This window comes from Homo sapiens, chromosome 1, assembly GCF_000001405.40.
Source record: "Homo sapiens chromosome 1, GRCh38.p14 Primary Assembly".
Classification (NCBI taxonomy): Eukaryota; Metazoa; Chordata; class Mammalia; order Primates; family Hominidae; genus Homo; species Homo sapiens.
The window spans coordinates 158,590,523-158,712,418 of record NC_000001.11 but is presented as its reverse complement, the minus strand read 5'-3'; the positions used below and the strand labels follow the sequence as shown (position 1 = coordinate 158,712,418).

The following is a 121,896-nucleotide window of genomic DNA, read 5'->3' as shown; positions in this document are numbered from 1 at the left end:
CTGAAATCATAATCCTACCTCTTAGTTCACATTTATTTAGTTTGTTTTGGATGGAAAATTTATTGTACTTTTATGAAAAAAATATGACCTCTTTAAAGAAGTGAGAAAATAGAGAAAACAGAAGAAATTTGGCAAATGATATAGACAAACAATTTACAGGCACATAAACTTGAAAGTCTAGTAATTACATGAAGAGATGCTTAAAAATCTTTATTAAGGCCAAGTGTTAGAGCAGATGAAGAGACAAAGAAATACATGCACAACTGATAAGAATGTAAACTGGTGTGGCCATTTTGGAGAAAAATCTGGTAGAAATGAAGTTCAAGTGTATCCTCTGTTTTAATAATCCTGCTTCTAGGAATATTTGTCAAAGACATTTTTACACATGTTTATAAGTTGACATACCTGAAGATGTTCTCCAGAATGTAGAGTATTTGGAGGCAATCTGGAGCTTATCACGGAGAAAACAGGTACTTAACATACGCCAAATGAATAGTTCAGAGAAGCATGCAGGTGTTAAATATTATGAGCTATTGAACTCAAAGAAACAAAAATAATTCCTGTAAATAATACTAAAAGGTAAAAATAAGCAATACAATGAAACCAACACCATTTACATAAATAAAAAGTACATGGGTATGAAACAAAAGCACATGTTTTATAAGAATACATAGAGAAAATATTTGTCAAGTTAATTTAAATAGTGTATAAAAATGAGGATAAGTAGAATTAAAGGGAAATACATAAAAATATACAGAATGGAGTGCTATTTAGCCATAAAAAAGAATGAGATTCTGTCATTTGAAACAACATGGATGTAATTGGGGGTCATTATATTCAGTGAAATAAGCCAGGCACAGAAAGAAAAACTTTGCATGTTCTCACTCTTTTGTGGGAGCTAAAAATAAAAACAATTGAATTCATGGAGATGGTAGAATAATGGTTACTAGAGACGGGGAAGGGAAGTGGAGAGGTTGGAGGGGGAGTGGGGATGGTTAATTGGCATAAAAAATGGAAAGAATAAACAAGATCTAGCACGTGATAGCACACAAAAAATAAATTTCAGTATAAACTTAGATGTAAAAGTGTATTTTTCAAAAAAACACATGAAATTAGTGTTTTGATATTTGCTTTCTGAGTTGACAATATGTTTATGTCTTTCCAATATTTGTTTATGACTCTATTTTTATAATCACAGCATACAGATCTATTATTTCCCTATAAAACCGCTGCAGCATAATATTCTGTGTTATGTCTTGCATGCACCTTATGTTATTTATTTTATTCCTTATCGATGGAAATTTAGATTGTTTTCAAACACTTCTAATTTTAAATGGGGCTGCAGTGAAACTTGATATACAAATTTGAATACTGCAATATTATTGTGAAATCAATTCTTAGAAGTATAACTACAGTATCCAATATTATTCAAGATTAAAAATTGAGCAAATAATGACAAATCACCATTCCAAATATTTTAAAACACTATATCTATCCAGTAGCATTCATTGGAAGTTCCTATTTCAACACGTTATCCCACATAGTGTATACCGCTTCTTGTATTCATTGTCAATCTAATTAGGCAAAAAATACATGTATTCATATATTTAAAAATTACCAGAGAATAATAAACTGACATATATCTAACAGTCAATCGTAGTTTGTTGTTGTTGTTAACTACTTTATTATTTGTTGCCAATTATTTTCCATTGAGCTCTTTATTTTATGAATTTCAATTCATTCAAAAACAACCACATATTTTATTCTTTTATAATTATTCATAATTTAAAAATGAATATTTATACACATAATTTAGTAAAATATTGAACTTTTTAAATAAATCTAAAATGGCTGAAATTATATACATTTCCTATACATGCTTTTATAAACAACTTGAAGGCTACCACTATCTGATTTTGTAATCTATAACAATAACAGAATTCAATGTAATCATATATTTTCAACTAAATGTGTTACTATATTAAAAACTAATGTTTCCTTATAAAGTCTCATAAAACAAATTTAATACTTAAAATTGTACAGATCTTTAAATTCCAAATCTAAAAACTGGCTCAACTGTCTATTCCAAAAACCATATTCAAACCAATTACTCTTTGTCCACCTTTGTAAATGAGTTCTTCCCATTGTGTTACAGGCAGAAATCTACTAGGGTTTTCGGGATAGCTTTTGCTGTTTGCCTCCCAATCACACAACATTTTGCCTTGAATGTGGAAGTGATGCCTGAAACTTAGAGATTAACTTTGTAACCATAAGGAAAAGTCCAGGAGAATAGTTTTTTAAATCAGGAATTGAATAAGCTAAGAGCATGCCTAACTGATATAAGTGTAAACTATAGTTTAATTACAGAATTACTAAACCATTGTATGTTGAAAAACAATGTTAGCATCCAGTTGAAGTTGTCAACGTGAAACAAGTTTAGAAAAATAAATTTCTAGCTGTCTATTCTCATATGAAATAATACTCAAGGGACAAAAAAAATGCCATTTATTTCCCTAACATGTTCATTTGAGTTACTAATAGTTATTTTTAATAAGGAAACTGGAACTTCTTGAAAAAGAGCTTACTCCATATCATGGGGCAGGATAAATTTAAGAAGAGAATGTACTGTCTTGAGGGCTCAAAGGATGATTACATTAAAAAAATTCTGGAGCATTTAGGTTGGTTCCAAGTCTTTTTTTTTTAAATTAATTTATTTATTATTATTATACTTTAAGTTTTAGGGTACATGTGCACAATGTGCAGGTTAGTTACATATGTATACATGTGCCATGCTGGTGCACTGCACCCACTAACTCGTCATCTAGCATTAGGTATATCTCCCAATGCTATCCCTCCCCTCTCCCCCCACCCCACAACAGTCCCCAGAGTGTGATGTTCCCCTTCCTGTGTCCATGTGTTCTCATTGTTCAATTCCCACCTATGAGTGAGAATATGTGGTGTTTGGTTTTTTGTCCTTGCAATAGTTTGTTGAGAATGATGATTTCCATTTTCAACCATGTCCCTACAAAGGACGTGAACTCATCATTTTTTATGGCTACATAGTATTCCATGGTGTATATGTGCCACATTTTCTTAATCCAGTCTATCATTGTTGGACATTTGGGTTGGTTCCAAGTCTTTGCTATTGTGAATAATGCCGCAATAAACATACGGGTGCATGTGTCTTTATAGCAGCATGATTTATAGTCCTTTGGGTATATACCCAGTAATGGGATGGCTGGGTCAAATGGTATTTCTAGCTCTAGATCCCTGAGGAATCGCCACACTGACTTCCACAATGGTTGAACTAGTTTACAGTCCCACCAACAGTGTAAAAGTGTTCCTATTTCTCCACATCCTCTCCAGCACCTGTTGTTTCCTGACTTTTTAATGACTGCTATTCTAACTGGTGTGAGATGGTATCTCATTATGGTTTTGATTTGCATTTCTCTGATGGCCAGTGATGTGAGCATTTTTTCATGTGTTTTTTGGCTGCATAAATGTCTTCTTTTGAGAAGTGTCTGTTCATGTCCTTCAACAAAGCTGAGAAAAACAAGCAATGGGGAAAGGATTCCCTATTTAATAAATGGAGCTGGGAAAACTGGCTAGCCATATGTAGAAAGCTGAAACTGGATCCCTTCCTTACACCTTATACAAAAATCAATTCAAGATGGATTAAAGACTTAAACCTTAGACCTAAAACCATAAAAACCCTAGAAGAAAACCTAGGCATTACCATTCAGGACATAGGCATGGGCAAGGACTTCATGTCTAAAACACCGAAAGCAATGGCAACAAAAGCCAAAATTGACAAATGGGGTCTAATTAAACTAAAGAGCTTCTGCACAGCAAAAGAAACTACCATCAGAGTGAACAGGCAACCTACAAAATGGGAGAAAATTTTCGCAACCTACTCATCTGACAAAGGGCTAATATCCACAATCTACAATGAACTCAAACAAATTTACAAGAAAAAAACAAACAACCCCATCAAAAAGTGGGCAAAGGTTCCAAGTCTTTGCTATTGTGAATAGTGCTGCTATAAACAGGGACATGGATGAAACTGGAAACCATCATTCTCAGCAACTATCACAAGGACAAAAAACCAAACACCGCATGTTCTCACTCATAGGTGGGAATTGAACAATGAGAACACATGGACACAGGAAGGGGAACATCACACACTGGGGACTGTTGTGGGGTGGGGGGCGGGGGGGGATAGCATTAGGAGATATACCTAATGCTAAATGACGAGTTAATGGGTGCAGCACAACAACATGGCACATGTATACATATGTAACAAACCTGCACATTGTGCATATGTACCCTAAAACTTAAAGTATAATAATAATAAAATTAAAAAAAAAATTCTGGAGCAAAACATAAAATAATAAATAACAATTGAAACATAGATGTTTCAATTAAAAATAAGCTTATAAAATCTATATGTCAATAAGGATACTCAAAAAATGAAGCAATTCAATTTAAATGATTTTGTCAAATAATTAATATATGTGATTTGAATTTATACAAAAAATATAACTCTTATAAATCAGTTATGTGAACCTTAAAAATATGACGAAAAGTCTATTCAAGCACATTTATACTCAGGAATAGGTAGCTAACTAAATAAATGTCATTACTTCTAGGTTTTAAAACACCTACATCCTTTATTGTAAAACCATTTTAAGACTTTCAACATGCAATTGCATCTTTTATTACTGTATCTTCCCTAAAAGCTAGAATGAGATTAGCACTTTGGACAGCCCCCTGCAAAATTCTATTCTATTAAATAGCCATGTGCTTACATGAGATTAATATATTAGACAATGATAAAGTAGATTATAAAAAACATGTAAAACTATTTTCAAGTGTTTTGCTCACAGATGTTAAAAGCCCTTTTAATGAATAAGAACAGTCTATGCTATTATCTTTATAACCTATAAGTTAAATTCATGTCAAGTTTCCTCCGGAGACATATTTTAAACAATGTTAACAATTACAATGAAAGGACTGTAAGGCCTACAAGAGTCTCCACATTTGCCTACTTTCATAGGACCACTCCGCTATTTTCCAGATTACTGAGCACCCCATATTTTATTCTTTTTTTATCCAATGCTATTAAAATTCCAGACAAAGTAAGATACTTCTTATTACCATTCTTCAGGTAAAAGAAAGTAGTTAATCATTTCTCCCTCATGGGACAGAGAGTAGGTTTTCTTGAAACATTCTCTATGACTCGGAGCACAGAGCTAAAGCAACAGTTTTAGCCCAGTAGCCACTCTTCTGTCAAAAAAGACACAGTCCAAATAACAGAGACAATGACAGTAAAGTATAGCAGACGCTCTGACATTAAACTTCTAGAGCAGAACTCTAATTCTAACGCTTACCAGTTGTGTGACCCTAGGAAGGATTCTTAACCTCTCTATACCACACTATTCTTATTTGTAAAATTGGCATAATCATAGTTCTTAAATGAGTTTAAATAGTACATGGAGTTCCTGACCCATAGTAAGGGTTTAATAAATGTTCTTTTATTATTAAGGTCATCTGTATAACAACCTAGTTTGCCTAGTTTTCTTTCAGTCAACAAATAATGTTTTCTGAAGGTATCTGTAACCACTGGTCTTTGATCTTCAACTCTTGTTATCCATATCACCTGTGGACTGCCAAACCTTCTTGGTTAATTCATTGCATTGCTGTCTTCATTATGTTGATATCACCCTCCTCATCTGAAGTCTGAAAATTCACAGAAATTTACCCATTTACTTTTCCCTTTCCCATCCAAAACACACATGAAAAAAACTAACAGGAGGAAAGCATAGGAAGAGTTGTATTCCTGAACATAATTGTGTGTGCGTTTGTTGGGTTTTAATAACAGATATTTTTGATTAAAAGTGAACAAATCCAGCACTTTAGGACCTTGACTTTGTGAATTTTATATAAGAAACCTCTTAACAGTGTTAAAAGTTAATAGAAAGAGAAGAGAAGAGCTGGAAAAGGAAACAGGGACCTTCGTTCCTAAAATGAAAGGTAAGATCTGTCTGTCAGATCCTGATTTCCTAAGACAGCACCTACGCAGAGACAGCTCTGCAGAGCATAGGAAGGGAGCACACACCCTACTGACACCAGTACCTGCAGGCAGGCCTTCTGTTTTTCATGCTTCTGATCCTTACCTACATAAGAATGTGTTCTTTGGGAGTTGAACAGAGCTGAAATTGGATCTTCATCTCACCATTTCCAAGTCAGGTATCTTAGCAAGCTATGTTCTTTCAGATGTAGTTATTTTTGGTCAAGCCTCCTCTGAATTCATGAGGGAGAATTAATTGCCCCCTTCCAGCACTTTGTTTTGATATCTACTTGGGAGATTAACATTTTGCAAAATGCAAATTTGTCAGCATTTCTTTATTCTATGGTACATATTGATTTTGTTAAAAAGGGAATCATATCACATTAATCTTTTTATTCTCAAAGTTTTCATGAATAAATGAAGGAAAGTGGAAACAATTTTGATGGGACTAGCACACAATGCTGTTAATTTGCTTTAGCCTTGGGAGACTTCCCTGCCTGTCATTTCTCTGCCTAGAAATGTCTCTGACCTCTGTGCATAAAGAAAGTAAAACAAGAGAAAATCAACATTATTAGATAAAATATTGGCCCCAAATTTCAATAGGAACTAGCAGATGGAACATGTGGAAGACCAATTGTTTTTTCTAAGGTGGGGAAAATGGCCTGGAAACAAACAGGATGTGAGTCTAGCTCCCTCCTTTCATTATCTCCTTCCCTCTATTGTATGAACATCCCTCAAACCTGGGTCTTGGATTTTAGCATTTTGATTCATTAAAAATTCAGTCCAACAAAAGGTGCCACAGAAAAAAGAAGTTTTTAAAAAGAACATTTATTCTGATGCCTACAACTCTGTGAATTGGAGTTTCCTGGCAGTAGTAGGGTTTCCCTAATTACCAGCCTAAACTGCTTTACCTAATTGGAGCCATTATAGGGATAGTTGTTTTCCTACTTAAATCTTGAGTCATCTGTGTAGAATTCCCAAGAGAGTCTATCTTCTTATTCTAGTTATGCTTAGGAAAACATACCCACATACACACATACAGAGGGAAAGAGAGATAGAAGGAGACAAAGACAGAGAGGAGAGGGAAAGAGGGAGAGAAGAATTCTACAGAAAGAGTCAGATCTATATATCACTGAATAAAGGAAATTCATCTTGAGGGACTCAGGGTAGAAACATGGCAGAAGAGCAAGAAAGTTTGTCTTAGTAGCTCTATATAACCCTTATCAAAGTAGAAAAGATAGTCTTCATCCATGTTTATTTTAACTCCAGAACCCAACAGCAGCAAGGTCAGTGAATTAACTCATTTTGGGGAATAAGAGATAGAGGAAGAATAACACAACTGTGTAAAAACAGATATCCAAATATGCCTATAGATATTCAGAATAGCTGTTGGGAAGGTTTTGAGCGAGGAGGACTTAGGAAAGAGTATTATAGGGCAAGTTAATACAAAGTGTAAAGATTTCAGTTACTAAATATCCTAGGTAAGGGGTGGGATTCAAATAGGGTCAAAGCTCAAAGGATATCTTTAAAACCAAATAAGTATTGTGATTAACTTCTGATATATTTCAGGAATAAATGTTGCAGCAATCAGGTGAGATTTCCAGTTATCTTTCGGTCATTTAATGTCATTGACATTTGCACTAGACTTACTATTACTCAATTTTGCATGTAGATAGAGTGTTCAATAGGTAAAGTTGAATGTGTTTCTTTTTGGTTTAAATCTTACTGATTATTTCTTTGTCATAATTGCATCTCTTCAAAAGATTAGGGAATTAGGTCTGGGTCTGTTCAGAAGGCACCTTCTTGAACTCATAGCCCGATTCAACTTGTAAAACCCTGTCCTGAGGGCCATAGTTAGATGTGGTGACTACTTTTAGAGACATTAAGACTTATGGAAAAATCAGATGAGTATGTAAAAACTCAAGAACACTTAAAAATATTTTTATAGGAGTATATATATATATATGTAATACACACATCATCTCTCTCTATGTGTGCACACACACACACACTTGTTAAAACTTGAAAAGACACATGTAGAACTTAGGAAACATGGAGGCAGAAATTCAGAAATTGGAGGGGAAAGGAGAGGAAGGAGATTCCTTTTAGGAATGTTCAGAGACCAGAAAAACGTATGTTACATGTTTGAAATAACAGTTTTGCTAAACTGGATAGATAATTTGCAAGTTTCAATAGCAACAGGAGACAAGGTCTCTCTGTTTTCTGCACAAAATAACAATAAATAAATTTTAGGACCATATTAAAGGAAGATGATGCTAACTTTTGTGTGTAAAAAAATAGGAGTTTGATGGGACTTAGTCATATAATCAATTAACAAATGCATGTATAGCTAATATAAATAGGAAGTTATTAATAAATTTCCATTTCTTAAAGTGTATAGAAAGCCAGACTATTATTAATGCCAGACAATAAAGGGAATTTATTATTTCCTGATTCGGTGATTAGGAAAGAGTTACCCTAGAGGATATGAGGTTGTTTCACTTTTAAAGAAGAGACAATTTGGATGAAGAAAATGATGAGAAAATGATACTTAAGTATAGATATGAGAGGAGAGTCACAAGAGGAAACTAGCTTCACAAAGATGACCTTCAGAGAATGGAGGCTTGGGTAGCCAAAAGTAAGACTGGATGCAGAAACTTCTGGAAACTCATTGCAATAGTGTATACATTATGACTAGGCATCCAATTAGGGTAAAAAGAGTGGAAATAAAAGATATTAGTGATATAGTAAAAAATAAACAAATTGTGCAGACCTTGATGATTAATTTGGTTTGAGAGTGTAAGGAATAATAGACATAAAATGAGTAAAGTTGTTATCTAGGTGGACAAAAATTTAAAAAGTCAGCAAGAGAAACTGGTTTAGTGCTGAGGGTAAGGGTGTTATATTTGTTTGCTAGGGTTGCCATAAGAAGTACTACACACTGAGTGGTTTAAACAACAGAAATTTAATTTCTCACAATTCTAGAGAATTGTTTTCTTACTGAATCTTCATATGGTTCTCCCTCTGAAACTGTGTCTAAATTCCCTCTTTATTATTATGATTATTATTATTATTATTATTATTATTATTATTATTATTATTTTGAGACAGAGTCTCACTCTGTTGCCCAGGCTGGAGTGCAGTGGCACAATCTCGGCTCACTGCAACCTCCAGCTCCCGGGTTCACGTCATTCTCCCGCCTTAGCCTCCCGAGTAGCTGGGACTACAGGTGCCCGCCACCACGCCTGACTAATTTTGTTTTTGTATTTTTAGTAGAGACGGGGTTTCACTGTTTTAGCCAGGATGGTCTCGATCTGCTGACCTCGTGATCCACCCGCCTCAGCCTCCCAAAGTGCTGGGATTACAGGCGTGAGACACCGCGCCCGGCTAATTTTGTTTTTGTATTTTTAGTAGAGACGGGGTTTCACTGTTTTAGCCAGGATGGTCTCGATCTGCTGACCTCGTGATCCACCCGCCTCAGCCTCCCAAAGTGCTGGGATTACAGGCGTGAGACACCGCGCCCGGCCGGTTTCCTCTTCTTGTAAGGACACTGGCCCTATTGAATTAAGGGCCACCCTAATTTCCTCATTTGAACTTTGTTACCTCTTTAAATACTGTATGTCCAAGTACAACCACATTCCGAGGAACTGGGGGTTAGAAACTCAACCTACAAATTTTCAGGGGACACAATTTAACAGCCTATAATAGGTGAGGATGTACGTTTGGGTCAAAGTGAGGTTTCTAAGTAAGAAAGTCTGAAGAAAATGTGGAGGTCACGGCCAGGCACGGTGGCTCATGCCTGTAATCCCAGCACTTTGGGAGGCCAAGGCGGGCGGATCACGAGGTTAGGAGATCGAGACCATCCTGGCTAACACGGTGAAACCCCGTCTCTACTAAAAATACAAAACATTAGCCAGGCGTGGTGGTGGGTGCCTGTAGTCTCAGCTACTCGGGAGGCTGAAGCAGGAGAATGGCGTGAACCTGGGAGGCGGAGCTTGCAGTGAGCCGAGATCGCGCCACTGCACTCCAGCCTGAGTGATGAGTGGGACTCCGACTCAAAAAAAAAAAAAAAAAAAAAAAAAAAAGGAAAATGTGGAGGTCGTGAGAGATATCAAAAACAAGGAATTCTGGAGTCATAATAACCACCGAGAATAGAAGGCCAATACGAGCTGATAAATAATCTTGAATAAATAAGATCTTGAAACAATAGATTCTTCTGTGTGAAAGGAAATATAGAGAAAAGAGAAAATGATCACAGAATTTGCGGTTATGTTTACACTTGGGATATAAAAAATTGAATAATCAGTGAGGAAAACCAGGATAGTGTGGTGTCAAATAGGCAAAAAAAGGAATTTCAAACATTGGGCAATTGACCTTTGGAAGTTAGTGGCAATGAAGACAGAGGGAGGCCATTAAATTTCAATGAGAAAGTCGCTAGTATACCTTAAGAAAAGAGATATGGGAAGTTGAGGGTGGATACATTATTCAGAGATTCAAAGAAGAATGAATAGAATAAATACCTTTTACACATTGGAAAAATAATGCAGTTGTTACAAAGGAGGGAAATAACCTGAATAGAAACAGTATTTTCTCCCAAGATAAGAAGAAATGTGCATGTTTGATTGCAGAAGAGACAAATAAAGTAAAACAAAACATTCTGAAAAGAGAATAAATTAATAGGACAATTTCCTATAATGTGTGTAGTTTAAATTGTATTCTACAGGGCACTGCAGCTCTGCCCTTCCTTCTAACTACCACCATTCAATTGTACCAGAGCAAGTGTACAACTATATTAAGCATTTATTTATTAATATAGTTAGTTTTCATAAGTTACTACATTTGACCAAAGGCTTCTGGTACAAAACCCCTTTAAGATCTCCTTACCAAGAAGACGTAGAAGAGAAGGAAAGGAAGGAGATAGAATAGACTATCTTATAAAACAAGGTAAAATAACTTATGATTATTTATATGGCTTTTCTTCTCCAAATATTCTCTGAATTATGGTTAAGAATATACATATGAAGAGAGGAAGAGTTATTAGAGAAAGAGGGTTGAAAGAATTCACCAGTAATGGTTTTGTCTTTATTATAAAAATATGCCAATCAAATCATATGCCAAGAATCCAATAAACTGGGAGCTTGAAGAAAAAATATATGGAACAATGTGGGGAGATTATTAGGGAATCAATAAGATTTAAATATCGAAAAGAACGTCCTCTTAATTATTGATTATTCCTTCAATGCTCTGTCTAATTCTATATTCGCCTAAACAAAGTTGTTTTAAAATATAGTCCCCTGACCAGCAGGACCACCATTGCCTGAAAATTTGTTAGAAATGAAAATTCTTGGGTCCTACCTCAGAACTACAGATTAGGACCGAACTCTCAGTATGAGGACCAGCAATATGAGTTTTAACAAGCCCTCCAGGTGATTCTGATGCATGTTAATATATCTGAGAATCTCACATCCAAAATATTGACTGTGCTTTCTGACTGGATTTTTTCCACACTACAACTTAAGTCGTAAGCAACTATAGAATATGGACCATGTCCTTCTTCCTTGTCTTCCTCTCTATCCCCATTACAGGGCTCTATTCAGACGCTGGCTTCTTGTAAGTGTATTCCTTTATCCAATAGTAGATGCCTCCTAGAAGGCTTGAGTGCACTGGAAATTGAAACTCTCACTTTCAACTTGGAGATGGAGAGCCCCAATCGAACCACCATTCAGGAGTTTATCTTCTCCGCTTTCCCTTATTCCTGGGTTAAGTCTGTTGTCTGCTTTGTTCCACTGCTCTTCATCTATGCTTTCATTGTTGTTGGAAACCTGGTCATCATCACAGTGGTCCAGTTGAATACTCACCTCCACACTCCCATGTATACTTTTATCAGTGCTCTTTCTTTCCTGGAGATTTGGTATACCACAGCCACAATCCCAAAGATGCTGTCTAGCCTGCTTAGTGAGAGGAGCATTTCCTTCAATGGTTGTCTCCTGCAGATGTATTTCTTCCATTCCACCGGCATCTGTGAGGTGTGTCTCTTGACAGTTATGGCCTTTGACCACTACCTGGCCATATGCAGCCCTCTTCATTATCCCTCTATCATGACCCCCAAGCTATGTACCCAACTGACTTTAAGTTGCTGTGTTTGTGGCTTTATCACACCCCTTCCTGAGATTGCCTGGATCTCTACACTGCCATTTTGTGGTTCGAATCACCTTGAACATATCTTCTGTGACTTCCTCCCAGTGCTGCGTCTGGCCTGCACAGACACACGAGCCATCGTCATGATTCAGGTAGTGGATGTCATTCATGCAGTGGAGATTATTACAGCTGTGATGCTCATCTTCATGTCCTACGATGGTATTGTGGCTGTAATTCTACGTATTCATTCAGCTGGAGGCCGCCGCACAGCATTTTCCACGTGTGTCTCTCACTTCATTGTCTTTTCGCTCTTCTTTGGCAGTGTGACTCTCATGTACCTACGCTTCTCTGCCACCTACTCTTTGTTCTGGGATATAGCCATTGCTCTGGCCTTTGCAGTTTTGTCTCCCTTCTTCAACCCCATTATCTATAGCCTGAGGAATAAAGAAATAAAAGAAGCTATAAAAAAGCACATAGGTCAAGCTAAGATATTTTTTTCCGTAAGACCAGGGACCTCAAGTAAGATATTTTAGTTGAGATTCTGTATAGTTGCTGGTTCCTCTTCACCTTCAGCTCTCAGCAATCTGTCTTTTCCTATCAACCTTCTATTCAAACTGGTCTCCCAAAGCTCACCAAACCAAACCAAACCAAACCAAACAAAAGGAAACAAATTCAGCAATAGCTAACGTCAATAACTTCTATTTAATCATTACTCAATTAGACATATTTTTCAATCTGACTTTATTAATTACAGTTTCTGCCACTCAAGTTATTCAAAGTAAATTCATTTTGTTGAAATGTTCTGCATAAACATTTACTTTAATTTTAAAGCAATTAAAATATTTGTCTGTAAGACCTGGTAATTTAAAAAGTATCCTTCATAAGACTAAGTTTTATCCATGGTGCCTCTAGCTTCTATAGTTGAAGAATGACTCAAATTTTTAAATTGAGTATCCAAGTATTGATCAATAAGCAATTTAATTGTTACTCATTAAATAATCAGTTTTTTCATGATACATAAAAAACCTAGATGTTGCATTCACTGTGATCAAATGCATTGTACATATTAAGTAATAAACATAAAAATGATCTGTTGAATGAATAAACCAACATACCGCCATGCTGCATTCTGATTGTTTTAGACAATCGACCAATTGTGTTAGGCAACAACTCTTTCAAGCTCTCTTCTTTGGCTTTTAGGATTCCAAACTCTTTTTTATCCTACCTCATTGACGCTTCTTTCTCTTGCTGAGTCTTCATGTCATACATGCTTTATAAAAAGCGATTTTTCTCCAGGGCTCATGATTCAGCTGGGATAGGATAAAGCTTATTACTGTGCAAATGTTAATAAATTTTTACCCTTCTCTAGCCTGCCAACACAAATCCTATAGCTGTCAGTGTGATTTCCCCACTTTTGTGCCACAATCCTTTCATTACTTTTACTCCTAAATCTTATGATATTTTAAAATAAAATGGAAAGACAAGTTAAGGAGAGATCTTATAAAAAGGGTTAATGCTATCAAATAAAAGTCTGGGATACAGAAGAGAAGAAAAATCAGAGAAAACCTGTTGATTGTGGGTGCAGGGGGTCTGGGTAAGAGAAAGGCTTTAAGGGATACTTGGTTGAAGAACAAGAGGACAGAGGGAAAAAGAAATGCAAGAAGTATCACTGAGTTTAAGTCATGTATTTTTAATATTCTTCAAGTGACACGAAAAATGTCATTATTTTTCCAATTTATTGACTAATTGATGCTGTTGTAAGTGCAATATTTTTACAGAGCTGATCTACATAAAGCTCCATTATGTGAAAGGGTCACACCATTTTTTCTCTGTCCTCTCTACTTTTAAATTTTTCAATACATAATCATTTCCTAAATATTATCAATATCCCTAAAAAATAATATAGCTAACACTACCTGTCTTACATCCATACTTTCTCAACTTCAAGCTTCTTTCCCTACTGCAAACTGAGCTGTTCTTACAACTTAAATCTGATTGCTTTATTAGCCTGCCTTAAAAACTTCTGTGATTAAACATACCTTCATTTCAAATTATGAACATAAAGTAATTTTCCTAGTTCTCTGTGTGTGTGTGTGCATGCATGTAATAAAAAAAAATTCCAAGCTGTGGGAAAAACAAGGGAAAATAAAACAGAGAAAAAAAGTTCATCGTGTGTTGATGTTCCTGTTACCTTGTAAATGTGCTCTTAGTGAATACACAGGATTAAGGAAATATATGCCTTCTGGCCTGGAGAGGACAGAAACTGCTAACTTATTCCCTGTTAATTTTAAATATATTTATTTTACCTAACATTGCACTGCATTTATTAATCAAATTTTTACTAGTAATAATAAAATACCATATGTGATGTTTAATTGAGTGTCAACTTGATTGGATTGAAAGATGCAAAGTATTGTTCCTGGGTGTGTCTGTGAGGGTGTTGCCAAAGGAGATTAGCATTTGAGTCAGTGGACCGGGAAAGGCAGATCCACCCTCAATCTGGGTGGGCACAATCTAATCAGCTGCCAGTGCAGTCAGAATAAAAGCTAGCAGAAGAACGTGGAAAGACTAAACTGGTTTAGTTTTCGGGACTACACCTTTCTCCCACGCTCTATGGTTCTTGAACACCAGACTCCAAGTTTCTCTTCAGCTTTGGGACTCGGACTGGTTTCCTTGCTCTTCAGCTTGCAGATGGCCAATTGTGGTACCCCACCTTGTGATAGTGTGTCAATACGCTTTAATAATACATCTATCCTATTAGTTCTGTCCCTTTAGAGAACCCTGACTAATATACCTAGTATATTCACAATTGTAATTATATTTATTGATAATAATATTAATGCAATTTTCCACTTATTGGGCACTCTTCACTTTTAAGACATTGTCATACACACACACACATACACATACATTACTTTATAGAAATTCTTTGCAATAGGTATTAATATCAGTACTGCTTTAAGAGGGAGGAAACTATAGCTAATAGGGCTTAAGCTTTTGTCCAAGGATACACATTTAGTAAGAAGCTGAGTTATAATTTGAACCCAGGTCTCTGCTTGTTCAAAAGCTTTTCTCTTAACTACCATGCTACATTTTTAAATATTCTAGCTATATTCTTGAGGAAATAGAGAGATGTATTATCTAACATTCTTTGGAGACTCCGAACCAATAGGATATTTATCTATTTATCTATAAAAATATATTATAAATATTGGCTCATATGCTTATGGAGACCACAGACTTCATGATCTGCTGCCTATAAGCTAGAGAATCAGGAAAACTTGTGACATAATTTAACCTGAGTCTGAAGGCCTGAAAACAAGGGAAACTGATAGTATAAACCCAGGTCCAAATCCAAAGGCCTGAGAATCAGGAGCACCCAGTGTCCAAAGGCAGAAGGAGATGAACATCCCATCTCAAAACAAAAACAAATTTGCCTTTCCTTTACCTTTTTGTTCTATTTAGGGTTTCAAAGGATCAGAAGAGGCAGTAAATCCTTGAGTGATGTTTACTTTTTTCTTAATATAACTTAAATACTATGATGTAAAATTAACAATTATTAAATATTGATATAAAGCAATGTGTCTTATGTTATATGATAAAAGTAAGAGAGGAAAGAAAACACATTTGCTAATGTGTGTGTATATATATGTGTGTGAGTATATATAAACATGTTCACAACAAAATAAGGAGGAAACACTCCTGGCAATTATAATTATAGTTTCCATTTTTATAACTAGTCATGTTATCATAGCTAGTATTTATAACTACCTTCTCCTACTACTCATTCTGTATTCACTTTGCCTTCATCAAGCACATCTATTGGTCATAGTTCCTTAACTGATATGGTGACCCGAACATTAATTCCTCAAGGATCTTGGTCATTAGTAGTCCTTTCTGGATTGTGGTGTTGTAATTTTTTATTGTCCTTAATCACAGGGCACGGAAATACTAAAAGACGTGCTAAAGAATCTCCTGTGTACCAGACATACTCTTCCTTCCCTTCACTGTGGAATCTATGGAATAACAGTCCAATTTCAAGCATTTCCTCTGCTTTTGGTGGGTCATCTTTTGAGCCATCTTTCAACCAATCAATCAACCAACCAACCAACCAACCAACCTATTGCATCCCTTTCCTACTCCCTGAGCTGGAACATTAAATTCAAAATCTCTGCTTAGTGAGCCCATATCAATAAATTTAACTTGATCCAACTTTATGTTCCTTCCACTATTTTTACATATCCTTATTATCTATTCTCATATATGTTCTCTAGATTTCTTTTCATATATGTTCTCTAGCTTTCTCCCACTTTCCTGACAACCTGCATAACTCAGCAGAGGCAGCCGTATTCCTCCTAGGTACACAACTCCATTGACCTGGGAACCTCACCCCGATCCCCAACAGCAGCCGCACTAGACCCACCCAGGGAGAGTCTAAGCTCATACACACCTAGATTTCTTTTCTTTTTTTCTTTTTTTTTTTTTTTTTTTTTTTGAGACAGAGTCTCACTCTGTCACCCAGGCTGGAGTGCAATGGCACGATCTCAGCTCACTGCAACCTCCACCTCCCGGGTTCAAGTGATTCTCCTGCCTCAGGCTCCTGACTAGCTGGGATTACAGGCGACTGCCACCATGCCCAGCTAATTTTTGTAATTTTACTAGAGATAGGGTTTCACCATGTTGGCCAGGTTGGTCTCGAACTCCTGACCTCAGGTGATCCACCCGCCTCAGCCTCCCAAAGTGCTGGGATTATAGGCATGAGCCACCGCGCCCAGCTGGCTTTTGTTTTTTATCCTTCTGCTCCTCATTTACCTATTCACCATCATTGGTAGTCTTATGGTGTTCTTTGCCATCAAACTGGATTTCTGCCTGCACAGCTCCTTGTATTTCTTCATCAGTGTCCTCTCCTTCCTAGAGATCTGGTATACCACCATCACCATCCCCAAGATGTTCTTCAACCTAGCCAGTGAGCAGAAGACCACCTCCCTGGATGGTTGCCTATTGCAGATGTATTTCTTTTACTCCCTCGGCATCACTGAGGTTTGCTTGCTCACCACCAGGGCTATGGACAGATACCTGGCCATCTGTAATCACCTTTGCTACCCCACAGTCACGACACCTTAGCTCTACACTCAGGTGATTCTAGGTTGTTGCATCTGTGGCTTCTTCACGCTGCTCCCTGAGATTGCTTGGATATCCACACTGCCATTTTGTGGTCCAAATCAAATCCACAACATTTTCTGTGACCTTGATCCTATCCTGAATCTAGCATGTGTAGACACTGGCCCAGTTGTTTTAATCAAGGTTGTGGACATTGTACATGCTGTGGAGATCATCACAGCTATAATGCTTGTGACTTTGGCTTACGTCCAAATTATTGCAGTGATCCTAAGAAACTGCTCTGCTGATGGATGCCAAAAGGCATTTTCTACCTATGCTTTCCACCTTGCTATTTTCTTAATCTTTTTTGGAAGTGTAGCCCTGATGTACCTGCTCTTCTCTGCCAAGTACTCCTTTTTCTGGGACACAACCATCAGCCTAATGTTTGCAGTGCTGTCACCGACACAATCATCTGTAGTCTGAGGAATAAAGAGATAAAGGAAGCAATAAAAAAGCACATGTGCCAATCAATGATATGCACACATCATGTCAAATAAGACCAAATACACACCTCTTAATTACCAAAGAATATTTATACAAATATTTACATTAATACGTTCAGTGTGTTTGTTGCTGCTGTGCTTCCTTTTTTGGTGTACAGGTAGTAAATGATGTTTAGTTGTTCTTATTATCTCTGTGGACTTAGTAAATGTCCTCAGAGGTTGATTAACTATAGAATTCAAAGAAAGTAAGATAAAACTGTACACAGGTCCTTGGTTTATTATTTTTTGAATTCAGTGAGAGGTATAAAATATTGTCTCTCCCCTGAGGTCTTCTCCAGCCTATTCATAGAGCAGTAAACACACATTTCTTTGTTTCTATAACACATTGTTTGGACCCTCTATTTGGCATGATTTTTATACTTTCTTATGTCACAGTTTATATATCTTATGTTTTTCTAATTTGTATGCTACTTGAAAGAAGGTATCTTACTTTGTTTATCTCCACATTCCCAATGCTTAACAGAATGCTTTGCCTGTAGAAACTCTCTATAATAGTTTGCTGAATGAGTAAATGAATAATTAGAGGCAGCCTTTATCTCTTGAAGCTATACATTATAGAAAAGGAAACTCAGACTATTTTCATATTCAACAGAAAATGGCAGGGATAGGGGAGAGAATGTGTAAAGATAAGAAAGTATATTTTCACTTAGAGACAATTTTTTTTCATTAAGACAGAATCTTGCCCTGTCCCTCAGACCAAAGTGCAGTGGCACAATCTCTGTTCACTGCAACCTCAGCCTCCCTGGGTTCAAGTGAACCTCATGCCTCAGTCTCTTGAGTAACTGGGATTACAGGTATTCGCCACCACGCCCAGCTAATTTTTGTTTTGCTTGTTTGTTTTGTTTTGTTTTGTTTTAGTAGAGACGAGGTTTCCCCATATTGCCCAGGCTAGTCTTGAACTCCTGATCTTAAGTCATCCACCTACTTCAGCCTCCCAAAGTGCTGGGATTACAGGCCTGAGTCACAGCACCTGGCCCACAGAGACAATTTTTAATGGTAAAATGAAGCTATACAACAGTTAATCCACTTAGATTTGTATGACTGACATAAACCTAGATGTTAAATGGGGCTTTCATTAATATCTTGAGACTCTAGTACCATAAACATAGTAATTAAACTTCATAGTTTAGTCATGACTTTGAAGGCAATGATACATTTAGTTCCACACTTGGCTTTATTTCCTACTTGCCTCTATTCAAATGAGAAATTATATTCTTCCATCGAGCTCTTTTTAAGTTTATTTCCCTGAGTGGGACCACATCACCAAGTATGCTGGTTTTGTAAAGCTTCTGAAAATTTAGGCTTAGATAATTCCCTTCGGGGTTGCTGTAATCAGAGATAATTATTAGTGGACAGGAGCATGAAGCAATTTTATGCAAGATATGCTAATGATACGTTGCAAAATTGTTCTTTAAGAGATAAGTACTTAGCTTTATGAGAAATTATCCCATATCAAATCCCTGTCCTTTACATTCTGGTTTTGAAAATTGAATGATTCAGAATGAAATATATAAATTTAAAGGCTTAAATATATGTGGTTGACATTATTCAAATCAGTTTACAATAATAATTATTTTACTATGTAGACTTACATGCAAATGCTTTTTAGTCTGCCACCTAAATTGGGCCATATAATGATTTTCTGGAATAGGGATTAGTCATTACTGTACTTATTATATGCTTAATATATTTTAAGTAAATTTCCAATAATCATCTGATCATTAAATGCTGGAACCAGAACTTAAATCAGTGTATGTTCTGTTGGCCTAAGCTGTCTTCCAATTTCAATTACATAGTTAATTGCATTAAAGAAAACCATGGTTTTAGGGTTTTTCTTACTCAAAGCAGTAAAACCAAATAAGTCAACAGAAAGATAATAAAATAAATAAGAAAGTGAGAGATGATCAAGATAGGAAAAGAAAAGAGTTCTATTTCATTGATTAGAGAATTATAAATGAGCAATATATACATCTGATAACTTATACATTGCTCAAGTTTGCAGTTCTGTAAGCAAAGAGTCAAGGGACAAATAACCTTAGAAGACCTAAAGTGATAAATCAAGGTGGCTACAGTAAACTGCAAAAGGCCTTGTAAAATTTTTTGAATGACATTATCTACTGTTCTAACTCATTTATAAGTCAAAATTGGAGGAATTTTAAAATAAAAACTATTTCTGGAGAAACACAAAGTAAAAATTTAAAATAATAAAAATTTTATGAGAAAAATAGTTTTACATTTAAGTTAAAATATTTGTCTTTATTGGTAATCAGCAGAAAAAGCTGAACTCCAAAAGATCCACAGAAAACAGGTAGGGATTTTAGTGATTCCAGTTGAGAAGACTTTAGAATTTTTGGATATAAAGCATCTCTTTAAGTTTCTGAGTCTAGGAGATCAAACAGATCACTTTGCTCTGATGCCTAAACAGAGGCTGAGGCAAGCTGTTCAGTGCTGATTAAACTGTCATGTAAAGTACAGACCCTCCCAGAGGTGATAACCATGGCCAAATACAGCAGCCCTCCAAATTATTCCTGCCCTTGTAAAGTGGTGTAAAATATATCTAAATATATAATTCTCATTTTAAAATCTCTCTAATTTTTGACTTCTAAATGGGCCAGAGCATTTAGATAATACAATTCAAAAAATAAAGTTTGTTTTTTTTTTTCACTTCAGGTCCTCTAAGATTATTTACCCCTTAACTTTATTTGAAAATTTACTTATTACTCAAGTTCGTAATTCTCTAATAAAAAATAGAACTCTTTTCCAATTTTTTCTTTAAATAATCTGTCTGTAACAAACCCTAGTGTCTCCTGTAAACTCTCAGCACCAATGTATATAGCATAGCATGCAGTTTTTATTCATTTTATTTTATTTATTTTACTTTAAGTTATGGGATACATGAGCAGAACATGCAGGTTTGTTACATAGGAATACATGTGCCACGGTGGTTTGCTGCACCTATCAACCCATCATCTAGGTTTTAAGCCCCGCGTGCATTAGGTATTTGTCCTAATGCACTCCCTCCCCTTGCCCCTCACCCCATGACAGGCCCCAGTGTGTGATGTTTCCCTTCCTGTGTCCATGTATTCTCTTTGTTCAACTCCTACTTGTGAGTGAGAACATGCAGTGTTTGGTTTTCTGTTTCTTTTGGTTTGCTAAGGATGATGATTCCCAGCTTCATCCACATCCCTGCAAAGGACATGAACTCATTCTTTTTTATGGCTGTATAGTATTCCATGGTATATATGTGCCACGTTTTCTTTATCCAGTCTATCATTGATGGGCATTTGGGGCATGCAGTTTTATAGATTGTACTTCCTTTTATACTTCCATGGTATTTTCCATCCATTTTTTTTTTTCCTGAGTCCTTTTAAATAAGGGTCTCTATATGATCAGAGCCAATGAATATTCTTGGGAGATTGTAGAAGTAGAAGAAGAAAGTCAGAGGTCCAAGCGTTAAACCACCAAGGTATAAGACTTTTCCATCATGCCCTTTCTTCTATCTCAGCGACATGCCTTGTTATGTGCACTAATAATCATAAACAATGCTTAGAGACTGGAGAATCAATGTTAGTTTCAAGGGACTTTGAGTGCAGGATGGGACTGAATTTTAAGTCACTAAATGCCAGAGCAGCAGCCAGAGTACTGTCAGAGCAAACTTTACATGAATCTCTGCTGCCTACAATGATGGAAAACTCAAGGAACTCAACAGTTTTTATGTGTCAAAACCTTCCCCTGAATGTCTCCTGTGTACTTCCATATTGCAGTTTTGCTCTAAAGACTATGATTCTGGCCAGGTGCGGTGGCTCAATCCTGTAATCCCAGCACTTTGGGAGGCAGAGGCAGGTGGATCACCTGAGGTCAGGAGTTCGAAACCAGCCTGGCCAACATGATGAAACCCTGTCTCTACTAAAAATACAAAATTAGCCGGGTATGGTGGTGCATGCCTGTAATCCCAGCTACTAGGGGGGCTGAGTCAGGAGGATCACTTGCACCTGAGAGGCAGAGATTGCAGTGAAGTGGGATCGTGCCACTGCACTCCAGCCTGGGCAACAGAGTGAGACTCCAACTCAAAAAACAAAACAAAACAAAACAAAACAAAACAAAACAAAAACCAACCAACCAAACAAACAAACACTATGATTCTTATACACTTTTTTTTCTAATGTGGTGAGAAACAACATGAGATCTATCCTCTTAACACATTTTGAAGTGTACAATACTGTATTGTTAACACTTATACAATGTGTTGTACAGCACAGCTCTAGAATTCAATCATCTTTCATGGATAAAACTTCATACCTACTTAATACCTATTTTTCCTTCCCTCAGCCTCTGACAAGCACTATTTACTCTGTTTCTATGAGTTGGACTATTTTATATACTTCCTATAAGTGGTATCATGCAGTATTTGTCCTTCTGTGACTGGCTTATTTCACTTAGCATAATTTCATCAAGGTTCACTCATGTTGTCATATGTGACAGGATTCCATTTGTTATTATGACTGAATTATTTCAATTGTATGTACATGCCACTTTCATCAGTCATAGACATTTCAATTGTTTCCATTTCTTGACTTTTGTTAATAGTGCTGAGATAAACATAAAAGTGCAAAAGTGCAAATACCTCCTTACAATCCTGATTTTAATTCTTTTGGCTGTATACCCAGAAGTGGGACTGCTAGATTGTATGATAGGTCTATTTTTCGTTTTTAGGCAATGCTACACTGTTTTCCACAGTGGCTGCACCATTTTACATTTCTATCAACAGTGTACAATTGTTCCAACTTCTTCATATTTTCAGCAATACTTATTTTTCTATTCCTTTGAGAGTAGCCATCCTAACAGATGTGAGATAATATCTCAGTATCGCTTTGATTTGCATTTTCCTGATAGTGATGTTGAGCACGTTTTCTTATACCTGTTAGCCAATTGTATGTCTTCTTTGGAAAATCATCTGTTCAAGTCCTTTGCTCATTTTCTAATTTTCGTTTTTGTTATAGATTTGAAGAAGCTCCTTGTATATTTTGGATTTTAACCTCTTGTTAGATGTATGCAAATATTTTCTTCCATTCCATAAGAGAACTTTTTTTATTGCTTATTGTTTTCTTTGCTGTGCAGAAGATGTTTAGTTTGATGTAGTCCAATTTGTTTATTTTTGCTTTTGTTGCATTTGTTTCTGGTACCGTATCCAAGAAGTACTTGGCAAGACCAAACAGATCACTTTGCTCTGATGCCTGAGCAGCAGCTGAGGCAAGCTGTTCAGTGCTGATTAAACTACTATGTAAAGTACAAACCCTCCCTGAGGTGATAACCATGGCCAGATACAACAGCCCTCCAAATTATCCCCATCCTTTTAAAACTGTATAAAATACTAAATATATAATTCTTATTATATATGATAAAAGTCATAAAGCTTTTTCCTTGTGTTTTTTTTTTTCCAGGAGTTTTACAGTTTCAGGTTGTAATTTAAGTCTTTAATCCCATTTGAGTTGATTTTTGTACATAACATAAGGGTCCAATTTCATTTTTTTATGTGAATATGCAATTTTTCCAACACATATGTTGAAAAGACACTTTTATTTCCTTATGATCAGTTCTGCTGATTGGGCCATGCTATTTCTTTTTTTTTAAAATAAACATTATAGAATTAGTAAGCATTTTTACTTTCTTTTTATTGTGATGATTTTACTTTAGTTCTAGGACACATATGAAGAACATGCAGGTTTGTTACATAGGTATACACATGCCATGGTGGTTTGCTGCACCCATCAACCCGTCATCTACATTAGGTATTTCTCCTAATGCTATCCCTCCCCTATCCCACCACCCCCGCAACAGGCTTCAGGGTGTGATGTTTCCCTCCCTGTGTCCATGTGTTCTCATTGTTCAACTCCCACTTATGAGTGAAAACATGTGGTGTTTGGTTTTCTGTCCTTGTGATAGTTTGTGGAGAATGATGGTTTTCAGCTTCATCCATATCCCTGCAAAGGACATGAACTCATCCTTTTTTATGGCTGCATAGTATTCCATAGTGTATAGGTACCACATTTTCTTTATCCAGTCTTTCACTGATAGGCATTCAGGTTGGTTCCAAAGGGCTAATATCCAGAATCTACAAGGAACTTAAACAAATTTACAGGAAAAAAACAAATGACCCCATCAAAAAGTGAGCAAAGGATATGAATAGACACTTCTCAAAAGAAGATATTTATGCAGTCAGCAAACATATGAAAAAAAGCTCATCATAACTGGTCATTAGAGAAATGCAAATCAAAACCACAATGAGATACCATCTCATGCCAGTTAGAATGGCGATCATTAAAAAGTCAGGAAACAGCAGATGCTGGAGACAATGTGGAGAAATAGGAATGCTTTTACACAGTTGGTGGGAGTGTAAGTTAGTTCAACCATTGTGGAAGACAGTGTGGCAATTCCTCAAGGATCTAGAACCATAAATACCATTTGACCCAGCAATCCCATTACTGGCTATATACCCAAAGGATTATAAATCATTCTACTATAAAAACACATGCACACATATGTATATTGTGGCACTATTCACAATGGGCCATACTATTTCTTTGGTCACAAGGTTATCACATGTTTGGCATTCTTGCTAAGATGATTCTGGAACAGGGAAACAGAACAAATAATGTTGATGGACTAAGAGAAGATTGACTAAAAAAATAAGGAGCAGAGTGCCATGATAATCATATTGATATGGATTTGACTATTTAAATACTTTCAAACCAAATCACCATAGAATGAAACTTTGTTTTTTAGGGACTGTTTTCTCACATAAAGACGGGTATGATAATACCTGCCTCACAGAATTTTTAAAGATTAGAAATTAATGTAAATTGATCATGTTAATATATAAATATTTCATAGATGTTGATTCTTTTCTCTTAAAGATAAAATAATTTCCTCTCCTTATCCCAACTTCAGACAAATATTCCTCAGTGCATGTGTTATAGTGCAGTCTCTAAAATTATGTTCCTGCCTTTACTACTAAATTTGACTTGAATATAATGAAACTATATGGAAAAGTAAAGTAATCCAGACTTTCAAGAAGAGAATGTAAAGGACTCTCAGTTTTTCTATGTGAGATCCAAGAACAGGGGAAACCACAAATGTAGAATCAAAATCTTCTCTTGTAGATCATGGAAGTTAGATTATTCAAGCTGCATTTACACTGGAATGAAGTTTGGCATGGATAGCCCCACTGGCTTGTAGAAAGGTCTAAGAGCATCCCACTATTTTCTTTTTGCTTGTTTGTTTCATTTTTGTAAGTTAGTCTAAAATAACTATGCCTATGGAAAAAGTCTACCTCTTTTTGTTCTCCATTAAAATTAATACATACAGTAGGATGATTTATACCATATATATCAGAAGTCAGCCATATTTTCAACTTTTTTGTGACATCATTGGTTTGTCAAATAAGGTATCCTAATTTTTGTTTTACAAAATATTAATGAACACATCATATAACTTTTTTTGTTCCTTCCATTTAAATGATTAAGAGTACAACTAAATCAGATTTTTAAAGACCAAATTGTTGAGGTTAGGAATAAAATCTTATTTTGTGAAAGACTCTCTAGAAAAAGCCAGGATAATTCGTTGACTTAAAGACTGTGAAAAATCTGCAGTTGAGTTGGATGAAGTTGTTGAGCTGTATTTCCTATAAATATATGGGGTTTTTTTTCTAATTTTTCATCCAAAAACCTTACTTTCATTTTTTAAGTCTTATTGAGTAACTTTGAAAGCCAGAGCCTCCCAAAACTGCTGAGTCACCCAGTATCTGTAAAACTTAGCAGTTGCCTCAGCTGAGTATGTCTTCTAAAGATAATGTCGATTGTGTATGGCTGATGGGATTCTAGGACCAAGCAAGAGGTTTTTTTTTTTCCCCCACATACTTAACGTTTCTATATTTCTATTTGAATTCGACTGGACAGTTCCATTTGAATTATTTCTCTCTCTCTCTCTCTCTGACACATTTTATCTTGCCAGGTTCTAAACCTTTAGGAAAAATGGAGCAATTTCCAAAGGAAACCGTAAGTACATATTTCTCTTCCATGCAATTTGTCATTAATATTATTAGGAAAGATGTTTCCTTTAAACTTTCTATACTATCTTTCCCAGGAACATTAATAATTATTTGGCTTTTAACAAATAGATAATTTTACTTTTAACTATTTTTTGTGAACAATAACCTTGAGCTTATGTCTGTGCAGCACCAAGACCCAGTAATGACTTAAGTCGGTTCCCAGAGAGAATAAGTAGGGAGATTGAAGCTAAATAACACCTAGTAACAACGTGAGTCTCCATGTAATGATCTAATTCTATAGCCATGCCAGTAATGGCAATTCACAGAGTAGCAATTATACTTAGGAGGAATAATGGGAGATTAAAATTTAAACTCTATATTAAACATTTTGGCTGAGGTAAGCTAGGGAAAATGGTATCCATATCCAGAAGAATGAAGGTGAACCCTATGGTGATTTTGCTGGATATTGTCACAAACAGGTTGGCTCCCACTCTGGGAAAAGGATACTTATATATTGTTTTAGAGTAAAAGTTTTTATATTTCAAAAATAAATTGCAGACATGCTAATAATTTGAAATTTGTGACAATTGGGCAGAAGATAGCTGAACTTTTGATTTATAGTGTTTGTGAGTAAAGCAAGTAAAGAGTAAATATATGAGATTTATTTTTAAGTATGAAGGAAACAAAATTTTCAAACTGTTGCATATATCATTAACTAAATTAATTGCAAGCCATTCTTAATTATTTATTAAATTAAGTTAAAAATAATAAGCACTTCTCAACACCTTTTTAGCCCTTGAAAGCAATAACATTATATTTCTTTTTATCTATCTGAAATTATGTGATTTTGCTGATTTAAACTTGCTCCATGATCAGTCCAATATAATTATATCTATAGAACTTAAATGCTAGCACAAATTTATGTAAAAAGTGAGGAGAGTCTTCTGGATAATCAAGAATTTTTAACCTAAACAGAAGCTATGTCTGGTTAAAAATTACGTAAATATACTACAGCTCTTCTGACAATAGTCCCTAGAAACTTCAGGATATCTGAATATAGGTCCAACATGAGTAAACACCTTGACACATATAAGCGGGGCAACATGTTAAATATTTGAGAACTAGCAAGTAACAGAATCTTTTTAACTTGCAGGTTGTGGAGAGCAGTGGGCCAAAGGTTTTGGAAACAGCAGAAGAGATCCAGGAGAGGCGTCAGGAAGTGTTGACTCGGTATCAAAGTTTCAAGGAGCGGGTCGCTGAGAGGGGTCAGAAGCTTGAGGATTCCTATCACTTACAAGTTTTCAAGCGAGATGCAGATGATCTGGGGAAGTGGATCATGGAGAAAGTCAATATCTTAACCGATAAGAGCTATGAAGACCCAACTAATATACAGGTCACTCAGTTCTCTTGATTGCCTCAGAGCAGACCCTAAGATCTCTAGAGAAGGAAATAGGTTTTTCTTTATGTTAATGTTAATGGGTATGTGTGGGTACAATTAGATTCCGTTTAGAAACAAAAATAAGTCAGTGGAGTGGGAAGTTAAAGAAATAAATTAATAGAAAATCTAAAAGTGCATTTTCCCTTATGAAGTTGGAGAGGTGAGACTGAGAAAATAAGAATCAAACAAAAAGCAGCAGTTTTTCAGTTGTTGAAAGCACAGAACTGTTTTTTACAATGAACTTCCATTCAGAATATACATTTTTTAATCATTAACCAAGGATATTGCTTATTGATAAGGGCATAGGATACTTTACATATTTTCATGGTGAAGCATTCATCAATGCCAAAAGTAAAAAATTACATCAATTTTTTTTCAGATCCAGCACAAATATTATGGTAATGTAAGTGTATATCTGGTTAATTGTAGTGGGAGTGATGTAATGGAAAAATTAGACTGTCTGTTAGAAACAGTAATTCTGCCTCTAAATAGTCCATGTCTTCATCTTCATAAACATCGGGGTGTTATTTGCAAAGGAGATTTATTCTGTATAGAATTTGATGGTTACAATACTCATCTGAAATTGACCTACAGGCAAAACAGCAACTGCAAATTCAAGAAATTTCTGACAAACCATGTGATTTTTGATATTTTGGGACATTAAGAAGGGAAATAGGGTGAAGAGTCATCAATGCTTCTGAAGCAACTGTCCTCCACTCTTCTCAGAAATATAAGAGTTAACCAGGTTAACTAAAATCCAATTTAGTTAACCTGGTTAACTCAATTGCTATTCATGGCTCTTAAGTTTTTCCTAAAATGTTGTTCATGGGTCTCAAGTTCTAATGAGAGGTTTCAGTAGAAGTTTGGTGAAAGCTCCTACGCGTTTCTGATCACCTAAAATTATAGCATGTGATACCTGTTCTCTACTCTTCTCAGAGAGATGAGTTAACCAGAGTTTTTTTTTTTTCTTCCCTAAATTGCTATTCATGGCTCTTAACTTCAAAAGAGAGGTTTCAGTAGAAGAAATTTGGTGAAAGTGCCTACCCCTTTCTATTCACCTAAAATTATAGCATGTGGTGTTGTCATAATCAGAAGCAATTGATGTTGGACAGGAAACACCTAGAACAAGAGCAAAATAATGTGCTATATTGAATGGATCAATTTATAGATTACAAGAACAGGCACAGCATGCAAAAAAAACTCTCAATTTTTTTTTTTAAAAACCATTATTATAACTATCATCTTTCTCATTGTGCTCTACTTCCAAAAAAAAATCAGTTATTCCTCTTTTCTGATGAGGAAGGACACTGTGTGTTACACTCTTTTATTCCTATGGCAGTCTATTGAGCCTTTAAAATAAGGCTCGGCATAGATCATAAGGCTCAGCATAGCTCAGGACAGTATTTACTGAAAACTTCCTAAAGCCAGTGGGGACAGGAAAATACTCTTTATGGCCTCTGAGTCTGGGACCCTTTGAGAACCTGTGTTTGGTGGCTTTACATAGAGTGAACATTTCCCATGAAGACTGTGCTTCATTAGACAAAAACTCTGATTTCTAAACTTTAGGGGAAATATCAGAAGCATCAATCCCTTGAAGCAGAGGTGCAAACAAAATCAAGACTCATGTCTGAACTGGAAAAAACAAGGGAAGAACGATTTACCATGGGTCATTCTGCCCACGAAGAAACGAAGGTATATGTATGGGCCCTTGAAGAAGTTTCCAATTATTGATTATGTTATCAGGGTTTTAACTGATTATATGAGATATAAACCTTGAGTGGCTGGCTTATACCCAGGACTCCTGCCTCTTATCTTCCCCTGGGGTTGAGGCATAAAAAATGATGGGATATCTTCGTGTTTCTTGGGGTGAAGAGAGCTGTGATATTAAAGCTGTCATTAAATGGCATAAAATTCCTCCTATAACAGTGCAGGATAATTTGGCTCAAGATCAAGCCCACTTAAACCTGTTCCACATTATCCAGATCAATTAGTTTTTTCCAATGTTCTTTCTAATTATTTCCTCTAACCTCAATGTCCTTGTCTCTTAACTTCTCCAAATAAGGAATGCTCTCTCATTTGAATGTTTTCCAAAATATTTTTCCTTTGTCTATGATGCCTCTTTCTTTTCATACACCATACCCTATGACTACTATTGCACCTCTCCAAACTGTCCCTTCTTATTACTTCTAAAAACTCCCAAATGTCATGTAGTCAGAAAATTTTCTCTGAACATCTAGAAATGAAGATCATCACTATTTCAATAAGGATTCATACTCTGTAATCTATTATTAATGTAACAGCTATTTTTGGACTTAATCTACGAACTCTTCCAAATGTTTGTGCTAATATTGTCAATTCAATTTTTTTGTGTGTGAGTGAACTTTTTACTGTTTATGTATTTTTTTAATTGTCAAAACAAATTTGCATTATATATCTTAAAACTGGGTCTGGCCTTTCTATATATAGCATAAAAATTCTAGCCCATTCTGTCATCAAAATATGGTCAACGGACACAGATTTTAGCCAGAATAGAATCTTATTTTAAAGAAGAACCCATAAAAGGAAAATTTCAAAACTTGTTTATTTGTATAAAGTATAATTAACTTTTGTATTATGCACAGTTTTGCATGTAACCAGCATCTACATTAATTACAATATTTGAGAAATGTTTGAAACATCTTCATTTCTGTCAGAATCACTGGGGCTATAGCAAATGGTACCATTGCGGGGTTTAACGACATATGTGGTCCACATGCTACCCAGAGCAATGGAGTAGTTGAAAAATATAAGATTCTTGAAGATATGACATAGGTGGCAATTTCAGTTATATAAGACAGGTAATACATAATGTTCTGAGTTAATCTGGCATTCAAAGCCCTCTGTAGATTCTCAAACTGTATAGTCCCAAAACACTGTTATTGTTTCGGTGCCAATGATTTCCTTATAACTTATAAAAATTATAGCTCTCACACTTTCTGGCAGACAATTCATGCTAAGTTTCTCCTATGCCTTTGCTATTGCTGTTTGCTCTTCTTAGAACATGTTATGCTTATGATTGACCTGTCAAAAATCTTTCTGCTCCATAAGGCTCAGTTCAAATGAACACTTTTCCATGCTTTCTTCCTCCTTCCCATCTTATTGTTTGTAATTATTCCATCCTTTAAAACTGCAAAGCATTTTTACAAATTGTTCTCTTATGTAAGATCGCATTTGGCTTGGCTTGTTAGCTATTTCCATATATCTATCCTATTTCCTCTTTTAAATGTTTGTTGAGCAACTAATGCATGAGTAACTGAGAGAAGAATTTTTATCCAGGTCTCTTTCTGCACAAGTCTCTGAGTGTTTCCCTGCTCCCAGTGTCTGTGGCTGAGTGGTTTTGCCCCTCTTTCCTAAAGGCCCATATAGAGGAGCTACGCCACCTGTGGGACCTGCTGTTAGAGCTGACCCTGGAGAAGGGTGACCAGTTGCTGCGGGCCCTGAAGTTCCAGCAGTATGTACAGGAGTGTGCTGACATCTTAGAGTGGATTGGAGACAAGGTATCGAACTTAAAACAGCAATCACACAGGGCCTCCCACTCCTCTGTCCCAGGTACCCCATAGCAAATTACTGCAGACTACTCACAAGGAAGTCAGGATGTCTGTTCCTGGCTTTGTTCTTTGGAACAAGAGGAAATTGGGGCCAAAATGTAGGGGTATCTGGAGGTCAACATTGTATGGAAGTAAGTCTTAACATATGGATCTGAATATGAAAAAGGCAAGACTTACACAAAGACCATGCATTGAAAGATAATTAGGCTCATCTCTCTTCCACTTCCATGATTTTTAACTCCTTCTCCTATGTTTTTGCTCTTACTCTGGGGTCTGGCTGAGAGTATTGACAGCTCTTTCTCTAATCCTTTGTGTCTCAGTGCCTATAAAGATGGAGGGTTTTATTTTTCTAAATACTAAAGGAATAATTTAATAGTTAGGACTAAAGATTTAGATAAGCAAATGCCTAACAAAATACTTTCGTAGATACTGATATGTTGAATTGAGTAGAAACAGGATGAATTTATCCCTCATGTTTCAAAACACAAAAGGGTACTTTCAGGGTCTCTTGCCAGTAATGCCACAAACTTGCTAAAGAACTGCCCGAAAGAGCACTTTCCCTTGTGCCAAGGTGCTACCTTAACAAATATACTTCTGCTGCTGGCCTTTTCCAGGAGAGCTTCTCCCAGTCTCCCCCAGTATCTCCATTTGAGTTATCCTGGGAATGCAAGCAGGAGTTTTGAGTTTTTGACCTACAGAAACTCCTAAATGTTTGCTGGCAACTCAATCAACTTCTGTGTCTACAGGAGGCTATAGCGACATCAGTGGAGCTAGGTGAAGACTGGGAGCGCACCGAAGTTCTGCATAAGAAATTTGAAGACTTCCAAGTGGAGCTGGTAGCTAAAGAAGGGAGAGTTGTTGAAGTGAACCAATATGCCAATGAGTGTGCCGAGGTGAGGTGGGAGCAAAATATTCACTCCGTGCAAAGGGTTCTTATCCTTAAGAATAACTTCTGGCCATTAGTAGATGGATATGAAGGAGATGGGGCATTGTGAGAAAACAGAGGTTGGCATGTTCCTGGAGTAACATATTCTGAACAGTTTCCTCTCCCCTCTGGACCCACCCCTTACAAGTCTATTGAAATGGAGGGTTGAGAGAGAAAGAGAGAGTGTGTTTTTGTGTGTTTGGAGAAATTAAATACACAATGGGCAGTGAAGCTATTGCCATTTATATAGTAGCTTCTGTACCATGCAGTACACTGATTACTCATGTTAATGGGGCACTCTTTCTTCATGAAAAAACACAAAAATAAAGTAGCAGAGCATATAAAATAATGTTGAGCTATCATTATTTATACATATATATGCATATGTAATATCATTATACAAGATTATTTCGGAGGATTGAGGAAGGAAAGGAAGCGGTTTTACTTTTATTTACTTAAGAAAATACTTAAGTTTGTGATGTGTATATATATATAAGTTTACATGTATATGTAAGTATATAGATGTAAAATAAATAAACTCCAACAGTTGGCTATATTTTGCTTTTCCATTTATAGTTTCATTATGATTGCAGCTCTATAGTGAGAATGATTTTCCTGACTTAATAAAAAGAAGACTTCAGAATGAATGAGTGCTGGAGTAGGAAAAATAACCTATGTTTTCCTATTTTTCTTTCAGGCCATATTTCCAGTAGTTTCTAAATTTTCTACCTCCATCACTTTTCTCTTGCTGTGGAAGTTTTTCATTTATCTATTACTGTCTAACCAATCAACAAACTTAACATCTTACTTGTTAATGACTCTGTGAATCAGATGATTGAGCTGCTCTGCTGGGCTGTTTTCCTGATCTTACCTGGCATTTTTATGTGTCTGAAGTGATCAGGTGGCTCAGCTGGGGTGAAGGATCTAAGGTGGCCTCAATCCCATGTCTAGGGCCCTGGTGAGGATGATTTGGGAGGATTGAGGAGATCTCTGGGTGACCTCTCATCATGCAGTAGACCATGCTTCTTACATACCAGTGTTACAAGAGTGTGAGAATAGAAAATGAAAGTTTTCTTGAGGCCTAGGTGCTGGAACTCATAGAAAATTACTTCTGCTACTTTCTATCAGTAAGCAAGTTAAAGACCATCCAAGATCCAAGACTTGAGGAAACATACTCTACCTTTTGAAGGGATGAGCAGCAAAATAGCATGCGATTTTTTCCAATCTATCATAGAAAGAATAAATCCAACACAGCTAGGTTATATTCTGTGCTCTCGAGTGGGGCCTACACTGCTGTAATAGAAAGAACCATGTACTTGAGAAGGAGAATGGAGAAAATTCTGTCTGGAGAGACTTGGGAATGGGAATGAAAATGGAGAGAAACAGGGACAGGAAGAGTAAGGAGACTTAGGCATATGGGAATGCCTCAAAATTGCAAAGTATGAAAATAGACTGATGCTTCCAGCTTAATCTAGTATTCACAGATCTCACTACTTTGGATGGTTTGCAAAAATGCCTGAAATTTTATGCAAAATCATACGTGAAAGCACGTGTCTATAATTCTGGGAAGAGAAAAATAGCTTTTATTGGATTCTCAAAGGTGTGAGGACCACAAAAAAGTTAAGACCCACAGCACTAGTCTTTGAGAAAATTAAGTTGTATTTCATAAAAGGAATTTCCTCTTCTTTTCCTTGGTTTCCAGGATTTCAAGGAGATCTCAAGCATTGACAAGGTGGAGCTCTAAAAATAACATCAGGGCTGGGCAACCTGTGCTAATAGGCTAGTCCACTGCTGTGGGCACAGATGCAACATCTGGCAGGTTGTTTTTCTAGGTTTTGGTAGTGTGCATCAAGTTGGAGCTAGGGAGGAGGGCTATGATGAAGTTCAGTGTCTGGCTACAATGGTCAGTTTTCACTTCTGTAAAAGTATGAACTAATGTAAAATGAAAAGTGTTTGAATAATTTTTTAAATATAATCTCATCTCTGTATAACTCCAGTGTTGTTTTCCTTCAACAGGAAAACCATCCTGACCTACCCTTAATTCAGTCTAAGCAAAATGAGGTGAATGCTGCCTGGGAGCGCCTTCGTGGTTTGGCTCTCCAGAGACAGAAAGCTCTGTCCAATGCTGCAAACTTACAACGATTCAAAAGGTATGGATCTGGCCACTGCTTTATAGAAAACTTTGAAGTGCTTTATAAAAACCGTGTCTTTGTATTAGGCTCTTTCTACTTCTGTTAGCAATTAATGGTCAACACTTCAAACAAAAGTGGATCATGTACTTGCCTTTGGGACAGCAAAGGAGAAGGTAAAGAAATCTGTGACCTACTCTATGGCCAAGGATGTAGAGATTGGAGATCAAAATAACTAAAAAAGTAGCATTGGTAATTTAGGAATGGAAGCGCTGCAGACGGAAGGGAAGCAGGTTAATAATTAAATGGAAGGTGGAGTTAGGAAGAAGAAAAGCATTCGTAAGGAGCTGACCCAGATATGGAACATATCTCTAGAGGCTCAGCTGTCAAGAAGCCCAGGACCTTAACATCTCAATAGAAATAACCATTAAGTAAGAACATTTTATATTACTTTTTGCTAGTATGTAGGAAGAAAGGATAATTGCTCCTGGGTCAACTAGGATGGTCCTTGCTGTGAGTTCTGTTGGACCGTTTGCCCTGTAATGCTTGCTATCTTCTTTGGTTGGAGCTCTTGTTAATGACTGCAGGGATGTGACTGAAGCCATCCAGTGGATCAAGGAGAAGGAACCTGTACTCACCTCTGAGGACTATGGCAAAGACCTTGTTGCCTCTGAAGGACTGTTTCACAGTCACAAGGGACTTGAGAGAAATCTTGCTGTCATGAGTGACAAGGTAATGCGCTGTTAGAGAAATGGCTAACCCGTTGAGCTAGAAGAGGCAATTGTTGATTATCTTGCCTATTACCGTGCCTCCAGAGAGCACAATAAGTTCACTGTTTTCAATGAAGAAGAAATTGTGTGCACTTGAATACGCTTCTTCATTCTAGTTCATAACTCGTATGTGGATACTGGATATACCTTATTTTCATTTGAATTATTTTTATTTAAATATACACATATGTTTTATATTCTCTTGTGTTTTCCTAACTTATTTCACAATTTAAAAACAAAACAAATATACCTTCAAGGTTGATTCCTAATCTCACTGAGTAAAATACACCGTGGCCAGACTCTACCCTTTCATCTAACCACATTTTGTTCTGTTGCAGCTGAATCCTGATTCTTTTTGTACTCAGTAGATCAGAAAAACATTGTCTTCTCCTTTTAAAATAAACTTCAAGACACTTAATGCTAAACCTACCTTTAGGTTTCCTTTTAAAACCTGGAAAACCTCAGGCACACTAGAACTTAGAACAAGCCTATTTTCTTAAATGATTTCCATCCTTTACTTCTTCCCCTCACAAATGTAGCCAGAACGTAAACCAATTACTACTGAGAGTGCACAGGGGAGTCAGCCCACAGAAAGATCCACATTTGCTGTAATTTAATTTTAGGCCTGTCCCTGTGTCCAGTTTCTGCAAACTTCCACCATTCTACTTTTTCTTTCATTCTTCCTTTTTGTTGTTGTTGTTGTTTTTGGTCTTTTTCCCTAATAATGAATAATAAAACCCATAAGTTGACAAATAATGGTATGGAAATTCCAATCCCTAGACATCATCTGATTATAGTTGAGTATGATGAAAGGGCTAATAACATGTGAAAACCCACCCATATCCACATTTTGCCCTAGTAACCCTGCTCCTCAGAGGTTGTGCTGAAAATTATCCAGCATTACTGAAATTTTCTTGGCCTTGTGGACAGAAATGTCTTTCTGCCTCCCACAGTAATATTTAGGGAAATGTTATAGAGGGGTGGGGAAGGAAAAACTTAGTTTGGAACCTTGCTCCTGACATTTTCTAGCTGAATGATCTTAAGCAAATAAAATACTTAATCTCTCAGTTTTCGCATAAAAGAAAAATAAGAGTAATTCCTACCTCATGGTATTATTAAATGAATAATATAAAATGAGAACGTTCATGTAAAGTACTTAGCATAATGAGAGACTGAAAAGTACTTAGTGAATTGTAATTATCAATGTAGTACATTAGTATATTAATAGAAATCTATTCATATGTCGATTTCTAAATTATTATTATTCATATGATTTTTTATACCTCTCCCACAAAGCTTTGCCAGGGGGAGTCAGAGTACTTGGATTTCCTACTAGGTTTCTTTTTCATCCCAAAGGTGAAGGAGTTATGTGCTAAAGCAGAGAAGCTGACACTTTCCCATCCTTCAGATGCACCTCAGATCCAGGAGATGAAAGAAGATCTGGTCTCCAGCTGGGAGCATATTCGTGCCCTGGCCACCAGCAGATATGAAAAACTGCAGGCTACTTATTGGTGGGAAATCCCTCCCCTTTATTGCTCTACCTATCTCTACAGGGCCCAGATATAATAGCGAGAGAAGAAATAAGAGTAAAGGGAGTCAAATAGCGAGAGAATCAGCTCTCCTGCCTGCTCAGTAGAGACAAAATATTTAAGTTGCCAAAGGAAGTCCTTTGTGACTGATATAATATAGTAGCACCCCCTTATCTGTGGTTTCAGTTACCAGCAGTCAACCACAGTTTGAAAATGTTAAATGGAAAATTCCAGTAATAAATAACTTATAAGTTTTAAATTGCTTATTATTCTAAGAGGCATGATAAAATTTCTGGCTGGTCCACTTTGTCCCACTGAAAGATGAATCATTCCTTTGTCCAGCATATATGTGCTGTATATCTACTCACTCGTTAGTCACTTAGTAGCAGTCTAAGTTATGGATTGACTGTCTTAGTATCACAGTGCTTATGTTTAAATAATTCTTATTTTATTTAATTGTTCTATTTTATCATTAGTTATTGTTTGTTAATCTCTTGCTGTACCTAATTTATAAATCAAACTCTATCATAGGCATATAGGTATATGAAAAAATGTAGTGTATATAGTGTTTGGTACTATCTGCAGTTTCTGGCACCTGCTGGGCATATTGAAATGTATCTCCCACAAATAAAGGGAGACTCCTGTGATCAGCATCACACCTCCACTCATCTGCAAATTTCCATCTTCCCCTGCTTGTATTATTGTGGGATGCTATGAAATGGGTCAAAAAGCTGGAAAAGCAACTGAAGAAACATTTCAAAATTCTGACTCTAGATAAGGAACTGAAAGACATGCAATACAAGCTGAAGAGCATCAAAATAACTTCAGTATTATTTCCTGAATGTGGATTACAAGCTTACAAAAACCCCTAATAATCAGGCATCATTTCAGTATTAATTCTTATGGTTAGTCCTTAAATAACCAGAGGACAGTGCTTGTCATATGATTGTGATTTCAAAACAAAAGATGAGCATTTAACTTTTTAAAATAGGAAACTGTTTTGCAGCTCTTGTTTCTTATTAACAGGGTTAAAGATGAGCTAGATAGATGAGGAATCCTAATGCTAATTCTAGTTCTTCCTTCCCATAAGGTGATTCTTATTTATATAACAACATGTATTGTTTATTGGTTGCATTATGAGCACCTTACTCCATTTTAAGTACCTCTAGGGTAGGTGTGACCTTGAGGTGGTGGAGGTGTAATGCTCATGGGTCACATCCCACAGCAACACACGTACCCTAGAAATATAAAACCTGGGGTGAAGGACTTACAACCTGCACCACTAATCTCTGACTGTAAATAACAGGAAATAATCAGGAAAAAGGGAACCTAGGATTAGAGTAAGGAGCATCTCACACATCTTACCTCACCCCAAACCTAAATCTTTGTTCAATGTCCTTTCATATCTGGTTTCTCCTTCCTGTCTTTTACCTCACTTTTCCCACAGGTACCATCGATTTTCATCTGACTTTGATGAACTCTCAGGCTGGATGAACGAGAAGACTGCTGCGATCAATGCTGATGAGCTGCCAACAGATGTGGCTGGTGGAGAAGTTCTGCTGGACAGGCATCAGCAGCATAAGGTAGAGAAGAAAGGCTGCCCAGTAGGAGGAGGGGGCAGGTTATTTGGCTGAATGCCAGAAATGCCAGGTTTCTTGCTGCATTTTGAGACACTTTGTTTTGTGGCCACAGCATGAGATTGACTCTTACGATGACCGATTTCAATCTGCTGATGAGACTGGTCAAGACCTCGTGAATGCCAATCATGAAGCCTCTGATGAAGTTCGGGAAAAGGTAATCTAGTTTAACAGAGTTTGTCAAATTCCAATTATATATGTAGTCATTACATAATCTCACAATAATATGATAATCTCTAAATGGGAAAAGAATAGAAGTCATTTAAACGTGTTAATAATATGAATCAAACTTTTACACTGCTTCCTTTCATATACAGTTATCACTTATTATCCATGGGGCATTGGTTCCAGGACCTCCCTCAGGTGCCAAAATCTGCAGATGCTCAAGAAACGGCATAATATTTGCATACGATGCATGTACATTCTCCTGTACACTTTAAATTATCTTCAGATTACTTATAATACTTCATACAATGTAAATGCTATGTAAATAATTGTTATACCGTATTATTTAGGGAATAAGCAAAAAGTCTGTACATGCTCAGTACAGATGGAATTTTTAAAAAATATTTTATACCCATGGTTGGTTAAATCTACAGGTGTGGAACCTACAGATATGGGGAGTTAACTCTACTGTTTTGCTAAATTGAGTCACTTGAAATTTTCAAGACATGATGTGTGCTTCCTCATCTCTGAGCATTTATTTCATCAACCCTCTGACTTCTACCTAATTTGAAACCTCCATTCCATTTTGCCTCCTGACGTATGCCCAGTTTCGTGACCTTCCCATGCTCATCTCTAGACTGTAAACTCCAGGAGGACTGCACCTTATTCATTTCTGGGTTCCCCACAGTGCCTAGTACAGCATCTGACATGGTTGACATCTGTGCATGTTCTTCTTTCCTCTATACAATCTCAAATTAAGCTGACATTCCTGCATCTGTGATTTTCAAATTTGCATTAAATAACAGGACAATCTTAAACACCCAGCATTCCACTGAATGAAGAAATCAGTTTTACCATCATCCTAACCTCCTACATCATAGGGCTTCACCTCTGCACCTTGATCCAGAGAGATTTTGCACCAGTGGCAGAGTCTAGGCACACCTTGGAATGATAGTTACAGTAAGATCCGCATGCCTCTTTGCATCTCACTAGATGCCAAGCACAGCCTCTAGCACTGTGCAGTGGATGAGGTTGAGATAACCGAGTTTTGAATTCTCCCAGAACTCTGTGGGAACATTATAATATAGTTTTTTTTTATTTTAACAAGGATCTGTCAAAGAAAAAGCAGAACTCAAAAGTACTTAAAAACTTAACAGTTATCCTGGGATTCTGATAGTTTATTCTGCTTTTTTGTTGTTGTTGACAGAGTATCACTCTGTCCCCCAGGCTGGAGTGCAGTGGCCAACCTCAGTTCACTGCAGCCTCTGCCTCCCGAGTTCCAGTGATTCTCCTGCCTCAGCCTCCTGAATAGCTGGGACTAGAGGTGCGCACCACCACATCCGGCTAATTTTTGTATTTTTATTTTATTTTACTTTTTTTTTTTTTGGTAGAAACCGGGTTTCACCGTGTTGGCCAGGCTGGTTTTGAACTCCTGACCTCAAGTGATCCACCCACCTTGGCCTCCCAAAGTGCTGGCATTACAGGCATGAATCTCTGCACCTGGCCATATTCTGCTTTTTTGACGGAGATAATACAGCTGCAGGTGTAACAAGCTGGAAATTCTTGGGCACATGCTTGACCAGAAACAAAGGCTTTTTCATGTGTTTGAGAATGTCTCTTCTCTCTTTCCCTGATGGTTTTTATTTGTTTTGGGAATAAAATGCAAACTTCTCAGTGTGATGTTTTATGTGCTCTATGAACTTGGATTTCATTGACTGTCTACACTTTTTTAGACACTGCACTTTTCTCTAGCTCACATTACATTATCTAAAAATTATTTGCAGTTCATTTGCTTATGGCATTAAGTCCTGATACCCATTCCCTACCTTTTAAATCTCTGTTTGGTATGAGATTTTCCATGCTTTCCCATACTTCTACTTCCTGGCTCTCTTAATTAGAATTAGTCTTTTTCATTTCCTTATACATATAGTGTTTTACCTCTTTTATGGAATTTATCCCATTCTTCCTATAGTACAATCATTTGCTTAAAAGTTGGAATCTTAAAAGCCCATTTGCTGTTTATTTTTGTATCCTTAAATGGCTTTGCATTTATTATATGCTCAATAAATATAGAATAAAATAAATTAATTATCTTCCATATACATTATCTCCTTCTTTCCAAAGATGGAAATACTTGACAACAACTGGACTGCCCTGCTGGAACTGTGGGACGAGCGTCATCGTCAGTATGAGCAGTGCTTGGACTTTCATCTCTTCTACAGAGACAGTGAGCAAGTGGACAGTTGGATGAGTAGACAAGAGGTAACGGGAGGGGTCCATACCATCTCTAGAAGTAATTTCTCTCACCCTTCATTTGCCACCATGACTACCATGAGTTCCCTCACAACCACTCCTGTGAGTCAGAGCTTGTCTTGGGAACTAAAGGGTGATCCACAAGAAAAAGAAAAGATGGGCCCTTTCTATAAGGCTCCTACAATTCCCTCATCAACAAAAGCATATATACTTAAATACATAGCAGAGAGGCTTTAACTACAATTGAAATAAGGCAAAATAAATATCAAATTGGTAAAGGGTCAGGAAGAGAAAACTGATGAGTCAGGCAGGGTACATCAGAGTGGAGGTGAGTAGGCCACTTGAGGCAGTTTTGAGAGCTCAGAATAATGTCTAGACTGGTTGAGGAATTCCATGTGGACAGACCCAGAAACATAAGTGAGAAAATTGTATGAGAGTATCAGGAAGGAGGCCTGAAACTCCTGCTGTTTAAAGTTAATTTCTACCCATTATCATAATGTGTGCTAATTCCCACCTTGTTCCCTCCTGCCTTAGTCCTTGTCTCAGAGATATGCCAAGAGGAATGTTTCTTACCGGTCAGACACAGCTTAGGTGTGTCTTTCTGTCTTCTACAGGCCTTCCTGGAAAACGAGGATCTGGGAAACTCACTGGGCAGTGCAGAAGCCCTTCTTCAGAAGCATGAAGACTTTGAGGAAGCCTTTACTGCCCAGGAAGAGAAGATCATAGTAAGAAATTGGCCCTAGTTTGGGCATTGGCTCCCTCTCTGTATACATAATTTTACACAATACCTGTCCCCAGACAGCATTGCTCCTGTAACTACCAGACATAGCCTGAGGATTATCCCTAATCAAGTTGCATCTCTTCTTTCGTTGTTGGTGTGTTTATTTGTGTGTTTTTCAAACTCTTTAATTTTATAAACATAAAATGTTTATATAGTGAGAAAGCCAAAACTTAATACTAATCTTTAGAAAAAAAGTGAAAATAGCCAGAAAAATACTCATACCAATTTTTATCACACCATTCTTGTTCTACAAAGCATATCTGGAAAGTTTTTCTAGATGGTAGCCATGTTTTTTTTTTCTGATGAAGTGTATGGTTTTGTTTTATATTTTCTTCAGTGTAAATAGAAATTATTGAATTCTTATTCAGTATAGAATCATTACTTAGAAATTTTATTTTTTTTCATTTCTTCCTCTCTAGCAATATCTTAATATAATTTTCTCTTCCTTGGTAACATCTAGATATCTAAGTACTGTCTACTCTTTTCCTTTACAGCATATTTTTCCTTTATAGTATATCTTTATCTCTGTTTTTCATCATATATGACTACAGAGTTTTCCTGTGAGCCTTAAGTTACAATGTCCCAGAAAGCTGGTGAATGTGAAGGCAGGACTCAGAGAAGTGAAAGGAAGACTTCATGGGTCCAATACATTGTATGTCTCTGGCTGTTCCTAGGATGATGCTGACTTTAACACCACCCTTGCCACATGCACATACATACCACTACCTCCACCACCAGCAGCAGCAACAACAAAAATAACAGGCAAATTCCTAGTCTTCTCTGTTAATCTTAAATCAATATGGTGAAGAGGTGGAAGTCCAATTAATATCAAGTCCCTCATTAATTGATATGTGTGTCCTTTCTGTTGATTCTCATTGGTCAAAGCTAACAGTGTAAAATAATTTATTGTTTATAAAGTGTTATCATTTATTTTAGATCATTTTCTTATTCCAATCAATTAATTCTGAGCTCTAGCAATTTGGGGGATTTCTGGTTAAACAAGGGTGAAAACTTACCTCTATAATTTCTGACTCTTCTCCTATGTAACTGGAGATAGAGATAGAGATATAGCTAGAGCTAGAGATAGAAGGAGATAGAGATAGAGGTAGAGATGAGATAGAGATAGAGATATATTTGAGAGATGAATACACGGATAGATAGATGGATGGACAGACTGGCCATGGACATGGCTATATCATTGGTAGTGCTTCCCCTTGAAGACAAGAATAAATCAATCATCTCATAGCAACATCTGCATTCATTTACTGTAACCTGTATTTAAAAAATATTGTGGTACAGAGAATGTAATTGACATGCCCTGAGGTATATATTTTGAAATACAATTTATAACAGAAACCTGAATAAGGACTTACATCTGCTGGCCTTCAAACTTCTCCTCCCACATTGCTGTTCTTCATCTTTAAACAGCTACCCAAACTATGGCCACTTACTCAGTGGTCACTGAAGGAAAAGCATTCATTTTTATTTTTATTTTTTCAGACTGTAGACAAGACTGCAACCAAATTGATTGGTGATGACCATTATGATTCAGAGAACATCAAGGCTATCCGTGACGGGGTATGTCCAAGGGCCTAGAGCTTCTGTGTGCCTACACACTAGAATCAAGAAGAGTTTTGGTGGGCATGGTGACCAGGGTGGTCAGCGAATCTCACATGTCCATATTTGGTTGTGCTGACAGTAAGTTTACTCATGGTTTTTGCAGCTGTTAGCCCGGCGGGATGCCCTACGTGAAAAGGCTGCCACTAGACGTAGATTGCTGAAGGAGTCATTGCTTCTGCAAAAACTGTATGAGGACTCAGATGACCTAAAGAACTGGATCAACAAGAAGAAAAAGTTGGCAGATGATGAAGATTACAAGGTAGGCAGAGTTTTCAGGAGCTGGATGTAGTTATCAGGAGTTCCTTTCATTGGAAGTACAGTCTTGGAGTAAAATGAACTTTAGCGTTCAGCTGGTGATCCTCATTTTATAGATGACAAAACAGAGGCTCAGAAAAGGGCAATGAATCCCTGAAGGCTATTTATACAGTTAAATATCAAGGATCTAGATTTTGGTTTTCCTATATTCTGATGTTCTTCACCTCTTTCCTCTGGCACAATTTCTGGTGATTCTTAGCCAAATGGGGGAAGGTAGGGAATGTTCCTTATTGAGCTGCTTATTGACCTTTTCTCACCTTTTCTGCTCCCCTCTGCATCCGTATAGTAGGTAAATGTTGTGTCTAATCCCATCAATACATTTAAAGTGTGTGAAAACTACTAGGAACTCAAAAGTAACCTAAATATTTGGTATAATATAAACTTATAAAATTTTATAGCTGGAAGAGAACAGCCCCTTATTTTATAGTTAAAGAAACCAGGATCTAAGTTGAGAAGTGAGTTGCCCAAAGTTATGCAGTTATTTAGAAGGTGGTTTAACAAAAAGTTAGAAGCATGAACTCTGGAGCAGGTAAACCTGGGCTTGAATTTTTGCTTTAGTTTGTTTATGGAAATTCCTGAATTATCTCTGTGCCATAGATTACTCTTCCTTAGGGTTGTACTAACACATATATTGCACTCAAAAATGTTATATAATATAAACTATTATGTACACACTTGTATGTTTACAAACCTTCACATTTACCATCAGGATGAGAATTAGGCTTTTGATTTCTAGGCCGGTATCTATTGAAAGTGTTTATTTTCCTGATATTATTTAGTTTTAAATGTATACTTCTGATCCTTTTGTTCTTATATCTTGATAGAGCTATGAACATCTTATCCTTGCATTTCATTTTGTGAAGCTTGTTCATATGTGTTTGCATTCACTAGATGAGTTATGGCTCCACTATATGTTTAATAAACAGATCTCTATATGGGTCAAATGGATGGAAGGTTCATGTATGCGGTGAGGAATGCAAGATAATTTTCACCTTTCATGACAGCTCTGATTGTTAGTGCTTGAATGGGGTGTCATATTCAAAATGATCTTCAAGCCATATCTAAGTCCAGCAAAAAAATTGCCAGCTTAGTTCGCCATGTCTGCCACATGTAGAAAGAGGGATTCATTGCATGAATTTCTCAAACGTTGGACTAGGAAACTTCCCCCTTTTATCTTCTTGTTAGCATCGTTCGTTAGATTTATAGTGAGAAGTAACCTCTTATTCTCAAAATTTCTGTCCCTCATTCTTCAGGTAATGGTTTTTTTTTTTTTTTTCATCTTATCTCAGGACATACAGAACTTGAAGAGCAGGGTTCAAAAGCAGCAAGTCTTTGAAAAGGAGTTGGCAGTTAATAAGACCCAGCTGGAAAACATACAGAAAACTGGCCAAGAGATGATTGAGGGTGGTCACTATGCCTCTGACAATGTGACCACTCGTCTGAGTGAAGTTGCCAGCCTCTGGGAGGAGTTGCTGGAGGCTACAAAACAGAAAGGTAAAAAGCAGAGGTTTTGGTGAAAGGTCATTTTCTAAATTCTGAAATCTACTACCTTTATCTTTACCACTGTAAATTTATCTGGTGGCCTCTATGAGAAGGTATACTACTCATTTGCTTCCATGTGTCTTTCTTTTATTGGTAAAATTTTAAAAATCCAACCTGAATTTATAACACTATATATTAACACAATTTTATGTTTCCTTCAAGGGTGTAAGGTTTTTAAAAAAAAATTTTTTAGCAGTGGCAGGTGAGCTGAAATTGCTTTTGTTTTCCTCACTTTTTTCCTACTTTGTTGTTTTTCTTTCCCTTGAACAAGTATTTTTGAACCATGAGTTTTACCTATTTTGGTTCTATAAGCTAGACAAGATATTATGACTCATTAGACATTAAAAGATTGTTGATGTCACACGTGATTTTCCTACATTTTATTCTTACAGAGACTGATGACTTGTTGATCTTTTTAAACCTATTTGAAAGTGTTTAGGCTTGCTATAAGATCTTAAAACAATCTCACATGTCTTCTTGGAGAGTCTTCACTTATATTTTACCCTTTACTTTGGAAAATTAATCAATTTTTAGTAATTAACACAAATAATGAGTTTTCTATTCATGTGCCCCTTGTTATAAACATCATCTATAAACATAACTTTTCCTTGATTACAGAATAAATATGTCATACTGATTTTTTTTTGGATACCATCCTTATTTTTGGTTTAGAAAAACAAAATCAAACTTGGTATGACAATATATCACTGCTACTGTTCACCATCAGGAGACACAGCAATTCCTTTGCAGAAATAATGCAAATAATTGCAATAAGATAATAGTACAGAATCAATCTGAGCAGAGTGTGAATGAAGACATTTTCTGGAAGATAAAATTGTGGGGAACAGTTGGTGATGAAAGACAGGCACTAAGGGGGGAAAGCGAAGTTCAGTGAAATAATTTTATAAAAAGAAACTTATAAATTTCAAACTGAACCAACCTCATTATGCTTCTCCTAGAAAATAGAGTGTTTGGATTTGAATTTCCTTGAAAAAGAGGTCTGGATAGAGAGTAAAAATCACATAAGGAAACACCCAAGATGGTTAAAATCTGACACAGCAGAACTATATCTTATCAGGCAATATAACTTCTTATTTATTTTTGCTTTGAGAACATTACTATATTCAGAAACAAATATTATCAGAATTCTACAAATTTAAGATGACTTTTTGTGAGACATGTGAGACAGTTATATTTCCCTCTTTGCAATATTAAAATACTATATTGATCCTTCAATTGGAGGAAGGTATATTATAGTGTAAAGAGGAATAGTTATGGTACCTAATGTCTTCTACCTTATGTCTTCTCCCAGGGACCCAGTTGCATGAGGCCAACCAGCAGCTGCAATTTGAAAATAATGCAGAAGATTTGCAGCGCTGGCTGGAGGATGTTGAGTGGCAAGTCACCTCTGAGGATTATGGGAAAGGCCTGGCCGAGGTACAGAATCGACTCAGGAAACACGGCCTCCTGGAGTCGGCTGTGGCTGCTCGTCAGGTTTGTTGTTAGCTCTTTGGCCAGCCATAAGCAATGGGTGTATATGCTCTGAGCACACTCGTTATTAAGTAATAAGTAATTATTACTTATTAATTACTTAATAAGTAATAATAAGCAATGGGTGTATATGCTCTGAGCACACTGATTATTAAGTAATAAGTAATTATTACTTAATAAGTAATTATTATTATTCAGAGAGCAAAAGAGCAAAGAACCAAAGGTAAAAATTCGAAATTTTTAGTAAACCAACTGCTTTTTCCCAAAATCTCCTCCAATCTAGCCAGGGGTGCTGGGTGCTCAGTGTCTTTGGTCAGAACCTCATGGTTAGTGTAAGGCTTTATTGACTTTTCTAAACATAAACTCTTCTCTCAATCTAGAAATCTGGGTTGTATATACATCCTTGTGGCTTACTAGTTATGTGATCTTTGATAGGTCATTTCACTTTTTGCATCTCTGTATCTTCACTATCCTCACCTATAAAATAAGGGGTTGGGATAAAGTTGTCTTTTCCTGTTCAGGTATTCTGTGATTCAAAGCTTAAAAATATTTTAAATCCTACATTTTTTTAAAATAAGGAAAATTGAAACCAATAGAAGTAAAGTGACTTTCCCAATGTGACAGCGAAAATTAACAACAGAGCCAGAACAATGAACTGATGTCAAGGTTTCTAGTTTCAGAGATATTTTCTCCAACATCATAACAGACTCTTATTTAAAATGAATTTATTCCAAAAGTTCCTAGGTTGTGGATATTCTATGTGAGGTTTGGGAGATTTCAATGGAAATCCACTTCCAGCCCATTCAATTTCTCATCCCAGGAATCCTAGCTTGTATTTAAAAATGATTCCGCCATTCCCTAGAAGATCCCACTAATCTGCCTTTAAAAATACACTTTCATGATGCCTACTCTATGGTCACTCTGAGTTAAATGGAAAAAAACAGAATAATCTACAGAAAACAGGAAAAAAGTCATTTGTATACCTTTAGAGATGGCTCTCTGGGGCTTTAAATAAAGTAAAAGACTGGAGTAGGAAAAATCATACAAATATAGCTCTGAAATCTACCCGGAGAACAGAGTTTCAAAGGATGGAAGGGTATAATTTGTTTAATTTTTTTCTTTAAAAGCAAACAAAAAAGGACATCTTGAAGAAGATAAAATGTTACATGTAAGAGCTTAAGAAATAGGAGTGTGTGACACCATTTGGGAAAGTTAGGGTGGCTGGTCACCAGGAATTTGAACTCCTAATGTGGGTAGAGGCAAAGAAATGATACATGCAAAGGAAATTTTAGATATAGAATGTTAAAGTTGAAAAAGATCTTCAATATCTTCTAGCCCAAAGTTTTCATTATATAGTTTAAGAAACTAAGATCAAAACAGGTGAAAGAACTTTCCCCAAGATCAAATGGCAATGGACTGGCAGCCAAGTATATGAGCCAGATATCCTCTCTCCCTCGCCTGGTGCATCCTGCACTACGTTAGAGGTTTTCAAAGAGTACAGTGGATCTATAGTGATGATGATAATGATTATGTTTGAAAATCCTTCCATTATGTTCTGATTTACAAAAATGTCCTAAGAAATGAGAACAGTTGGCTACTGAGGGATTTTAGTTTTATTTCCTTATAAGTTATCTGATTTTTGGTTTTAATTTATTTTACTTTAAGTTCTGGGATACATGTGCAAAAACTGCAGGTTTGTTACATAAGTATACATGTACCATGGTGGTTTGCTGCACCTATCAACCTGTCATCTAGATTTTAAGCCCTGCATGCATTAGGTATTTAAGTCCTCGACAGGCCCCGGTGTGTGATGTTCCCCTCCCTGTGTCCATGTGTTGTCATTGTTCAACTCCTACTTATGAGTGAGAACATGCGGTGTTTGGCTTTTCATTCCTGTGTTAGTCTGCTGAGAATGATGGCTTCCAGCTTCATCCATGTCCCTGCAAAGGACATGAACTCATTCTTTTTTATGGCTGCATAGTATTCTATATTGTATATGTGCCACATTTTCTTTATCCAGTCTATCATAGATGGGCATCTGAGCTGCTTTTAAGTCTTTGCTATTGTAAATACTGCTACAGTAAACATACATGTGCATGTGTCTTTATAGTAGAATGATTTATAATCCTTTGGGTATATACCCCGTAATGGGATTGCTGGGTCAAATGATATGTCTGGTTCTAGATCCTTGAGGAATCACCAAACTGTCTTCCACAATGGTTGAACTAATTTACACTCCTACTCACAGAGTAAAAGTGTAAGGCCTTTAATTTTTTTATGGAGAAGTGAGTATGTGCTTTAAGAAGTTACTGATAGTCCATATTTTTAAACTTTTTTCCAAATTGAGGAGCCATAGATAAAATCCTTTATAGATTGAGCACTGAATGGCAAAATAGCAAAAATAAAACAAAGTGCCAGATGTTTCTCTGTTCTTGAAGAACTTCTTTTTTTATTATTATACTTTAAGTTCTGGGATACATGTGCAGAATGTGCAGGTTTGTTACATAGGCATACATATGCCATGGTAGTTTGCTGCACCCATCAACCTGTCATCTAGGTTTTAAGCCCTGCATGCATTAGGTATTTGTCCTAATGCTACCTCTCACTTGCTTATGTGCCACTCTTATACCCAATGAACAAACGAGAAAAAAAGGCAAATAAAAATCCTGGGTACTGTGTCTGCCAGGCCAGGTATAGTTTGCCTCACTAATAAAAATGTAGTGTACCTATTGTATCTATTTCACCATATAGGTATACAACTAAAATTTGATTTCTAGGAAGAGCCTTCAAAATCCTGTTTCTGTATCTCTCCTTTCTCAGATATGATTCAAAGGAGGACAACTAGCTGGTGGCAAGGCACTCCGTTAAATTTATCTTTCTGAGCTTCTGACAATTTTTTATAACATCACGTTTCATCTCATAGGTATTGTTTCTGCTATGCAACAAACTTAAGCCTGAGAAGTTTCCATTTATTTGCAGTTATAGCTCATTTTAAAGAGAGAGAAAGAATACAGAAGGTGAACTGAGATAGAAAAACACTTCCAGTTTTTTCCTTGAGGCCCAGTTTGTCAATACTCTTAAACAATCAAACTCTGCAATTCTAATTTTTCTGATTTCCTTGAAGCATTCTATAAATATTTTGATGTTTCTAAAATATGTTTTGAGAACTACTTTCGTATGAATAGCCCTTACCTGATGTGGTGGTCCCCAGTGTAGCAACCCTTCCAACTCCATTTCACTGATTTAATTAGAGATCAGAACACAATGCATATGGGAACTGATTTTCCCATGACCCCGTTTCCACCATGACAAACTCCTATTACTTCCTACTAAATGATGGGATTTCTTCGCATTCATTCTATTTCTCCCTTAGGATCAGGTGGATATCCTTACAGACCTGGCTGCATATTTTGAAGAAATAGGCCATCCTGATTCTAAGGATATAAGGGCAAGGCAAGAGTCCTTGGTATGCCGATTTGAAGCTCTGAAAGAGCCACTGGCCACCCGAAAGAAGAAGCTCTTAGACCTTCTCCATCTGCAGCTGATTTGTAGAGACACAGAGGATGAGGAGGCCTGGATCCAAGAGACTGAACCCTCAGCTACTTCCACCTACCTTGGTTAGTACAGCCTGAGCAGGCTGAGCCACTAGGAAAGGACCAAGGTCTATATATTGAGAGAGATCTGGGGTACAGTAGTTGGAGTCTAGAAAGCTTGCTCTTAGCTGTTTCTTCTCACACTCATGAAAATTTGTCCAGTCCTTCATAAAAATATTTTTAAAAATTATACTAAAAAATTACACCTCCTAAAACTGGACATGAGCAATGCCATGAATTTAGGGCCCCTGGGAAGAGTAGAGTGCTCAGCATTTTGTTGCGTGCTCTAAAACTGTGAAGGTCTTTGAACAGTCATGGTTAATGCCTGAGATACTAAGTGTTTGTGTTTAGGCTGTAGCTGGCCCCTTCTTATAAATCATATGAGATTTTTCTTCTGACAATAGCAGGGGTGAAGTAGCAGATAAAGCACATACTGTCCTTTCCTTCAGAAGCTGCTAGTTCACCAGTGTCGAAGCCAGTACACTTATACTGAGGCAGAGAAAAAGGTGTACACAAATACAGTGCAACTTAGTATGCATAGTTTGGAAACATCTATGAAAGGCTGGACAATGAGGACAATGAAAGGTTTAGTCTGGGAAAACTTCCTGGAAGATAAAAGCCTGAGGCTTATTGGAAAGGCATAGAAAGTTTCTAGAGAGTATATTTTGAATGGGAAGTAGTAAGAAAGAAAGTTTAGAGGGAAAAGAGATAAAGCATGGTTAGGATACAGGGAGGATAAAGCAGACAGCAGGATTTCGGGATCTTAGAAGATGAAGGAAATTCACAGTGAGAAGTATTTATTGTTTGCTTGTTAATGCTATGCAATCAATGAGGCACTTTTTGTAAGTTATTTCTAATGATTACAAATAGATCTTCAAACCAGTTACACTGTGCCTTTTTCATGATGAGAAAACTTGGGCATAGAAGATTTAAAAACTTTCTGAAGTCCATAGAAATTAGCAAGTAGAAGTTCCTTCCTTGTACATCACAATATGCTGAAAGACAATTGTGTGCCTAATATTGGACATTTGAACTAAGAAGTTACTTGCCTTCATACCTATCTTTCAACAACAATAGTGATGTTTTCATTATCTGTTGTATAACAGTGAATTGAAATTTATTAATAAAAAGAGGCCAGGGGAAGAACAAAGATAAGTAGAGTGAAATCAGACAGATGATATAAATTTAAAGAATCTTACTCAATGGTTAGAACTTCAAAGGAAAGAACCTGTGGGTCCAAGAGTTCTAAAAAAGTGAGGTATGCTACTTCCATACACCAGGATAATCCGAAACTTTGAAATTCCTTTCCTCTGCAGGAAAGGACCTGATTGCTTCCAAAAAGCTTCTGAATAGGCATAGAGTCATCCTGGAGAACATTGCCAGCCATGAACCACGCATTCAAGAGATAACAGAAAGGGGAAACAAAATGGTAGAGGAAGGTATGTATGATTGAGATTCAGTTGGACAAAACATCACCAGGCCAGACCTCTGGGAAGAAGTTTGTACTATCCTAGGGTTTCAAGGGAATTTAAAAATATCTGACTCATTTTCCCACTTAATGCTCTTTTGGCATTTCTGACAAATGGGCATATGGTTTTGTTTGTATATTTCAATAACAGGAATATTCCAATCCTGTGAACCACTATTTGTTTGTAAAACAAAAATTATTAAAGTAAAATGTCTTTATCCTAATCATTAATATGCTTCTCTGTAGAAGTTCCAGAATTCAGAATCTAATTTACAAAGCCCTATGAATTAAATCAGGTCTCTTTTCCATATGGGAGCTTCCAGATCTGTGAAGGCAGATCTTAGTTATGCAGTGTTGAACTATTTTTATAGTAAACTGTTCCATTTCTTTAGCTTCTCACTTCATATAGTTTCAATACCTCTGTTCATTCTTTTCATCCAATTCAGAAATTCCTGATGCTTAAGTATGATGTTCAGTTTTGAACATCATAAGCCAGGTATGGTATAAGCAGTGCAGATTACACTGGGATTTTCCCTCTGTTGATTGAAGAATCAGTTGATGCCAACCAGTATCTAGTTTTCAAAAGTATAGGTTAAAATTCAGTTTGCTGAGAAAAACTTCAGATCCCACCTGAGTGATTCAAACCAACAACTGTAGAAATTCGCCTGTTTTTTAAATCTTCAACTATACTTGTAGATTTTGTCTTCTTCTCTTTTCAGTTCTATCAGTTTTTGTTTCTTATATTTTGAAGCTCTGTTATTACATGCATATACATTTAGTATTGTTATGTCTTTTTGATGAAGTTAAATCTTCACATTATGAAATATCAATCTTTATCCCTGGTGAAATTCTTTGTTCTGAAGCCTTTAGTAAACTAATAAAAGCCACATGAGCTATCTTTTGATTAGTTTTTGCATAGTGCATATTTCTCCATCTTTTTGCTTGCACTCTGTTTCTTATATTTAAAGTGAGATTCTTATAAATAGCATATAATCAGGCCTTGTTTTTATTCTATTCAATCTGGTAATTTTTCTTTTTTAATTGTGATATTTAGACAATTTACACTTAGTGCAATCATCAATATGGTTTATTTTAAATCTGGCAAGTTGCTATGTTTTTTCTTTTTATCTATCACTTTATGTCTCCTTTAGATCAATTTTGTATTTATTGTGATTCCATCTTATCTTCAAATTGGCCTATTAGCTACAATTGCTGTTTTGTGTTTGTGTGTGTATGTTTATTATAGCACAGTGATTTTGCCATTGTGATTTGGAGTCCTTTTAGGGTCTCTGACACACTCTTAGTGGATTCACAAAGTTAAAATATTTTCATAATAATGCTAAGACTAGGCCGGGCGCGGTGGCTCACGCCTGTAATCCCAGCACTTTGGGAGGCCGAGGCGAGTGGATCATGAGGTCAGGAGATCGAGACCATCCTGGCTAACAAGGTGAAACCCCGTCTCTACTAAAAATACAAAAAATTAGCCGGGCGCGGTGGCGGGCGCCTGTAGTCCCAGCTACTCGGGAGGCTGAGGCAGGAGAATGGCGTGAACCCGGGAAGCGGAGCTTGCAGTGAGCCGAGATTGCGCCACTGCAGTCCGCAGTCCGGCCTGGGCGACAGAGCGAGACTCCGTCTCAAAAAAAAAAAAAAAAAAAAAAAAAATAATGCTAAGACTATTATTTTCTTTTACAGACTTATTCTTTTATAAGCATAGAATGGAGTTTCCCAGAGCCTAGAGATGGGTGATGATGTCACTGTTCTGTCTAATGGAGTATATGCTTGTACATTCTTTTCTTTCAAAGCTTCTTGTTTTGATTTCTTATATGGGAACTATTAATCAGTCTAACTATATAAGCAAAAGATATTTTGCATTCTTAATAATTTTTAAAATTGTAAAGGGATCCCAAAAGCACAAATTTGAAAGCCACTATTCCAGGAATTAAAATATAGATTTTTTTAATCTATCATAGTCTAATTTCAAATAATATTATGCATTTCATGTTTAATATAAGATTCTTAAATTGATACTTCCATTTGTTTTCACCCTTGTGCTATTGGTGTCACATATTTTAAATTTTTACATGTTATATACCCTATAATTCAACATCATTATCTTTGCTTTGGTAGTCAACTGGTTTTGAATGAGATTATTAAATGAGAAAAAAATTCACCCTCATAGTTCCCATTTCCAGTATTCTTCATTCCTTTCTTTAGGTTAATATTTTCATTTGTATTATTTTTCTTCTGCTTGAAGAACTTCATCTAACATTCCTTATATTGCAGGTCTTCTATCCATAAATTCTCTAGACTTTTGTTCATCTAAAGGTCTTCATTCTACCTTCCTTTTTGAAATATATTTTCACTACATATAAAATTCTTGGTTGACAACTTCTTTCTTCCAGTATTTTAAAGATGTGCTGTCTTGTCTTCTGACTTTGCAAGCTTCTGATAAGAAGTCTGCTGTCATCATGATCTTTGCTCCTCTGTATGTAATATGTCTTTTTTTCCCCCTCTACCTGTTTTAAAGCTTTTCTCTTTATCACTGGTATTAAACAACTTGATTATGCTATAACTTGATGGAGTTTTCCTTGTTTATTCAGCTCGGTGATTGTTGAGCTCCTTGGATCTGTTTTGTTATGGTACTCCTGGGGCAGGGTTTATTAGGGGACTGATTTAGAGATGAAAGTAATATTGAGATATGTTACTCTTCTGAGGACCCTATCTCATGTATTACAATATTTTTCCACTTTGATGGGTGGAATGTTAACTATTTTCATTCTTAATTGAGGCCTAGAAGTTGTTTGTCCACTGCTTTTAAGTCACTCTTTTCTCACCCTCCAGGATTTCCTTATACATGTGTGCATATGAGTAATCAGACAAATACTCTAGGGAACTTCTCTGAAAAGGTCTATCTCTCTGTAACACCCTTCTCTTTGACACTCAACCTCACAAGTTCTAGTTCTCTTGTCTTTCCCAAATGTTGATCTCTGTGTCCTCAATTCAGTGTGACTGGTGGTTCTATCTGGGTTAGCTACCCAGGCCTACAGCCCAGAAACCTCCTGAGGCATAAGCTTGGCAATTATAAAATATATCTCATTTATTTCCCTTCTCTCAGGAATCAGAGTCCTCTCTCCATTGTCTGAAAATCATTTTATCTTACAGCTTTTCCTGTTTTCTAGTTGTTTAGGGTGGAAGAGCAACTCTCATAGTAATAACTCCTTTATGGGAAGAAATGGAAATCAGCTGATTTTTCTGCTTCATCTAAAGAAGACATGATTTTGGAACTCTCAGTCACCCACACATTAGTATTCTGTTTTCAAGTCTGTCTTTGTCAGACAATACCAACCCATTCACCACCACATGCATATCTCCCATTAGTACCTTTTGTTACTTAATCTCACTTAGGATATTTCAATTCCCAGGTAACTCAAGAAAAATATAACGTCGACTAAATAACATACCATTTTTATCACTTCCTTTCTCTTTTCCAAGGTACCAAAAGGATTAGAGTATGGTAAACACTCATGAGGATCATACTCACCTTTTCTATAATTACTCCATAGGACACTTTGCTGCAGAAGATGTGGCCTCTAGGGTCAAGAGTTTGAACCAGAATATGGAGTCTCTCCGTGCTCGAGCTGCTAGGCGACAAAATGATCTTGAAGCCAATGTCCAGTTCCAGCAGTACCTGGCTGACCTGCATGAAGCAGAAACATGGATCAGAGAGAAGGAACCTATTGTAGATAATACTAACTATGGTGCTGATGAAGAAGCAGCTGGGGTAAGGTGGGGGTGGGTTTAACATTGTGAATCCTCAACAAACGCAACCAAATTATCAATTTAGGGTTTGCTTAGGTTGTGGGACAGCTACAGATTCTGCCAGATTATTTGGGGTTTCCAGAGTGGTCGCCGTTGGCCTTCATCTGCTGAGACTCCCTCAGAGTTGACAGGAATCCCAAAAGATATGCTACATTTTTCTCATCCCATGGAGATTCATATACTCTTTAGAGATTATCTAAATCAAAAAAGTGTGATCAGAGTCATAGTCATAATCCGATCCTAAACTTTCCAGAGTAACCTTGAGCATTTATAAATTAATCATGGTTTTAAGATAGAGACACCTTAATTACTTGATTAAAATAAAATTGGACAGATATGTTGGGGCAAGAAGAACCACAAAGGTTATAATCACACTTTTTATCCATTTATTTGTTTTGCACATTGTCCCATAGGAAGCTGGTATAGTATTTCACAAACCTTTGGAACTAGAAATTATTGGTATGCATATTTTAAGTTACACTAATGTTTATCCTATAAAGTAACAGTATCAACAGCATCCTCTTTTCAGCTATAATCTGTGTTGATAAAAATACTTTTGCAAGTTTGAGTTAATTTTGATTTTAGTAAACATATTGAAATTATAATTTATTAATTCCTATTTCCTTCATGCTTGCAAATTTAGGGTTAAAAATAACTTTATGATAGATGGAAAGCAGCTTTTACCAGGATTTAAGACAAATAGCATAACCCAAAATAATAGTAGTTGAAATAATAGTGTTCCTCCTATATTCATTCTGATGATCTTCCATCAATAAATGCAGGCTCTTCTAAAGAAGCATGAGGCCTTTCTATTAGATCTCAATTCATTTGGAGACAGTATGAAAGCTCTGCGGAATCAGGCAAACGCCTGCCAGGTAAGACTAACTTAGCGATGACAGGATTCACACTTCCCACCACAAAGAAAAAGAAATTGTCTTTATTGCTGATTTTTTACTTTCTACAACCCCAAAAACAATGGCAAAGAAAACACTAAGTTCTATGACCCTTGTATGCAGGAACTGTAGCATCCACAATTTAGTCCAAAGGAGACTTTGTCCAAAAGAGGTTTTTGATAAATGGTATCATGTCTTCATTGATGTATTTTTGGCTTTCCTCTTTCCTTCCTTTTATATTTCTACCCTTCTTTCTTTCTTACTTTTCTTCATTTATGTCTCTCCTTCTTATCTTTCTTCTTTACTCCCTTCTTTTGTTTCTTAATTTTTAATGCCAAAACTTATTAAATGTCTACTATATGTAAGTATGAATAAAAAATCCTGATTTGCAGGAAAATTACAGTCTATTAGGAGGCCAGATGTTTAACAGTAAGTGCATATAATAGATGTATGAACAGGACAAAGAGTCTCAAAGAAAGGCCTCTTGTGTTCTCTTGAAATAACAGTACTGGAAAACAGGAAAATTTTTGTAAGCTAAGGGAAACCGCCTGATCTGAATTATTAAGGAAAGACAGATGGGTAGTTTACTGTGCAGAGAAAGAGGATAAGCGTTTTTCTAGTCAATAAACCATGAGAGCAAATGCACTGAGGCACAAAACAATCAAGTTTTGTGGAAAATGCAATTGGTTAAGAATGTGAGAATGGAAGATGCAATTGGTTGAGAATATGAGAATGGCTCAGGTACAGGGCAAAACTGGGTGTCATGAAGATTAATTGAACTGGAATCAAATAAATGTTATAACAATGTCTACTATATGTAGTGGTAGAAAAAAAGAGACACACTTCTTACCTTCAAGGAATTCTTTCTAATGAGAGGTTGTTAATCCACACATTCAGAGTAAACAAAAGACGTAGACTCAGTCTGTCAAATCAGTGTATATTTACAGACCTCCTATACTGTGCCTTCACCAGGCTCTGCACAGTGGGTGCCTAAACAAGAACAGAAGGATTTATATATTGTGTGGTATGAGGAAACATGTTACCTAAAGGAGATGAAATTAGAGGGCTCTGTCGGTGGAGGTGCATATTCAACTCCAACCTGAGGAAGGGGTGGGTCATTCCTTAGGAAGAGGGGTTATGTTTTGCTTGATTTCTCAGAGACATGAAATTGGCAGAAAGTAAAAATCAGAGAAAATTCTACCTTAGAATGCAGGCTGCTTACTAAACTGAGACACAAGATACTTTTAATGATCTCAGTTAATGTTCTCAGTTTTTAAAATTCTGTGGCCTTTCCTGTGCTATTGATCACTCATATCTCAAATAGAAGGTCCGGAGCTCCTGACATAGTAACTTAAAGGCCAGAAGGAGTGGGAAGAATTATCACTGGAGGTACAGGGAAAGGTGACGACAGAGAGTGGGTCTTTTCACTTTCTCAAACAATTTTTTGAAATGTTGATGTGTATAATCCTGTTGGACCTTCTTAAGGGAGTACACTTCTTAAAATGTACTCCTCCCATTTTAAGAACTGATGGCTTAGAGCATTTAATACGTTTCTGACAAATTATGTATTTCCTTCCTTGCTTTGGGTTTATAGTTCCCAACCTGCCTGTCCCCGATAAGTGTCAGAATGGAGCAGTCTCTCTGAAGACCACATACTTTAATCTCTGCAGCCACGTAAGAGGTTCCAGCCAGAGGCTCTTTTCTCCTGGGAAGCCTAAAGGACTACTCACCCCTGGTAAGCTGTACAGGGAGATATTTCCAGTGCGTGACTGACACCTGCTTCCTGTTTTTATTCAGCAACAACAGGCTGCACCAGTGGAGGGAGTTGCTGGAGAACAAAGGGTCATGGCTTTATATGACTTCCAGGCCCGCAGCCCCCGAGAAGTCACCATGAAGAAAGGTGATGTCTTAACGCTGCTCAGTTCCATCAATAAGGTGACTTTTCCTTCTAATCTTTCCATCAAAAAGTGGCTCTTTCAGAACCATCTCTCCCAATCCTGCCAGATATTCATATTTTTACCATCTAACATTTATTTTATTATTTTATTTCTTGAATAACTATAACTGATTAGGTAGTATTTTTCCTGTAGATATTTTGCAGGATCCTACACATATCTTTTGGAATTATAATCCCAATGTTGCAGTTAAAATCATAAAGAATTGAAGTTATATAATTAGCCCAAAGATATAGAAAGTATGAGTGGAAATTCTATAATATATTTAAAGGGCTAAGCTGTCTCTTTCTTTCTTCCTCTTTGCTTGTTCCTCTTCTGTGCCAGTATTTCTAGTGATAAAATAACAATGTCTGGGGTTAGAAGGAGCCTACCAAAAGATGAGTCTTTTGTCAACTTGATTTTCTTTAGATCTTGTGCCTGGAAGAACAGTGATAAAATATTGGTTGAGATTTTTAAATATATTTTTCATAAAAACTGAAGTAATTTTTTATACTCTGATACCTAATTAATCTACAAAAATTCTTAAGAAGAAAAGAAAATAGTTTGGGCTATAGTTATTCCAAAGACAAGTAAATGTTTGGAGCGGCAGATGTTTCATTATCAAATAATGTGTGCCAGTCCATTTTTTCTTTGTCTAGGCCTCTTCATTATTTTTTGAGGAAATTAGCCTCAGGGTTTTGGTAGATGTGGCAACAGTTCAAAAATAAAAAATAAAGTAACACTCAGGTATATGAATGTCAGAGCAATTCACATTTTTCAGACCTCTGCAAGAAGAATAGAAGAGAAGAATTTTTGTGCAATATCCTCTTACACAGACGCTCCACTGCCAAGAAATCCAGCTAGAGCCTGGCTCCATGTGTTTTTTGTAAATTCCTCATGAACAAAGTGCCCCATCATTAAAAGAGCTGTCTTGGGTGTTTGAAAATCTCTCCAAAGTTAAGGGTCTAACATTAGGTATCAGATTACTTGATTTCAGGGGCTTGTCTATGCAATTCTTCATTTCATTTCTTGGTCATATATGAAAATTATGTGCCACTCATTAGACATGGTTAGCTTATCTTTGCCATTAACCTGTGCCTGGGCCAAGAGACTTAGTGTTGAAGTCTCTCCCGTTTGTTGCTTTTCCAAGAATTAATGACGGAGTGGGGATCTGCTCTCCCTTCAGGACTGGTGGAAGGTGGAAGCTGCTGATCATCAGGGCATTGTCCCAGCTGTCTATGTCAGAAGACTGGCCCACGATGAGTTCCCGATGCTCCCACAGCGGCGACGAGAAGAGCCAGGAAACATCACCCAGCGCCAGGAGCAGATTGAGAACCAGTAAGTTCTGGAGCCTGGAGAACTGAACAGTATTTGGTCAGACATTTTTCGCCAAAGGCATTTCTTCTCATGACCCTGCATCTGTTAGATTTGAGATGCCACAGAAAATCTGAAGATTTTAAGAATCGAAAGTAAACCTAGAATCTTTTAAATGTTTCGGTTTCTTTTTGAGGAAAGGCAACCCCAGAATCATTCCATCAATTTCCTGAGGTCATACACTTCACAGAGCTCTTCTGATTCCCTGCCCCACATTCTTTCAAGGTTATTAAAGTCTCCTGACATCTATATGAACTTTGTTTACTATGCCAGGCTTTTCATATCCAATTGTCAGTTACCATGTAAAAATGTCACTTTTATGAAATGGGAAAGGAATGTTGCCAGTCATACTATTGGGTCACTGGCATTTTTACTATTTTTAAATGCAATCCTATGTGTTTATCTTTTTGCCCCCAAGGCTGTTTTCCTTCTAAGTTTATTTCCTCCTCTCTTCTACTATTCTTTTGCTTTTGATTTGTTTTCCCTTTCATTTTTGTTCCTTCTTTCTCTATGTTTGTCACTCAGCCTCTACTCTTCTGTATTTTCTCCTTCTTTTATTCCACTTTTCCCAATTCTCCATCCAGATACCGCTCCCTCTTGGATCGGGCAGAAGAACGCAGACGTCGTCTATTGCAACGTTATAATGAATTTTTATTGGCCTATGAGGCAGGAGACATGCTGGAATGGATTCAAGAGAAAAAGGCAGAAAACACTGGAGTGGAACTAGATGATGTTTGGGAGCTGCAGAAAAAGTTTGATGAGTTCCAAAAGGTGAGAAAGAGGAACCTTCTCTTGAAGGTTGCCATTGTTTGCTTTTATCCCTCAGCATATTCTACATGATCTTTTAATTTATTTCACACTTGTTAAATATTCTCCCCAAAGCTATTGGCAACTCTGTGGCTGAGATCTCCCTCTAGGTATTGTAGTTGCTAATAATTGGAAGGGAAATGCAGAGAAAACTAGTTACCCTAACTGCAGCCTTCAGTGCCTGCCACTCCAAAATCCTCCCTGGAGTGCTGGTCTTCCTGAATTCTTCACAACTTGCCCTATACTATACTTTGTTTCCAGTGCCCAGGTTGGGATAAGGTATTGTTGTACCATGTGTAAAGTTTAATTATGGGGCAGAGTTTGGGGTGGAAGAAGGAAGAACCTGACTTGACAAACAATTTCTAATTTTTTGCCTACCTAAAACCCTTTCAATATTCTTTCTTCCCTTAGATTTTTTTCCATTATCTTAACTAGCAGTGAGTGTACATTCCTTCTTTTCTTTTTCTTTTGATATCTTCCACGTGGGATTTAACACACACACACGCGCACACACACACACAGAGAGAGAGAGAGAGAGAGAGAGAGAGAGCACTCCCTAGAGCTGTTTCTTACAATATCTCATAATATAGGCAGATAATAACTCAGTTAAAGAAATCTTTAAAGCTGGAGTTTGTACTGGTAGAAAAGGATGTTACACAGCTCAGGTATCAATCCCTCTAATGGTATAATTTAATCCAGGGGAGATTTTAAGAAATCTAGAAAAATGGCTGTGCTTCATACTACAGATAAATAATAGTTATCTTGACAAGTTTTGGACAGCCACTAGGTGTCAAGATCTTTAAGGATACTCTTCTCAGTGGTGGATTGGAGGAGAGGAGCTTGGTGTGTATTACGGTGATGTAGGGGCAGAGATGGACAGGTAAGTATGGTAGATTCTTGATGAGGGGATTTACACTGCTTTGGATGAATTTACACTGCTTTGGATGAATTTTCCCATTCAGGATTTGAATACCAATGAGCCTCGGCTAAGGGATATCAACAAGGTAGCTGATGATCTACTATTTGAAGGACTTCTAACACCAGAAGGAGCTCAAATCCGGCAGGTAACTAAGGCTCCCTCCATTCCTCCTCACTACCAGGTTGGGCTTTGGGAGTCCTCATTTCACTTCAACATGGAACTTTATATTCTGCAGACCCACTAGAACATGCAGAAGGTAACAGCAGTATGGAATTAGCTACAGGAAAGGCCAAAGACAATAGCCCAAATAGTCCCTGTATTTTTGTTGTCTAAATTAACTTAATTAAAGCAGGCTCATTTGTTAACATATATTGAGTGTCCTCCATGCCCTCACATATGTCATTTCATGGATGGGGTGGGAAAGGAGACAAAAGTATTGGTAGCAGAAATTAAGATGTAGCTTTAAAAGGCAGGATTAGGAGGTTTAGATAATATTACACTGGACATTAGGTAAATTAGATTTACATCATAGCTGTATTCTTGTCTGACTGTGTGTCCTCAGACAAGTCTCTTCATTTCTAAAAACCTCAGTTTCTATATCTGAAAGCAAATATTGGATAGCACAATATCCAAATTACAATATCCAAACCTCCTCTTAATCTTCTGTACCAGGCTACACCAAATTAAACGTAAAGTTTTTTCCTTACATGTCCACCCAATAATATAATTGAATTTGAACTGCAATTTTGGAATATATACATTTGAACTGATCTAAAATTCTTAAATTACAACACATACTCACCTCTCTTTCACTGTCACACACAGAAGAAATTCTCAATTACATGAATTCAAAGACAATGCAGATAAAGAAGCTATGATAGTGGGAAGAGGTTGATCAAGAAAGTTTACTGGAAGACACAGATTCTGATCAACGTGCTGAAGAAGGAGAATATAGGTCAGTAGAGACAGAGGAGAGGCCATTCTTGACCTGATTCAGATCTGGATCTATGATTCCATAAAAGATCTAATGAACATTAATAAATGTTCAGTCTAGTTCTCTGGAATGCCATAGTCAGTGAGGATGAGTTTTCTGCCTGTTTTTATAGTGGTTGTTATGGGATAAGAAGGTGAAGAAATACGAAGCGGAACAATGTACTTACCCCCTATAGAAAGTAGGGCTTTAAAAGTCTACCTGGTTTATTCAATTCAGAATACAGAATTGTTTGTCTTAGAGAAATGTGATCACTTCTAACTACCAAGGCAACACTTCCCATTCATTTTTTGGAGTTTACAGTGCAGTCTTTGTAATAGCAAGCACTTATTTACTGCTCCGGAGTTGATGGTTTCACCCTTTAACATCAGTTTGGGAAGAAATCACTTTCTCTGCTGCACTGGCAAAAATGAGGCCCAAGCTCAAGCTGTCCAAGAAAGAAGCAAAGCTATGCAATTTCTGAAGAAAATAACGTAAAAACAACTATGTTTTAAATCTTGTCTGGTCTTCAGACGCCACTGAGCCATGTGAGTTAGTTCTCTGTCTCAAGTCTGATGTTTTTGCCTCTTTTAGGAATTGAATTCCCGCTGGGGTTCTTTGCAGAGGCTTGCAGATGAACAGCGGCAGCTGCTGGGCAGTGCCCATGCTGTTGAAGTGTTTCACAGGTAATAATTATAACTCTAAAAAGCAGTGCTGCTTTAAAACCCACTCACTAAACTTCTAAGTCTATTACTATGGTGGAACCATAGTATAATCTTTTTTCGTGAGATGGAGACAATGTGCCAATAGAAAATTAGGTTTTTTAGTAGTATGATTCTCACTTCACAAACAGGATACTCCCAGACAACTAGCTTCAATTTTCTAAAGCCTAGGCTTGGGCCTTGGAACATAATTAGTAGTCTATATATGTTTCCATGAAAATGAATAACACTTAGGCTGAGGGCAGTGGCTCACAGCTGTAATCCCAGCACTTTGGGTGGCCGAGGCAGGAGGATTGCTTTAGGCCGAGAGTTGTAGACCAACCTGGGCAACAAAGCAAGACATTGTCTCCACAAAAAAATAAAAAATGAAAAATTAGCCCAGTGTGGTGGCACAGGCCTATGGTCCCAACTACTTGGGAGGTTGAGCTGGGAGGATCACTTGAGCCAGGAGGCTGAGGCTACAGTGAGCCTTGATCAAGCCATTGCACTCCAGCCTATTGCAACAGAGTGAGACCCTTATCTTCAAAATCAAAACAGAAAGAAAGAAACTTGAAGTTGAAACAGGAGGTTTAAGTAATTACATTTCTCAACTAGAAGCTGACAGTAGAGGGCAACAGACATCACATTGACTATCAGCTCATTCAACATTTTTCTTGTTTGATTTTCAAACTAAGAAACACAAAGACACATACAAAAAAGTAAACAAACAAAACAGAAACTAAACACCTTCATTGTGTATAAATGTATTTTTGATGATGCAGGGAAGGAAAAACAGACTCAGACAGGTCTGTGTGTGTAGAATGCTTAAGATAGAAAGCTATGGAAATATGATGGTTAAGCATGTGACTGCTGTCAGATGGCCTGGTTCAAGCTTAGGCTCCACCATTCAGCAGTGGTATAATCTTGAGAAAATACTTACCCTCTTTAGTCCTCAGTTTTCTGATCTATTTAATGGGAATAGTAATAGTAACTATGCTTCTTGGAGTTGTGAAGATTAAATGAGCCTAAGTTTCTAGCACATAAAAAACAATGATGATAATTGGTTGGGGTGGGGGGGTGGGTGGGAGGATGGTGAGTGGTAGTGATGATAACTTTCTTGTGACCCCCACTAGCCTGCCTCTGGTACATATCCTTACTTTTGAACTCTCTACTCTCTTGTATACCAGAGAAGCAGATGACACGAAGGAGCAGATTGAGAAGAAATGCCAGGCCCTCAGTGCTGCAGACCCTGGCTCAGATCTGTTCAGTGTTCAGGCTCTTCAGCGACGGCATGAGGGCTTTGAAAGGGACCTCGTACCCCTGGGAGATAAGGTGAGACAAGTCCTTCAAAGCTTTTCCAACACTTTCCAGTCTATATTTAGCCGTATACCAATGCCCTCTTCTTTGGTTCTCTTTTTCAGTCTTTTATTCTTATATTTCTCTCTGTTCTGTGCCATATTTATTCTTGTACACTGTCCCTAAGGCAAGACCATGAAAAGGATATGCCCCATGACCATTAACATGGGGAAAAAACTTGTTAAACTCCTGCTGTCTGAGTGAGCACCCTATATCCCCTTGCCTCTTTGGTGGGTTACAAGTGACCAGATCTTGTGGCAGCTAGGTGGAGGCCAGTAGCCCAGAAGAAATAGCAAATGTCCATACCCAGGATGATCAGGCCAATATCTGAGTATGGTGCATGTTTTTCTTAGCAAGGAATTGAATGAGTTGTTTAACTCTGTTTCAACCCAAAAGTGTACTCTGGAGCTTGTCAGATATACTCAGAGGCTTGGCATTATCATGCAGAGCAAAAAGAAGCTCCTCACATGAAGAATCAAGACCCTTGGGTTTCCTAATTGAGGTTGCCACTAACCAGCAGAGTCACTTAACCACTCTTCCCCACAACTCTCTTATTTTTAAAAAGAAGTATGGTAATGCCAATTGTAACTACCTTAGGGAGTTATGTGGACTAAAAGGTTGATATTATTTTGTAAAGTATGATGACATACTTGTACATCACTGATATCTATTTGAGGAGCTGAATACTGGGACTCAGGATTCTCCTTTTGCTAAGATTCAGGTGTGTCTCTAGGCTGATTATCAGAGCTATTGTACCTCCCCAGGTGACCATACTGGGGGAGACAGCAGAGCGGCTCAGTGAGTCCCATCCAGATGCCACTGAGGACCTGCAGAGACAGAAAATGGAGCTGAATGAGGCCTGGGAAGACCTGCAGGGGCGTACAAAGGATCGTAAGGAGAGCCTAAATGAGGCCCAGAAATTCTACCTGTTCCTCAGCAAGGCCAGGTAGAGTGGGGTGGGTAACTTCCGTGTCTGGCCTCTAAGTAGACTGTCTGGGAGCAGTCTGGGTACAGATGCTGTTCACTGCTGGTTTTGGAGGGCATCACTACGTTTAAGTCTCACCTCTTGCAAGGCATAAAAAATTTCAGGTTTGAAACTAGAAGCAATAAAATACAAAGTTTGAAAGAATATGAAGCCATGTAGGCCAATTAAGTAAGCTTCTATAATGTAGAAGCTTTTTTGTTCTACTGAAGAGACAGTAGTATTCAGTCTTCTACTGTATTCAGTATTCTGTTGAATACAAATAACTATGGTAGAACATAATGAGGCCGAAAACACACATTGTAACAAACAGCAGTGGGAATTCAGAGTTGGGTAGAATAGATGATGCACTGTAGATAAAGTAACATTTTATTACACCTTATCAGTCAAACTTTTAACAGAAGAGAAAACAATTCATGTAGACTGAACTGTGCAAAAAAAGACATAATCATGAGAAAAGAATAAGCATAAGAACATGTTTGGGGAGGGGGTGGTAAGGAGAAGTAGTAAGAGATAAACTTAAAAATAATATTGGGACCAAATTCCAGAGAACTGTGAATATCTTACTAAAGTCTAGACATTATCACAATCCAAAATTCACCTCTCAAACATATACTTTGTGGAACAGTTCCCACGTTTGGCTCTATCGCATCAGTCAGCTGAGAGGAGCATTAGAGTAGAGGGTCCAGGAAGTTGTAGCTCTCAATGCAATGCTTTTCAAGAAAAAAGGAGGCAAATTTTGGCAAATGACTGTAGTTCCTCTTGGAAATCCCCTCCCCAGTTCAGCACTGGAAAGCTATAGTTTTTGACACAGTTTAAATAAATAGCACCCACACCCATTCCAATGGTGCTTCCTTCCCTTTATGAAGCTGTACTCCTCAGTATTTCAGAGTAGTGTTCCCACCCCTGAGCAACATTAACATCTTATTTTACTCCATATGATACTTTTGCTTTCAGTTTTGTTTTTTAATTGCTATTAGTGCCTATGCTCTGTTTTTTGTTTGTTTTTTGTTTTGTTTTGTTTTGTTTTTATCCATTCTTAACCTAAAGTATGAGTTCCTAGAAGGCACAGATATGCCTTTTTCACAATGTTTGGTACTTAGTAAGCACCCAATAAAACTTAGTTGCTTGAATAAATAAATTTACAAAAGAAGAGACCTCTCTTTCCTAGAGCTAAGGGTTCCTGTTGAGCAAACAAGAGTAATGACATTCTTTATGAGATGCTTAATTTATACACCATATATGCTTTAAAGTTAATGCATAGTTAAAATTTGCCTTTTAAGAAGATAGACCTTAGTTTTGCTCGTCTAACTTCCTGACTACTAAAAGGGTAGGGAAATAGACCTTGATTTAATCAACAGTGTGGAGGCCTGTGTGTGTATGTGTATGTTGGCCAAAATATGTGCTAGATTCACTTGAGAATAAAAGTAAGAGGAAAGACATGATTTCTTTGAGACTCTGTAATAAGATGTATCTTCAAACCCTAGAAACCACTTAAAAGGAACAGTAACCAACAGAAGTAATGAAATATATAACAGTCCAGGATTCCAGAGGTCTAGGTTTTATTGAAGATGTCTGCTTTTAGTTATACCACATAGGCAGATTAATTACCTTTTCTAAGGTGACTTCTTTATCTCCATAATGAAAACAAAAAATTCCCGGAATCTCTGCAGGATTACTGCAAGAATTGAAAAAGATAATAAAAGTGAAGAGGCTTTCAAATACAAGGGATTGTTATCATTAGGTGATATAATAAAAACAGCAAACGTAAGATCTGTAAAGCATATAAAGCCAGATAAAAAATGTTATTCTGGAAATGTTTTCTAGAGAATGGAAAACTGTAGGACAAACAGCACTGTAGCAAGTTGCAAGGTTTTCTTGTCAATTCCAATGTGTCTGTTTATCTAGGGATCTGCAGAACTGGATCAGTAGCATTGGTGGCATGGTATCATCACAGGAGCTGGCCGAAGACTTAACTGGCATAGAGATCTTGCTGGAGAGACATCAGGTAAAACTACAAAAGTCACAGCCACTGATCACTTGACCTGAAACCTCTACTAATTTTAAAATTTCCAATGGAGTTGGCCTCACTGATTTCTTCCCCCTTTTTCCCACAGGAGCACCGTGCTGACATGGAGGCAGAGGCTCCCACCTTCCAGGCCTTAGAGGACTTCAGTGCAGAACTTATCGACAGTGGGCACCATGCTAGCCCTGAAATTGAAAAAAAGCTTCAAGCTGTCAAGCTAGAGAGAGATGATTTGGAGAAGGCTTGGGAAAAACGCAAGAAGATCCTAGACCAGTGCCTGGAGTTGCAGGTACAGCAAATTTCCCAATTGTTAAGCAGGTTCAGTAGTCTGTTTCTCCTATGCAATTTCATATGGTCATTACAGGCTCCGTTCACTAGACTTTCCACGTTATAAACACAAAGGGAGCTCATCTCTTAATTACCTAGCATTGTACTATGCTTTCTATACCGATCATTGTCATATTCTCTGCTCTTTCTTGTTAGAAGAGCCAAACAAGATGGTGATCAGTCCTGAGCATGAGGTGGGTTGACTATCATTTGTTGATTGACTGAGGAATTGATTGGCTGATTTTTGTTGAGACTCTACTCTGTGGAGGCTCGGAGTGCCACAAAGATTAGTAAGATAGTTTCCCATTTCTTAAATAGTGAAATTAGACATATAGATAAATTTTACTAGTACAGTGAGATGATTATTAATAAACCAAAATGTACGAGTGCTTTGAGGCTAAAAAACAAGAAGTGATTAAAGCTTTTGGGGGAAGTAAGTGGTTGTGTCACAGGCTACCCTGAAGGATAACGTTTCACAAAGTCTTAAGGAAATGACCAGCCAGTATTAACAAGGTTTAAGAAATAGGAAATAGCACCCCAGGAATTGGAGGTAGCATATACAGAAACATAAAGTGTATGTTTGGAAAAGAGGAAAAGTTCCAGTACAGCTAAGATTTGTCACATGAGTGTTTCTTGGAAGATGGTAAGTACTCCTTGCAAAACCCTTTGTGTCATGATCCTGAAAGAGGTGTAACATCATTTCCTCCACACCACATGGACTATACCATACCCCTCTCATTTGATTCCTCATAGATGTTCCAGGGGAACTGTGATCAAGTTGAGAGCTGGATGGTGGCACGTGAGAATTCCCTGAGGTCAGATGACAAAAGTTCCTTAGACAGTCTGGAGGCTTTGATGAAGAAACGGGACGATTTGGACAAAGCAATCACTGCCCAGGTAATAATGACTAGTAAAGGAATTAAAATAATAATCCGTAGTAATAATAACAGAAATCCTACACATTTGTCTGGTTTTATAATTTATAAACATTTTGATTTACTTTTTTTTTTTTTGAGATGGAGTCTCATTCTGTCACCCAGGCTGGAGTGCAGTGGTGTGATCTCGGCTGACTGCAACCTCTGCCTCCCGGGTTCAAGTGATTCTCCTACCTCAGCCTCCTGAGTAGCTGGGATTACAGACACCCACCACCATGCCCAGCTAATTTTTGTACTTTTAGCAGAAACAGGATTTCACCATGTTAGCCAGGCTGGTCTCGAACTCCTGACCTCAAGTGATCTACCTACCTCGGCCTCCCAAAGTGCTGAGATTATAGGAGTGAGCCACCGTGCCCAGCCCTGATTCTTGTTTGCTTCTTACAGAAAAACTGAGGCAGGCAGGGCAGCTTGACACTTGACATTGTTTCACCCAAGTCACAGGCAGCAAGCAGACTCTCTTACTTTAAATCCAGCATTCTAAACTCTGACTTTTAGGATTGATTAAATAGTCATTTCATCATCTCACTCAATAAAGGATTCACCCTCTACAATGGTCATGAGAAGTGTCTGTTCTTTAGGGAACTCTGTACCACACAAGTAGCCCATTATTAGATGTTTCTCCTCCTATTAAGTTGAAACCCACCTCCCTGTAAGGCATATATTATTTGACCCTGAGTATATCTTCTGAATCCACAAAGGATACCTTCATTCTTTTCTAGGAGGGAGTCTGGGATTGCACCAAGAGCCTAATCTCCAAGCATCTGGGCTCTTTCCTTTTCCTTTATTTAGGAAGGGAAGATCACTGACCTAGAACATTTTGCTGAGAGCCTCATTGCTGATGAACACTATGCCAAAGAAGAGATTGCTACGCGGCTCCAACGTGTACTAGACAGGTCAGGCCTGAGTGATTGTTTTATGTGCCAAAGGAAGATATAGCAAACTGACCTTTTTGCTAGCATTGAGATGGGGGAATACTCTGGCTTCCTGTCATTTCTAGGTGACTAAAACTATCTTGACACCTATGCAGACTTTCTGACTTAGATTTATAGAATGAAAGACATGAAAGATGAAAGATACCTTAGAAATTAACTGGCTTTAGCACTGCATTTTATAATGAAAATAATAAGACTATGTGAGAAGAAAAGAGGCATGTTGGCAAATGGGAAGATTTATGGATATGGCATCAGAGCATGGGAAGGGTGGAGGAGGGCATAGAGTGATTTGGCTCCGTCCTCTAGGTGGAAGGCTCTCAAAGCACAACTGATTGATGAGCGGACAAAGCTTGGAGACTATGCCAACCTAAAACAATTCTACCGAGACCTTGAGGAGCTGGAAGAATGGATCAGTGAGATGCTGCCCACAGCCTGTGATGAATCCTACAAAGACGCCACTAACATTCAGGCAAGTTCAAAATAGGAATCTTGGAAAATTTCACCATTCCGAGCTTGTTGGTTGGATAGTCATCACCCTTGATACTTTAACACTTTCTGACTGTTGAGGCTACCATGCCTGCTCTCAGAGACTTCAGAGTCTGATGTGGAGCAGGTTCTTCAGAAGTCACCGTCACCTCAGTTATGATAGAAATATTAGCCCTTCCTTTTAAATACAATTTACCTTATCTTGTCACCATAAATAAAAAGATAATATAATTTCTGTTTCATTTTCCCTTCAGAGGAAATACCTGAAACACCAGACCTTTGCACATGAAGTCGATGGCCGATCTGAGCAGGTGCATGGCGTCATCAACCTGGGGAACTCCCTGATTGAGTGTAGCGCTTGTGATGGCAATGAAGAGGCCATGAAGGTAAAGCTCAGGATGAGTTTTGGGCTACAAAGTCACATGAAGAGGAATCATTTACTCTTTCTTTTTTTTTAATTTATTGTATTTTTTTTAATTTTATTATTATTATACTTTAAGTTTTAGGGTACATGTGCACAATGTGCAGGTTTGTTACATATGTATACATGTGCCATGTTGGTGTGCTGCACCCATTAACTTGTCATTTAGCATTAGGTATATCTCCTAATGCTATCCCTCCCTCCTCCCCCCACCCCACAACAGTCCCTGGTGTGTGATGTTCCCATTCCTGTGTCCATGTGTTCTCATTGTTCAGTTCCCACCTATGAGTGAAAACATGCGGTGTTTGGTTTTTTGTCCTTGTGATACTTTGCTGAGAATGATGGTTTCCAGTTTCATCCATGTCCCTACAAAGGACATGAACTCATCATTTTTATGGCTGTATAGAATTCCATGGTGTATATGTGCCACATTTTCTTAATCCAGTCTACCATTGTGGGACATTTGGGTTGGTTCCAAATCTTTGCTATTGTGAATAGTGCCGCAATAAACATATGTGTGCATGTGTCTTTATAGCAGCATGATTTATAATCCTTTGGGTATATACCCAGAAATGGGAAGGCTGGGTCAAATGGTGTTTCTAGTTCTGGATCCCTGAGGAATTGCCACACTGTCTTCCCCAATGGTTGAACCAGTTTACAGTCCCACCAGCAGTGTAAAAGTGTTCCTATTTCTCCACATCCTCTCCAGCACCTGTTGTTTCCTGACTTTTTAATGATCACCATTCTAACTGGTGTGAGATGGTATCTCATTGTGGTTTTGATTTGCATTTCTCTGATGACCAGTGATGATGAGCATTTTTTCATGTGTCTTTTGGCTGCATAAATGTCTTCTTTTGAGAAGTGTCTATTCATATCCTTCACCTACTTGTTGATGGGGTTGTTTGTTTTTTTCTTGTAAATGTGTTGGAGTTCATTGTAGATTCTGGATATTAGCCCTTTGTCAGATGAGTGGATTGCAAACATTTTCTCCCATTCTGTAGGTTGCCTCTTCACTCTGATGGTAGTTTCTTTTGCTGTGCAGAAGCTCTTTAGTTTAATTAGATCCCATTTGTCAATTTTGGCTTTTGTTGCCATTGCTTTTGGTGTTTTAGACATGAAGTCCTTGCCCATGCCTATGTCCTGAATGGTATTGCCTAGGTTTTCTTCTAGGGTTTTTATGGTTTTAGGTCTAACATTTAAGTCTTTAATCCATCTTGAATTAATTTTTGTATAAGGTTTAAGGAAAGGATCCAGTTTCAGCTTTCTACATATGTCTAGCCAGTTTTCCCAGCACCATTTATTAAATAGGGAATCCTTTCCCCATTGCTTGTTTTTCTCAGGTTTGTCAAAGATCAGATGGTTGTAGATAAGCAGCATTATTTCTGAGGGCTCTGTTCTGTTCCGTTGGTCTATATCTCTGTTTTGGTACCAGTACCATGCTGTTTTGGTTACTGTAGCCTTGTAGTATAGTTTGAAGTCAGGTAGCGTGATGCCTCCAGCTTTGTTCTTTTGCCTTAGGATTGACTTGGCAATGTAGGCTCTTTTTTGGTTCCATATGAACTTTAAAGTAGTTTTTTCCAATTCTGTGAAGAAAGTCATTGGTAGCTTGATGGGAATGGCCTTGAATCTATAAATTACCTTGGGCAGTATGGCCATTGATTCTTCCTACCCATGAGCATGGAATATTCTTCCATTTGTTTGTATCCTCTTTTATTTCATTGAGCAGTGGTTTGTAGTTCTCCTTGAAGAGGTCCTTCACATCCCTTGTAAGGTGGATTCCTAGGTATTTTATTCTCTTTGAAGCAATTGTGAATGGGAGTTCACTCATGATTTGGCTCTCTGTTTGTCTGTTATTGGTGTATAAGAATGCTTGTGATTTTTACACATTGATTTTGTATCCTGAGACTTTAATGTTCCATGAGTAGAAATATAAAATATGTTCTGTGACCATATCACAGAAAAACAGTCTTCCCTCTGATTGTTGCACAAAGAAGGAGAAAAGGAGTGATGCCCAGACCTTATCACTCCCATCATACTCAGTACCTGGAACACTAAGAAAGCTTCGGCTTAATTCCAAACTCTTATCATGCTTGTTTTACATTTTCTATCCCTTCTGCCAATAGTTTTTTGGCATTTGTATGTCAGTCTCTTTACTCAACACAGGACCCTTTTTTAAACTTTCTCTTTTGTCCAACAACTCCTATTGTTTTCCCAGATTAAGTATAACTGGTTTGAAATGTATGATATTCAAGTATCAGCAAATTTTGGCTAGTTCCTGCCTTCACAGCCTTCCTACATTATTCTCTCAAGTAGTCACAGGGCCCGGGATCCTAAAGATTGTAATGACTCCTCACTCTCCTTGGGTTAGGAGCAACTGGAACAGCTGAAGGAACATTGGGATCATCTGCTTGAGAGAACAAATGACAAAGGGAAGAAGCTCAATGAGGCCAGTCGTCAACAGAGGTTCAACACAAGCATCCGGGACTTTGAGTTCTGGCTCTCAGAGGTAATTGCACCCGGAAACAGTAGAGACACAAGAGTTTAATACATACTTGTCAGACAAATGAATTTACCCATGGGCAATTTCCTTGAATTTTCCTGGGAAAAGTTTGGGGACATAGCTGCTGATCTTATTCTCCTTAAAGGCAGTTTCACCTGGCAGCTTTATTGCTTATTTCTCTATTTCCAGGCAGAGACATTGCTGGCCATGAAAGATCAGGCCAGGGACTTGGCTTCAGCAGGAAACCTACTCAAGAAGCATCAGCTATTGGAGAGAGAGATGTTGGCTCGAGAGGTAAGTAGTGTTGGCATCCCTCTCCTCTGGGCAGAATAGAAATATTTCTGGCTCTTCTCCCTCCCATGTTAGGAGACCATTTGAAAACATAGCCTTGCAAAATTGTTCTTAGTGTTCTCAACCAGCAGTCATTTTAATTAGGTAAAATTAACGGGCTGTGAAGACATTAAAACTGTCACTGATAATCAATTATCCCTAAACTATAGACTTTAAGATTCCAGAAAGTGGACCTGGGAAACTATCTTTTTTATCTTTTACTGATGCATACATATAAGCCAATTGTCTTTAAGCTATATATTTGATCTGGTATTTGAAAGAAAGTGGAAGTTTACTTTATAGAATTACAAACAAAAAATCAGATGGGGGCATGTGAAATGAAGATGAACTACACAAACACTCTGGAAATCCTGTCAAGGATTCTGGTTGCATCCTAATAGCAACCAAAAATTTGTGCTGAGAGCAGTGATAAAAATGCTGACAGTTGTTAATTTTATACTAAAGAATTTTATAATTATCATTTTACTTGATAATACAGATACACACAGAAAAGGCAGGAAGTCAAAGGCCTTGGGACTTGGTGATGTTTCCTGTGACATCACTAAGGGGCTGGGTTAGAATAGGAGTAGACACAGAAGAGATAGATGTGTTCAATGGGCAGCTAAGAATGTTGCCCATAGAGTAGTTCTTGTTGAATATTGAATCAATCAATCTGTGGCTGCCAAAGTTGGTACTGTCAAATCAATCAATCTGTGGCTATCAAAGTCAGTATAAGACAGTCTTGTATGGGAACGAATGATTGCCCGCCAAGATTTTCCTTTTTTTTTTTTTTTTTTTTTGGTACCAGCTCAAGCAATTCTCCTGCCTCAGCCTCCCAAGTAGCTGAGATTACAGGCACACGCCAGCATGCCCGGCTAATTTTTGTGTTTTTAGTACAGACAGGGTTTCACCATGTTGGCCACAGTGGTCTTGAACTCCTGACTTCTTGATCCAACCGCCTTGGCCTCTCAAAGTGCTGGGATTACAGGCATGAGCCACCGCACCTTGCTGGTTTTCTTTTTTAGTTGGGGAGAGAAGGCAAATACTGAAAATATCAGAAGGAGAAACAGGACACAGGCTAAATGTACAGTTTGAGTAATGTAGTCATGCTACCTCTATCGCTCCCACATATGGCCCTTCTCCAACCTGAACATATGCTAACATGTATAACACATAATCAAACTCCATGTCTTTAAAAGCAATCCATTTGGCCCAGTCTTTGAGCCAGACCAGCTGTTGTTAAAGTGTGGGATCTGAGTAATGCCTATACTATACTATTCACTGAGTATCCCGAGACTTTCTAGGATGCACTCAAGGACCTGAATACATTGGCTGAAGATTTGCTCTCCAGCGGGACTTTCAACGTTGATCAGATTGTGAAGAAAAAAGATAATGTCAACAAGCGTTTCCTGAATGTCCAAGAATTGGCAGCTGCACACCACGAAAAATTGAAAGAGGCCTATGCCTTGTTCCAGTTCTTCCAGGATCTAGATGATGAGGAATCCTGGATAGAGTATGTGCCACCAGCTCAAAAATGTGTGGATAATACAAGCGAGTAGATAATCCACCAAACTTGTTCCAATTTATGCTGAAATGAAATTTGTACTTGTTTCTTGAAGATAGCACTACTTCATGTTTGCCTCAGCTTAAGGTTAACATTGGTTTTATTTTTCCCAAATTCCCTTACTGGATGCAAGCCAGAGAAAGACAGGTGTGGAGGAAGTGAAGAGCAGTTAACATACATGACAGGAACAAAACTAAGAAGCCATCTGCATTTGCTCTGTAGTTCATTGAATAATATGCAATACTCACAGAGACACCTGGACATTTACACAGCTGATCAGAACCTTGTCATTCTATATCCAGTATATCTTATATGACACTGAATTGGACACTCAATAGAGAATATTACAAAGTATCTACCAAGGTTTCATTACTCATTCCATTTTTGGTTACACAGCTGGTCAGAACCTTGTCATTCTATATCCAGTATATCTTATATGACACTGAATTGGACACTCAATAGAGAATATTACAAAGTATCTACCAAGGTTTCATTACTCATTCCATTTTTGTTGTAAAATATGATTTGGAAAATCTTAGCACATTACACTATTTTGCCTACTTCCCATTTAACCTGCCTCATCACGCTTCTCTTCTACAAAGCTGCTTGATTATTATGAGTAATCAATAAATTAGAGGGAAGCACCATGCACAGGGCAACAAATAACATGTTTTAAAAACCTTTTTGGATAAGACCATAAGATAGAATAATCTTGTCCATGTAGTCTTCGACTGTACTTCGTGGTGATGCTCAAACCTTTTGCACTTGGAAGCATCCCAACTGCCATGACTCCTATGAAATCAGCTCTTTATACCCATTCTAGCTGAATTTATTATTGACATTAATAAATGAAAATAACAAAACCTGTGGAGGTCATATATAATTTTCACATTTTTTTGAAATAGGAAACATTAGTGTGTATTCTTGAGCAAAAAAGAGAAGATATACAAGTGGAGAAGCAAAGGGACTAATGGAAAGGCTGTTACAGTTGTGACTATGGTGGAGATCAGTATGTTACTTTAATTTGTATTGGCTCAGTCAGAAGTTTTGCTGCAAGCCTCTTCCACTAATTATATTTTTGGTCATTGGCACCAGGGTATTACAGAATTTACAACCACCTCCCTCACCACCAGCCACACACATAGTCATAGAAAGCTATTGCTGTAGGATGACATTAGATGTCTAGACTCCAAACTTTCTGTTTTCTTCCTTGATTTTAGGGAGAAGTTGATACGAGTGAGCTCCCAGGACTATGGGAGAGATCTTCAGGGGGTTCAGAACTTGCTGAAGAAGCACAAACGCCTAGAGGGGGAGCTGGTGGCCCATGAGCCTGCCATCCAGGTAGGAATAGAATACCAGATCTGAAAATATAGAAATCATCCTATAGCAACCCCTTGTGTTACAGATAAATAAGAGGGTGCTACAAAACGTGAAAATAGGATGTCAAGGTCAGAGAGAGTTAGTCAAAGAGTTTACAAATATTCTTTTCTCTTCCACATTTAGTCTCCTATAAGTAGAAGAGTTCTGAACAAGAACCCATGCTCTTCCCTGGAAGGAGCACTCTTAACACTCCTGGGGAATGATTGACAATTGGGATGCAGGTTGGGACATCTGGGAAAACTGTACTTGAGCCATCTGGGAAGAAGGCAACTCTGGGTCTGACTTGGCAGCAGGGTCACTCTGTGACCATGAATAGACGAAAAAGCAGATTAGGGAGAGTAGACTAGTGCAAGTACTGATATATTTGCAAATACTTGGGAAAGTTTAGCATAGCAAATCTTCTTGCAGCTTTCATCATTCTCCCTGGACTTTCAGGACCCTCACAAAGTCCCGTGGAGTTTATAAATAATCTGGAGGGTAGGATGGGCTAGATACTTTGCTCAGGGACTATGGCTAAATGGGGAGAGATTGTGGGGTAATGGAACATGTATCGGGGTTGTTCTTCAGAATGTGCTGGATATGGCAGAGAAGCTGAAAGACAAGGCTGCTGTGGGGCAAGAGGAGATCCAGTTGCGGCTGGCTCAGTTTGTTGAACACTGGGAGAAGCTCAAAGAGTTGGCCAAGGCCCGGTGAGTGGGATACAGAAGGCCCAGTTCCCTTCCTGGATTTTGGATATTGGGCAGGTGTTGGGAGGATACTTAAGTGCCTGCTCAGCATTGTCTGCTATCCCCAACTACCTATCTATCTCCTTAAGTCCCTTCTCAAATGACAAGTTTACCACAAAGCTTTCCTCCATATACCCCAGACACGATGATCACTGCCTCTGTTCTAAATCTACCTCTCCTTCTGCATTTACATGCAACTGTCTTTTACTATTGTTTTCCTACATGTGTTATCCTTCATATCAGGTTATTAGCCACACATCTGTTCTGCTTTATCTCCCAGTTTTCATATTATAATCAGCCCTTAGTAATGTAAGGACGAAGAATTATTTTTCCCTATAGCCATATAGCCAATTTGAACCACATACACAATGTATCAGTCCGTTCTCACATTGATATAAAGAACTACCCGAGACTGGGTATTTATGAAGAAAAGAAGTTTAATTCACTCATAGTTTCATAGGCTGTACAGGAAGCATGACTGGGAGGCCTCAGGAAACTTACAATCATGGCAGAATGCAAAGAAAGAAGAACATCTTAGCAAGGCAGGGAGCGGGCGGGGGCGGGGAGAGTGCTAAACACTTTTAAACCATCAGATCTTGCAAGAACTCACTCACTATCATGAAAACAGTAAGGAGAAAATCTGCTCCCATGATCCAATCACCTCCCACCAGGCCCCTCCCCTGATACATAGGGATTACAGTTCAAGATGAGATTTGGGTGGGGAAACGGAGCCAAACCATATCACACATATAGCCAAATATAACGATTTCTGTCTGTAGTTCCATTTTTCCTGGGGGGGGCTAAAAGGAAGATTCTGGCACTTCGTGGTGTCTTCATCATATACGAAAGAAGGCAGTGCTCAGAGTAGAAAGAGACATTGTGTCACTGCTGATATTCTCCAACACTGAAGTCATCATTTCCCTTTTTTTGGTTAGGGTGGGTTTCCTCCCTCCAGCAAAGTTTCTTAAGACAGTAGATGGTGCCACAAAATGAACTTCTAGAGCAGGCGTCTCCTCCATTTCACAGCAGATCTTCACCACTGAGCAGTAGGCACCTATTATACTGTGTTGAGGCCCACTTCAACTGTGGCTGCCTTGTGAGAATAAGCTGGTCTGCCTGAATGAGATTGTGCCACCCCACTGTACTCCCACTGCTTACCAGTTTGTTCTTATCCTCACTGGGGCTTGCCACCTTGTTATAGAGGACTTAAGTTGGAAGAATCCCTAGAATACTTGCAATTCATGCAGAATGCTGAGGAAGAGGAAGCTTGGATCAATGAAAAGAATGCTTTGGCTGTCCGAGGAGATTGTGGAGATACATTAGCTGCTACTCAGGTGAGGAACAGGAAGAATGAATCAATTTTCTTCTCTTCAATTTGGTTATTTTCTTGGGTAGTCAGTGTTTTTACCTGTAATATTAGGACATTTTTCTGGTGAAAGAAGATGAAGGAAATACGAATAATCCTGACAGTTTTAAATACGAAAAATTAAAGTCCAAGCATGTAAGTGACTTGCCCAAGATTACGGAACCAATCAGGCATGAAGGCAGGACTCAAATCTTAATTCCATAATCTGTGATCTGTCTGTGAGTCAAAGAAATAATGGTTAAAGACCTTTCCTTACAAGTTAGATTCCTTGCAGATTATAGATTTTGAAAGGATTCCCTTGAATTTTCATGTTACATTGATTTGGAAAAAAATCTTCTTATGTCTGGACATTGGCTGCAGTTTCAACAAAATATAATTTTAGGAAGAAGGGCTTACTGGACAAAATAGTTCCACAATTTATAGACATCCTTTTAAATGCAGGATTGGGTTTCTCTATAAAGAAATGAACAATTAATCAGTGTGATCTTGAGTTAATGTAAATTTTGACGGCTTTTGAGAGTGATTACAAAACAAGAATGTATTAGGACTTTGGAAACTGTGCCTAGTAACCCTAAAAATTGGGAATTTACCAAGAACTCTTTGTAGAAATTAATTCACTTTAATGTGATGACATAAGGAAAGGCTTAGACTTGCAAAAGATAACTTAAACCTATACAACATATAATTCAAATTATCAGCTCATCTTATTTGTAAGTCTTTTGGATCATGCATGTGCACCCCACTGCACATGTTCAAGCATTTTAAGGCTTCCTATCAAATGCTCTCAAAGGCTTCCCTTTCTTTACAACAGAACTTTTTCTTTTTTCTTTTCTTTTTTTTTTTTTTTTTCGAGACAGAGTCTCACTCTGTCTCCCAGCCTGGAGTGCAGTGGAGTGATCTTGGCTCACTGCAAGCTCTGCCTCCCGGGTTCATGCCATTCTCCTGCCTCAGCCTCCCGAGTAGCTGGGACTACAGGCGGCTGCCACCACGCCAGGCTAATTTTTTTGTATTTTTAGTAGACAAGGGGTTTCACCATGTTAGCCAGGATGGTTTCGATCTCCTGACCTCGTGATCCACCCACCTCAGCCTCCCAAAGTGCTGGGATTACAGGCATTAAAACAGAACTTTTTATTTTGAGAATTATAGATTCACATGCAGTTATAAGAAATAACACAGACAGATCTCATGTCCTTTACCAAGTTTTCTCTAATGGAAACATCCAGAAAAGCAGTATATCATAAATGGGATATTGACATTGTCAAGATTCAGTTAAGATTCAGAAGGCTAGCATCATCACAAGGATCACTGCTGTTGCTTTTTTATAGCCACCTCCTCTTCCTGCCTCTTCAAACTGTGGCAACCACTAATCTGTTCTACATTTCTATAAGTTTGTCATTTCCACGCTGCTATACAAATGAAATCATATAGTATGTAACTTTTGAAGATTGACCTTTTCACTCAGCACCATACTCTGGTGATTAATTCTGGTTATTGTGTGTAACAATAGTTCATCCCTTCTTATTTCTGAGCAGTGTCGTGGTATAAGAATATCACAGTCGAACCACTCACCTGTTGAGGGGAGTCTGGGCTGTTTCCACTTTTTGATGACTATGAGAAAAGCCACTATAAATATTCATGCACAGATTTTAATGCAAACATAAGTCTATTTCTCTGGGATAAATGTACAGGACCCCAATCACTGAACCATATAGTAACTGCCTATTTAGTTTTGGACCAAAAAAAAAAAAAAAGCCAAATTCCTTTCCTGTTTGTATGGCTATATCATTTTGCACTCTTAACAACAATGCATAAATGATGCAGTTTGCAGTTTCCCTATATCCCTGCTAGCATTCTGTGTTGTCACTACTTTTATTTTAGTCATTCACATAGATATATAGTGATACCTCATTGTAGCTCATATGTGCATTTCCTTAATGGATAATGATGTTTTACATTTTTTGTCATGTGTTTATTTGACATCTGTATTTTTCCTCAGTGAAATGTCTCTCTATTTTCTAATTGAATTGTTAGTTTGTTCATTTTGATTTGTTTTATTGTGACAAAAACACTGAACATGAGATCTACTCTCTTAATACATTTATACGTGTATAACATATTATTGTTGACTATAGGTACAATGTTGTAGGCTGTATAGAAATGCTCTTGAGCGTTTTCATCTTGCTTGACTGTAATTTATGCCTTATGGTTAGTAAAACTTCAATTTTTTTCTCAGCCTCTGGTAATTAACATTCCACTCTTTGATTTTATAAATTTGTCTACCTCATATAGGTGGAATCATGTAGCATGTATCTTTCTATAACTGGCTTATTTTGCTTAGCGTAATGTCCTCAAGGTTCATCTATGTTGTTAAATGTTGCATAACTTTCTTATTTTTTAAGAATAAATGGTATTTTATTGAATGAATATACCACATTTTTTTCATTCATTCATCTGTTGATGGACATTTAGGTTGTGTCCATATCTTGGCTATTGTTAATAATGCTGCAATGAACATATGGATGCTAATATCTTATTGAAATCATTATTTCCTTATCCTTTTGGATAAATACCCAGAAATAGAATTGCTGGACGATAGGTAGTTTTATTTTAAATGTTTCAAGAATATTCATGTTGTTTTCCATAACAGCTGTGCCATTTTGCATTCCCACTAAGAATGTGAAAGGGCTTCAATTTCTGCATATCTTCACTAACACTGGCCTTTTATGTTTTGTTAATAGCCATCCTGACAGGTGTGAAGTGATATCTCATTATGGTTTAATTTGCATTTTCCTAATGGTTAATAATGTGAAGCATCTTTTCATATACCTGAGGGGCATTTACATGCCTTTTTAGGGAAATTTCTATTAAACTTCTTAGCTCATTTTTATTATTTTTAAATTTATTTATTTCAATACTTTTTTAGGTACAGGTGGTTTTGGTTATATGGATAAGTTCTTTAGTGGTGATATCTAAATTTCTGGTACACCTATCACCCGAGCAGTGTGCACTATATCCAATATGTAGTCTTTTATCCCTGACCCCTTTCCCACCCTTTCCCTCAAGTCCTCTAAGTCCATTGTATCATTTTAATGCCTTTTAATCCTCATAGCTTAGCTCCTATTTATAAGTGAGAACGTAAGACATTTGGTTTTCCATTCCTGAGTTACTTCACTTAGAGTGGCCCCCCAACTCCATCCAGGTCGCTGCAAACGCCATTATTTTGTTTTGTTTCATGGCTGAGTACTATTCCATGATGTATATATACCACATTTTCTTTATCTACTCATTAATTGGGCAATAAGTTGGTTGGTTATTTTTGCAATTGCAAATTGTACTGCTATAAACACAAGTATGCATGTGTCTTTTTCATAAATGACTTCTTTTCCTTTGGGTAGATACCCAGTAGTGGGATTACTGAATTGAGTGGTAGTTCTTTAAGGAATCTCCATACTGTTTTTTATAGTGGTTGTACTAGTTTACATTTTCACCAGCAGTGTAAGAGTGTCCCGTTTACCACATCCACACCGATATCTATTATTTTTTGACTTTTTAATATGGCCATTCTTTCAGGAGTAAGGTGATACCTCATTGTGGTTTTAATTTGCACGTCCCTGATAATTAGTGATATTGAACATTTTTTCATGTTTGTTTTTAGCCCATTTTTAAATCAAGTTATTAGGGGTTTTTTACTTTTATTTTTATTTTTTATTTACTTTTTAGTATTGAGTTATATTAGTTCCTTATATATTTTAGAGATTAACCCCTTATTAGGGAAATCATTTATAAGTATTAACTCTCATTCAGTGGGCTGCCTTTTCACTCTGTTGATTGTTTCCTTTGCTGTGCAGAAGTTTTAGCTTTATATACTCCCATTTGTTTATTTTTTCTTTTTGTTGCCTGTGCTTTTAGTGTCATATTTATGTAATCATTGCCAAGACCAGTATCATGAAGATTTTACCCTACCTTTTCTTTCAGGAGTTCTATAGTTTCAAGACTTACATTTAAGTCTTTAAACAATTTTGAGTTGATTCTTGGGTATGGCATAAGGGTCTTATTTCATTATTCTGCAAGTGAAAAGCAGTTTTCCCAGCACTATTTGTTAAAGAAGCTGTCTATTCTCCATTGTATATTTTTGGCACCCTTGTCAAAGACCAGTTAACTACATATACATGGGTTTATTTCTGGACTCTCTATTCTGTTTCATTCATCTATGTCTGTTTTTATGCCAGTACCATACTCTTAATTATTGTAGCTTTTTACTGTATTTTAAAATCAGGAAGTGTGATTCCTTCAGCTTTGTTCTTCTTTGTCAATATTGATTTGACTATTTGTGGTCTTTTCTGATTCCATATAAATTTTAGAATTGATTTTTCTATTTCTGTAAAAAATGTCATTGGGATTTTAATAGGGATTTCATTGACCTTGTACATCACTTTGGGTAGTATTCACATTTTAACAATATTAAATCTTCTAATCCATGAACACAGAATATTTTTCCATTTGTTTGTGGCTTCTTTAATTTCTTTTATCAATGTTTTGTAGTTTTCAGTGTATGAGCTTTTCACCTCCTTGGTTACATTTATTTTTATATATTTTATTATTTTTGATGTGATTGTAAAAGGAATTATTTTCTTAATTTCTTTTTCAGATAGTTTATTGTTTACAATTTCTAAACCGACTTTTATGTTTTGAGTTTTATTCTGTAACTTTGCTGATTGGTTTACTAGTTCTAACAGTTTTTTATGGAGTGTTCAGAGTTCTCTGTATTTAAGATTATGTCACTTGCAAACAAAGAAAATTTTACTTCTTCCTTTCTTATTTAGATGCCTTTTACTAGGACTTCCAGTACTATCTTAAATAGAAATAGTGAGAGCGATTATCTTTGCCTTGTTCATAAACTTAAAGGAAAAGCTTTTAGTTTCACCATTAAATATGATGTTAGCTGTGGGCTTTTCATACATGTACTTTATCACGTTGAAGCAATATCCCTCTGTTCTTAGTTTGTTGATGGTTTTTATCATGAAAGAGTGCTGAATTCTGTCCATTTTTTTTCAGAATCTATTGAGATGATGATTTAGTTCTATCTTTTTTTGTGTCAATGTGTTGTATCACATTTATTGATCTGCATATGTTGAACCATCCTTGCATCCCAGGGATAAATTCTGCTTGTTTGTGGTATATAATCATTTTAATGTGCTGCTGGATTCAACATGCTAGTATTTTGTTGAGGAGTTTTGCATCTATATTCAATAAGAATATTAAGGATATTAGGCCCTCTATATTCAGATAGATAGATAGATAGATAGATAGATAGATAGATAGAGATATATTTTGTCTCTCTTGATAGACATATCTATCTATCTATCTATCTATCATCTATCTATCTATCTATTGAGAGAATTATCGCCTGGCTTTGGTGTCAGGGTAATGCTGACTTTGCGAAGGTGTTTAGAAATGTTCCCTCCTCTTAAATTTTTTGAAACAGTTTGAGAATAATTGGTATTAATTATTTAAATATTTGATTTAATTCATCAGTGAAGCCATCTGGTCTTGGGATTTTCTTTGTTGAGAGGTTTATTTCTGATTCAGTCTCCACAGTAGTTATAGGTCTGTTTGGACTTTCTTCATGATTTGGTCTTTGCAAGTTGTCTGTTTCTAGGAATTTATCTATTTTCTCTAGATATTCTAGTTTATTGGCATATAATTATTTGTAATCTTTTCTTGTGATCTCTTTTATTTCTTTGACAACAGTTCTAATGTTTCTTCTTTTATTTTTGAATTTATTATTTGAAAATAGAAGGCGAAGGTGAAGATGTTAAAGATACTTTATTTCATGCAGTATACATATATAAAAATATGATTCATTCAGGCTTTCAGTCATACAAAGTCAATCACCTTTCCAATATTCATTTACCGTTTCTTCAAAAAATAAAATGTAATACAGTCATAATATATAATGTAGTCCATCTTGTTTTACAATGAGTAACCATCTTATTTTAGTGCCTCAACACCATGAACTGAAAGTCCTTTTATTTTCAATAGGGATTTTGAAAAAGTATAATAGTCATAGAAATTCTCTTTCTTCCTTTAACCTGACTTACTATGTTGTATAGGAAAAAAATTGACAGAGTGCTTTTATGACAAGAGGGAGGTGAAGGCAGTAGTGGGAGCAGTGGCAGTGGTGGGTGGTCATGGTGGTGGTGATTATGGGCTTTTATAGATATTTCTCTGGAAGGTACAACAGAAGACAAAGTACCACTCTTCATGCTTCAGCCTCACTTCTCTTTTCATTCTGCCAGCTACACAGACATCATGTTTCCAGAAAGCAGTCAGAGAACTATTGGAGTAATCGTCAGTGGCAGCTCCATGTTCCCCTTAACTTCTCTTTAGGATCAGGGCTTAGTTTAGGATGTTCTTGATACTAAATTTTTTTCTGCTAGACACATTGTTTCATTGAATTAGATAAATCTCAATATGGAGGAATCTTTATATACGACCCCAGTCAAAACCCTCATTCCAAAATCAAAATAAGATTAGTCACATAATAAATTAGAAAGAATGTCACTTGTATATCTTTGACTCTTTTTTCCAGTAAGTTGCACTCAGTGACAAGTGAGAATTTGAGAAAGCAATTGAGTATAGTTATTCCAGAAAAAGTGGGCATTCACCTAGTCTGCCAATTTCATTGAATCAACCCTAGGGAATAATAGACCCGTGAGTCTGAATATGAGTGAATATAGATTTTCCGGCTTTGGATATCTTAATTCTCACCGACTTATTTATGCAGAGCTTGCTAATGAAGCATGAAGCTTTGGAAAATGACTTTGCTGTCCATGAGACCCGAGTACAAAATGTGTGTGCACAAGGAGAAGACATCCTAAATAAGGTGAGCTAGTTCAGGAATTCCAGCTCAAACTTCCATTCTCCAAAAGGGACTGGCCCAAATGTAGAAATGCTAAGATCATATGCAGAGAGCAGTGCTAAGATCATATGCAGAACTTTAACAATCTCTTCTAAACTGCCTTTTGTTGTTGTTGTGGTTAGCAAATAATTATCTACTCAATTGCTGTAATTCTTTTTTCAAGTTCTTATACATACACATTTCAGTTTTCCTTAAATCCTTTGTTGACATCTTGTTGTCCTATACAGAGCATGGTGTTTATAAAAGTCTTATCACTAGCTTTGGCCATAGAATATTATAAGAATTTGAAGAAATTGCTTTCTAAGCCTCTAAGAGGAAAACAACACTGAAAGCTCTTTTAAATTTGAGAATCATTCCTTTTTTTAAATGTAGTTTTTAATAAATCCTCATTGATCTAACTGCTATATAAAGACCATTAAACAGAGATGACTCCCTACCTCCTAGAAACTTACACAAACTAAGACGGTCACACTTGGTTATATATTTGAAATGGGAGAGATGAGTGCTTTCTATTGGTACTAATGGATTCACATTTCCAGCCCTGCACATTATAAATATATTTGTCTCTCCCCTTCTCACAGGTGTTGCAGGAGGAAAGTCAGAACAAAGAGATTTCTTCCAAGATAGAGGCTCTGAATGAAAAGACCCCTTCTCTGGCTAAGGCAATAGCTGCTTGGAAGTTGCAATTGGAAGACGATTATGCCTTTCAGGAATTCAACTGGAAGGCTGATGTGGTAGAGGCTTGGATAGGTATGATGTGTCAGGTTCAGGGTCCCTTGGGTTTGAGAAACCCTAATAAATCCCATCCATGTGTAGAATGGTCTCTGGGACTTTTACTGTATGAAAGGAGGTGTTTCCATCACTACCCATTCCTATCCTTTCTGGACAGAATTACACTCACATTTGCACACACATACACACACACATAAACACACACACACAAAGTGAGAAAGAGATAGAAATGATGATGCAGTAATTATGTACCGTAACTCCAGAGAACACATTTTTGGAGAATTGGAGATTTTGTGTGTGACATTGAGAAAGGGAAAGCCATAGCAAAATGTTCTAAGAAACAATCTAAAATGTTTGTTAGATTTACTTACAATTCATATCTAATCTACAATTTCTCTTTTTTTTTCTATGAAGTACTCAAAAGCTCTCAAGACCCTAGCTCTGTTTCGTTAAGTTTTATCCTGCCTAGGTAGAAAAACGATCCATTGGTCCCACTGCTCACATATTCCAATTAATCATCAACTTTGAGAGTCAAGAAGCTTTCTTGTTGTGTGTTGTAAATATTCCTTTTCTGCTTCCCAGGACTCAAACAAGACCAAATGTCTTTCTCTTCTTAATTGTTTTTGCCTTTTAGCTGATAAGGAAACAAGCCTAAAGACCAATGGCAATGGTGCAGACCTTGGTGACTTCCTCACTCTTCTGGCAAAACAGGTGAGATTGATAGATGTTAGGTAAGCCCAAGACCTGATTCACACAGAAGCTCATCCTCCATGATTATTTATTTCTGAATTTTGGGATTTTATTGTCTGTAGCCTCTGTAAGATTTTCCCTTCTTAATATTAATAATTTCCTAATTATTATTTTTTCCCTCTCTCTCATGAATCTTGCTACTGGGTTTTCATCAATTTTTTTTTAGACAACCAACATTCAGCTTTTTAATTTTTCTCTGGGTTTTTGTGTATTCTATTCCATTAAAAGCTTTATATATTATTATCTTTTTTTACTTTATTTGGAATTACTTTAATGTTTTCTTTTAATTTCTTGAGATGTACAATTAGATTATCAAAATTTTAGCCTTTCATCTTTTCTAACATATCGATTTTAAATATATAATTTTTCCCAAAGCAAAGCTTTAGCTGCATTTTGCAAATTTTGTCATTTCTTTTATCATTCAGTTAATTTTTTTTGAAATTTCTTATTTGGTTTATTCTATTATCTTTTTATTATTTGGTAGTGTATTATTTAATTTCAAATATTTGGGACTTTTCTCATTATCTTTTTGATATTTATATCTAGTTTAATTCCACTGTATTTTAAAAATATATTCTATATTTTTCAGAAACTTGATTTATATCCAGCAACAGTCTATTTTATTGTATATTGTATGTACATTTGAAAAGAATGTGTATTTTGCAGTGGTTTATATTACCAACCAGATTTTCATTTTTAATCATGTTGTTTAAATACTTCATTATTTTTATAAATTTTGAGGATAGGCTAAAAGATGTGTTGACATTTCGAATTGTGAAATCATCTTGACAGACTGATACTTTTAATTATAAAATGTTCCTCTTTATCTTGAATTACATTTCTTGATTTAAAGTGTACTTTTTCAGATACCAGTATACTGCACCAACATTTTTTTAGTATCTGCAGAAATATCTATTTCCACTTTTTAGGGTTTTTTGAAACATTTTTATCTCCATATTTTGTATGTGCCTTTTGTAAATATTGTATAGTTGGGTATTACTTTATCTAATTTGATAATTTTATGGAAAAAGTGAGTCTGTTTACATTTAAAGTATTATAATTAACTCATGAACTTTGGTTTAAAGCTATAACAACACCCTCTGCCATCCAACCCCTACTTTTTGGTCAGGGATTGAAATGATCCAGGACAAAATTTCAATTTCTTTGAAGACTCACCTTTTTCACTTTGCCTCTGTGGCCTTTCAGGCATTTCAATGGAAGCCCTTTAACCAGGGCTGCTCCTACCTGATGGGTCCTGAAGTCAGCATTGTGTCACTACTGAAAATTCTAGTTAGGATTTTACATTTTTAGCTACCATTTCTGCTTGGCTTCTAGACTTGTGCCCTATACAGTTTTGGCATCTAAAATGCTTTGAGGGGAAAATACAATATTGACTACTTTTCTGCAGTTTCCTTATTATAGCCCCTCAAATCCTGGCTGACAGTTACCCATTATGCCAAGTTATGTCTCTTTAGCTCCATGAGATTGTCTGTAAAATCAAAAACAAGTTAGTTACTTCCTAAATACAATGAGAGTACAGGCTTTGGGTAAATATACTAATTCCAAATGGGATAAATTGGCCAAAACAAAGGGCTACAGGCCTCATACAAGTCTGAAATCCAACAGGACAGTCATTAAACCTTAAAGTTCCAAAATGATCTCTTTTGACTCCATGTCCCACATCCAGGGCACACTGATGCAAGGGGTGGGCTCCCATGGCCTTGGGCAGTTCCACCCCTGTGGCTTTGCAGGGTACAGCCTCCCTCCTAGGTGCTTTCATGGGCTGGCATTGATTGTCTACAGCTTTTCCAGGTCCATGTTGCAAGCTGTTGGTGGATCTACCATTCTGGAGTCTGGAGGACACTAGGCAGTACCCCAGTGAGGGCTCTGTCAGGGGCGGGTGTTCCAATCCCACATTTCCCTTCTGTGCTGCCTTAGCAGAGGTTCTCCATGAGGACTCTGCCCCTGCAGTAGACTTCTACCCCTGCAGTATGTAGGTGTTTCCATACATCCTCTGAAATCTACAAAGCTCCCAAACCTCAATTCTTGACTTCTGTGTACATGGAGGCTCAATGCCACATGGAAGCTGCCAAGTCTTGGGGCTTGCACCCTCTGAAGCCATGATCTGAGTTGCACCTTGGCCCCTTTTGGCTACAGCTAGAACAGCTGAATGCAGAGCACCAAGTCACTAGGCTACACAAATCAGGGAGCCCTGGGCCCAGCCCAGGAACCCCTACCTGTTACCCGGTTCCAAAGTCACTTCCACATTTTCAGGTATCTTTATAGTAGCACTCCAGTCTCTGCTGTACCAATGTACTGTATTAGTCTGTTCTCACACTGCTAATAAAGACATACCCAAGACTGGGTAATTTATAAAGAATAGAGGTTTAATTGACGTATTTTAGCATGGCTGGGGAGGCCTAAAGAAACTTATAATCATGGCGGAAGGGGAAACAAACACATCCTTCTTCATAAGGCAGCAGAAAGAAGTGCTGCACAAAAGGGGGAAAAGCCCCTTATAAAACCATCAGATCTTGTGAGAACTCACTCACTATCACAAGAACAGCATGAGAGTAACTGCCCACATGATTCAGTTACCTCCCACTGGCTCCCTCCCATGACACATGGGGACTATGGGAACTACAATTCAACTTGAGATTTGGGTGGGGACACAGTCAAACCAAACCATATCAATTAATTTTATACCTAACATAAAATCTAATTGTAAAATATACATAAACTGGAGCTTTCAGCCCCAAATGTTTGCTTACATCTCTAAGTTATATTTCCTTTTTCTTAATCATCATCTTAATTCTTGCCTAGCCTTATCTATGATTAAAATCTGGTGGAACCCAGATGTGAATGACCCTTGCACCATTTTCTTGTTCACGGCCTCTCTCCTGATCTTTCTCAGGACACTCTGGATGCCAGTCTGCAGAGTTTCCAGCAAGAGAGACTTCCCGAGATCACTGACCTGAAGGACAAACTGATTTCTGCTCAACACAACCAGTCTAAAGCCATTGAAGAGCGTTATGCCGCTCTGCTGAAGCGCTGGGAACAGTTGCTGGAAGCCTCGGCAGTCCACAGACAGAAATTGCTGGAGAAACAGCTGCCTCTACAGAAGGTTTAAAAAAATTATGAGGCATGATCAGTTCTCTGTTACCTGTATATTAGCCATGAAATTCGGAAACAGATATTGGAAACTCAGTTTGGATAATACAAAAACCTTTTATTGCATTGAAAGATGTTGGGAAGACATTCTTACTGAGCAAAAAGTAGATTGAAAAGAAGCTTTAAAAATTTTTTTTAGATTGATTGATTAGTTGCATAACTAACTTGAGATGGAAGCCAGGCAAACAGTGGAAGAGGTGGATGGAACAAGAGGATGGGAGGTCTTTGTGTATGATAGAATTAAAACTGTCAGGCAAAAGTCAAGGTTGTCCCTGTACTTTTCCTAACCCAAATAAAAGGAGCACTGGACAAGTTGTCATAAAACATGTTCTCACCTTATATCAAGCTTTCCTAGGTTGAAGACCTTGTAAAAGTCATTTAATATCTCTAAACCTTGATATCCCCATTTAGAAAATTGAGTAGCATCACCATTCTATTCTGCCTTTCTGTTATCACTATTAAAAAAGATAATGAATCTAAAAGTGTAATAATTCCATATTATTACATTATTACATTCATATAAATATGTATGGTTGTAATATGTGTGTATTAATAATACATAATTATATGTACATTATATGTACCTAAATATATGTACATTAATAATACATAATAAATATGTATGATTAATATGGATTAATATAATAATGTAACATTATTACATTACTACATCCATATAAAATTCCATATAAATATGTAATCAAAATATTCCTTCAAATGTTGGCTGCTAAGGCATTGGATGTTGATCATAAAAATATCAATAATGGAAGGAGGCCAGGTGCAGTGGCTCACGCCTATAATCCCAGCACTTTGGTAGGGCAAGGCAGGTGGATCACTAGATCAGAAGATCAAGATCATCCTGGCTAACACGGTGAAACACCGTCTCTACTAAAAATACAAAAAATTAGCCGGGCGTGGTGGCGGGCACCTGTAGTCCCAGCTACTCAGGAGGCTGAGGCAGGAGAACGGCGTGATCCCGGGAGATGGAGCTTGCAGTGAGCCCAGATCGCGGCCACTGTACTCCAGCCTGAGCGACAGAGCAAGACTCCATCTCAAAAAATAAATAAAAGGAAATCAGAATGGTCAGTGGAATTACTGAGCACTCCTAGACCCTAAGAATCATTGTACTTGGTAACAAATTAAGTCAAGGAGTTAGGGAATTTAGGAAATAACACATGAGTAAAAGTCAAATCAGAGTCTTAGTTAATTTCCACACTTTTGAAAAACATAGGGCCTACATCAAATAAATCTTAGGTGAAAAATTAAATCAATTAAGTGGGCAACTTTACACATATATGTGCATTCTATATAGGAAGCTCCTTCATATTTTTAATCTTCTTTTTAAAATAATTTCAAACTACAATGAGTTTTGTTTATTTTCTGATTACAAGATATTTATAAAATATTCACTCAATCTATAACATTATGAAAAAGATATTAAATACTTTATAGGTTTCTGTGTCCTTTCTGTGTAGAGGTCATGTTAATTTTCTCTGTATTGATCTATTTTGGCATATAGATTGCTGAAATGAGTACAGGGTCAGATGTAACGGTTTAATACCTTTGAAATCCTCCCTCCATTTGGGCCAGTTTTCTTCTTTTTAATTCTTGTATTTGGGAATGAAAAATTCATTTTTATGTTTGCTCAAGACAAACCTCTTTAGAAGTACTATCTGCTGACCCAAAATCTGTAATGTATTTTAAGTATAAAAGTATATTTGATCACTTGCTGTTTGAAAAAATTCATGCTTTTTCTGTCATTCAGTAATACAGAAAATTCAGAGCTATTCAGAGCACTTGGATAATGCCAGACAGTAATACAATGATACATATATTTGTGCTAAGGATACAGGTTAGAGGGTAGAAGATAAGTTTAAGCAGTGGTTTGAAAAGCTTCAGGCATAAAATGAGGCCTGAACAAGGTTTAAAAGGAAGGTAGGAAAATGACATAGCCTTGTCAAAGAGAAGTCAGCTGGGTGTGGTCTACAGAAGCTTGTAGGATAATAAGATAAAGGAGATAACAGATTTTCTTGGTTTGTTTATTCAATCATTATTTCATCCATTCATTCAATGCTTTTTTTTTTTTTTTTTTTTTCATGTTTACTACTTGCCGGGTAGAACTGGAGGATAGACTTTAGAACAAGAAATCATATAATTGAAAACTACCTTTGCTACTTTTGGAATTTTAAAACTGAAATAATTTTAGAAATAATTCGACCTCCCTCATTTGTAAATGATGAAAGACTTAAACAATTTCACACAATGAGAAAATGCCAGAACCAGGGCTCGTACCGCTAACTCACATGTTCAACCATCAAAGTACACAGTCCCTATTGGTTTTAGTTCTGCCCTTTTAGATTGGTGGCCCTGCAGATATTTAAAGACAGGCATTATTTTTATCCTCAATCTTCTCTTCTGCTGAGAGGCTTTATCAGGAAAGATGGTAGTGTCTTTTTTTTCTCTCTGCAGGCTGAGGACCTGTTCGTGGAATTTGCACATAAGGCTTCAGCTTTGAACAACTGGTGTGAAAAGATGGAAGAAAACTTGTCAGAGCCTGTGCACTGTGTCTCCCTGAATGAAATTCGGCAGCTGCAGAAAGACCATGAGGACTTCTTGGCCTCCCTGGCTAGGGCTCAAGCAGACTTTAAATGTTTGCTGGAGCTAGACCAGCAGATTAAGGCCTTAGGTGTGCCTTCCAGCCCTTATACCTGGTTAACAGTGGAGGTGCTGGAAAGGACCTGGAAGCACCTATCTGACATCATTGAGGTAACCTGGAACACGGCAGAAACTTCCTTTCACTACAGTGAACATAACCACTTTATTATCCAAGTAAATAGACTTTTGACATAGAAGGAACACTATTAATAACTATACTGGGACAGAAGTCATGAAACATGACTGTCTAAGAAAAACTGGAAAATATGTTTATCATAGGTATACCCTATGCCCCATAATTTGGGCAGTTTCCTGTTTTTGAGTATTGAACAATGATTCTGAGAAGCAAACAGAAGCCCCAAGACATGGTTCTAATGATGAGCTATGAAAAGTTCATGAGGCTTTATATGTATTCATTGTCTACATATCCCCCTCATTCAAGACATTTTCGTTTTTATATACACCTCCAAAAGTGCCTTGCTACGTATGTATTTTTAGCTTTTGTCTGTGTTAATAATGTTCATTATTGAAACTATGAAACATAAAAAGTGTAATAGAAAACTAACCACAATATCACCATTTTTAGATAGTAACTATTGTTTCTAAGGGTAGCAGGCCCTTTAAGGCTGCTTTTGTGTTCATTTAAATTAAATTTCCCCAAAAGAAATTATAAACAGGAGAGGTTTGCTTTTATTACTAGCTTACTTGTTACGGGACTTGGTCTTAGAGGACCCTGCAAGTACTCTTGGGAAATACACAGGCTATCTTTACATTTTAGAGGTGAGAGAGGTTGACTGCATGAAATATGAGCACACAGGCACATACCTGTGGAAGATAGGTTAGACTTGAGAGAGGAAAGATATGCAGTTAAGCCTACAAACCAATTCTCTTATGGCAAAGAAAGGCCTTCGATGTCAGTCACGTTGTCTGTGATTTGGGGTTTTAGGAACGGGAGCAGGAGCTGCAAAAGGAAGAGGCAAGACAGGTCAAGAACTTTGAGATGTGTCAGGAGTTTGAACAGAATGCCAGTACCTTCCTTCAATGGATCCTGGAAACCAGGTGTGCTATGCTACATCCCAAACCATGACCCCTGTGCCACCACCATTTGCCATAGGGATGAAATACATGTTTGAAGGGAAGAGGAGAGACTCTGAGAGCATGTATTCTGCCCTAAAATCCCCATATCTTGCCTATGCTTTATATTTGGAGTTGACTGTTTTCTGAATCAATTCTTGGAAAACCAAGAAATGACAATTTCATCCTTCTGCTTATTATGTACACTTCTGTATTCTCTCCTTGATACTCTCACCTTTCTTTCTGTTGCCTGTAATTTCAGTCCAAAATAATAACAATTTCTTATGTTCACATGCCATATTGCACTTTACAGAGTACTTCCATATCCATTACCTCACTTAACTGTCGGAGCAACCTTGAAAAGCATACAGAGCAGCTCTTATTAGCTCTGTTTCCAAGTGTGGAAAGTTCAAGTAGATAAATTTACTTGCTCAAGGTCACATATATATTTACTGGCATAACCAGAAGCAGAATCTTCTATGAATACCTCATATGAAGCTATTCTGTTGTGTACCTACTAAAGTTCTAATGAGAATCAAGTGAGATAATTTATGTTAATTGTGCTTATTAATAGCAAACTGTTCTGTACCTGAAGATAACATATGTCACATCTTCTGGGGTAAATGACCTAGAAAAAGGAGACTTAGAAGATGTAATATATTAGAATACATGGTCAAAGTTGTATCCAGTAGGTGTGTCAAAACTGTGGTGTTTTGAGGGTTAATGTGGTGGTTTAGACAATTCATGATATATACTTTTCTACATACTCACTGACAACGATAAATGAACAAAAAGAAATCCTATACCATGTCTAAACCATCTGACAGAAGGCAGAGAAGACACAGAACACCCTTCTCTTCCTCTTTTCTTGGTGACTTCATCACATCCTGGCAATGTGTGTCCAACACCAAGCATATTCCTTGACATTGGTGCTCCTTGTCCTGAAGCAAGGAGCTTTATGGGAGACTCTGATCTTCTCAGAGTGGGAGAGGCCTTGGGAACCAGTGGGTGGACAGATTCATGTTTTGTGGCAACAAAAGATTTAAAATGTTTCATAAATCTGAGGAAATGAGATCTTTAAAGTAATCCATTTTAACATATCATCTCCCTTTTCTCTCATGTGATTCCTGTTCCGGACCTCCATGTCCAGGGCTTACTTTCTGGATGGGTCAGTATTTTATGTTATCATCATGTTTGCTTTATTATATTATTATGGAAGAATTCGTTAAGAAAGAGTTAGTGCTGAGACATTTTCATTCCATTGTAATCTGGTAGTATGTAAATAAAAATGTGGAGTGAGAAGGAAAAGCTCATTATATTTCATTCTGCCCTTATACTTCACTAGACGGAATCTTGCCTACATTGCTTAAGTGTGTATTTAAGAAGAATAATTAAGAGGGGTATGTGAAAGCCTTCTCCTAGTCAGAGAAGAACTAGGGAAAGTCTTCCCTTCTCATCAGTCTGGCAAGGTTGTGAAAATTTGGCTCTGTGAAATTTTGCTTCATGTAAGCCACATAACCTTGGAGAAGTTGAAACAGAGGAGCTTCGAGTTGGTATGCATGTATGAAATATTGACCTGTGATGTGATGCATAATGATTTCCTTCGGTTCTTAACTAGATCATTGCTCAAAGAAACAGGAACTCTGGAATCTCAGCTGGAAGCAAATAAAGTAAGTATTGTTTTTTCATTAACTGAAGATATTGCCAAAATTATAAGGAGTGTAAAAATAATCACCTAAGGGAAGCCCAGGTGATACTTTTAGGTATGTATCACCTGAAGTCCATTTTAACCATAGGCCATCACATCATGAATATAAACCTCAGTCTACTTAAATCTCTGAATTTCAATTTCTGCATCTACACAATAGAGTTAGTACCCATTGTAGAGTCACTGTTTGCCCTGAAGAAAGAATTTCATGGGAGACTCTGATCTGCCCAGAGTGGGAGAGGCTTTGGGAACAGTGGGTGGGTGGTTTCACGTTTTGTGGCTACAAAGGATTTAGAACATGATGATGAAGTAAAGGAGCAAATGTAAAAGTGCCCAACACTGGCAAATTTCTGTTATTATATGACGTAGTAAGATGATACAATTGAATCTAATCATCTCTTGACAACTGAGCGAAGTAATGGGTTAGAACAGTGTTTCTCAACATTTTTTTTTTACTATTATTCTTGCAGGAGAAAAAAATTAAGTAATGACATTTAATTTTTTTCTAACAAAAAAATGAAATACTAGAGAATACGATGTCAGGTAGTTTTGACTGTCATCTCACTTGAGTTAAAGTGGCTTTTATTAAAAAAACAAGGAATAATGGATGCTGGTGAAGATGTAGAGAAAGTGGAAATAGTACAGCCACTATGGAAACCAGTATGGAAATTCCTCAAAAAATTAAAAAGATAAAGACCATATGATTCAGCAATCCCATTACTGGGTATATATCTAAAAGAAGGGAAATTAATATATCAAAGAAATATCTGCCCTCCCATGTTTATGACAGGAGATAACAGGGAGACTATTCACAATAGCCAAAATATGGAATCAACCTAACTGCTCATCAATGGATTAACTGATAAAGAAATCATGGTATACACAATGGAATATTATTTGTCCATTAAAAAATGAAATTCTGACATTTTCAGTAACATGGATGGAACTGAATGTCATTATATTAAGTGAAATAAGCCAAGCACAGTAAGACAAATATTGCATGTTCTCACTCGTAGGTGGGAGCAAAATAAAATGGATCTCATGAAGACAGAGAGTATATTGGAGATTACTAGAGGATAGGAATGGTAGGGGGAGATAGAGGAATGAAGAGAGGTTGATTATTGGGTATAAATATACAGTTTGATAGAAGAAATAAGACTAGTAATTGATAGACCAGTAGGGTGACCATAGTTTACAATAATACCTTGTATATTTTAAAATAGCTAGAAGAAAATACTTTGAATGTTTCTAGCATAAAGAAAAGACAAATATTTAAGGTAATAGACATCCAACATATACTGATTTGATCTTTACAAATTATATGAATGTATTAAATTGTCTTGTATACCCTGAAGTATGTACATCTATTATATATAAATGAAACTTAAAAAAAAGATGTCAGGCAAATTTGACCTTTGAAAGGCTACAAGCTTTGTCATATCCCACATTTTTTTCACTGCACTCCACAATCATCAGAATAAATTCACACTTACCCTTATGAGCAATATTCCCTCACTGAGAAAGCATGGGCAAGATGCAGAAATTTGGCATAAAACATGTCTGCATGGCAGGAGCAGCCCATGAAAATCATCCCAAGTTGATGAAAGTGGCCCAGGAGTGAACACTGTGGAGCTTAAGTGAGCCTGAGAGCTCAGCCACAATCAGTGTTGCAGATAAGTCCCAGTGCAGATCACTGTGAGCCATTGATGATGCATGGACTCTGGAAATTTTATTTTTCTTTATTGGCTCTCTTGATAGATGACAGATGATAGACAGACAGATAGATAGATGATAGATAGATGATAGATAGAAAGAATATATAGATATAGATGTATGTGTGTGTGTGTATAACTACTAACTCTTAGATTTATATGTTGCAGAATACCAGAATGACAAGTTTTATTCACCTAAACTTCCCATTATTTTATAAATGAGGACTATAGAAGTGAAGTGGTTTTCCCAAGTAGTTCATCTTTTCACAGAGAACAAGAAGATTCCTGAAAATAAAATCAGCCTGTTATCTCCTCTTCCACCTCTAGGTTTTGAGCTGGTAACCTGGGCAACTAATTGTCTCTCTTCTCTGTCGTTTTTCCAGAGAAAACAGAAGGAGATCCAGGCGATGAAGCGTCAACTAACCAAGATTGTGGACCTGGGGGACAACTTGGAAGACGCTCTGATCCTTGATATCAAATACAGCACCATTGGATTGGCTCAGCAGTGGGACCAGCTCTACCAGCTTGGGTTGCGGATGCAACACAACCTGGAGCAACAGATCCAGGCCAAGTATTGAGGGCGTGTGGCCAGAGCAGGGAGGGATGCAGGTGGTGTTAGGTGTTAGGACCTTAACTAAGGGCGAGAGTTTGGTGCACCAGATAAAAGAGTTGCTTCAGAGAACCAATATTCTGGGTCTTTACTGCCCCACGGAATGACTATTTCTCTTTATACTGAAATCCATCATGAAATAAAAGACAGTGCTCTCCATCCACCTGAGCCTACTCATCACCCACTTGGACAACAACTGACTTTTATACCCAATTTCTCAGAGTTCTTTCACCATCTTATGTGATCTCTTAGGAAACCATTCCCTTTCATAGAATTTTATCTAAAATGTAATGTCTAGATTAAAAGAAACATTTAAAGTGTGGCCAAATAGAGCAGAAGGGCAGAAACTCATTTTCTAGATAAATTCACTATATCAAAGCAGCTCTAGGTCTCAATAGCATTTTGGCAACATTTTTATCTAGATTAGGATTGGCAAACTTTTTCTGTAAATGGTCTGATAATAAATAATTTAACTTTGTAAGGCACATATATTTTCTGCTGTAACTCCTTGATTCTGCTGTTGTAGTGAAAAAAGCAGCTATGATAAGTGAATGACCGTGGCCATGTTCCAATAAAGCTTTATATATGGACATTGAAATTTAAATTTTATGTAATTTTCATGTTTCAAAAAATTTTCTTTTGATTGTCTTCAACCATATGAAAATGTAAAATCTACTCTTGGCTCATGGACTGTACAAAAGCAGGTGGCAGCCTAGATTTGGCCCATGGACTATAGTTTGCCAACTCTTGAACTAGATGACTCAAATAGCAAATTGTCCATTAAAATTCCTCTCTCTTCCATGTGGCTTGTGTTCTGCTAACCTGTGTTTCATATACAGGGAAAATTCATGTTTTTTTTTTTTCTTTCAGGGACATCAAAGGTGTGAGTGAAGAGACTCTAAAGGAATTTAGCACAATCTATAAGTGAGTATAATTTCATAGTTAACTGCTTCTTTGTTTTTCAGATTATTCAGAATGAGTCTACAAATAATGTTTCTCTCACTCTGTGAGGCTTGGTGGAATCTTAAATGAAGATCTAGATATGCTCATTAGCTCCAGTCATGGCTTTCTGTGAGATTTTCAGACTTCAAAAAATACATTTCTTCATTCTCAATGTTTTATGCTTTTCTCTCTATCCATTAGGTTAAAAAAATGTACATGACACAGACAGGCTTTGTATTCAGTCCTCTGATAGTTTTGTGACAGGTCAATAAAGCTTCAGCTGACGCAATAAGACATATTCCTTTCTGTTCTCACTTGGTTTTTCTATTGAGCTTGATAAATTTTTTTTTCTTTTTTTATCCTTTAGACACTTTGATGAGAATTTGACAGGGCGCCTGACTCACAAAGAGTTCCGGTCCTGCCTGAGAGGACTCAATTACTACTTGCCCATGGTGGAGGAGGATGAACATGAGCCCAAGTTTGAGAAGTTCCTGGATGCTGTGGATCCAGGGAGGTAGGAACAAGACTAAGGGTCAGACCGCAGCAGGGATGGGGGTTTGGAGGGAGAAGCACAGAGAGTAAAATGATCCATAAAACATGAAATTAACTCATCTGAAAATAGGAAGAAATAGGCAACCATAAATGAATTAGGCAGCTCTTGGTGCCCTTTCAAGATTAGCTCAGCAGTGAATGGTGCTAACTTTAACTCGAGGACTAGCTTTACAATTTCTCCAATTCATGATTTATGTTCAATCTATGAATTTCAGCTACTTTTGAGGATGAGACTAGAGAGAAGAATCCCTTCATGTATGTGAGATTTTAAGGAGACATAGGTGATTCAGAGACCAACACATGGGGTTGGGGTGGTTATGTGCTTATGGGAGTGTGTTAGAATCATCAAGAGATCAAGTAACTGTTAGGGAATAATTCTTGCTAATACTAAAAACCAAAGAAGACCAGAAATTATTTGAGGACTGGTGCTGATGGGAAATTTCAAAATTCACCGAGAATCAGGCTGAATGACCCATGTTGAAACAGAGTCTGGAGCTTAGTAATATTTAGTAATATTTGGCTTAGTAATGTTTGGCTGTAAGAGGGTGATGAAGGGGAGCCAAAATGGAGAGCATAACCCATCTCATCCCAGAAAGCTTAGTTGGAAGAGGCACTTGGAGAATCTGGCTTTCCTCTGTTTCTGAGACACTGAGTAGGATTAAAAAGGGGACTTCCTTCTCTGCCTTGAGAAGGCTCAGCTCCTGATCCATTTCTCCCACAGGAAGGGCTATGTCTCACTGGAGGACTATACTGCTTTCCTGATTGACAAGGAGTCAGAAAACATCAAGTCCAGTGATGAAATAGAGAATGCCTTCCAAGCCCTGGCAGAGGGCAAGTCATATATTACCAAAGAAGACATGAAGCAGGTCCGATTCTGGTTGCTTCCCCTACTACACTGTCATCCTAATTTGAATTCTGGTCATCTCAGGCCCGGTGGCCTACTTTGAAAAAACCCACCCACTTGTTTTTTTTTTTCAGACCTCCCCTTTCACAAGATGTCATTTGCTTTGGTAACCACTTCATTTTGTCTTGACCCAACTCAAAAACGTACTGTGGTACTCTATTGAATGTGAGAGTCAATTCAAAATCTGCAACTCAGTTTTTAAGGCTATTTCTTTTTTTTTTCCTCATTAATTCAAAGAGCATTTATTGAATGCTTACTATGTTCCAGGCATGAGGAGTGCAAACTTTAGTAAGACACAGTCCCTAAATTCAGGTGTAGTGGGGAAGACAGAACTTTACAAGTTAAAAACACTGTAACAGAAGCAAACACATCTGTCATGGGAACAAAGATGTGGGGAATTTTATTACAACCAGAAGTAATCTCTCTTCTCTCTGATTCCAAGAGCTTTCTTCATTCCTCTCCTTAAAATACTTGCATCAGGGAAAGTATCATCTATGATTAACACAGGGTGAGTGTTGAAGGACGTGCAGGAACTCATCAAGTCATCAAAGGAAAGCCTAAGTGTTTCAGGCAAAGGCAAGTGTGTGTGCAAAGGAACTTGAGAAAACAGATTTTCCTAATACCTAAAGCATAAGGTAAGAAGATAGTAACAGAAAGTGAAAGGGAAAACAATTAAGCAGAAACCAGATTACAAAGGGTCACATACATGATGGTATCGTTTTGCACAAACTCATCCAATTGTCTAAACTCATCAAACTGTACACATTAAAGGTGCAATTCTTTATCAATCATACCTCGACAAAGCTGTTACAAAAAGAAAATGATGTGGTCTTCCAGACACTATCTGGAGCCACCCACCCACACGCTAACTTATTGGAGTCTTTAGGGATCCACTTGGTAATCAAACAGCACAGTGAATAGAGGAACTCTTTGGCATAAGAGGATCATAGGTTCAAGTCCCAGCTCTACCACTTTCTGGCAGTGTAACCACTGGTGAGTTATTCTACCTTCTTGAGTATTTTACCTTACTCATAAAACATGCTAGTCCCCACATCTCAAAGCAGCCAGGAAGATGAAATAGATCAAGTGGTCAACAAATGTTGTTAGGCATATAATTCCTTCTATTTAATAAAACAACTTTAGGGAATGAGATTTACAGAATAATCAAAGTGAGTAAGCTCTCTTTTTCAAGAAAGGGCTGAGATTAAAAGTTAAGTTACTCATTAGAAATTATAAATTTATGAGATAAAAATTGTGTGTAATAGAAATAGGGCTTGCGTCTTCCAGAGACTCTCCATCTCCTGCATTTATGGCGTAATATGGGAAGCCCCAAGGAACCAGCTATTTTGAATCCCTATAACTGTATTTTTCTCTTTTTATACTTTTCAGGCCCTTACCCCAGAGCAAGTGTCATTCTGTGCCACACATATGCAGCAATATATGGACCCACGGGGTCGAAGCCATCTCTCTGGCTATGACTACGTTGGCTTCACCAATTCCTACTTTGGCAACTAATAAGCAGCTCCTCGTGGATCGTAGAAAATCTTAGTGTCGTGGGAAATTTACTGGGGGGCAAAGAGTACAGGCAAATGTGGAAGATAAAGATGGCCTCGTGTGTGTGTGTGTGTGTGTGTGTGTGTGTGTGTGCTTGTGTTTGTGTGCATATTACATTTATTGTAGGATCTTAAAAAATCTCAAGGGTGGGAGATAGAAAGGTTAATAGAGTTGGAGGAGTGGAAGCTATTTTGTATGCAACTAGTCACTGCTGAGGGGTGTCAAAGTTTCTATTTTTATTTGTTCTGTTTTGCACGTCTTTATCATTTTGCTTTATTCCGATTATAGAATAAAGTAATTCTTTTTAAAAATATTTTTTGGGGCAAAGTTAAGTAAAATGTTGAGCTTCTATATTTCTGGGAACTGTACTCATATAAGAGTGGGCAGCTAATTTTACTGTAAAGAAGGGCCATGGTATAGTAGATAAATAAAATCCAAGGCAATTTTCAAACAATTTTTTTAAACTTTGGAATGTGTTTAAATTTAAATTTGAAAATAAAGATATTTGATTTTCTGGGGAACATGAATATTTTAGTTTGTACAATGAAACAACACACAGATCAGCATAACACCTGTTTTCTTCTTGTTTTTTTTCCATACTTCAAAATTATTGTAGATGTTATTACTCTCAGAAAGACAAAATTCCAGCATAGCAGGGCTTTCTCTTGTCCTCCAAGCTCCCGTATTTTCTCTTAAGTTTTAATGTAATAAAAATAATACTTCAATATCCTGTTAAAGTAACAGTTAATAGAATTATTTATAAAATTAAGAATTAATTTTAAAAAAAGAAGAGGTGATGCTATCTTCAAAAATTTTCAGGCCAGGTTTATTCTGAACAGGTTTATATGCCGACATTCTGATTTGATCTATAAAAGGTAATGGTGTCATTTGCTGGTGAGAATTCTTAGATATCTTAATTGCTGTGTATAAAACTGCTAGCGTTCTGCACAAATAGTCCCCACTTACCAATCCATTCATGTTGCCACTTGATTACCATCTTAAGTCTCAGTCCCTTCCTCTGCATAGAAATGAATCTGTGCAGGACAAATCCTGTCATAGGAGCCTTTTTTAAACAAAAAGTTGGTTAAAGCTAAAAAGTTATCATTGATACTAACAACATACAGGTATTTTAGTGATTCTTTTCTTAAATAGTCAAATACTATGGAATATAACAAGCAGAAAGTATTTTCAAAATTAATGTTCACAAATGTCTAAATTGCCTGATTATAAGTTACCAAAAATAGTACAGTTAGAAAAGATATAGGCCATCGAAAATTAGCATTGTTTAATATCACACTTACCACATATGGATAGTCTAAAACTATTTGTGCTGAAAATAATCACAAGCAAAGGTGGATGTGATTCCATTCCCCCAATGCTAACCCTGCCAAAAATTTTCAAGGCCTAAATCAAATTATTAGTCATTTAGTGGGTCAAATGTGTGTACCTGGAAGAAGAGTTTGCCCTTTCTAAGCGCGTAGTCACATACTTAATCAAGAGAGGAAATTTGAATCACCAAACGAGATTTTGAAGACTATTATGTTGTCCCTATCCCAAATCAATTGTTTCAAGGTAGAAACAAATTAGATAGATTCCAAAAACACCTATTTGGAAAAATCCCTCCAAGTGATTTTATACCCTTCCATACTTAAGACTACTACATGTGGAAGTTAGACCTCTAAGTATTACTTAGCAATACTTGAAACATCCTTACTAACCATTCGTCACTGTGCATTTAGTCAATGTTATGCTGGGCAGACTGAATGAACTGGTGAAATGAATTTGCTCACATGGCCTCAGTGCAATGAGGCATTACTTCTTCCAATATTGAGAACTTCAGAGTAGATGGCCTTTCTCCCCTGATGAGGCCCTTTTGGCTATCTGACTAACTCATCTACTTGTCTTCATCCTGTTCTCTTCTCTGAGCTCTAGCTTCCTTCCTCTCAAATTGTTTTCATCAAATTCCAATTAGAGGATGTATTTCTTTCCTGAAAGCATGAAAAAATATGGATTTCTGTCTGAAAAATATCTTCTCGGCCTAAGGTCTTTCCTTGTCTCTCAAGCCATGCCCCACTTCTATCTCACTGCCAAATCCTGTGAATTCTACCTTCTCAAAATCTCATGTTTGTGATTTCCTTCAGTCTCTGAATGTCACTATCCATATTCAAGCCTCTTTGCCTTTTTTTAAGCTGATATCCATGGGTTTCTTGCTGATCTCCTTGCCTCTGGTTTCTCTCTACTGAAATCTATCATCCCCTTTGCTGCTGGATTAATCTTCCTGAATCCCTTCCCAGATGCCTCTCTCTGTTCAACGTTTTACTGTGCCTTATCTCCTATAGACAAAAGGACCATGTCTGAAGCAAGGTATTCAAATTATTTCAACAAGTAAGTCATGACTCAAACTAACTTCTCAGCATCATTTGTGAGTTGTTTCCAGCCCCTCTGAATAACTCACACACATTAAACTAGGCTTATATTGTCTTACCATCAAGCCTTTGGCTATTACATTCTCTCTTCTGAGAATGTACTTTCTCCCCAGTCAGTGCATTCAAAGCTCACCCATCCTTTAGGAACAAGTTCAGATACTATTTAAGACATGAAGTCTTCTCTGATCCTCCACCTAGAGTAAACTCTACCTAAACTAAAAGCCAATATCTTTTTCCTTCACACATTTTAATAGTAGCAACTGGAATTTATTGGACGATCGCTATGATCCAAGGGTTGTGCTAAATTCTTTGTATGCATGATCCTGTTTAGTCACCAACCATTGTAAAGATAAGACTCGGAAGCTGAAAAAAATGTTAAATAACTTACCTAGAGTCACACAGCTAGTAAGTTGAAGAGTTTGGATTCAAACTCCTGCCTGACGGTCTTGTGAGTTCATTACACTTTCTCTAATAATGTCCGCCGCTATATATAACCACATTATATGTGGAAAGTGGAATAGGCAGAATAGATAGTTCTGCAATAGATTCAAAAGAACAGTATCCAATTTGATAAGCGACCCAAATGAGAAAGGTCTTTGACACTCAAGATTCTGAAGCTACCAGGGAACATTAACAGTTATAAAAAAAAATAGGAAGTAAATATATTTTCTGAAATAGAGTGCACCCAGCTTGGAAAATCAATCAAAACAAAAAGGGCAAAGTAACAGAGTCAGAGATAGTGAGGACAACTATATAAAAAGATGATTCCATGTTTTTGCTACTGTCAATAGCACAATGAGGAATGTATAAGCACATGTGCCCCACTGTATATGAAATAATAGTTGAAATTAAAAAAAATAAAAACATAAAAAGATGAAAGACACCCAGTGGGAGTAAAAATGACCCACCTGTTCATTTAACAAAGCTTTAAACTAACCTGTCAAGCTGATATTCCCCAGGTTTCAAATCTTGGAAGAACATTACAGGTCAAATAGTCTAATTATGTAATGATTTTAGAAATCTCTACAGTATCCCTGATGGGCTCCAGCCAGCCCTGCCTTGAACTTGAACACTCCAAACTTCCCTCATTTTGTTCAGCTCAATTAAAAAATTCTTGATTATCTTAATTAAATTTTTAATTCTCAATGGGTTTCAGTAACTAGGGGTGGCATCTAGGAGGCTGAAAGTTAAAATTCAGATTTTGGGCTCATTTTGAGTTGTGCACAGTGAGCAGAGCAGGAAGCCCCGCCTCTGCATTCCAAGCAGTCAGGGGGAAGGGCAAGAGGCAGGATAAGGCTTTCCCAGAAGATTGGGGGTAGGACAGCTTTGGCCTGAGGCCTTGAATACCTGGCCCTTTGGCTTGGGTTCTTGGTCTATGCCCAGCCTACACAGAAGAAAGTGTCCTATTGGGGTAACCTTCATCCTTTACCCAGCAATCTCCCTCTGAAAGCATTCCTCAGAGCTGTCTGTATAGCCCTATTCCTTAGACTATAAACAATGGGATTAAGGAGGGGGGTCACTACAGTATAGGTCATGGCAATAAGCTGATCTCTCTCAAGAGAGTAGCTGGCTTTGGGCCTCAGGTACACGAAGGAAGCACAGCCATAATGAATAATGACCACTGTAAGGTGCGAGGCACAAGTGGAGAAGGCCTTCTTCTGCCCCTCAGCAGAGGGGATCCTCAGTATTGCTGCCAAGATGTAGGCGTAGGAGATGGTGATGAAGAAGAAGGAGACCAAGAGGACCAAAAGACTGAGGATAAAGATCCTCAGCTCACTCGGGCCTGTATCTCCACAGGCTAGGCTCAGCACAGGTGGCGTGTCACAAAAAAAGTGCTGGATTTCATGGGAGCTGCAGAATGAGAGGTGGAAAATAACTAGTGTCATTCCCAGTCCAAAGAGGTATCCAGTCAGGAAGGAAGTAATGACCAGCTGGGCACAGAGGGTAGGATTCATGTGGCTGGCATAGTGGAGTGGAGCACAGATGGCCACATATCTGTCAAAGCCCATGGCAGCCAGAAGGAAGCAGTTAGTACAGGCCCATGAGGCAGAAAAGAACATCTGGGCAGCACAGCCCACATAGGAGATAGCCTGGTCCCCCCCAGCCAGGCCAGAGAGCATTCTAGGGATGATGCCCAAAGTGTAGCAGGTCTCAGAGAAGGATAGGAAGGAAAGGAAGAGGTACATGGGGGTGTGCAGATGGCTATCCAGCCTGATGGCTATGATAATGAAGACATTGCTGGTCAGAGTGACTAGATACAGAGAGAGGAACAAGGCAAAGAGAAGGAGCTGCAACTCCCCAGAACTGGAGAAGCCCAGGAAGACAAAATCCCTCCAGGAGGTTACGTTGGTCTGCCCCATTCTGAGAGGTATATCCCTGATAGATTTGTTGATTTCTTCCACCTTGCCAGTAGATGCCTAACTTCTTTAAAAGGTGGATGATATGGATTCTTTTTCTCTTGTTCCTGTTGCAACTTAAAAAGGCAGCTCTGATTTAGACTCTACTCAAACTTCAAAAAAGTATTTGTTAAATTAGACACAAATGTATGGGTCCATTCCCATATGACTGTATGTACATATACACATACACAGATGCACAATCACAGACATTCATATGCACATACTTGCACACAAACATATGTATGACTACATACATGCAGGTGTATATATGCTTTATAGCATTCACACATAATTATGCATATCTTACACATTCAAAACTATAAATTATACATTTGCTATTAATGGCCATATCCACAAATATATCAGGCAGGCACATACATTACAAACACATATGTATATAGATAGCATGCAAATTCGTAGATACACACATCACATATAAAGATACACACACCACATATACGTTTATATTGTCTTTATACATACACTATCACATAAGAATACACATATGGACACACCCATATTGCTTGTTAGAACTTTGTGGGGAGGTGGGGAAACTTGATCTTGATGGATTTTGTTTTATAGATCAGGTAACAAAGATCAAGAGAGGTGAAGTGACTTTCTTGAAGTCACACAGAACCAGTATTAGAAAACAAGTATGGTGACTCTTAATCTATCCTTATTTTCCCCATACAATGATGACTCTCTTTAGAGACTATGGAACACACACTAATATGAATATGGAGTAAGAAATAGTTAGTTCAACGATAATCACTTTATCTATACAACCCCTCTTCCAAGCCATTTTACCCTTTCCAAATTCCTTGGGCAGAGTAGGGCAGGCTTCTTTTACCTGTGAATCTATGTTAAGCACGGAAGAAAATGTCAGGGCTCAAGGCAGGTTGTGCAGCATGCATCTCTCAGCCCAAAATCAGGTACTGCTGCCTCCAAAAACTCTACTCTAAACCAAAGCATAAGTCAAGGGAGGATTCTCCACTCACCTGAACAGACTCACGCTGACCTGAAGAGGCTCACAAAGCAAGTCCTGCCTTTTAGCTCCCATGCACTAGACTGCCTCCCAGCAGGATAGACCACAGGAGAAAGACTTGAGATGCATCTTGAAATCTCCTACTCTGAGCAGTGTGATGTCTCCAAATGATACAAAGAAATCTTCTTCCACACCCCTAGTTCCAGGTGGTAAATAATACCTTCTTCCATCCAAACAGCTTCTTTCTCAGAGGATTCTCTAGTCCCAATGGGTGCTGTCTCAGGAAGCACGTCTAATTGTGTTTTTTTGTCATTAGTTGGGAATATCCTTTTGGGGAAAGCAGAAAGGGGAATGTGAACAAGAGATACTAGGATCATGATTTAAATAATAAGTATTGTATCATGTGCTAAGTATTAAACACTAATTTTTTTCACAACATAAATCTCTTTTAAAATTTACAGCAGCCTAGTGAGATAGTGTTAATAGTTACACTTTATAGAAGTGTAACTGAGCCTAATAGACTTTAAATAACTGGTCCAAAATTACAGAACTAAGGACTTATGCTTATAAATTTATACCATAAGATGTATAATTTAAAAATGAAACAAGAATTCAGCTGCTCCCCACTGCTGTCTCAAGAGCTTGATATAACTACTTTGGATATGTGCCTGGTTTCAAAGTCATTCTGAAGAAAATTCTGATCTCTTTCAGGGTCAATTTATTCCTGCATCCTCATTTGTCTATTCCATTTTTTTCTCAGATGCATCATTTTAAAAGCAACTTTACCTTATTTTCATCCTCTTCCTTTGTTTCAACAATGCTGCAATATCTGCATCCAGACAAGTGATATACTTTCCACCTTCAGATTGTTCTGAAACCTTAAAATGTCCCAAAAGTCTACCTACAACTAGGTTAATCTGACTTGTCACTCTTAAAATGCATGTCTCTCTGATATACTTAATGGTGTAAATAGTTGCACCTTCTACATACATCTTCACTCATTGACTGATTTAATAGAAACAACAATGATAATTGGCAACATGTATTCATCAACAGATATTGACTAATTTCATTATATAAATTTAATAAAATATGTGAGTATTATTATTATTCCTATTTTTCCAATAAGAACACTGAGGCATGAAAAATATTAAATAACTTACCCAAGATAACACAGTCAATTGGTGAGGCAGTAGTAAGTAGACTTAAGAAGCCTTTCTTTTGTTTACCATACTATTCCCAGGACCCTGCTTTGGGGTTAGGAAGATGAGTTAGATGTTGGAACAAAATAACAATTGATTTTATAACTATTTTTCTTGCAATGTTGTTTTAGTTGTTGATCTAGCAATTACAGCATGTATTTTTAACATAATCTACTTAAACTTAACATTGAATTATTTCCAGTTAAATGTAGAAAATTTGCAATGTCTTAGTCCCAATTATGTAAATCTACTAACACGTTGTCATAATTTTTGAACAGGCATATGCTATTATAAAGAAATTAAGAGAAAATTATGTTTGTGCAAATCTTTTATATTTAACCAATATTTATCATTTTCAGTGCTCTTCAATCTTTCTTGTATAATCAGATTTTATGTTCCTTCATCCTTAAGGATTTCTCTTAGTATTTCTTATGGTGTAGTTTTGCTAGCAATACATTATCTCCATTTTTATTTATTTGAAAATATCTTCACTTTTTCTTTCTTTGTGAAATGTATTTTTACTGGATATAAAATTACTAGTCATCAGGGTTTTTTTCTTTCATCTTTCTATGCCATTTTCAATGTCTCTGTCTTCAAAAGTTTCTGTTGAGAATGCTACCATTAATTGTATCATTTTTCCACTCATATAATGTGTCATTTTTCTCTAGTTGCTTTAATATTTTCTCTTTACTATAAGAAATTTAACTAAAATGTACTTGAATGTACCTTATGTGTTTCTCTTACTTGTGGCTTCTTGAATATCTTGAACTAGTGAATTAATATTTTCCACCAAATTTGGGAAGTTTTCAGCTGTTATTTCTTCAATATTTTTCTTTATCTTTTTCTTTTTTGTTTGTACAAATGTATAGGGTACATGAGATATTTTGTTATACGTACATAATGCATAGTAATCAAGTCAGGGTATTCAGGGCTTCTGTCACCCTAGTACATACATTTTTGTTAAGTATAGTCACCCTATTCTGATATCAAACATTACTCCATCTCATTGTATATTGGCACTGGGTGATGGTTATTATTGTGTCAGCTTGATTGGATTGAAGGATGCAAAGTATTGTTCCTGGGTGTCTCTGTGAGGGAGTTGCCAAAGGAGATTAACATTTGAGTCAGTAGACTAGAAGAGGCAGACCCAGCCTCAATGTGGGTGGGCACAATCTAACCAGATGCCAGCATAGCTAGGATAAAGGCAGAGGGGTGTGGAATGACTAGACTGACTGTCTTCTGGCCTCCATCTTTCTCCCATGCTGGATGCTTTCTGACCTCAAACATCGGACTCCAAGTTCTCCAGCTTTTGGACTCTTGGGCCTGCACCATTAGTTTGCCAGGGGCTCTCAGGCCTTCAGCCACAGACTGAAAGCTGCACTGTCGGCTTCCCTACTTTTGAGGTTTTGGGACTCGAACTGGCTTCCTTGCTCCTCAGCTTGCAGATGACCTACTGTGGGTCTTCACCTTGTGATTGTGTGAGTCAATACTTCTTAATAAACTCCCTTTCATATATGCATCTATCCTATTAGTGCTGTCCCCCTAGAGAACCCTAACACTATTTAACAGAATTATCTTCATGCAACCGTTCATCCTGACCCTTCCCAGTATTTTTAATTTATCTTTCCACTACCTACTTCCATGGAATCAAATTTTTTAGCTCCCACATGAAAGTGAGAACATGCAATATTTACTTTTTGTGTGTCTGGTTTATTTTACTTAAGATAATCACCTCCAGTTCCATCCATGTTGCTGCACATGGCATGATTTCATCCATTTATGCCTGAATATTATTTCAATGTGTATATCTACCACATTTTTGTTTTTTATGCATTCATCCATCTATGCACACTTAGACTGATTGCATATCTTTGCTGTTGTAAATAGTGCTACAATAAGCATGTGAGTGTAGTAGTTATCCCTTTGATATAGCCATTTCTTTTCCTTTATGTAGATATCTAGTAGTGAGATAGCTGGATAAAATAGCTGAGAACTCTCCATACTGTTTTCATAGTGACTGTACTTGTTTACATTCCTACTAGCAAATGTGTGAAAATTTCTCCACATCCTCACCAACATGTTATTTTTAATGATAGCCATTCTGACTGAAGTAAGATGATATCTCACTGTGGTTTTGATTTGCATTTATCTGATGATTTTTGATGTTGACCATTTTTTCATATACTTGTTAGCCATTTGTATGTCTTCTTTTGAAAAATGTTTATTCATATTCTTTGCCCACTTTTTAATGGGTTTATTTGGGTTTTTTTTCCTGCTGAGTTGTTTGAGTTTCTTGTATATTCTGGATATAATTTCCCTGCAAGACAAATATTTTGCAAATATTTTCTCCCATTCAAAAGATTGCTCTCTGCTTTGTTGATTGTTTCCTTTACTGTGCAGAAGCTTTTTAGTTTAATGTGGTCCCACTTTTTTGTTGTTGTTGTCACCTGTTCTTTTGATGTCCTAGTCATAAATTATTTGCCTAAACCAATGTCCAGGAAATATTTCTCTAGGTTTTGTTCTAATGTTTTATTATTTAAGGTCTTATGTTTAAGTCCTTAATCAATTTTGAGTTTATGGTGAGAAATAGGGGTCTAATTTCATTCTTCTGCATGTGGCTATCCAATTTTTCCAGCACCATAAATTGAAGAACATGTCCTGTCTTCAATGTAAGTTCTCATTGGCTTTGTTGAAGATCAGTTGGCTCTAAGTATGTGACTTTCTTTCTGGAATTTCTATTCTATTCCATGGGATTTTGTGTCTATTTTTCTACAACAGCATGCTGTATTGGGTACTATATCCTTGTAATACATTTTGAAGTCAGGTAATGTGATGCCTCCAGCTTTGTTCTTTTTGCCCTGAATTGCATTAGCTGTTCAGGCTTGTTTGGGGCTTTATATAAATTTTAGTATTTTTTTTCTTGTTCTTTGCTATTATTTCTTCCCATCCATGAGCACTGGATGTTTTTCCATTTGTTTGTGTCATCTTCAATTTCTTTCATCAATGTTTTATAGTTTTCCTTGTGGAGACCTTTTACCTCCTTGGTTATATTTATTCCTCTGTATTTTTTGGAGGAGGGCAGCTATTATAAAGGTTATTGCCTTTTGATTTCGGTATCGGCTAGATAATTATTGATACATAGAAATGCTACTGAATTTTCTACATTGATTTTGTACCCTGCAACTTTACTGAATTCAAATCTAGTAGTTTTTGCTAGAGTCTTAAATTTTGCTATATATAAGATTATATCAACAGCAGAGAGGGACAATTTGACTTCCTCTTTTCCAATTTGGATGCCTTGGTTTCTTTCTCTTTCCTGATTTCTCTGGCTGAAACTTCCAGTATCATGTTGAATAGTTTTGGGGAAAGTGGGCATCCTTGTTTCATATCTTAGAACAAAGGTTTTCACATTTTCTTCATTCATATGGTGTTAGCTGTGGGTTTATCATATATAGCCTTTATTATTTTGAGATATGTTGCTCCTATGCCTACTTTGTTGAAAGTTTTTATCATAAAGCAATGTTGAATTTTAGCAAATGCTTTTTCTACATCTATTGAGATGATCATATGGTTTTTATGCTTCATTCTATTAATGTGAAGTATCATGTTTATTGATTTGCATGTGATGAACCATCCTTGCATGCCCAGTATAAATATGTTGATCATCATATATATATTTCTTATGAGCTCCAAGATTCCATTTGCTAGTATTTTGTTGAGGATTTATGCATTTGTGTTCATCAGGATATTGGCCTGTGGTGTGCGTTGTTGTTGTGTCCTTATCTGGTTGTAATATCAAGGTGATGCTGGCCTCATAGATGAGTTAGAAAAAAATTTCATACTCTTTAATTTTTTTAGAATAGTTTCAGAAGAATTGGTATTATTTCTTTGTACATTTAGTAGAATATACCTGTGAATATATGTGCTCCTGGGCTTATCTTTGTTGTGAGACATTTTATAACCGATTCAACTTCCCTACTTGATATTGGACTGTTCAGGTTTTCTATTTCTTCCTGACTCAACCTTGGGAAGTTCTATATTTCCAGGAATCTATCCATTTCCTTTAGGTTTTCCAGTTTGTCAGCCTATATGTCAGCATAGTGTGTGATGATCTTTTGAATTTCTGTCGTACCAGTTGAAATGTCTTCTTTTTAATGTCCAATTTTGTTAGAGTCTTCTCTCCTTTTCTTCATTATTTGAGCTAGTGGTTTATCAATTTTGTTTGACTCTATAGAAAACTAACTTTTCATTTTGTTGACCCTTGTAATTTTTTAGTCTCTATTTCATTTACTTTTGCTCTGATCTTTATTCCTTCTTTTATTCTGCTAAATTTAAGTTTGCATTGTTCTTGCCTTTCAAGTTTCTTGAGGTGTGTTGTTAGACTGTTAAGTTATCTTTCTATTTTTTTTTTGATGTAGGCATTTATTGCTATAAAATTCCTTCTTAGCACTACTTTTGCTGTATCCCACTGGTTTTGGTGTGTTGTGCTTCCATTTTCATTTGTTTCATGATTTTTTAAAAAATTCTTAAGTTTTTCCTTAAGGCCAGTTTTTTTCTAAGCAGCATATAGTTTGATCATGTTTTTTTTAATCCATTCATTCATTCTATATTTTTAAATAGAAAATTCAATCCATTTACATTCAAGGTTATTAGTAATTGTGAGGCTGTCATATCATTAGTTGTTTTCTGTTTGTTTTCTATATTCTTTATTGCTTTCTTTTTCCTATATTGACTACCTTTGTGATTTGGTGGATTTCTGTAGTGGTATCATTTGAGTCTTTTCTCTTTATCTTATGTGTGATTACTTTACCAGTGAGTTTTATACCTTCATGTGTTTCCATTATGTTCTTTTGCTTCCAGGTTTAGGACTTCCTTGAGCATTTCTTTTAGGGTCAGTTCAATGGCAATGATTTTCCTCAGCATTGGCTTATCTGGGAAAGACTTTATTTCATCTTCATTTATGAAAGATAATTTTGCTTGACATAGTATTATTTGTTGTTAGCTTTTTTTCTCCTTTCCACACTTCGAAAATATCCTATTCTTTACTGGCCTATAAGGTTTCTACTGAGCAATCCACTCTTTATCTAATGGTTTTTCCTTTATAGATTACTAGATGCTTTTCTCTTCCAATTTTTAGAATTCACCTTTCTTCTTTGACTTTAGAAAATATGACTATAATGTGCCATGGGGAAGCACTTTTCCCATTATATCTTGCTAGGGATCACTGAGCCTTTTATATCTGAATGTCTACATATCTTGCTAAAGTAGGAAATATTTTATCTATCATTTGTTAAAATAGGTTTTTGAATTCTTTTATTGCCTCTTTGCCTTAGAAGACACTGATAATTTGAATATTTGATTGCTCTATATTATCTCAAATGTTACAAAGTCTTTGCTCATTTTTTTATTATTTCTTTATTTTTGTCTGGCTGGATTATTTTTAAAAGACCTGTCTTCAAGTTCTGAGGTTCTTTCTTCTGCGTGATCTAGTCTATTGTCAACATTTGCAAATGTATTTTGTATTTCCTTCAATGAATTCTTCAGTTCTGGAGTTTCTAATTGGCTTATTTTTAAACAACCTATTTCTTATTTACATCTTTTATTATTTTTGTAGCTTTTATATTGTTGTTCACAATTTTCTTGGTCTCACTGAGCTTTTTTAAAATAAATATTTTTAATTCTTTTTCCTGAATTTTGAATTTTTAAAAATTTTTAAATTTTTTTTAAAATTTAAGATCTATTGCTGGAGATTTAACATGTTTCTTTAGAAGTGTTATATTTCCTTGATTTTTCATATTTTTTATGTCTTACATTTATATCTGCTCATCTGATATAACCATCACTTCTTTCAATTTTTGAATTTACTTTTGTAGGGGAGGACTTTTTCCTGAAGATGTATCTATGTTGTTGGCTGGGTAGGGTACTTTGGCTTTGAATCTAGGTGTGTGCATTAGTGTAGTCGTTGTATGATTTCTTTGCCTACAAATAGGGTTAGTGGCATCTGTGATTTCCTTGGTGGATTAAGGTGTGATTATTAATGGAGGCTGTGGTAAATGGTGCTGCAGTCTAGGATGCCAGTTGGGCTAGTCATCAGGCCCCAGTGGTGGCAGCTGTGGGCTGAGAGTGCCTATCTTTACGCACCAGGGTGGTATATACTGACACCTGTGTTAGCAGGTACTGGCGAGCCAATTATTTGACCTCCATGTGACTTATTTGGATTCAGTAGTGGCAGTAGTAGACTAGGTGAGTGGTGAGGTTCTCAGGACACAGGGAAGCTGGCATGGTGTGAGTGACGGCAATAGCTGTGGTTTGATGATTCTCTGGGTCTTGTATGGTGTGTGTCGATGTTGGCACTGAATGTGATGGGCTTGGTAGGGCAGTCTTCAGGCCTTCAGGTAGGTGCCATCTGAGGTGGTGATATGGTTTGGCTGGGTCCCCATCAAAATCTCATTTTGAATGGTAGCTCTCATAATCCACATGTGTCATGGGAGGGACCCAGGAGGGGGTAATTGAATCATGGAGACAGTTTATTCTCATGCTGTTTTCATGATAGTGAATAAATCTCATGAGATCTAATGGTTTTTTATACAGGGCAGTTCCCCTGCACATGTTTTCTTGCCTGCTGCCATGTAAGATGTGACTTTGCTCCTCCTTCACCTTCCACCATGATTGTGAGTCCTCCCCAGCCATGTGGAACTGTGAGTTCATTAAACCCTTTTCTTTATGAATTACCCAGACTTGGGTATTTCTTCATAGCAGTATGAAAATGAACTAATACAGGTGGTAACAGCTAGAAGTTTATACCAAAACTTGGGCACCCAGGAGTGCTCAGGTGTCCAACATGGTGGATTGGATTGGTCAATTTCCAGGACTTCAGGAGATGTGCTCTTGAGGTGGGGGGCAAAACCAGGTTTGGTCACCCAGTGCTCCAGCCCCACCAATGATGAGAGCAGGCACTAGCCTGCTGGGAAGGGCAATCATCAGGCCCCAGGTGGAGTGTTCAGTGAGGGGTAGTACCATCCATGTTGAGACTCTGCCAATGGAGAGGGTTGGGCCATCCTCAGTGACCACTGCCAAGGCCAGCAAAGAGTGTCCCTCTCATTCCCCTGTCTCAACAGGGCTTGCTTCCCAGGCTTAGTGGTGATAGCCCATGACTAGCTTACACTCCTGCTGCTGCTACAGGAGCCCCAACCAGCTAGTGACCAAGTTTCAGTGGCAACTTGTGCCCCACTCAGATTCCCATCTCTGTCCTGGTAGCACTTGCTTCCTGGCACTGGCAGCTGTAGCCCACACCTTGTTCACTTCTTGGCTCCAGTGTTGGGAGTACCCCCAGCTCATTATTCCATTCCAGAAGTGATAGTTTGAATTTCTGAAATACCTCAGTCCCAGCATTTCTGGGCCCCAGGAAAGCATGGGAGTCTGCCAAAGATTAGTTTTGAAGCTCACATTTTACTGTAGCCAATAATGTCTCAGACAGCGTGTGGGACTCATCATGAGTTCCCTTTCTGGAGCAGTTCCATCCCACAGTCTCCCAGGAGCTCCCTATGTTCATTTTAGGAGTTGGGAGGATCAAGGAATTCTCTTGTGGCCAGGTTTATATGATTCCATTGTACAAATGTGGGCTGCTAGAAGTCTCTCACTTACCCTTTGCCCATGATGGAAGTCACTCCTGGCTCCCAGTTGAACTTGGCCAGGCACACTACCACTCTCCCTTTTGTTTCTCTGCTTTTGATGTTTCCTGTTGCTTCTCTGTTGAATTCCAGTGTTCCCTCTCGGATAATGCATGTGCAGTGTGACTGTCTACATGCTATTTTGGTTCTTCTAAATGAAGGATACAGGCATGAAATTCTTCTAGTCAGCCATCTTAAAGTCTTCTTTCTTTTTGTCTTTTTCTGAGATTTCAATTACACATATGTTGGATCATTTAATATTGTCTCAAAAGTCTGAAAGAGGCAGGGCATGGTGGCTCACACCTGTAATTCCATCAATTTGGGAAGCTGAGGTAGGAGAATGCTTGATTCCAAAAATCTGAGACCAGCTTTGACAACATAGTGAAACTCTGTCTCTACAAATAATCAAAAAATTAGCAGGGCATGGTGGCACATGTCTGTAGTCCCAGCTACTCAGAAGGCTTAGGCAGGAGGATTGCTTGAGCCCAGAAAGTCAAGGATGCAGTGAGTTATGATCACACTTTGGCCTGGGTAACAGAGTGAGACCCTGTTAAAAAAAAAAAAGTCTTATTTGTTTATTTTATTTATATTTTCTCTTCTGTATTTTTTCAGATCAGATAATTGCTATTGAAATTGCTTCAGATTCACTTATTCTTTTTTCTACTATCTCTAACCTGTTGTTGAGGCCATTTCACACACTTTGCAGTTCAGCTATTGTTGGACTTGTAAGCTCCAGATATCCAATTGGTTTCTTTTTATAATTTCCACTGCTCTACTAATTATCTACATGTTTACTCTTTATTGGCATAATTTCCTTTTATTCTTTGAGCATATTTCTCAAAAACATGAATGTGAATACTGCAAAATGCAAATTGTGAGTTCACTTGAAATCAATTTCTATAGGCTACATTTTTTCTTGTGTATAAGTAGTTTACAAAATTTTTGTATTAGTAAATATTTTTGGTTGAAAACCGAACATTTTAAAAAGAAATTGTAGTAATTCTAAAATCTGATTTTTTGGGGAGTTACTCTTTTTTTGTGTCTAACAGGCAGTTCATTTTTCTGGACCAATGCAAAATATTTATTACCAACTTCTTGCAGCAATTTATGTATTTTTTCATGTTGTTTGGCTTCAAGATGCTGCTTTACTTCTTTTATCTTTCTTTTCTAGTCTGGCCTCCTGATTATCTCCACTGAATGTATAGTTTAGCTATCTGCATATAGTTTAGCTGGCAGCAAATATTTGTACAGAATTTATCCTCAGATCTTAAGACTCTTTCTCTCTGTATTTTCCTAGATGTGTAGTTCCTTTAACACTTCTTAATTCTGCTGTCTAACAACTCAAGCCAATATGGTGTCCACTTGCAGCCTTCAAATCTATATGGTACCAGAGGAATACACTCAGGCAATGCTTATAAACTATCAAACTCACAAATAATACCAAAAGTCGTTCAGTCTTTCAAGAGTATATTCCTTTTTCCTTGTCTATGTATTTTATCTTCCATTGAGCTTCCCGTGATAAGTCAGGGCTTTTGCAGAGATAATAGTCAGATTTGGTATTTTAGCTCTTCTTTAGCTCTCTCATTTACAAAATGGCTCTTCTAAATTTCCAATTCTGTGTCTGCTTTAAACTCTATAATCTGCCATCTTGGGGTTTGCATTGGGTATGCTGGAGACTGTTCTTAAACAATAAAACTTCAAACCCACAGTTCTTACTGATAATATAAAATAGCAATATTTTAATATTAACTGCTCCTCAAGTTCATGACTGCCTTTGTTTTTTCTAATGACTTCAAATCGTTGTTTCTAATGCTTTTGTTCATGTTTCATAATTTTTACCTATGGGAGGAATAACTGGATATTTTCACTCCATTCTTACTATATCTATTTTATTTCATATACAACATCCCTATTCCCCATGTTTATTGCTTAATATCCTTTTCTCTCAATCCATGTCTCAATGTAGGAGGGCCACCTAATATTAACTGGGCCAATCTGAGTACATAAGTCTCTGGATGCATTAATTGGTACAAGTGGTGGGCAAATGAAGAAAGCCAATAACTCTCTCTCTCTCTCTTTTGTTTTTTTATGTAGTTTATAGCCAAAAAGTAACACACAAGTTCAATAAGTAAACATTTCCACCTTGATAATAAAAACAAAAATTGTTTTGTTTATGAAATGCACCTAAAAATTGCTTAAGGGAAAATTTATAGTTAAATTTTATTTTTAATTTCAACTTTTATTTTAGATAGAGGGGGTATATGTGCAAGTTTGTTACATGGGTGTATTGCACCCAGGTAGTGAGTATAGTACCCAATAAGTAGTTTTTCAACCCATGCTGCCATCATTTCCTTCTTCCTCTGATAGTCCACAGTTTTCTATTGTTCCCATGTGTATGTCCATGTGTACTCAATGTTTAGCTCCACTTGTAAGTGAGAACATGCATGATTTGGCTTTCTGTTCTTGCATTAATTCACTTAGGGCTATGGCCTCTAGTTCCATCCATGTTCCTACAAAGGACATAATTTTGTTCTTTTTTATGGCTGCTTGGTATTGCATAGTGTATATGTACCACAGTTTCTTTAGCCAATCCACCATTGATGGGAACCTAGGTTAATTCCATGTCTTTGCTAATGTGAATAGCATGGTGATGAACATATGAGTGCATGTGTCTTTTTGGTATAATGATCTGTTTTCCTTTGGGTATATATCCAGTAATAAGATTGCTGAATTGAATGGTAGCTCTGTTTTAGGTTCTTTGAAAAATCTCTAAACTGCTTTCCACAGTGGCTGAACTAATTTACATTCCAACCAACAGTATATAAACATTACCTATTCTTCTGAGCCTCACCAGCATCTGTTGGTTTTTGAATTTTTAATAATAGCCACTCTGACTTTTGGGAGATGGTATCTCATTATGGTTTTGATTTGCATTTCTTGGATAATTAGCGATGCTGAGCATTTTTTCATATGTTAATTGGCAAATTGTATGTCTTCTTTTGAGAAGTATCAGTTCATGTTCTTTGCTTATTTTTAATATGTTTTCTGCTTATTGACTTGTTTAAGTTCCTTATAGATTTTTAGATAGTAGGCTTTTGTCTGATACATACTTTGTGAATATTTTCTCCCATGCAGTAGGTCTCAGTAGGTTATCTGTGTACTCTATTTATAGTGTTTTTTATTTTATTTTATTTTTTGGCTGTGCAGAAACTCTAGTTTAATTAGGCCCATTTGTCCATTTTTGTTTTCGTTGAAACTGCTTTTGGTGACTTAGCCAAAAATTATTTGCCCAGGCCAGTATCACAAGGGTTATTTCCTAGATTTTTTCTGGGATTTTTATAGTTTGGGTCTCACCTTTAAACCCTTAATTCATCTTTAGTTGATTTTTATATGTGGTGAAAAGTAAGAGTCCAGTTTCAATGTTCTGCATATGGCTAGCTAGTTATCCCAGCACCATTTGTTTAACAGGGAGTCCTTTCCCCGTTGCTTGTTTTTGTTAGTGTTGTCAAAGATCATATGGTTGTAGGTGTGAGGCTTTATTTCTGAGTTTTTTTTTTTTCTGTTCCATTCATCTGTGTGTCTGTTTTTATACCAGCACCATGATTCTTTGGTTACTAGATTCTTATAGTCTTATAGTTTTATAGTATAGTTTGAGGTTTGGTGTTGTAATGCCTCCAGCTTTGTCTTTTTACTTCAAATTCCTTTGACTATTTGTGATCTTGTTTTGGTTCCACATGAATTTTGGAATACTTTTTTACCAATTCTGTGAAGAATGATCTGGTAGTTTGGTAGGAATAGCACTAAAATTGTTTATCCATTCTAGTAGCCTTTTGGTGTAATCTTTAGTGTTTTCTAGATATAGAATCATATTGAGATGGTTTTAAATTCTGATATTAGTAAAGAAGATAGTAATAAAATGATAATCTAAGCTTAAAATTAAGAATGTAAAAGAAAAAGTAAATTTAACCCAAAAATAAGGAGAAGGAAGAAAATAATAAGGATATGAAAAGTAAACAATTAAAAAAGAGCAAAAAGAAAATCAGCAATATCACAGTTTGATTCTTTGCAGTTCTTAGAGAAATTGATAAATCCCTAAGAAGACAGATCAGGAATAAAAAGAAAGAAATTACAAAAGCAGTGATGAAAGAGAGAATATTAATTCCAGTCCTACAAATGTTGGGAACAAGTTACTGTCAATAAATGAGAAAACTTAGATTCTAACAAATCCCCTTAAAACCATAGCCTACCAAAAATAAAAAATATGTTTAAACAATAGATTTTAAACTATAAAACTTCCCAGGATGACAACTCTAGTCCAAGGTTGTTTTATTATTTAAGAAAAAAGATAAAACAAGCTTACACAAATTCTTTCAGGAAATAAAATGTTAGAGAATCATTAATATCTCATTTTATGAAACCAGAATAGCACTAAAACTGAAACCCAAGAAGCACATTATCAGAAAACAAAATTAGAGACCACTATAATATATTAAAATACTTTCAAAAATGTTTCTAACAAAATAATAGAAAACATATTACATCAATGTATATAAAGGATAAGATTCCATGTCAAAGAGGATTTATTCTAAGAGTGCAGGACTGATTTACTTTTTGAAAATACATTAATATAATTCACTACACTAACAGAACAAACAGTGAAACATTAATCCATTCACCTCAATATTTGAGAAAAAATGTATTTGTAAAAATCAATATTTATTCTTGGTAAATACTTTGTTTCTATGAAAAACATAAAGCTAACATCACACTTCATTGCAAAATATTGAACTCCTTCTCCTAAGATGTCCACTCTTGCCAACTGTGTACAATATCTTATTAAAAGCCCAAACCACTGCACTAATGCAAGAAAAAGATATAAAAGGTACAATTATTTGGAGGGAATAATTAAACTTTCTTCATTTGCAGATGATGTGACTGAGTACCTAGAAAATATCACTACATCTACAAAAATAACTATTAGAACTAATAAGTTCATTTAGCAAGATCTCAGGTTATGATAGCTTGATAGGTAAATAGATGACAGATCAAATCAATTTTCTATATTAGTAACAGAAATAAGAAATGAAATTTTAAAATGTCAATTTTAGTAGCATCAAAAATATAAGACAATTAGAATTAAATTTAACAAAAATGATAAAGTATCCTTTAATTAAAACTATAAAATTAATGGGTAAAAATTAAGTTAAACCCAAATAAATGGAGATACATGCAATATTTATTTTAAAACTCGATATTGTAAACATATGAATCCCTCAAACTTATCCATATATTTGATGCCTTCTTAATCAAAATTCCAACAAACTTTGCTATAGAAATTCATAGGCTAATTCTAAACTCATACATATATCCCAATTCAACTTCCACAAATGTGCCTGTGCAATGAAATGAAGAAAAGAAAATCTTTCCAACAGATGGTACTAAAATAACTGCATTTTGGTATAAGAAAAACAAAACCAATCCCCTAATTCCTATTTTGTTTTATATACACAAGTTATACAAAATGGAGCACAGGCCTAAATGAAGAAACAAAAATATAGAGTGGCTACACTACAACATAGGGGAATATCTTCATTATCATAGGGTAGGAAAATATTTTTTAGCCAGAACATAAAACACATAGACTTAGAAAATTAACAAATGAAACTATGAAAATTAAAAACTGCTCATCAAGGAGCAGAAAGGCAGAGGAAATTATATAACTACTTTATAAGAAATACCCATTTCCATTTAGCTAAACATAGATGAGTATATATATTTCCACCGAGTTGTAGAAATAAGTTTTAGTGTTTAATTCATAATAATGAAAAACTAGAAATAGCCCTATGATCATAAGCAAGTAAATAGGTTGTGGAATATTCATACAATGAAATAATACCTAGCAATTAAAATGAATCAATATGCAATGGCATGGATAAATCTGAAAAACATGTTGAGTGAAAGAAGAGAGAAGCAACAGAGTACATATACAGTATGATTCCATGTATGAGTTTACAGAACAA

At 36.9% G+C, this 121,896-nt stretch overlaps 3 protein-coding genes and 1 pseudogene across 10 annotated transcripts, besides 4 other annotated features; 3 read left to right on the top strand and 1 right to left on the bottom strand.

Annotated features, from left to right (window-relative positions):
* On the top strand, nt 11,767–12,741 carry OR6K2 (olfactory receptor family 6 subfamily K member 2). The gene has a single exon (NM_001005279.3). The coding sequence runs from the start codon at nt 11,767–11,769 to the stop codon at nt 12,739–12,741; it is 975 nt and encodes a 324-aa protein (NP_001005279.1).
* OR6K1P (olfactory receptor family 6 subfamily K member 1 pseudogene) lies at nt 16,910–17,880 on the top strand (annotated as a pseudogene).
* Nucleotides 20,159–20,488: a transcriptional cis regulatory region, noted in NCBI's record as "candidate enhancer chr1.9296 targeted for multiplex CRISPR interference". NCBI's record gives its function as "positively regulates SPTA1 gene expression with high confidence in K562 cells {active_cell/tissue: K562}" and the evidence as "EXISTENCE:mutant phenotype evidence [ECO:0000015][PMID:30612741]".
* Nucleotides 22,986–23,283: a transcriptional cis regulatory region, noted in NCBI's record as "candidate enhancer chr1.9295 targeted for multiplex CRISPR interference". NCBI's record gives its function as "positively regulates SPTA1 gene expression with high confidence in K562 cells {active_cell/tissue: K562}" and the evidence as "EXISTENCE:mutant phenotype evidence [ECO:0000015][PMID:30612741]".
* Nucleotides 23,643–23,857: a silencer, noted in NCBI's record as "fragment chr1:158658352-158658566 (GRCh37/hg19 assembly coordinates)". NCBI's record gives its function as "represses an EF-1alpha promoter that drives an FKBP-Casp9 reporter gene in an ReSE screen in K562 erythroleukemia cells {active_cell/tissue: K562}" and the evidence as "EXISTENCE:reporter gene assay evidence [ECO:0000049][PMID:32094911]".
* SPTA1 (spectrin alpha, erythrocytic 1) lies at nt 25,704–101,715 on the top strand. Of its 8 annotated transcripts, XM_011509916.3 has the most exons (53): nt 25,704–25,764; nt 25,882–25,925; nt 27,072–27,311; nt 28,923–29,048; nt 30,752–30,892; nt 31,690–31,836; nt 33,885–34,018; nt 34,585–34,729; nt 36,124–36,278; nt 37,744–37,879; nt 37,989–38,090; nt 40,223–40,360; nt 40,966–41,076; nt 42,633–42,710; nt 42,856–43,011; nt 44,357–44,561; nt 45,922–46,103; nt 49,474–49,717; nt 51,010–51,132; nt 54,725–54,942; nt 55,763–55,855; nt 57,671–57,808; nt 58,994–59,145; nt 59,766–59,952; nt 60,951–61,052; nt 62,472–62,563; nt 63,766–63,910; nt 64,699–64,880; nt 66,825–66,924; nt 67,034–67,231; nt 68,023–68,166; nt 68,994–69,097; nt 69,443–69,605; nt 69,877–70,008; nt 72,412–72,549; nt 72,733–72,837; nt 74,178–74,386; nt 75,658–75,778; nt 76,385–76,506; nt 77,744–77,876; nt 84,696–84,794; nt 85,412–85,580; nt 86,197–86,273; nt 89,227–89,436; nt 91,953–92,249; nt 93,085–93,197; nt 94,363–94,380; nt 94,831–94,882; nt 97,016–97,203; nt 98,113–98,166; nt 98,552–98,698; nt 99,458–99,602; nt 101,030–101,715. In XM_011509916.3, exons 2-53 carry the CDS (start codon nt 25,902–25,904, stop codon nt 101,153–101,155), a joined length of 7,260 nt encoding a protein of 2,419 aa, XP_011508218.1. In that variant the 5' UTR covers nt 25,704–25,764; nt 25,882–25,901; the 3' UTR covers nt 101,156–101,715. The 8 variants fall into 8 exon arrangements, 7 of the variants coding, with proteins under 7 accessions (XP_011508218.1, XP_047284839.1, NP_003117.2 ...); XM_047428883.1 differs by having other exon boundaries at nt 25,704–25,925; nt 27,072–27,148; NM_003126.4 differs by having other exon boundaries at nt 25,704–25,925.
* Nucleotides 53,513–53,713: a silencer, noted in NCBI's record as "peak429 fragment used in MPRA reporter construct". NCBI's record gives its function as "represses an SCP1 promoter by STARR-seq MPRAs in K562 erythroleukemia cells {active_cell/tissue: K562}" and the evidence as "EXISTENCE:reporter gene assay evidence [ECO:0000049][PMID:32103011]".
* OR10Z1 (olfactory receptor family 10 subfamily Z member 1) lies at nt 99,905–107,151 on the bottom strand. Its single transcript, NM_001004478.2, has 2 exons — nt 107,018–107,151; nt 99,905–106,093 (listed from the first exon to the last, which is right to left on the bottom strand). Exon 2 carries the CDS (start codon nt 105,978–105,980, stop codon nt 105,039–105,041), a length of 942 nt encoding a protein of 313 aa, NP_001004478.1. The 5' UTR covers nt 105,981–106,093; nt 107,018–107,151; the 3' UTR covers nt 99,905–105,038.
* Nucleotides 107,152–121,896: the final 14,745 nt, after the last annotated feature.

What these genes read in the sequence shown, in the direction of transcription:
- OR6K2 (NM_001005279.3), top strand. Translation starts at nt 11,767, where the DNA reads ATGGAGAGCCCCAATCGAACCACCATTCAGGAGTTTATCTTCTCCGCT.
- SPTA1 (XM_011509916.3), top strand. Translation starts at nt 25,902, where the DNA reads ATGGAGCAATTTCCAAAGGAAACC. An exon ending in ATGCCAATGAGTGTGCCGAG is followed by an intron (nt 31,837 to 33,884) that starts GTGAGGTGGGAG and finishes TTCCTTCAACAG; the next exon opens with GAAAACCATCCTGACCTACC. An exon ending in CTCCAACGTGTACTAGACAG is followed by an intron (nt 69,098 to 69,442) that starts GTCAGGCCTGAG and finishes TCCGTCCTCTAG; the next exon opens with GTGGAAGGCTCTCAAAGCAC.
- OR10Z1 (NM_001004478.2), bottom strand. Translation starts at nt 105,980, where the DNA reads ATGGGGCAGACCAACGTAACCTCCTGGAGGGATTTTGTCTTCCTGGGC.